This window comes from Perca fluviatilis, chromosome 15 (assembly GCF_010015445.1).
Source record: "Perca fluviatilis chromosome 15, GENO_Pfluv_1.0, whole genome shotgun sequence".
NCBI lineage: Eukaryota > Metazoa > Chordata > Actinopteri > Perciformes > Percidae > Perca > Perca fluviatilis.
The window spans coordinates 16,447,559-16,576,902 of NC_053126.1; the positions used below are offsets into that span (position 1 = coordinate 16,447,559).

The 129,344-nt window shown below is 41.4% G+C and overlaps 2 protein-coding genes across 6 annotated transcripts; both read left to right on the forward strand.

Annotated features, from left to right (window-relative positions):
• Window positions 1-3,674: 3,674 nt before the first annotated feature.
• col5a3a (collagen, type V, alpha 3a) lies at window positions 3,675-54,146 on the forward strand. Of its 3 annotated transcripts, none has more exons than XM_039825796.1 (67): window positions 3,675-3,931; window positions 14,938-15,105; window positions 15,455-15,671; window positions 16,163-16,325; window positions 20,028-20,150; window positions 21,661-22,080; window positions 22,886-23,005; window positions 23,103-23,222; window positions 23,331-23,384; window positions 23,470-23,511; window positions 24,133-24,195; window positions 25,075-25,149; window positions 25,326-25,409; window positions 25,582-25,638; window positions 25,933-25,986; window positions 26,128-26,181; window positions 26,265-26,318; window positions 26,928-26,981; window positions 27,214-27,267; window positions 27,822-27,866; window positions 29,088-29,141; window positions 29,312-29,356; window positions 29,552-29,605; window positions 30,543-30,587; window positions 30,969-31,022; window positions 31,725-31,769; window positions 32,125-32,178; window positions 32,814-32,858; window positions 32,999-33,052; window positions 33,139-33,246; window positions 34,069-34,122; window positions 34,458-34,511; window positions 34,613-34,657; window positions 34,870-34,923; window positions 35,302-35,346; window positions 35,530-35,583; window positions 35,705-35,758; window positions 36,370-36,423; window positions 36,537-36,644; window positions 37,014-37,103; window positions 37,321-37,374; window positions 37,553-37,660; window positions 37,984-38,091; window positions 38,212-38,265; window positions 38,479-38,532; window positions 38,625-38,732; window positions 38,868-38,921; window positions 42,042-42,095; window positions 43,532-43,585; window positions 43,695-43,748; window positions 43,848-43,955; window positions 44,057-44,110; window positions 44,251-44,304; window positions 44,508-44,561; window positions 44,678-44,731; window positions 44,839-44,946; window positions 45,770-45,823; window positions 45,934-45,987; window positions 46,076-46,183; window positions 46,679-46,732; window positions 49,062-49,097; window positions 49,550-49,603; window positions 49,700-50,000; window positions 50,245-50,357; window positions 50,542-50,610; window positions 51,546-51,779; window positions 51,983-54,146. In XM_039825796.1, exons 1-67 carry the CDS (start codon window positions 3,847-3,849, stop codon window positions 52,127-52,129), a joined length of 5,634 nt encoding a protein of 1,877 aa, XP_039681730.1. In that variant the 5' UTR covers window positions 3,675-3,846; the 3' UTR covers window positions 52,130-54,146. The 3 variants fall into 3 exon arrangements, with proteins under 3 accessions (XP_039681730.1, XP_039681731.1, XP_039681732.1); XM_039825797.1 differs by having other exon boundaries at window positions 23,106-23,222; XM_039825798.1 differs by lacking the exon at window positions 21,661-22,080.
• A 19,277-nt stretch (window positions 54,147-73,423) lies between these two features.
• olfm2a (olfactomedin 2a) lies at window positions 73,424-116,305 on the forward strand. 3 transcript variants are annotated; one of them, XM_039825753.1, is made up of 6 exons: window positions 73,424-73,910; window positions 104,209-104,358; window positions 109,396-109,551; window positions 111,370-111,589; window positions 112,355-112,461; window positions 114,189-116,305. In XM_039825753.1, the coding sequence occupies exons 1-6, from the start codon at window positions 73,854-73,856 to the stop codon at window positions 114,861-114,863; spliced, it is 1,365 nt and encodes a 454-aa protein (XP_039681687.1). In that variant the 5' UTR covers window positions 73,424-73,853; the 3' UTR covers window positions 114,864-116,305. The 3 variants fall into 3 exon arrangements, with proteins under 3 accessions (XP_039681687.1, XP_039681686.1, XP_039681688.1); XM_039825752.1 differs by lacking the exon at window positions 73,424-73,910 and adding an exon at window positions 93,335-93,801; XM_039825754.1 differs by lacking the exon at window positions 73,424-73,910 and adding an exon at window positions 100,284-100,299.
• The last annotated feature ends 13,039 nt before the right edge of the window (window positions 116,306-129,344 follow it).

Below are 129,344 nucleotides of genomic sequence, written 5' to 3' on the forward strand. Positions count from 1 at the left end.
TATCTGTAGTAGCTATTCTATCTCACACTCCTGGCTTTTTATGTTTTTTTTTCTAATCACTCTCCAATTTGAGCTCCCACAATTTACAGTCTGAGGCTCAGGAAATGTATAATTTTTTCATAAGGGTCCCTTATTTTGAAGAATTTGAAGAAGGATTTTTTTTTATGTTGCCTAACTTTCCTTTTTGACACTATTTATTTACACCACAAAGAATCATAATATGTTTTGGATTTGCATCATAACTGATATAGATGATCTTTAATGTTTAATAATTTGCAGCTAAGAGTTGGGGTTTGACTTGAAATAATATGGAACAGTCTTTGGATAAAACAGAGCATTATGACTTTTAAATGGGTGTGGTTCTCCATCTTTCTGTGGTTTGAGACTCTTCTCCCTTCAGAAATTAGGGTTTGGCTTCTTTTCTCTGAATGTTCTCTGGGATTTCGACTCCCGGTTTCTTTACAAAGGCCTGTTGTAGCTTGGACTCTCGAAACGTTATCTTTGGTATTTTTCCAATTAGACAAGGTCTTCACAAGTCTTATCTTAGAGCATGTCTCAACTGAATACCCGTCTTACTAGAATTAATTAAGCTTCTGGCAGGACTATATTCAGCCTGCACAGGTAATCAAAACTGTAAAGGCTTAAGTTTTGGCAGATGATTGGGACAGATGTCCCCTACAGTATTAAGAGGTAGGTGCTTGTCACAACCAATTATTTCAGCTCATTCCTGTCAGTGTCCCTATTAAAAGACTATTAACTTCATGTAGTTTAATGCAAATCATTTATATAATGTTATACCTGTAAAAAAAAATGTCCTATACAAAATATCCAAATATGTCTTTTTAATATTTTGATGAGGTTAATCATGTTACAAAATGGTTTTGTTTCTGTTTTGTGGAAAAAAAGTCTGGTAGACTTTGTCTATATTAAAGAGCTACATTAGGTGGGATCATGACCACTCAGATTTAAGTGAGGGGGTGTGCAATAACACACCGTAATGTTTTAAATAATAGGTTTTAGCCAGCTGTGCCTGCCTCTGAACTAGGAGTCCACAACCTCTAACGTGAGGTGATTCAGACTCCAGCTTCAGCCTAGACAAGCATTACAAAAACGCAGCAACAATGCTGGGCTGCTGAGATTATACTGATGGTGGAGACAACCTGCCCTGGCCTGGCCTGGTCTGCAAACACCTGACTCCATGAACTGGTCAGGGATGTGTTATGTTCAGATGTATTTAACTAGTGCTGTGTGCGAAGTTTAAAGCTTGGATACATCCTCCAGCTTCAAATGATTTAACCCAAAACCTCTGATCTTCACTGGTAGGTGAAAGATAATTAACCAAATAACAAGAATTTAAAGGGGTGATAGAATCCAAAACTGATTTTACCTTGTCATAGTTGAATAATGACAGTTTAGTGGGTAACTAGGACATACATAGAACCTCTAAATCCCATTGACACCTCTTTTCTCTGCAAATCTCACTATTTGAAACTGCCTCTGAAAACGGGCGAATCTCAACGAGCCGCAATAGTTGACATCAGCTATTGCGGCTCCTCCTCATTTGGCTCTAGTCTGTGTTTGTCACGCCCCAACATTTGCATAGGCTACACAACTGACCTGAGATCAGTTAGTCTTCTGAATCTAGGTGGCTGCAGATCTCAGAAATTGTATACATTGTACATATGGTATTTTACCATTAAATTCACTTCTGAGACTTTTTTATGCGAGAAATCAACTATGTAGTAGTAATGTGGGCCGTTTTACGAAAATTGATGTCTAATTGCAAATTTTGTCCGACTGTGTCGGACTTCACACGCGCCGTGCTGCCTGTGTTGCGCCGCCGGCCCGGCCTGCCTTCCTTCACAGACCCGGCCTGCTGTGAGCTGAGTGAAGCTCCTTACGATGGCGCCACCTCCACGCGCAGTCAACACCCTTTTGGACACACAGGTGACAGGTAGCCGGGCGCAAAGCGTGCTTACCAACTATGCTCCGGTTCCAACCAACAACCTCCGTTAAACCCACTGGTAAAGAGCGGTTGTCACATCACTAGTGTGTGTGGTAAGGCAGCCGAGTGTTACCACCCTCTGTTACCCAGTTCAGTTATCTTTTAATGTGTGTAATTATAATGTGTTGAGTTATTTAAAAGCTTTGGTTGAGTAAACGCTTGTTATTGAGATTCGGGCCTGGATGGATCTATCAATGGTGCGACCCTCTTAAATCAAATATTCATTTGTAGATTGGGTTATTTGTTTTTAGTTAATGTTGTGTTGGTGACAAATTCAAACTAAATATAACCATTATAAAGGAAGCTAACTATCGTATTGGTAGCTAGGATTGAAGGGACAGTACCTACAAAGGCGTAGCTTGCTAGTCTTCACAAATTTAACGAAATCGGCTGTTGTTAGGTTTTAAAAAATTTTCGATGTTGTGTAACGGGCGTGTCACTGTATACTCAAATTACGTTCCAAATGAGCCCAACTGGCTGATTAGACAGTTAAGGGACAGTCCAGCTAACGAAACCCTTACAGCTCACAAATATTCATTCACTTGAAATCGGACAAGTTGTTAGCTTTATAACCTTTAGGTATGTTGTATAGCTAGTGGCGTGTGTTACGTGTGTATTGGTTGCTGGCTTTCCGCTACCGCTCTCACTCTCACAACGGGCTAACAGGAAGAGGGTGCTGCCCTGGAGTTTCTGTCAGGGCAGCGGCGTTGGTAGTAGTCCCATTAGCCCAAAGCGGTGACTTTGGGGGTAGAGGTGCGTGGGCTGCGGCGGGTCGCAGGCCTCAATCGCTCCCAGCAGGCATCTGTGGAGGAAGCGTAGGGAGGATGCTGCAACCCAGCTAACTGACCACATTTACCAAATTTGCAATTAATTTTCGTAATCGCCTTTTGGTAAAGGCCCATATTTTGAGCTTTATATAGTTGATTTCCGCATAAAAAGTCTCAGAAGTGAATTTGGTAAGGAAACTTTGCAGTGTCTGAGATTCTGTCGAAGTTTCTAATGTGTGTATTATTGGCGATTCGCTCAACCAATCAGCACGCGTGTTTATGCGGGGCTAAAGCTCAACCACAGCCGCAGCTCATCTAAATATTCATGAGCATACCATATTTGGAAGAAAAGCTCTTGTTACAAATAGGGCCAAAACACAGGGATGCATAAGGGCCAATAAAATATCAACCAGGCCATTTTCAGCCCAACTAATGTTACATACCCCATTAGGAGACCATAAGGAACAGTGTGAAATACCCTATATAATCATTCTATCACCCCTTTAAAAAAGAGAGATATCTGAACATTTTGCATCATGATCATCATGATCAAAATTAATAATATGGTCACTGTTTTCAATCATCCTGTTCAAATCTAATGTAATCATGTACTGTAGCTATACATTCAGGTGCTGTGCCTCTTTTTGTAGTCTCCGTGGATATGGGCTGGCTAGATCTGCAAAAAATCGGAAAACTGACAGGTTACTATAGAGCATTGTGTGTGTGGGTTGTGTGGGTAATGACCACCTTTAAGAAGTGAAACCTCAAAGGATCGCTAGAAATAGCCTAAATGTGATTTAAGATGGAGTTTTCTGCCGTTCTAATGGGAGGAGGAGAGGCGGAGGAGGTGGAGCGCAGAGGGAGGGAGTGATGGCGAGAGGGAGAACTTGAATGAGAGGGGCAGAGCGAAACTGAGAGGAGCCACCACAACAAAACTTCTCCAACAATCAAGCAAGTGGAACTACAGACCGGCTTCTCTCCTTTTCACCCCGCATGGCTGCTGAGTTCTTGCAAATCTAACTTCAGTGTAAAGTTCTGGTGGTGGAGGCAGAGGGGGGTCTCCGCTTGGAAAAGATGGACCATGTAATAAGGACCAGGTCGCGCTGGAGAATACCGCTATTTATTTGTATCCTGCTTCACGTAACGACGACGCAAGCTGGTAAAGTAGCCTATCTATTTGAACATTAAAGATGAACTGTCTCCTTTATCTAAGTTTACGTGACTTTTTTTTTTCCAGGCACCATCATTCATCACTTGGTCCCCAGCCAACACTTGGCGCAAAAGCATCTTTACTGTGTTTTAAGGATCACTTTGGATCCTTCAGAACCGTGCACGTGCAATTATGCATAAGATAGTTTTGTGTATGCTTACGTATTAATTATCCGCGTCATTGCTCAAGGAGCACATCTTGATTGATTCAGCTTTTCATGCTCCAGCTTGCATTTTTAATTGAACACATTTCCAAGGTTTTGAATTTAGTGTGATCTTCCTGCGTCAGGTGAGCTGTAAGACGTGCAGCGACCGGAGATGTGTGATGTCATGTTCGAGTTTGCTTGTGACCAGCGTCGGTTTACTGTGAAAAGGTTTAACGTTGGCTTGAGAAAGAGGTGAATGGCTGAACACTGACCGAACTGAGTAGATTAAAATTCTTGTCATGGATCTGTTTAATGTGCCCTCTGCTCACATAGGTCTCAAGTGAAGGCGCTTGCACGAACACACACTTACTGCCTTAGTTGTGATTATTCTGGCACATTTAAATATTTTACACGTTTTATTATAGGCTACTACCTCAGGTCATATTTTACACACTATGACTTGTAGTGAATTAGCTGGACACATTTTTCAATTATCCACCTGCAAGAAGAGGGCCTGGTCTCTGTGAAACAGCTGTGTGTCTCTCTCTCTTTCTCTCTCTCTCTCTCTCTCTCTCTGTCTGTCTGTCACAGTGTCCTGGTGTCCACATTTGTTGTACTTTCATGCTTGTTCAGCAAGTGATCCACCCATTTTAAGATCTCCTTGTTCCCAAGATAGCCAGTAACCAGCTTGTGCATACAACTGTATGTCATTTGGCCCACTGCTATCTGTCACCCACACAGGCCCGGCTGCATGCCCTGAGGCCGTGTCCTGAGTATCTTCAACTGGCAGCCAACTTTCTCCTCACAGGTGCTGCTTACAGCCTCCCTGATGGAGCACCATGCCTCAACAGCAGGAGTTAACCCTGTGGTCACCAGAAGTGCTTACAGATATCAAATTTTCACTCGTGGCTTTCCACATGCACCCGCTTTATGGCTGGCAGGATTTGATGGAATTCATTGGCTTACATAAAGCGATGGCGGGAGGAAGTGGGCCAACTGACATAATCACATTTAAGTGACACAGCGGCTGTGGTGTCCACTGCTCTCTAATGAGGGCCTGTGAAGTGAGAGGATGAGATGATTTAAAAGTGCCTGGGACATATGGTGGTGCTGATATGGCTATGTCTTAGATATGTGCATGTGATGTGTCTAAGTCTGTGCATGTTTGTGTGCATGTGTGTGTGTATTACAGTGCCAGAATGTTTTCCCATATGCTTTCTGTGTGTGTTCAAGAGAGATGAGAGAGTACTTTGTAGTCATGTTTGCTGACAGGAAGTGAGACATTCTTGCACACGTCCACAGCTAGTTTCAGTTAGAATCTTCTGTTCTTTTTTTGCCTCACACACATTTTTGTTCAGTTTTCCTTTCTTTCTTTCTTTTTTTTTCTGTTCCTGGGAATAGGGGGTATTTGTTTTTTTATTTGATATGCCTTATCCTTGCCTGATCTTTTACATCACCGTTCTCCTCTTGCTCATGCTCTGCCTCATCCTTGACTGCTTCTACGACAGAGGGGAAATCGTGCATACAGCCCCCTCACTGTCTCTTGTTTGATCCAGCTTCCTTGCCATTCCTGCACCAGACTCCCAAAGGAGAACTGCAAGCCTTTTTCGCCTTTGATACAGCAACAAATTAGTATTAACAAAGCAGCGTATTTTAGCAGGATATAAGACTAGGAAAAGATGATTTTTGCAGCTGCAACAGCTCTAGTGTTTTCTTCTGTTATGTGAATTTGTGTTTCTGTAATGGAAACATTAAACATCAGAGATGCTGATGTCTGTCCCTAGTTCCTGGTGCTGCAAGTGTCATATCAAACTGCTTCTCAGACTCTTTGACACTGTTTTGAATCCCACCAAGTCTTTAATAATTAGGGGTCCAAGCCCGATGTGGACTGGGAACCTCGTTTGCAAGGCAATGATTTATCGTAAACCTACTTTTTCTAACTCCTCCTAGACCGTGCGACCGATCTGCACGAAACTTGGTATGTAGCATCTCCAGACCAACCTGACAAAAAGTTATCAAAAGAATTTTTATCGGATAAAAATTGCGCAAATTACGCACGACCAAATTTGTGTAGCTAGCTACGAAAACACAAACATTGCCATATCTCGGCCAAAATTAATGCTATCAACCTGAAACTTTAGATTCTTGTTTGCCATGACCCTCTGAGGCTCCCCACCCCATTTTATGAAAATTGGCCACTAGGGGGCGCTACAAGTCCCAAAAGTTTATATCTCATCAAAGGCTCATCGAGTTTTACGAAATTTTGAGGGTATCATCTAGGGCCACTCTTGAGGCCAAGCCTACAGTGGGGTACTGATTCGGGCAAGTGGGCGTGGCCCTATGGGACCCAGGTTTGGTTTCCCACCACTTATACTAATGTGAGCAACTTCAAATTTACAGTGTAGATGTAGAAGGGTTCATGGACCTCACATACCAAATATTATACACATGGACCGCTAGCTGGCGCTATAATGACGTCAAACGTGTTTTTGCCTATAACTCCCACACTACACATTGCACATTAGAAAACCTTACATCCCTGTATTCCTTGAATCAAGCTGAATGACAGGATATAGGTCATGGCCATTTTCACTAAGAAGTTGTTTTTTCTCGCAAAAACAACTTTTTTCAAACTCCTTGTATATAACATATCCAGATGGACCTGACAAAAAGCTGTCAAAAGTTTTGCTACGTTAAAGTATGCCCAATTTACAATCAAACAAATTTTCGTAGCTAGCCACAAAACACGAACTTTAGCATATCTTGGCCAAATTAATAGGTATCAGATCAAAACTTGGTACTCTTGTTCGACATCCCACTCCAAGCCTCTGTAAATTTTGTGAAGATTGGCCATTAGGGGGCACTATAATGAACGTAGACGCGTTTTGGCAAATAAGTCAATGCATTTAAATGGGAAATTTACAATGGCAATATCTCTGCGGCAGTAAATGCTATCATCACAAAACTTGAGATTATTGTTCTACATGCCACTCCGCGGCTCTGTACGAGATTTGGTGATGATCTGCCTTTAGGAGGTGCTATAATTGAGGTAGAAGCGTTTTGGCCTTTTACTCAATGAATGGGAAATTTGCTATTGCATTTCACTACAGACTTTGGAGCTCGCACTTAATGAAATTTCCTGACTTTTGCCTCGGCGCAGTCGTGCTTTGGGTTTTCCTTTCGCGGGCTCCGCTGTCGTGGGTTCTGCTTTCATGGGCTCCGCGTGTCATCAGGGGCGACTCGCGCCGGGGAGGCTTGGACCCCGTCATAACTGCTTGCAGTTCTAGTTAGAAATTGCGCACAAATGCTTCATGACACCGAAATGCACTCTATAGTATTCAACACACATCTGGCTTCCAGAAACTCAGTAACTCCCTTCCCCTCAGGCATCTATGGCTGTGTTTCTGATCACTGGATGCTTCAAGAAGCTTTCTGTGGGACTAGTTGGCGATGCTTCCTGTAGAATTGCAATGAGCAGTCATCAGAGGGGCTGACTTCTTTGCAGTGTCCCCTTACATGTCGTCTGCCTCTTTATCCTACTTTATGGGCTTTAGAAAAAGTCATCCATCACATGCACATGAACATTTCAGTAGAGGCCACAGTAGTAAGCTTTCCTTCCAAAGCCATCTGTAGAGCATAAAAACAATATGCTACCCTTAATGACATTGTGACCTGGCTCATATTTCAACTTCTCTGAACCTGCCAAGTGTCCTTAGCTAACTAAGCTGCGAACACAGATGCCCACTTTGTTATTACATATTTATGAGGACCTGATATCCTCGGAAGGATAAAGAGATGAGAAAATGTCTTCCAAAATCAGGTCATTATAAACACTCCCCCCACCTCTTTAGTGATTAGAACTGGTGTCAGGCTAGGTTAAGGGCCAGTGTTAGGCATGCAGTGGATATTATGGTTAGGGAATGTTTACTTTAGTCAGAACAGTAAAAAAGAACATCCTCACAAGTATAGAAGTAAAATGTGTTTTCTGTGTGTTTATGTGGAAGGCCTGTCAAGTTATGAGCTTTGAGAGGCAGGTGTTTTCTCAATGGGCCAAGCCGCTTTTGGCCTGTCGGCCTATCATGCTGTGAACAAACATGAGCAGAACAAACTGTGAAGATCGAAGAATGTGGTGCTGATGTGAATTGGAAGAAAATGTGTAATCAGATGCCACCAGAATCTTGCAGCTTCGACAAGAAAAAATTGGCCTACATATGTGTTATCATTGGTGCTTAAGTCTCAAATGTAAAAACTATGATTTCTGTAAGAACAAAGTAGAGCTATGTAAGTCTACTAAATATGGTGAGGAAATGCTAGGATGGCAAGGTTAGATGAGAATAAACAAGGCCCCTGCATTTGTGCAAATGATAAGCATGCTAGATGATATGATACATTATATATGCATATATGCATATACATTGAGGCACGTTGAAGTGGCTTTATGTAACTTTCAGTTTGTGTTGATTCTAGCGGCCGCTTTGGACAAAAGCGGTAGTGTTTTTACCACACCTGCTGTCGTAAAGGTCTTTTCTTTACGGTGCTTTATTGCCCACTGTAGATTACTGAGTTGGCGTTACCGGGAGGTCATATAGTCGCGATGAATGTTTTGCTTAAGTTACAGATGCATCGTTGCATTTCAGGTGTAGCATACGGTAACTTAGCCTACTTTGGATGTCTCATGAGCTAAACTGGGTATCACTGTCACTGTGTCACGAGCCAAAGCATTAAGAGATTGTTGTAGAAACCAACGGTAATAATATCTTAGATTAATAAAGCGCATTTCATGAAACCCACGGACGCTTTACACAAGTAACGTTACAGGGAAAAGAAAATAGTAAGCCAACACAAACGCGGAGTAAAAGGAAAACCTCCGCGCTAAATAGAAGGGGGACATTCCACATCGCGCATTGTAAAGTTATTTTATGAATAAATTCTGGGTCGGTTTTGAATCATTTACAATCCCCTAAATGTCTCCATCTGTTGAAAGCCCGACCGAGTGTGACTCACGTTATCGTTGTCTTTCACTTACCTATTCCCTTTTATCTTTTATCTGTTCTTCGTTTAATTTCCTTCTTTCCTGCCGCTGTATCAGCCATAACTACAACAGATAACTTCTAAAATAACATTTAAATACAATTAGGCCTATATAAAGACATCTCCTGCTTCCTTTTACCTGGCTCCGCTGTCATACGCTAACACAGGCTTTTCCGGTGTTAAAAAGAAATCAGTGACCCTCTAGAATGTGTTACTGTAGCGCCATCTTCCTGCTGCAAATCATTCCGTGCCTTTGCGGGAAAAATCAGACCTGGGCAGTAAAGACCATTGTATGAAAAATGACAGAACTTCAGAAACATTAAAAAGTTACATTGTTTCACTGTAAGTCGTTCGTTGTTTATCATACATTATGTCCAGTTTATCATTGTAGTTAGGAGAGGGTCGGTTAGTGGATTCCCTACAGTCTATATATAGTGTATATTATAAGAATGTGCATGCACAATAAATGGTTCCAACAGTTGTTTGTATAACACATATGAAACTTTTGAAAAAGAAGACAAATTAATGCACACAGTATTGCTTGTGCTTTTCTTACAGGGTGGTCTCTGCAGTGTCATTTGCATGTAAATCCAGAACATTTCCTGTTGCTGGTTAACTCAGGTCTACTTTTCCACTATTTTAGTGCCTGCGCCTGCGCACTCAATCATGACTTCATAAGCCCTCAGAATATGTTAAAAGCCATTCCCAGCAGTCGTCTAAAAACAGCTGACTTGACTTGCTCCTAAATTCTCAGCAATAACTCAAAGCAGACCCAACCACAAAGTACATTCTGGGCGAGAACTATCACTGCCTCTCAGTTTGCATATTTCCAGCCCTACAAATTTACAATTATAGATATTTCTAACACATTCTTCTTTGTTTTCAGACTGATCTCATGAAGTGGCGTATGTATGACACGCCAATTCATATGCCATTATTGGCGTGTTATCAAGGTGCATACTCGTTTTTTACCGTGTTTATCAACGCCGTTTGGCCTCCATTGACTTACATTACCTTGCGATTGCGTGTCAATTAACTCCGTAGCGAGTAGTATGAAAGGGCGAAAATCCGCGTAGGGAGGTTGGTCAGGGTGGAGGATGGGTAAAATACAGGACTTTTTCCTTTGTGTCCCGCGTGTGATGTTTCCTTTCCACGTTTGTTCTTTTCCTGAACCCAACCCCGTTCTTCGTTTCCTAATCCCAACCGGTTCTTCTTTTCCTAAACTCAACCTGCGTGGGACGTTTCCTAAACCCAACCGTAGCCTTGCTATAACACGTAGCCTCGCGATAACACGCCACATGGATTTAGGAAAGTGCCGTGTATGTTTACGCAAAGTCATGATGTCGTGTTGTTGTTTTACAGTAATGACCCCTGTTTACAAGATCTAAAGAAATGTGTTTGACAGATAAAATAATACAGTGATTCAGAGAGAAATTTTGACTAGGGCAGAGGTCCAAAGTGCTGTTGTTTTCCCTCTGTGGGCGTTATAATTGAGCTACGTATGAACAGTGCGTAGGCTGTTTGGTCATACTAGTGTAACTGTGTGTTGAGTCAGTGTACCATTCTTATTTGGCTGGTTATGTGTTCAGAGGGTGTATAAGCTCTCCTCACCTCATAGTGTTCTTGTGCACACACAGCAGTGACCCAGACAAAAGGTCACACTCACTGCTAATTAGATTAAGGCTGTTCTTCATGGAGCCTGGCAGAAACGATGTCTGGATTTATTCAACCACTTCCACTGGATCAATTTTTTTATTATTAATCACCATATGTTTTACAGCTTGCTGAATTTATAACATTTTCTGAAGAAATGCAAACAGAAACAGTAGTTTTTACGAAGAGTTACATTTGCTTTTCCTCCTGTCATCTCAGGGTTGTATTGTGTGTGTGTGCGAGTGGTATTTTTTTTTAGGCAAGTTTTCACTGAATAATTTCAGCTTAATTTCTTGTTAAAATTCCTCAGTTCCCATGCACAATTGTTTTTGACAGAGTTGTATTGTGTGTGTGTGCGAGTGGTATTTTTTTTTAGGCTGAACTGGGAGTGTAGGTGGTGTGAGTCATAAAAAATGTCTTCAGAGACATTTTCTTGAGAAACACAGGAAACACATTATGTCCATGTATAACTGAAGTGGTGCTGAGTTGGAGGGAATGTGTCAAGTCTTACATGGCCAGAGATAATACACTGATGTGGACTGTTCAGTGGAATTTCCAGGGAATAGAGCATGATCTGTGAGATGGACTGTCCTGCTCTTTTCTGTCAGGAAGACTGTGGACTGCTCTGTTGCTGGGCAGACATGGTTGTCACAAGAAAAAGAAGGCAGAAATGCCAGATGTCTGTGAAATTGCTGGATGTTTCAGCTCCTTCCCATGTACTCTGACCTTTTGCGATTGGACAGTCTGAGTCATCAGTCCTTAGAGATTGTATGATTCTATTTCAAACATGCTGAGCCATATCTTTAAGTAGTGGGGACAGCATGCTGCACTGGCTGATAATATAACCATGAGGGTTGGGAGTTCTGTCTTTCAGTGGCCATACCAGAGTGTTGATCTCATTTATGCCCATCCACTCTTGCTACGCTTCTTTAGAAGTAAGATAATTTAGCAGGTGAGGTAAGGACATGAATGATTACCACAAAGCATTAATGAGATGCAAGCAAAACCTGCTGAGACAGTCAGTGCTGCAGGATAGGTAAAGAGGCTGCAAGAATTGGCACAACTTAAGGTGACATCAATGGATCCAAAACAGGGAATAGATAACTGTCTTTTATCGATTGCTGCATGGATCCAGACTTCATGTGGCCACCAGCCACAAGCCTGGGGGTTTTGTCTTGATGCCGCCATATGTATATTATATATATATATTATTTTTTTTTTATTATTATTTTTTTTTCTGGGTCATGCTTATATTTAACTAGATTTTGATGTTGTTGCAACAGCTATCAGGTTTTTCCCCTGTTCTCAGAATCAGCTTGCCAAACTTATAACAGTTTATTTTGCAAACTTGGGTGTGGGATGCCTATTATTCACTGCATGTTTAACTGATGGATCATTGTGAATGCAGTTTCTTTTTTAGGAGGAATTTCTGCTGCTTGTCTTAGATTTCTCCCTTTGGCATTGTTGCACATCTCGGCTGTTCTCTATTGTCTTGAGAGTGTCAGAGGTCAACAGTCTCCTGACAGCCTATAGTTGGAACATGTTTAAAATTGGGCAACAGTTGTTTTTTATAAATATATAGTGGTTGAGGCAGAAATGTATTTAATACGGTTCATGGGGTACGTTGACATATCATCTTTGGATTACTTGAAATTAAACAATTCTGCTGAAAAATTTAATTGTGTTATTTTGTCAGGTGCTGTTCTGGATGGGCTGACAGAAACACAAGAATCCCGTATAATTAGACCCATGTTGCTTCAATTTAGAACATTATTCAGACTGTTCCAAACATCACTTCATTATGGCCTCTTTTTCTCTCTGTGCATGAGTATTTTTACTGGAGTCTGACCTTTGACTAAAACACTAACTTTAAACTTTGCTATCCCAACGAAAATTGATTTGCAGTCAAGGCCACAACAGAGCTACAAAGAGCTCATTTGGGATCAGACAAAGACAGAGACACTGCTACCTATTCAATTAAATACAAACATTAAGGATTAGGACCCGGGCATGATGTAAAGTGCAAAGTAAACTGTTGTTAATAATAAAGTGCTTCAACAGAAATGCAGATGCAAATGTATTCAAGCTTTTAGCTACAAAAATAAAAGAGACTCTGGTGTGGCATGTCTTTGTTTTTGGCTTCTGAAGTAGCAGCCTGATCAGGGCATTCAAGGATGCAGCCAGCTTTTTGATGACTTTGTTACTGTAAGGTAAATGTCATGAAGTTTGTTGCAACCAAAACATTCCCTTTACTCTCCAATTTAACCAGCATTGTCAGGTGACCATATCAGGCCAAAATACAAAAAGCCTTGACGTGAATGTGACAATGTGAAATCAAAAACAATGCCAGTGTCCTTGTTCTTGATGTAAGTGTGTGTGTGTGTGTGTGTGTGTATGTGTGTGTGTGTGTGCGTGTGTGTGTGTGTGGGGGGGCAACCTTATTGCTTGACATTTAGGTCTTGGTTCAGTGTCATGATGGCTACAGCAGATTTGAAAATAATCCAAAATGACTGTGTGTGGGTGAATATTCATTGGTGCCGCTTGCACATAATAGACTGAGGTTTCTGTTGTTGCAACTTCTGTAATTATTTAATTTACACTGCTTGTTTATGACTCTATATGCATTCAAAATGTAAACCCTGAGGTCTTAAATACCTTTACATCTGTACCTTATGTTTTCTATTGTTGGAGCCTGGCTGTAATTCATAGCTTAACCTATTTACAGCCCCGTTGCCATGCTAGAGGACTGAGAGGGCGAGCTCTCAAAGCTGCTCAGAGTAAAAGGCCTCTGCTATGCAAATAAATGATGCAATAAAATGTATAACGTGGTGTTTTTCTGCTAGCAATGTCTGGGCAACGGTAAACTCTCTCCACATGTTTAATTAATAAGGAATATAAAAGGTGAACTCTGAATGAGCGCCAAGAGCTGCAGGAGGCAATTTGGGTTTAGGATCCTCATTTCAGATGCCTGGAATGCTAAGTGCTGAGTTTCCCTGAACAGGCTCTCATATCAGCTGGTGGGAGACTAGCTGTGCACAAAACTCTGATCCTGGCTAATGCTTACGGCAGCACTTTATCTACAGAACATCGGATAACATGACCAGCAGCCTGCAAATAATGCTCAGGTCCATTGTAATGAGAGAGCCAGCACTGGGAGAAATATATACAGAGGCATTTGCTCAACAACAAATAAATCTCCATCTTAACAATTCATTAGCTCGGTTTTCCTGTTTATAATTGAAATCAACTTGCTTCAAGAGTTTTCATGAGAATACTTTCTGTTGGTAGTTTTACAGCAATTGGCCTTATTCTATTCTTAGTCTTGTTTTCAGATATTTACATGCACTTTTGAACAAATAAATAAACAAATTAAACAGTCTTACCCCATTAGCAGAAATGTTTAATTTCTCAGGAGACTAAGCTTTGGAATATTTAATACAAAACTAGCTGGCTTGTTAGGGCAGATGTTTTAGCAGCGAGACTATATGAATCACTGATGCGTATATTTGTGCCAGTGAAGTGTTCAAATTCTGAGAAATGCGATGCAGACATATTGTTGCTCACTGGTGCAGGGTGAGCGGTGTGCAGGTGTCAGCTGTCAGGTGTGCTGCAGTAGGATTATGGGTTAGGCTGTGTACCACCCCTATTCTATAATAACACCCACAGAAGCCTGGCCACCTGCCGCCACATCTCAGAGGAGCTCGTCTCTTCCGACTGCTAGGAAGCAGGAAGCCTCCACACTTTAAAACCAGCTTCCAGCCACACTAAACCCTGCTCTTCAGCTCGGTAACAACCAGCACTTAACTGAGCCAGACAACAAAGTGCTGTCACACTGGCAGAGTTTAAGTGTTACACTGACATGACTAAAAGCATGCTGCTGTAATCTGCCACAAGCTCCACCCTATCATAAGTAGTTTTTTCATTTCACAAGTTTTTCCTATGCTATAAACAGGAATAAACAGAAAGCAGGGCTTATTTACAAGAATGTCAAGTTGTCAACAATATCGTGTTTAAAGCAATAGAATCAGATCTGTGAGCATTAAATACAATAAACCACTATATTTCCTCTATCTGCTCTATAACAATGTACAGATGGTCCATTTCTTTTCTTTCTTTTCATTTCCAGCTGATCCCATTGATGTTCTGCGAGTGCTGGATCTGTCAGAGAACATGGAAGGGGTGTCCTTGGAGGCTGGTCTCTGCACCAGCAGGAGGGGCTTGGAGGAGAGCGACCTGGCCTACAATATAGACAAAAAGATCCAGCTCAGTGCTCCAACCAAACAGCTCTTCCCTGGTAGTAGACTTTTATCCAATGAGGATTTCTAAAAAAGGCAAAAAGCCCTCAAATGTGTCACTTTGGTGAGGGATTCTCTCCTCAGTAAAACTTTAAGAGATCTGACTTTGAACTCCCTTTACACTTTCTCATGGGGGCTCACTGCCTTCATGGGCAATATGTTGCATCAGTATTATCTTTACTCAGGTCTCAATGGCAGAATGTGACGCACGCATGTTACAAAAATATCTGTTCCCTGCTGTGCTCTCTCTTGTATGACTTACCAGCTCTCCTCTCCTCTCCTCTCCTCTCCTCTCCTCTCCTCTCCTCTCCCTCCTCCTCCCTCCTCTCCTCTCCTCTCCTCTCCCAGATTCCACCAAATTTCCAGAAAATTTCTCTGTGATGACTACAGTGCGAGCTAAAAAGGGCTCCCAGTTTTTCCTGCTTTCAGTGTATGATGACCAGGGGGTACAGCAGCTGGGGCTGGAAGTGGGACGTTCGCCAGTCTTCCTGTATGAGGACCAGCATGGGCAGCCCACACCGGAATTGTATCCCATCTTCAAGAAGATCGACCTGGCTGATGGAAAGTGGGTAGTTTAAGGGCCTATAGCATCTCCATTAGAGAAGATATTAATTAAATATCTGCCTTTCTGTTGATTTAACGGCACACTGTATCTGTGGTGTGCTTGCAGTAGATCAGACCCACCAGCACTCTGTAATTTATATTACAGTAACTGTGGTTGTATAACTTTCCCAAGCCTTGAAATCTGAGGAGGGCCTCACATTTCTGTAGCCTGATTCATACAGCTCACTCCATGTGCTTAACTTTAAGTGACCTTAAAGGTAATAAGATGCTTACGAAGCGCTTGCTTTAATGTTTTTTGAGGAAATCAATCCTTCACATTCTCAGGCTCAAATGCACTTCTGGTTTGCCTCACTTGAAAGAGGTGTGAAACAGCTCTTTGCATCGTTGATTCTGCTGGGTAACAGACAAAATACTTGCGCTTCTACATTTCCACAATACCTTCCTCCAAGGCTCAACCGTTTGTAAATTCTCTCTCGCACTTTGTTCTTTCAGATGGCACAGGATAGCCTACAGTGTGCAGGACAAGTCTGTGACCCTCTACTTAGACTGTAAGAGGGTAGAGACCCTGGATCTGCTGCGAGGGGACAACGCTGTAGTCAGCACAGATGGTGTCACTGTGTTTGGCACTCGGCTGCTAGACGAAGATGTATTTGAGGTAGGATATTATAAATGATGGGAGCCTCTGAAACCAAGTGTTTAACTATGGTGTCATACTCTTTAATTTTGTTTTTGTTTTATTATTGTATTCATCCAAAGTTTCAACAGGTCTGTTTGGGCAGTTACTAAAAAGAATAACATATAGAATAAAAAATGCAGTTGATTGCTAGCAAGTGTGTTTCTTTGTGAATGTCTTCATTAAAGTTGACAAAGGAAGTAAGTGAGAGTCTGTATCATGTGAACTTTGTGTTATTATGTAAGTATATAGGTTTCATGGGAAACTGACTAGGCGCTGTAGGACACTTAAATGTGACACTACGTCACATTTAACCAAATTCAGTGTGTTTTATCCACACTGCTGCTGACTTGAACATTTCTATAGCCCGTTGAGCAAAGTGATAAGAATTTGGATAGTTTGTTGATCAGATTATAAAACCTCTTCATGCTGCACCAATGGCCAATCATTGCTAATATCCACTTTCTTTCAAATTCTTCCCAAGATCTAAAACATACCCTATATCAGGCCTACATTTGGAGAAATGTGCATAAAAATGCACAAGAAATAGGATCTTGGGTTTGAATAGTTTCCTCTATAACTTGAATGCATACATCATATTGTATATGATCTATACAGTATCATACATTATACAGTTGTGTCTAGGAAATGGTTGGATAAGCAGAATATAAATTGTATTTGGTACTGTGGAATTCCCCCCCCCCCACGCCCCTACCTTTAAAGCTACTTAAGAAAAGATTTAAAAGGAAAAATCTGGCTATTGGGTGACAGGGGTCTTAGGTCAATGAAGTGCTGCAAGAACAAAGCAATGCAGAAGAAAAGAAGTGTTTGGTAGGGAGTGGGGATGAGGGGACGTGCTGTTCAGACATGCTCAGCCTCATCATTTCCATTGCAAAGCCAAAAATTACACATTCTTTTTGCTTTTTGGACTTGTCAATATGGATCTGTCTGTCTTGATTTGAGCTTGAATTGCCAGCTGTGCATTAAGAAACATGCTTGACTGTGAATGTGTGTTTGGTCAGGAAAAATACCTGCTACTTGTGGCTACACATATTGGGCTTTTTTTTAGTAGCAGGGGACATGTATCACAGATAAAGTTACTTAAGTCTTTCCAAATTGTGTCTTCCTAAAAAATAAGATAATTTTAAGTACACATCTTGAGTTAAGAGCATTAGAATATTCATCCACGTGTATCAGTATGTTGGGAAAACAAGGATGAGCAAGAAGATTCAGACTAAGCTCTGGGAGTGTCCAGTCCAATTCCTCTTCTTCTCTACAGTAACCTTTATTGTCATAAGTCATTCTCTGTGCTTCCCATGACAAGATGCAACCCCTGCTCTATTGTCATTCCCAATGAGGCTCCACTCTAAATCTCTCGCCCACAGCATGAACTAGAGATCAGCTCAAGCCCCTTCCCCTGCTATGTCCTCGAGGCTCTGTGTCTGCTCAGCAATGGAGCAAGAAAGAAAGAAAGGGAAAGACAGACGAGGTATAAGAGGTATAAGGTACAGTCAAGTTCAGAGAAATGACCTTCTTCCAAAACCTCTGTCCCCTCAGTGTCCCAAGCATACCCCACAGTTTGCAAAAAGGAACATACTGTTAAACTTAGAGAGGGAGTGTTGTTATCACTCCCTATTGGCCTAATATACAGAAACCACAGCCTTCTTCCCTTTACTTGGAGAAAACCAGATGTCATTGGTCTTACTGCCTTTTGGGAACAATTTATTTCCAGTCCTACAATCGAGACAAAAAGGATCAGAATTTCCTAAGAAATAAACACTGGTCTGGATCTTATCGAAGCAGTCAGCGTGTTGGAGCCACATACACAGGGCACACAGCGGCCAAGAAGGAGCTCCAAACTTGTGGACAGTTTGATGTTTGCTTTACTGCGAATGCAAGCAGAGCAAGTGTTGAGTTTGAACACCCAACTTTTGTAGTCATTTTTTGGACAATCTGGAAGCAATAGAGAGAATTAGTGGCTGACCACAGTCCCAATGCTCCCACGCTGAGCTCCCACACTGAGAGAACTAGGCCGGAACACCGGCCTCCTCCCCCAGAAGCAAGGCCTGGGAACAGAGACCCAGGGGTCATCCTGATTAATCTCTCCTCCCCTGGTGCCAGCCTCACCCGAGGTGTACAACACTGATGCTTAGATATGCACAGCCAGACATATATGCATAGCTGTGAATGCTTACTATACTGTAAATGCACACAGTGAAACTCATATCTTCCCATCACATGTTTCAATGAAAAATCTAAAACAGATGGCTCATTTGAGAATTTTATTCCACAGAAAACAAGATATTAAGACTCAATTTCTAGATTAAATTAAGTGCAAACTTCGATACACATGACCACAATGACCACACAAACTGCATGGGTTGGACTAAAGGATGGATCCGATCAACAGATGAGGAGTATTAGTCATCACCACATATAATGTATCATCTACATATCACATAGGATGATGAATAAGGGCATGGGAGTGTTTTTGGAATAAGGCCAAAGCTGAAACGGTCGCATTTCTTAACTGGAGTGGGGTATAAAGTAATTTAAAAACTGGAATGCCTGTCAGTGTCTGAGAGGGATATGGTAGGAAGGGTGCGTAGAGTAACTTATAGCATTGGAGGGTTAGGTCACTTTTTTAGGTCATAGGGAAGATAAGGTTAATGTGTGGAAGGTAGTTATTGACTACAGTTTTCTGTATGGTGATCCAGACTTTGACCGTCATGAGCTGTATTAGAAGATATATGAGCTGGTGGCGGGTAACGGAGAAGCAATATGTTTTGATTTCTTTCACCTCTGGCCGCTAAAGCCTAATTAAAGAGATTACAATGGGACTATAATTACCACAGTATCCAGCAGTTAATCTGACTTGATTTATCACAAATGGCTATATGTTTGCAGTGGCCTGTCAGATACATAGATTCTTATCCCTAATGTAATCTAAATGTTGTCAAACAATGTTTGAACAACATTACAACAAACTTATTTTACTTATCATAAAATAACAACTTATTTGAGCCACACTTGTTGTGTTAATACTGTTGTCTTAACTAATACTATGTATTTTAAAGTAATATGTAACTGAGAAAAGCATTTGCAAAGCATTGTGTTTGGTATTTTACGCGACAATTTTGTATCTCAGCACTACAGAGCATTATGTAATAATATAATGTTGACAGAAGACAAGAGTGATGTTGCGTGTAAGGCCATTAAAGCTAACAGAGGCTCTGGGCTTAGTGCTGCAGGGTCCAGCAGTGCTGTTTCTATGCACGTTTGTGTATACACACTGGCTATGCCCCCAGGGCAGAATAGGAAGTGAAAGGTCCTGACAGGGGTGGGGGTGAGAGCTATTTGACTGTTTTGTGTACACAATCAGGCAATCTTGGAGTTATGGGAACACAGAGAAGCAATAGTCAGTAGCAATAGCAGTAGTGGCAATTTTAAGATGCTACTTTATTATACTCTACTTTACATCTGCAGCCAGTTTTGTGTTCGCTTAGTGTCTGTGGCTTATTGTTACAGGTTCTGTCTTGTGGTCTCTGATCTCTTCACTTTGCATTACTGCAGCCGCTGTGTTTCTGTCAGTACTCCATTTAGATGATTCTGCTTCTCCTGTATGCCTGGCTTTATAACATGACACTTGTCTGTCATTTCTGTCTGCTCTCTGGTTTATTTCAGGGAGATATTCAGCAGCTACTGATTCTGGAGGACCCCCATGCTGCTGCGAACTACTGTGTAGACTACATACCAGACTGTGACTCTGCGTTGCCCTACAACAGCAAAGCCCTGGTCCTGCAGGAGGTCAGTACTGCCACCAACAGGAAGCAATGCCTAAAACCCATGCAAATCTTTGTACAGTTCTTCGACAGTTGATACTATAAACTACGTATAACTTTAGGTCACCTCAATTAACTGCAGACACAAAGGTCTGGACATCTTGATTCATTGTATTGTTTCATTGTGTTTTCCACATTTCCTCAGAGGCCCTGTGTTTTACAATATGTTTTAAGAAATATGATAAGCTTCTACTTCTAGCACTCATGTTAAAACAAGATTGTGTCCTTATGGCTGCTAAAGTGGAATTGCAGAAGCCCTTGCTTCACAGCCAAACAGTAAAAGGAGCTCAAGCATGTCTATCAATTGAGCTATGTGTCCCTAAGACTCGTATGATTTACAAGCAGCCAACAGCCCCAGCCAAGAAGAGGTCTAAGTACAGTGCAAACATACTGAGTGTTTGCAAAAAGAGACTTGAGAGATTAAGACAGAATAGGCCATCAGTCAAAGGAGTAGTCTTCTTTCAAATGCAGCCAGCAGTGGAGCATTCTTAAGGTCAGGTGCATTCATTGAGCCAGGAGCCTGTAACTCAAACATGATATAATAGCTCTTCCCCTCCTCAAGGCGTGCATAAAACATTGATTCAATCATGGATATGAATTACTGTATATTTCTTTGGTGGTGTGTGAAAGATAGAGATAAGGAGACATAAGGAGGCAGCCAGAGGAATGGAGGCGGAGAGATGTGTGTGTGTGTGTGTGTGTGTGTGTGTGTGTGTGTGTGTGTGTGTGTGTGTGTGTGTGTGTGTGTGTGTGTGTGTGTGTGTGTGTGTGTGTGTGTGTGTGTAGAGTGTGAGTGTGTGTGTGGCTGGGCTTCAAGGAATACACAGTTGAACACTTAAATGTCTTATTTTTCATTCCACGTATTTGCATGCACCCTCATGTGAGTGCATGTGTGTCTGCACACAAATGTGTGCGCCTGGTCATCGATTATGCTCTAGAGATGGCTCATTAATGGGTGTGAGCCCAGCTGGCTTTTAAAGAACTACAGCTGAGCAATGAGCTCTGAATCCAGAACATGTCAACATCTGTCACCCCACTGACCTACTTCCCTATCATTCGCCATTACACACTGACCTTGTTTACAAGTGGGTCTATATCACGTCACTGATGTCTTTCACAGAGTGGGCCCTTAGCGTCATTTTCAGACAGAGGCCATTCATATCATTGACATGAAATGGGCATCACACTGGAGGGTGACACAACCCATATTTGTTCACTTGCCAGAGCACATTAAGAATTAGCAGATCATAGACAGGGTGACCCCTGACCACACGAGCAAATATGTCTCTCATTTCATGTTTGCTTTTGGTTGGCAGTAGGTGTCTGACCCTATAAGGGTGTCACAAGACATGTAGGCATCACTTTACTTTACTTTTTCGGGCTATTTTCCTTGTTGTATTTTCATTCACAACAGTGTTTGCTTTTTCTCCATCCTCCACTTGTGCCCTCATCTTGCATTCCCTTTTTCATAAAAGAACTCCCAACTTGGGTCTGATGCTCTGATGCAAAGTGACCAGCCTGATGAACCAAAGGAGCACTCCAAAAAGGAAAGGAAAGGCAAAAAGAACAAAAAGAAGAGGGACAAGGGCTTTAACATTAAAGGCAAAGGCAAGGGCAAGGGCAAGGGCAAGAAGAGATCCAGAAAGAAGAAACATGAAGAGGAGGGTCTTGAGGATGGCTTCCTTAGAGTGTCCACAACATTGCCTGAGTATATGTCTCAAGAACCTTTTCAGCCCACCGAGTTGCCAGATTTTAAGAGCACCCTAGGAACTGTCATCCTAACTGAAGACTTCGACAAGACCCTCATGGAGATGCCCACACGTGAGCCTGACTCTACAACAGAGTCCCCCCCTGTGGTGCCAAGTGCATTACCTGAATCAAAGGTTTCTGAGGAGGTAGACATGTTTACTTGTAGATGCCCTCCACCCCAACCCCCTGCTGCCATTTGCAGTTCTAACCGATCACTCCCCTAATACCTCCTAACCATAGAGAGCACCTCTTCCCTCTCCAGTTGCTTACCACCACCACTAACCAGCACCATCCTAATCATCACCTCTACTGCATCCCAACCAGAAAACATACAGAATGCATCTTAAATGAAATTCTTTTTAATGGTCATACTATGTGCCTTCTGCCTGTGTTTTTTGTAGAACACGCTGTAGTACATGCATATTTGAAAAGCATAGTTTGCATGGTACATACAGAATTTATCATCCTGTATGCGACCTACAGAATGATAATTGGGTTTACAGTTCATTCAATGTGAATATATGCTCAGATACTATCTACATTAACATACAACTGTATATCATTTTTTTTATCCAATCAATTTCTAACTTCCCACTTCAACAAACAAGGAATGTTTGTGTATGTCTCCTTCATGTTTATTATTTGCTAATTTGCCAAATAAACTAATTTCTCACGCTCATGCTGTTTCTGTAGCTGTTGCAATCACTGCCATGCTGCCACATGAATCTGACTAGTCCATCAGCTAATTACACTCCAGCATTGTAATTACCTGCAAACCCGTCACCAAGATAATCAAAACATTCCCATAAAATCTACCTGTTTTGCTAACATTCACACCATGCATTACAAAATGTGCCATTACTCTGAAGCACTGGGCTCTAATGAGAAGAGCTCAGTGTCCCCTGGTTCATCTTTGCTATGACTCATTTAAGCCTGTGTGTTGGCCTGCAGGAGGACAAGCCAGTGAAGAAGCCAGTGATGGAGGAGCATGTAGATGACCTTTACGGAGACCTCTATGATGATCTCTCAGTTTCCACGGTAACAGTGGGCCCAAATGTTACTGAATATGAGGTAGGTTAAGTGCAAAAGCAAGAAATGTCTCAGCACAAAATCACTGAGGGGCTATTTTGGTATTCACTACACCTGAATGGAGTTTTTTTCATTCCAGCAGATTCTCGAATATGAAGATTACAAGAATGACACAGAGTCAGAGTATGAAGAGTATGAAATATACGAGGACGGCTTTGAATTTGCAGAGCGGGAAAGAGCAGGGACGTGGGATGGAGAGGTAAATCTCAGAGTGAACTCATACATCAAGTGAGTGGTCACGTCTTCAACGGCCTGTGTCAAGTGATTTCTAACGATCCACATTTATTCATCTGTTTCTCCTCCTCAGGCTAGCCTCAGAGCAGAGAAAGGCCAGAAGGGAGAGCCAGCTATTATTGAGCCGGTGAGCTGCTAGAGACATTTATTGAACAGCCCAGTATCTTTAGTTATGAGCATGTAAATTTTATTCTATCTGTGTTGGTTTCTAGGGTACGATAGCGGAAGGACCCCAAGGTCTACCAGGGCAACAGGTACGCCTATTCACTGCCTGAACACAGAAGAAAATGGAAATTCTGACAGTGCCTTGTCTCTGTAATTATACAGGATGTGGCATAATGTAACATAAGCAGGAACTGTCTAGATGTGGAACAAAATGTTGAGAATTCTGGATTCTAGCATTCAGGATGCAATGTGATGTTTTCAGAAAAGGAAGCAGGGTTTTTTTAGGGGTGACCACCCTAAAAATACACCCCTGCACTATGATGCAATGCAAGATGGCACTTGTTTCAAAATCTGATGATATTTTATTCATATTTAGTCATTTTATTTTATTTGTTTAGGTTACCATTTGAAAACTGGCTGGGGACAACAGATGAAAATGTGCCTGTGGAGCTAACTCTGGCTCATTTAGAGTTGCTTTGCTGTTGATTAATGAGCACTGTTCCTGTCAAATAAACAAATAAATGAAAGGAAATATTAAAAGTGCATCAACACAAAAAAAGTAAATATATTTAAATTCAAAACTATATAAATAAATAAAAAGGGATTATTGTAAAGCATTTAGAGGGTTATACTATTATTTAGAAGAAAATTATCATTTTGTTGAAAACTTCTTCTTTAATGTTTGAGTGCTGTGAATGTTTCCTTTGCAGGGGCTCGCTGGCCCAGCTGGCCCAACAGGCCGTCCAGGACCCAGGGGAGATCCTGGTGAATTGGTGAGTGAGAGCTGTGGGTTCAAATGTGACCTCACATTGAACATGTCCAGTCCTGAACTGAACATGCTGGACTTCAGGGACAGATGTTGACTCACACATGTTTGACCTGATTTTCTTTCTTTCTTTCTTTCTTTCTTACACACACACACACACACACACACACACACACACACACACACACACACACACACACACACACACACACACACACACACACACACACACACACACACACACACACAGACACACACACACACACACACACACACACTGACAGATGCTATGTCAATCCCCAGTTATAGGTGGTTTCTATCATTTTGCTTTTACTATTATAGCTTAATTTCTAAACATTCATTTATAGGTTTATTTTAACAGTCTAGTGTTAATGTAACACCATACGTTAATTGCAACCTATGTTGTAAAAAACTAACCACTTGTGTACATATATATATATATATATATATATATATATATATATATATACATGTACATATATATGTTTCCTTGAAACAAGTGTCAGTTATTTAACAAAGGCAGCACAAAGAAAATTACCCTTTGTCCATAAAAATATTGCATTAGTAGAGGAATGTATATTACCCATTTGAATACATATCAGATAACAGTAATCTGATGAAAACAATCTTAATGACTCAATGCTGCATTAAATGGCTTGTTAAAATAGATATTTACAGTGTGTAAACAGAAGATAAGGCATGTTACATGCCCTGTGGAAATAAAGCAAAGGTTGTTTTTACAGTGATTGGATTGCAGGGCTGTTTTTCCTCCCCCCCCCCCACACACCCACACACACACTCATACACACACAAAATAGCCAGTAGCCGCACATAGCTGTATCATTTACCCGACTTCTCTTTTCAGGGACCCCCAGGACGTCCTGGTCTTGCTGGGGTTGATGGGATTCCAGGTTCTCCAGGAACCCTGTTGATGCTACCAGTAAGAAATTACAGCACACTCATGCATGCATGTGCACTCACACACACACAAGCACACACATTTTCCCAATGTGATGTAGTGGCATACGACCACAAGGGGGGGCTGTGTGATTGTACTTCATTTACATTTGGGGAATCCTGCAGTGGGAACTGAATCCTCTTTTTCACTGCCTCCAGTTCCAGTATGGAGGTGATTCCCAGAAAGGACCTGTGGTGTCTCCCCAGGAGGCGCAGGCACAGGCTATCCTCCAACAGACCAAGGTATACTTCACAGGAACCAATACTTTGGTGTCGTCCTGCCATATTATAACATCAGCAACTGTTGACATAATTAGTCATTTTATGCTGTATGAAGACCAGTTCATTGCGTATTAAAAGTCAAAAGGTACCTTGTGCAGCGTACATAAACCACCCAGTTGTGTTTTTCTTCCAGCTGTCACTAGCGGGACCTCCAGGTCCAATGGGTCTTACAGGGCGACCAGGCCCAGTGGTAAGGCACTCCACTAACCTTGACTAAAGTTGCATGATACCTCAAGGGCTCCTGCACCCTTTAACCTCAATTTCACATTCTGCTTGACCAGGCACAAGCTCTACTCTCTCCCTCTCATCCTAAACTCATCATTATGCATGCTCAATATGTTTTAATTGCTTGTGAAATCACTGCAGGTTTGCAAAAATGAACACATTTTATATTTAGTGTGTTTGGTTCTGAATTTGAGTTAAAGATTTGAATGCTCCTGTGCATCATGTCATGCTTAAATTAATAATTTTTTTTATTTTGCAGGGAGTTCAAGGTCCCTCTGGGCTTAAAGGAGACAGCGGAGACAGTGGCCCTTCTGTAAGACCAGACATTATTTTTACTTCACTACTAGCTTCCATCATGTCACGCTTTTTTGTCACACTATTCATTTCGTGTTGTCCTCTTGCCTTCTTTTTTACACATTTTTCCATTTGTCTGCTCTCTTCCTTTCTCATAAAGGGACCACGTGGGTTGACAGGCTTACCAGGAATCAATGGAAAGCAAGGAAAGAGGGTGAGATATCTTGAGTATTGCAGCATACTGTGCCTGATGTACTATAACGCAAAACCTATTTTAACTGATTGTGTATCTCGTAGGGGCCCGCAGGAGCGGACGGAGGTCGCGGAGCTCCAGGTGAAACAGGCTCTAAGGTAAGCTCTTTGAGATCTCACTGTACTGCAATGCAGTAGTGATAATCTCAACTAATTGAGCTGCATTCAATAACCCACAGATTTGTATGTGTTGTATGGCCTTACTGCTTATTTGGATATTAGTTGTGTAAATATTACATTGCCAGTTGTTGCACCTTATTTCTGATGTTTGGTGTTGAGTTTCCATGAATTCCGTTTTCTGTTTCCATGAACACAACAATGCCACACATGTTTAGGCAGCAAGGTCTTATATGATAACAAACTATCTCCACTTGCAAGTGTAAGCCTTTAGGTATTCAGCAGCCCACAGCTTATTATATGTATTGACAACAAGGCAACTCAATACCTAACAGCTGCAGGATGAGCTTAGCAAATAAATCAGGCTCCCTTGATGCCGGGTCTGACAGAACAGCAGAGTCTTTATCAGTCAAAGCAGCATTTTAGCAGACCTACAGCTAATCTGAAAGCTCCCTCTCCTCAACACAAACTCCGAGCAGATGGGAGGCTCTGCCAGGGGAGACTTTCAGTACAATTCTGCTAATGTTTACACATTACCATATGTCTGTGTGTTTCAGGGTTTAATGCACTTGCTTCTCTATTACTTTTCAGGGTGACAGGGGTTTTGATGGCCTGCCAGGTCTCCCAGGAGACAAGGGACACAGAGTAAGTTAGATTTGGTAACTTACCATTGACACTGTATTTATATAGTCATTCAGGCACTAACACGCTAACATGGCATGCATGAATACCTTACACTTCACATGGCAGGTGTTTATTTCCACATTTTGATCATGATGATTGTGTTTTCTAAAAAGCATCTGCTGGATATTGCTCTGCTATAAACAGAACAGTCCTAAATATCTTGAGGCTTGCGGCTAATGCTTTTATCTTGTAGGGGGACAGAGGAAAGCCTGGTCCTCATGGGCCTGTCGGAGAGCCAGGAGAAAAGGTGAGTGCACAGTACTTAGCAAAATTTACTCGCAACAAACAAAGCCTAGAAAATACATCCTGCAGCAGTGCTTTGTTTTTCTTTATCCATCGCACAAGGTTAAAAGAGAAACGTTTTCAGATCAGTGAATCAATTCTACAAACCATTTAGATGGTAAAGCACCACAGATCAAAGCAGGCTCTACTGAAATGAAGTCATAAACTCTTGAATTTTTTAATTCTGATACGCTGGCCTGAGTTCATTCAGTATCAAGGTTTGCAAAAGACACGAAAGCTATGCAATGCATCCCCTGAAACAGAACAGAAAATATGAAAGATAGAAGCTCTGTCAAGATAGTATCAATCCATGCAAGTGGGCGGGGGAAATTTGAGCGAGCAGCCTATTAGTCTTTGCTCGAAGATAGTTGAGCCTTATCTGTCAGGCAGGGAATTTATTTAATGAGCTATTTTCACAGATTATGTCTTTGGGGATATAAATGTATCCATGCCTGAGGTTGTCTTAGAGAGGTGCATGAGATTTATGTGTTGACTCTGTTTCCATCTTTGTTATTTTAGGGATCTGATGGACCTGTGGGGCCAGGAGGGCAACCAGGCGAACCCGTGAGTAACCGCATCTGGAACTATATAATGATCCCTCTTAATGCACCTAATTTCATGTTGATTGTTTCTCTACATTAAAATACTTCATGTAGAAGATGTATTTATCAAGTCTGTGCTTTGGGTTCTCAGAAATAAGCTAACACAAAAACATGTCTTAGTGCAGAATCACAGAAACAAATGATTTCCACGAGAAACCAAGAGGGGATTGTAGGAGATCACTAGAATTAAGCTCAAGCAGATGTTTAAGCCAAAATCTTCACAGAAGAACTTGAACAGAACAACATCTAGTGCTTATACAACACAAAAGAAACACAACAACTATAAAAAACTAGGACGGTCAAACCATATTAATGCAATACTGCGAGAGAAAAGGTCACTGGACAAAGGCGTGCAGTATGAACACAAGAGTATACAATGGCATAATAAAACATGTATGCCCTATGTTTAAAATCTGTCATATCGATAATAACTGCAAAGTTACTTTTGATCATAGAGAGACCACTTTTCTTAAGAGCACCGCTGAAAGAAGCTGTCATTTTTTTCTGTGTACCTCTGCAGTAAACACTGGTTGATTGGTTATGACTCACACTCTATCTTTCTCACAGTAGGTGAGGTTGGGGCTCAGCGGTGTTCTGTCCCTCCAAATGGATCACTATGTGCAGGAAAGAATAAAGTGCCATAAGAGGAAAGCTATGTTAAACTATAAAGATACAGGAAAGGAGAGGCTTTGGCTGTTTTAGAAGAGAGAAAAATAAGGCAAAAAATGAGACAGCGAGAGACAAACATGATGCAGAAATTTGGTTGGTGGTGAAATAGATAAGAGAGATGGAGAGAGGAAAGAGGAAAGAGAGTCGGAGAGGGAAGAGATAAAATCCTGGCCTGAATGATTATATTTCCATATCAATCACTTCCCAGGAGATCACAGATGTGGCTTTGGAACAGGTGGCTTGGCCAGCCTACAAAGATGGAGGCTGACAAAAACAGAGCACACACACTCATGCAAACAGAGGCTAGTGCAGTCACTGCGGCTAGCACACACAAAACCAAATGCACCCACACACACACACACACACACACACACTAAAATGTATTATTTGTCTCTCCCTGTTTTTTCCCCTCTCTCTTTCCTTAGTCCTGATTTATGATTTAGTATTCCACACTCACTCCATCTCATCATGAATGCAGGTTAGCTGCTGACTATTTGCTGTTTTTTGTCTCCAGGGTTCTCGGGGTCTTGTTGGGCCGAGGGGGTCACCTGGCCCACCTGGCCAGCCGGTAAGTCAACATTGCCTTGATTGCAAGATCAGAGCTATTCAGTCTTTTCAACTCTATAAAAGGCCCTCTACTGCCACTGAAGATAAACTAGGAAGCTATTGAACTGTCTCTTTTTCCGATCAGACTTTGACATTTTATCCATTGTTTTCTGACATCTTGTATTTTGTCAGGGTATTCGTGGAACTGATGGAGTACAAGGGCCTAAGGGCAACCTGGTCAGTCTTGCTACCTTCTTTACCTACTGTAATATATGTAAAATAGTTATATGAAAATGAGCATGTGAGTAATAAAGGGATCTCAGCTACAGAAACATCAGCAAGAGTGGCTTAGTGTGGCCGTCTAATGAACCTGTTAACCAGTCTTGTGATGTGGAGGCAGAGTGTGTGACTATTAGTGTTTGTTGTTGTCAGGGTCCAGCTGGAGAGATAGGGCCCCCAGGTCAACAGGGAAATCCAGGAGTACAGGTACTGAACCAAAAAACAACAACTGTCCTGTCGCTTTTGCGAGTTAATTCACTCATAACACATCCTATAAATGTATTCAAGACATACAGACATGCTTCAAATATGCACCATCACTTACAAGCAGTTGCATAACACATTTTAATCTCTTACACACAAACACTTTATCTCTTTGTTTTTGTGGCACATAAACTGTTTCTGTTTTATTTTTACATCAACTGAATGTTTACTTGCTCTTCCAGCAGCAGTGGCAGCAAAAACTGTCCTTTCCTGTTAGTAGTTTCCTGTATACTGTCCTGTGATTCCCATGACTGTCATGGAGTCACAGGACAGTGTACAGGACAGTGTCTGACTGTCCCAGGACAGTGTGATGGAGTCACAGGACAATGTCATGGAGTCACAGGACAGTGTACAGGACAGTGTCTGACTGTCCCAGGACAGTCATGGAGTCACAGGACAATGTCATGGAGTCACAGGACAGTGTACAGGACACTACTAACAGGACAGGACAGTTTTTGCTGCCACTGCTTCTCTGCTCTTCTACAGATTTAGGAAATGATCTGCCCTTTAGGGCATATAAAAGCATTTCACAGTCCAATTGCATGAAACTAATATGTATTCAGAATTCAGAAAGTTTTTATTACCTCATTAAAATAATGTTTATGGAGATGCAAGGTTTTCATCCCACAACAACAACAACATGTCATTTTAAAATGTCATCAGAGACATTACAGTCATATAAAGAAGATGTAATCATATTTTAGCTCTCCAGCATGTCAACAATATCCAATCCCTCAGCTCACACAAGTTCATCCCCACATTCTGTGCATGACTCTTACATACACATATCATATGCACACAGACTTAAGCAAAACCTCAGCTCCCAGCCTTCTTCTTGTTTTGTGACACTTAACCTGATTGATGCTTTGTTCTGGTCCAGGGCTTGCCTGGTCCTCAGGGTCCCGTTGGATTGCCAGGAGAGAAGGTAGGTAGCATGTCTCTCACTTAATTTCAGATTTAAAGCTGTGACCTTGTGACCCCTGTCATCACATACCCATGAGAGCCCGTTGGAGCTGGAGAGTACGACACAACAATTTCTGGCTCACATTCAGACAAGACAGGGCTAGACAGGAAATCAATACACAAGGAACACACACAGGCAAAACAGACACTAGGGACGGTCTTGGCCAGTGCACTTCATGAGGCTAGACTGATAAAAGAAATAAAAAGTGGACTTAGTCATAAACGCAACATGTTTGGTAGAGGAGCAGCAAAGTGGGAAATGTGGTCTCTTAGGGATAAGTGAAGGTGCTATATCATATGTGCAGCTCATCTCAGTATCCATACCTCTCTCTGTCCAATACAGGGTCCCCAGGGGAAACAAGGCATGCAGGGACTACCGGGCATTGATGGCCCTACCGTAAGTACAATCAAACGCAAAAGAAAAATTGGCATAAACATGCATGCATCCATGAATACCTTTGCACATCCCGAAACTATTTACATATAAATAAAGAGCCTTCATCAGTCAACATGGTGCTCAAGTGACAAGACAAATGAATGACAGCTCCACAACATCAACTGATTTACTGTACTAGAAGAGTGTGCAACACACTGTGGCACATATCGTCCATCCGTTTTTGATTAATTATTTTTGTATAGAATAGATAAAAACATACATAGCTATATACAAACAAAAACCTATATTCACCACATAACGACTGAAAGAGGACTAGACCCAGATGACCAGCCTCTACAGTATACGATGCTGTACCTCAAGTATGTCAAATTCCAAATAAAAGCTTGCATAATGTTATACCAACAATAAATACAACCAAATAGCTTTGATATGCAGACATATTCAACCAAGAAGTTAGTTAATCTAAAGTAGCCAAGAAGATCAAATTTGCCATCCTACACTTCCTGTGGCATGCCAGTAGGGGGACACAGGAGGCATTTCCGGAATTGAATCAAAGCAGTATGACATTTAGAAAAGAATGAAAAATCTTCTAACAGTTGCGGCTTTTCTCATTTCCAAGAATTCATTTTAGATTGGAGTGATACAATAATAATGTATTTGTGGCAGTGCTTAGTCAATCTGATTCCTGTTTTCTTGTTTTAGGGTCACCCAGGGAGAGAGGGCCCTGCGGGAGAGAAAGGCATCCAAGTGGGTAACTGCTTGTCTACTGTAGTGTCATAGCAAGATATTAAACATGGTGTTTCTTGCAATCTGTTGTAACTGTGCACGCACTTACATTAGGTTACAGTAATCCTCACTCTTATTATTATAATCATTGTGTTCCAATGTCATTATCTTTATTGTGCAAGAGCATTAGCTCATTTGAGTCAGCAGCATGCATTCACCAGCATCATCTTTTTCTGTTCGAAAATGCTTATTGACAATTAAGGATATGATACGGTGACTGAGTGCAATGCTTATTCATATCTGGTCAGAGAAATGCATGTTTGCTGGCTGCTGCTTGCCAAGACTAAACAAAAATGTTTGTTTGTTTTTTATGTAGGGTTTACCAGGCCCTCAGGGGCCTGTTGGGTACCCAGGGACCCGTGGAGTCAAGGTGAGACATAAATGCATCATGATCTCAGGTGTAACGTCCACCGCGATCTTTATTCCCTGGCACATTTCATTCTGCGAGCATGTCTACCTATGACGGACAGGCTGTTTGAGTCTATGACTGACAAGTGACAGGTGGAGGGAAAGCTCTTCGGTTCTCAAGGGGACTTTTACCAACAGAGTGAGGAACATTTGACGGATTGGAAAGATGTCAGAGTCAGATAGAGCAGAGCTGTGTGCGTAGATGTGGAGCAGTCCATTTTGACTGCAAAAGTGCTTTTGAATTTGAGGAATAAAAGTGAAGTTGTCATGAAATGGCATTCTGCTTGGTGTTTGTTTTGTAAATTCACACATCCGGTATTTTATCTGGTAGTTTGGCTCAACATCCTTTAAGGGACGCCTGACCTTGTTGGCAATCATCAGTATAAAATAAATGTAAGGTCAATAACTACTTAATAACAGAGCAATGTTAGGTCAAGAGAAAATCAACAAACTAATTAATCATTTCAGTGTTTTAAAATGTGGTATTTCTGGAACTGCATGCAACAAGTGATTTTTCTTTGTGAAGTCTTTTTTTGAGAGTAGACTTGTGAGTGATGTTAGATTATTGTTAAATTACATTTTCCCCATTTTTCACAGGGAGCAGATGGAGTTAGGGGTCTAAAAGGGAGCAAAGGAGAGAAGGTGAGTGAATCAGAGAGAGAGTCTTTATTCTGTTTTTGTTGTCACACTGGACTGGAAGGACACTTGACAAATTACAATGTAATGATGCCATTTATCATCAAAGCTTTCATTGGACATCCCCTCTCCTCAATGCATCACAGGGAGAAGATGGCTTCCCAGGGTTCAAAGGTGACATGGGCATCAAGGGAGACAAGGTGAGAGAGCCCAAAAATCACAAGCCTCAGTATCATGTTCTATTATTTTTCTGTCTGTTATGTTCTACTCAAATTCTTGACTTTAGGGTGATAACGGCGCTACTGGTGCTCGTGGAGAGGATGGACCAGAGGGGCCAAAGGGCCAAGCAGGGCCCCTGGGGGATGGAGGAGCTATTGGGATAGCTGGCGAGAAGGTACTTTTTATTTTTAAAAGATTTAAAAAAAAAAGGGAGACTAAATAGCCTGCCAAATTATAAGAACACTTTTATCTAAACCTGCATTGCACTGCTACCACCATTATACTGTTAGGTCGTAGAGTTACATTTCTTACATTTCTAATTTTTCAGCTGTGACAAAACTTTGTTGTAAAATGAGTGAAAATCACTGAAATACTAAACATTTTGGTTTCAATGCCCTCACGTTTATTACATCCGATTACAGCCCATTTCTAAGGCAGAGCTGTCACTGATAATAATAAAGTAATCTTTCAGTCATCGCTATATGCAATAATTTAAATATACTCTGCTGTATTGGTGCAGGCATAGTCAGCAGTATGTTATAACGTCTTAAAGCTTTAGTGCGTAATTTTTTTATATTAATAAACGTCCGTTACATTCAAGCCATTGGCAATTGAGTTGCTACCAAGCTAATTAAGACTATCAGCTCCACACAACTCTCTCTGTATTTCTCAGTATGGCTATGTTCAGAAGATTGTGTCGTCCGGCGACTATCGTGCATAGAAACTCGAGTGAAGATAATTACCTCTTCTGAAGAGTCCATCATGTTTTTTTAATCCTCCGTGTACTCCTTGGTTACTAGCAACTGCGTGGAGGAGGGGTGGGGGCGGTGCGCGATCACGGAAGGCTGTATGACATCAGTTTTGTTGTCATTACTTATAATTCCTCATGGGGGAGACAGAAACTACGCACTATAGCTTTAATTAAATGGTTTCCATACGCTTCTCTTCTTAATATTTTTTTGATTTATGTCCTCTTATTCTGCCCGTCTCTCTGCAGGGTAAACTTGGTGTGCCCGGATTGCCAGGATACCCAGGAAGACAAGGTCCTAAGGTGATTTAACATTGACGAGCTATTATGATCAGTTAATGTGTCCTCTGGTTCCTTTATCACAGCTTTAACCAGCAAGATGTGTGTCCGTTGTTTCCTGTCTGATTAAAAATAAAGGATGATAAATGGCTTATTAAAAAAAGGCTATTTTATTAATAGTTCATTAGTGACATCAATTCATTACATGTTGATGAATGGTGTATTTTAGGCTGTGTTGGGCTCATGGATTAGATTTGCTTTAATTTGATACAGTGGTTAATTATACGTTAATGAGGCGTCGGGGGTGATGTGTGATGAATGGAAGGCCGAGGCTGATTAACCTCTACGTGTGTCTCCAGGGATCACTTGGCTTCCCCGGTGTGGCCGGGGCCTTGGGAGAGAAAGGACGAAGGGTGAGGACTGTGTTGACATTTGATCACATTCGGACTACTTCAGAATATGTAAACCTTTCTGTGTGGCCACTGATAAATAATTGTTAACCTCTACAATGCAGGGTCCAGCTGGTCAGCCGGGGTCTGGGGGCCAAAGAGGTCCTAATGTGAGTACAGCTTTGTGCTATGCATATTACACCATGCTTTTTTGTCAGTGTATAAAGCTGTATTTGCTCTAATTAGATACAACCAGTTAACCACAACTTGTGGGAGGCACACTGTTACATCACTACAGTGTTTTCACATCACCAGACGTTTATCTTCCATCTCCAGATGAGTTATGCATGTGCTAATCAGCCTGTTGTTTGTTTTCCAATAGGGAGCCCGGGGGGGAAGAGGAGCAAAGGGGCCCACTGGAAAGCCTGGAGAAAAGGTGAGCTTAGACTGACACACAGTCATATGCAGTTTAAGTTTTTTTTTTTTTGCAGTGTCTTTGTTGATATACATAAACAAGACATATGCACATACAGTAATAGTCACATAAACACACACCTGGCTGTCTCATAAGGTATGGATGAATGCGCCGGCCGAGTTGGAACTGGTTGTTGCTGTTCACTGCTAGATGACAGGCCATCTGTTGCAGTGAGAAGTGACTGTCTGGCAGGGGATGCTTCAGTTTACACTCTCAACCTCAAAGGCCATCTTGGGGAAGCTAAAGATTGTCTGGCGAGCAGAAAACTAAAAATGTTTAAGTGGCTCATATTTTGGTACTGTGTGTTTTATTTGTCTTGTTTGTCGTTTTGTCTGGTAGGGTTCTGCTGGACAAGATGGTCCTCAAGGATCCCCCGGAGAACAGGTATCTTTTGATTCTTGGAAAATACTGTACATACAGTGCCTAAATAAGACCATAGATGTTACGCCTGAAAAACATATCTTGGCATCACAGATACAATCTCATTAATCAACGTAGGACAAGCACCAGAAAATACGATCTGGGGTTCGAGACAGAGTTTTGACAATCTGTGTTATTATTTTCTAGGGCCCCCAAGGACCACAGGGAAGAAACGGTGAAGCAGGACCTAGAGGGCCTAATGTGAGTGGGTTAAGATGTACTGTATATCAATTGCCCTGTGATTTAATGTCATTCAGTTTGACCTCATCCCACGTTGTTGTTCAGTTCATCACAATGATCTAAATAAATTCTTCCCTTTCAGGGTCCACCTGGAAAAGATGGATTACCAGGTCATCCAGGCCAGAGAGGGGAACCAGTGAGTCACATTTAATCTCAATAAAGATGCATATTTATTAGGGCTGCACGATATGAGAAAAATATCTAATTGTGATTATTTTGACTGACATTGCAATTGCGATATGATTCACAATATTGTAGGCAATGATCATTTTTGTATCATTATTCTCATTTTCATTGAAAAATATTAAAATGAAAAAAAATGAAAATGATAATAGTGTGTTTTTTTTTGAGGATCTGTACCAAACAAAGATGTTTTCTTTAGTCTGTAGTATAGCATGTGTAGGCTGGGACATCTCTGCAGCACCACAACACTTCATTCAGAATAGTTTAAAACATATTTAACAAATATTGCGCCCCCCCCTCCCCACTATGATTTGGATATTGCACTAGTCCATATTGTAATTTCGAAAACATTGCTATTAATTGTGCAGTCCTAATATTTATTTATTTTTCTCTATGAAGCGAACATCCCAGCATTAACTTGTCAGAGTTGACTTTAGCATTGAATTACTGCAGTCAGAGTGCAAGTTGAGATGCCTCTAGAACTGTAGATCTAGTAAAACACCCTGCCCTGTGTGCATCCCACTGACTCTGATTCAACTCAGACTCACTTGCTTTATTCTTTAGGGCTTTCAAGGCAAGAACGGACCCCCCGGGCCCTCAGGTGTTGTTGGACCGCAGGTAAGAGGATCAGCCCATGGTATTCTAGATTATTATGCAAACAGCTGTTTATTTCAGATAGCATGTTTTTAAAGTGTTATATGATGTGTGCTGTGTAACTTGCTTGTTTTCAGGGTAAATCTGGTGAGACAGGACCAACTGGAGACAGAGGCCATCCAGGTTCACCGGGACCACCGGGTGAGCAGGGTTTACCAGGATCAGCCGGAAAGGAGGGTGCCAAGGTGAGTAGTTTTCATCATAATGTCGCGATCATAATCACACACACCACCACCTTATTACTGTTATATTAGATAAAGCCCAAGGACTCTCTCAGCACTGCTTGGATATCTTCTGGGTCTCATCCTATTCTCTAATTTGCTAATAAATAACAGAGAAAACCTTGCGGTGTTGAGTGTATTATGGCTCATAAAAGATAAATGTTCCTTCTTGGTGTGACTTGCTGGTTGGTGTTATTTATGACTGCATAAGGGCCTGCTGTCTGCTGGCTACTTGCCTTATATCTACTGTAATTATGTGTGTGTGTGTGTGTGTGTGTGTGTGTGTGTGTGTGTGTGTGTGTGTGTGTGTGTGTGTGTGTGTGCGGTTTCCAGGGAGACCCGGGTCCATCAGGAGCCTTGGGGAAAAGTGGCCCTGCTGGGCTCCAAGGCTTCAGAGGGAGCAGAGGGACCAACGGTGCAATGGTAACATAAACTACCAAACATCCCACATCCTCACCATCTCTCCCTGTCAACAGATTATCTTAAAATGTGCAGCTTGCAATTAGATCACAATTGAATTTTAATCAATAAAGCGTGTCAATTACGAGTTTTGCAAATGTTAACTCACTTCACTGAAGGTTAATCTCGTCATGGATGTGGTTGTGGCTCGACTGTGAAGGCTGTTTCTTTGTCTCTCCAGGGTCCTGCAGGTCTGAAGGGAGGCGAGGGTCTACCTGGTGTTGCAGGCGCTATTGTAAGTCAGATTTTCATTCCCTGCTCTCTGCCAAGCATCTATGTTATATAGAATGCTAGGACACATAAGGCAGGAGGCTGTTTCCATGGTGATCACTGATCGTGACCACCACATTAAATCAAAGAGTGAGTCATGTGACATGTGCTCACCTCACATCTCTATCTCCTCTTTTTTCCAGGGTGCCACCGGAGAGAGGGGCCCCGCTGGGCCGGCTGGCGCTATCGGCCAGCCAGGACGGCACGGCGGCGTGGGTCCCGCTGGGCCGATGGGAGAGAAAGGGGAGCCAGTAAGATCTGGAACATTGTTACTTTTGTTCCTTAGGCAGCAATGTCCACCATTATATACTGTACCATCACCTCCCACAGTTGGGTAATAAACAGAATGTGCTCTCGCTTTGGAGTGTGTCGTTATGAGATGGAGAGCAGGAGAGAGGTGAAGGAGACAGAGAGAGAAAGGTGTACTGTAAATATGAATGTCATCAAGTCTGCATCTCGGGTGCGAGTTTCCTTTCTGGTCCGATACATTAATCAATGTGTCATGCTGCTATATGAGGATAATAAGTATTGAAGCATTTGCTAAATGTGTGCTGTTTTCCCATCTGTTCCCTAGGGAGAGAAGGGGCCTGTGGGGCCGGCTGGGCAAGACGGGGAACTGGGACCTGCAGGGTTGCCAGGGGCTGCAGGATCTCTTGGACCTCCAGGAGAGGATGGAGACAAGGTACTTAGATGGGACAGCCACTTTATACTTCAGCACTGCTGTAAAGTGCTTGCTGATATTTTGTTTATGTGTGTTTGTGTGTGTGTGTGTGTGTTCACGTGTGTGCATTTGTCTCCATAGGGAGAGACAGGAGGACTAGGTCAGAAGGGCAGCAAAGGAGACAAAGGAGAAGGGGTGAGTATGAATGTTATGCAAATAGTACTAACATCACATCATTACCTTGCATCATCAGGAAGTAGAGGACAAACTGCCTTATAATTGTTTTGTGGCAGTTCATCGTAATAACTGTTTGCCTGGACCGTGTGTCATGTGTTGGAATGGGAAGAGTGTTTTAATCATGTATTTCCTACAGTGAATGTGTATTAAACTGCCCTTCTGCTTTTCTAGGGACCCCCAGGACCTGTTGGAAGTCAAGGGCCTGTGGGCCAACCAGGACTGCCAGTATGTTACGAAAACTCTGAACGCATCATATATAATAGGTTGGTTTAGGTTGTGCGGTGTTAACAGTGCTAACCTGTCGGTGGATATTTCAGGGTGCAGATGGTGAGCCAGGTCCTCGTGGGCAGCAGGGAATGAATGGGGCGAAAGGAGATGAAGGACATAGAGGCTTTAAGGGGGCATCTGGTCCTTCTGGACTACAGGTAAGAATTACTATCAATTCCAAAAACTGACTTTCTCTATATTGGCTCATCTCTGATTTCACATTTATACTTTAGTTTACATTTGTTTACATTTCATGCCTAAGACTGCATTGCTCCCCATATCTGCATTTGTAGGGTATGCCAGGACCACCAGGAGACAAAGGAGAAAGCGGGCATGTGGGCTCAATGGTGAGTAACTGTTCAGCAATCTCAGCACACTCATCTCAAGTGTACTGCTATGGTCCAGTTTCAGTCTTGAGTCTGTTCTCAACACCACTTTACTGACTTCTTACACTTTGTTTCATGATTGTTTTGACTTTGACTTGTCTTCACTGATATTGGATATCGACTTGACTTTTCTTCACTTTCCATAAACCTTGGAATGTGTCTTTTACTTTTCTTGATATTCTCGGCAGTATCAAAGCAGTTGAATGGATATTTTTGTAGTTCAAATGTGTGCATTCACTGGTAGAAAAACAATATTTTTTTTACTCTGAATATTTAGAGTGCAATGCAGAGCTTCTGCAAATACTGTAAACTTACATTTCTGTTTATGGTTTAGAAACTCTTTTGTATTTGTGAAGACATGGGCCTTTAGTGTGAGCTCAGTGTTTTCTTACAGGTGGTACTGAAATGTCTTCTTACTGCCAGGAAGAATCACTATCCTGTCATTGTGGGTGTTTTTGATATGAGTGTGTTATCGATACTCAAGTTTGATGAATGCATTATTGTAATAGCTACATCCAAGAAGCAGACAAAAATCATCCCCTTTTCTTCAAAAAATTATAAACAACCGTTTATTCTTTTCAACCATTTCTTCTTTTCCTAAACTCAACCCACGTGACGTTTCCTAAACCCAAACGTAGCCTCGCGATAACACGTAGCCTCGCGATAACACGTAGCCTCGCGATAACATGTAGCCTCGCGATAATACGCCACGTGGCTACACTGTGACGTTGCAGACTGCCGTCCACTGTATACAGCGTAGACATACATGCGGATAGCTCAAAATGCGTACAGATAAGATGCCACTTGGCTTTAGGAAAGTGGCGTGTATGTTTGCGTGAAGTCATGATGTCATGTTGCACATGGAGTATGTGTGCGTTACTATAGTTAGCTATGAGTGCAACAGGTTAATGCAATCCCACAGTATTTATTTTTATTTTTATTTTTTTTGTGCTGATCCTACTGCTGTGTGTCAAAGCTGTGAATCAAGGTTTCTCCTCTGCCTCTACCTCAAACTACAGTCAGTGGTCTTGACTGGGGCTCAGTTAGTTCTGGTCCTTGTCTCAATGGTCTCAATATCATTTAGACCCCAGTTGTACAAAGAGGTGGTGACAGACCTTTAGTATTGAGTATAGCCAGTCATAGTTTTGCTCCTATAGCAGTCTAGTGTGAGACTGTTGCACAAAAATAAACAGTGATGTAGCTACTTTGCTCCCAAATTACTAACCGCTGTGTTTCCATTGTAATAGCCTTGACAACTCTTGACACCTAACAATCTAATCTGCCTCATCTGCTGAGGAACTGAGGAAAACAGCTAAATCTGTGGTTTCCCAAGAATAGGCATGTTTAAAGGCAGACAATTTGACTTGGTAATGATGGTTCTGCTCCAAGTAAGTATCCTAGTTAGCCATGCCAGCCAACAATGCTTACACTCTGTGTGGGGTTGGAAGGATTAGTCAAAGCAATGGACATCCCACATTAGCTCTGCTAAGTAGCTGCAAACTAGTCCACCATATTACTATGGCATAACATACAGTATACTGTGGTATGTTGTACCAGAATAGGTTTACATGGTTTAATAAAAAACCCTGTGTGTTGAGCTCTCCGCTTTAGCTACAGAGTGAGACATCACACTTCTGTTCCATCTTTGTTGGGAGTTGCACATGCGCAGTAGCTAGGTAAGGACAACCAGCCAGTCAGAAGCAGAGTATTAGGGCGTGCCATGCTAGCACATTGGCAAACATTATAACGTGTGTTACAAAGTGACGCACATTTCGTCACAGAAGTAAAGGCTGGACTACAATAGAACTGTTTGGAGCAGTTTGTGAACAGTGTTTTTTCTGTTGGAGATGGTAAGTCCCTTTGTGGTGGACTTTGGGCTTTTTCACTTTGTAAACCTATAACATGCATAAAAAAAGATATATAACACAATAACCTTTAAACCTTTAACAGTCTCAACTCATCTTTTCAATGGGTGACAGATCTTCAAAGCTAAGTGTGAATGACAGTAGACCCTGCCTTTATGTGCAAGGAAAACAAGCCCACAGAATGAAGAGGTGGTCCTGTATGTAAAAGAAAGAAAAGGATAAAAAAAGAAGAGCGAGAGAGGGTGACAGAGCTGATGCAGTAGAGCAATGGAGTGGAAGGAAGAGGCGGGGCGCTGATTGTGAGCAGGAAGACGGTGTGACAGCTGCTAATCAGATTAGCCTCAGCCTTGGCTGTCTAATTAGCATCCTCCTTTGTGACAGTCATCTCACAACGCTGTCAACCATGAACAAACGCTAAACAAGATTCTCTATAGCCCCTTTTCTCCACAACCAGATTAGGCAGGGGGTGCATCAAAATGGAACCAACACAAAAGTGTGAGAGAGAGAGAGAGAGAGAAAGACAGAGAGAGAGAGAGAGAGAGAGAGAGAGAGAGAGAGAGATGCTGAAGACTCAGTGGGAAAGTTTCATTCATGTGTGAGCGTTGCGGATCACAGAATTCTCCACTCTAATGCTCAGGCATCTCTCCACCAGAAGGATATGTGTTTCCTCTAGTCCCACACAGTCTCTCTCTGGGCATATTGTCTGTCTTTCTGTCTCAGATTGTCTTTACAACACAAGGCTTCCTTCAAGACTTCAGCGTGATTCAGAGCACAGCTCAACATCTACTCAACTGAAACTGAAGCCGATTGATTGCTTGTCGCTCTCTCTTGGGCTGCACAGAAGAGTCAAATCACATGCCGTCACTGTGGATGAGAAAATATGGTCTTGCACGTCACAGGCTAGAGGTTTCTTATTAATAAGAGAGAATAAGAGAGAGGGAGGGGAAGGAGGAATCAGAGCTTGTGTCATATTGAGGGTAATGACCTGTCTGGATGTCTTCATCATGTCACTACGATAATGATCATAGATACTGGGGCCATTGCATAAGCAATCCACCATGGCCTGACTTCTAACACTCATTTAATTTAGGAGGCACCAGCCAACCCCTAGCTCACATTCAGTTTGTATTCATATCTCTGTGTGTTTTATTGATGCGGTATATCCTTATTGTCTGCACTGATATTCTAATGAGACATTTAATTTCTCTTTCTACAGGGGCCTCCAGGACAGCATGGCCCACGAGGCCCCCAGGGGTCCATTGGTGGAGAGGTAGAGTGCATCATAACTTTTTTTCAAATCACATATTTGGATTTAGATGTAGGCATGACTAAAGTGATATCACAGAGACAGTCCCATTGAGTGAGGGATTAAGGGAGCACTCTTTCCACCTACAGGTACTCTAAAGTCAGTAAAAGGAGAATTACCCTGCCTGCTATGAACAAGCTGTTCATATCCATCTTCATAACACAAATTGTAAATATTCAGAGCAAAAACATTTCAAATCAACATACTATAGTTACATTACTTGAAACAAGAAATGCAGCAGCATGGTTCATTTAATATGATGATGCTAATCAGCATAATCAGCATTACCAAATATTATAATTGGTCCTCTCATAATGAATAAATGTAGATAAGGTTTCATAATTTCTTTCAAAAAGATTTTAGCCTGATTTTCTTGCATTTTTAAGATAATTCATTGAGGTTTGCAAATATGTATTCTTTGTTTTTTATGTATAATTGGGGCTAAATCATTATTTTTTGTTAATTTAGTTGAATCTGGATGATTGCATTTTTGTTAATACAATGTTGAAATGACATGTACACCCTGTGCCAGTATTGCAGTTCTGATATTTTCAAGTGATGGCAGCTGTATGCCTTTGTGACTCATATAGAAAACATGATGCTGTATCAACTTTGGAATCAGGAAGACTTTCATTCAATATGCAGGAGAATCTACATTTCAAATTGAACAATAGCTTATCATAACACACAACATAGACTTTATATTTTCCAGCCCCTCATCTCTTCGTATACTGTCTTTTCATTTGAACACTTCCTGCCACAGACCCTCCACTGCTTTTGATACTTGAATTATTAAACAGTATTAGGATATGATCCCTGGGAGAGAGTTATATTTACTGCTCTATGAATCATTAAGAAGTATTAGACTATCATCCCTGAGAGGCAGTTATATTTACCTCTAGTAATGGCCGTCTCTCTGCAGCCTCTCACACCGGTCAATTATTCAGCAGCAAGCTGCAGAAATCTGCGTGAGCCGCACTAGCGCTTCCTCACAGGAAGCATGAAAATACAGCGGTGCAGAGATGGTGGGATCCATAAATGGATTGATTCAGGAATAAGGAAAGTAGCAAAATGGTGGTGGGATGGCATGTGACAGCAGGAGCTCAGTAGTAGTACTCAGCTCCCATGTTTGTGCACTCTACCGAAGATGAGCTTTTAATGGGTTCGTCTAAAGACACAAAGCACAATGCACTGACATACCCTACATACACTCAGTATTTTCCTTGTGTCGTGATAATTCTGTTCCAGTTTCAGCATTCAGTGAGCAGAACTGCTGACAAACAACATAATACTGCCCCAAAAACTTGATTTTGAAATATTGAAAACTTACATATTTCAAACTTGCCCTTGTTATATGATATTTTGGTTCAAGCCGTTCTCTCTCTCCCCTCCTGCCACAGGGCCCACCTGGAATGACTGGTGGAGTTGGTCAGCCTGGACTTGTTGGAGAGAAGGTCAGCATTTCCTATTAGCAACTACACAGTGTGTGCCTGTGCACATAGAGTAGAATGGCAGTGGTTTGTGTGTGTGTTGATTATTTTAACTATGTTCCTTCTCTACCAGGGTGAGGACGGAGAAGGTGGAGACCCTGGGTCAGTTGGAGAGCCCGGCATTGCCGTAAGTCAGCTTACCACAATCTTTCCTTCTTGTCTTCCTCAAACACATCCTTTCTTCGCCCCTCTGATTGATTTGTCATCTCACATGCTGGTGTCCCAGGGGGCTAAAGGCGATGTGGGGGAGAAGGGTGACTCTGGCCCTCCTGGTGCAGCTGGGCCTCCAGGATCCAGAGGAACACCGGGGGAGGATGGACCCAAAGGCAACCTTGTGAGTCTTTTGTCTCTCTGGATCAGTGACTTGTCCTTGCTCTGGTTGTCAGGTCAGTCAGTCTGTTGTTGCCATGCATATGACACTGTTTGTGTCCACAGGGCCCTATTGGGTTCCCTGGAGATTCAGGACCTCCTGGAGAACCTGGCGTCAATGTGAGTATTATTATTATTATTATTATTATTATTATTATTATTATTATTATTATTATTATTATTATTATTATTATTTAATCATTAATTTGCCATTAACTTGTTTATTGCTCATTTCTTCTACATTACATTTTTTCATCCAGGGAGTAGATGGTGGACCGGGGCCAAAAGGAGACAATGGAGAACCTGGCAAAGCAGTAAGCAGGGATTTTTGTATCCATTTCTTGCACATGTTGACAACACTAGTAACTTTTGTATGCTTATCTGAAGTCTGTATTCTCTGTGACATATTAAGGTTTTGCTTCTTCATCATTATGTCTGGACGTTCTTCTCATTGTTTAATTACTGGATGGGAATGTGTTTCTCTTTTAACTTTCTGACCTTTTTCTTTTGTCTGCAGGGACATGCAGGAGCCTCTGGAGAGCCAGGTCCTACAGGACCTCCTGGACGGAGGGTGAGCTTAGCATAGTTTGTGTGCATGCGTGTGTATGTAGCTAATGTGTATGTGTATTTGTTTGCAGTCAACAGCCTTTGTCATTATCTTAGCAACATTGTCTTTGTCAACCCCAGGGTCATATAGGTGCTGCAGGAAAAGAAGGGAAGCAAGGCATGAAGGGAGCCAAGGTGAGGATAAAGGCTGCCACTGAGCTCCGTGATTGTGTATGGTTCCTTCTAGCAAAGCCTTTCTGGTCTTTTTTTGCTACTAACGCCTTGCTGTCTGTGCTCTGTAGGGGACGACAGGAACCCAGGGTTCAGTGGGGAAGACCGGCCCAGTGGGACCCCAAGGGCAGCCAGGGAGGTCTGGCCCAGAAGGTCTCCGAGGCATCCCAGGGCCCGCGGTCAGTACGCAATGTAAAATGCTATTTTAACTAGAGCTGCAAAGACTATAAGACTATAAAGACTATCAGCTATTGAATTAATCGCTACTATTTTGATAATTGATTGATCAGTTTGAGTAATTATTTATGAAAAAAGGCAAACAATTCTCTGATTCCAGTTTCTTAAAGCTTTAGTGCAACTTTTTTATATTAATGAACGTCCGTTACATTTAAGCCATTGCCAAATGAGTTGACACAAAGCTAATTAAGACTATCAGCTCCACAGAACTCTCTCTGTATTTGTCAGTATGGCAATGTTAAAAAAAATTGTATCGTCCATCATGTTTTTTTAATCCTCCGTGTCCTCCTTGGTTACTAGCAACTGTGTAGAGGAGGAGTGGGGTGGTGCGCGATCACGGAAGGCTTGTATCATGTGGATGCGGCGAGAGTTTTGTTCTCATTACTTAGAATTCCTTATGGGGAAGACAGAAACTACACAATATAGCTTTAAATGTGAATATTTTCTAGTTTCTTCACTTCTCTATGACAGTAAACTGAATATCTTTGGGTTTTGGACAAAACAAGACATTTGAGGACGTCATCTGGGGCTTTGGAAACCAGTGATCAACACTGATTGTTAACCATTTTCTGACATTTTATAGACCAAACAACTTCAGGTTAGTTGCAGCCCTAATTTTAACATTAGTCTGAAGCTGGTACTGTCTCTGTTGAGTCTGAAGCAACAGCACTGCCAGTCAGAACATGAGATCCCGTTTGTGTTTGCGCTTGATCATTGCTTCAGCATACTTTACACTGATCTCTAATTCTGGTGTTTCTTTTCTAGGGTGAGCAAGGGTTAAATGGGCCACCAGGACAAACTGGACCACCCGGACCAATAGTAAGATCCTTAAATCAGGATTCAAATCCAACACAAAAACCAAACCAAACCATATTTCATGTAAAGAGTCTACAGCACTGGGCAACTAATACATCTGCCATTGTTAACAGGGGCCACCAGGGCTTCCAGGATTAAAAGGAGACCCTGGAAACAAGGGAGATAAAGTGAGTGTTTAGCCCTTGACAGAGAGAACACTCTGTACTAGTCTAAACCCTGGAAAACCATGCTGATGAACCATGTCTCTGTTTGCAGGGTCATGGTGGGTTGATCGGTCTAATTGGGCCCCCAGGAGAACCTGGCGAGAAGGGAGATAGAGGCCTGCCAGGGAACCAGGGTACACAAGGACCTAAAGGAGATGAGGTACATTTGGTTGAAACATGATTAGGGCTGGGTATTGGTACCAAAATAACCCAGTAACAAGAAATACAGAAATATCTCTAGTCAAACGATACCTGCATTCGATCCTTTTCGTACCCAGATCTAGAAAAGAATGACTACTGTATTTGTGTGGTTGTGCTCGCAGCCAATCACCGGAAGCGTTCATCGATTTAATGCACCGTGTGATTGGCCCTCTACCGCAGCAGCTACAGTACAACCCATATAGTCTGCATATATATAGTTGAGCGTGGTGTATTTCACAGAGTTGGCAGTTCAGTGTCAAATCAAAAAAATACAATCTACTAAATACTACAAAATGAAGTACTCTTGGCATCGGTATCACTTTAAAGGTACTGGTATTGATACTGGTGTTGTAATTCTTTAAACGTACCAAGCCCTAAACATGATGCATCTGATACACTTCTACACAAAAGGAAACTCAGTTCACTAACAAGATTTGCCTGTCTTCATATCTAGGGGACGCCTGGCACACCTGGTCCCACTGGCCCACTTGGACCACCTGGACTGTCAGTAAGTGACACAGCTGTTACAGTATATGGACGATTATGTTTTCAGCTACCCTACATGATAAGTCATTTGAGTGTTAAGCCTAAGGAATGCTTACATCTCTACTTTCTCAGTAAAGAATCTTTATATATGTATCAACCTGTTCACATACTGTTTTTGTCCATCACATGGCATAAAATAATTTTGACAATGACTTATAATACTCCTCTAAACAAGTACAAGAAGCATCAAATGTCTGTAGCGGAGCGCTTCCTGGACTCAAAAAGTTAGCTTGAGGTGCTCTTTGGATGGGATAATCATAATGTAGAAACCAATAAGGAAACTCCAAGGCACTCTCTTTTAGAAAAATACTAAGCCTTTATTTATGGCTTGGTCATCATAAATCTTAAAGTACTCCGACGCGTTTCGGCATACAAGCCTTCGTCAGGGAGTCAATCCATTTTTGACTCCCTGACGAAGGCTTGTATGCTGAAACGCTTCGGAGTACTTTAAGATTTATGATGACCAAACCATAAATAAAGTACAAGAAGCAGTAATCATCAACAAACATAGTTGCAGGCTGACTGCTTGTTGCATTTAGAATATCTATGTTGTTTTGGGACAGTTTTTATGTAAAGTAGGCGATAATAAACTCTTTAAGCTGAATGGCTCCATCACCGACTGATGCTCAAAGCAATAAGAGATGCATGAAAAGACGTGGAACCTGTTTATGCCTTTTTTGGTGACTGGAAACCAATTTATGTAGATGCTGCAGGTCAAAATTGTTCATAATAAAACTAATAACATAATTAGTTTAAAACTGTAATTGTTGAACTGCCCACATGCGTCTTGTTAATAGGGTAACTACCGTTTTCTTTTCTCTTTTCTGGACCCTATTTTCCTATGTTTTTGTGTCTGATGGGAACAACAATCTTTGACATTGGTCCAGTATTAAGCAAGATCGCTGCAGTTGGCAGTCAGTGAAACAAGCTACAATGTAAATTATAGGGCAATTGTTCAGCTTGTATTTACCTTCACAAAACTGCTTGTTTTGCCATTGTCAGTAAAGATTATTCTAAGTGTCTGACAACATTAGGGAAATGATTTCTAAGGAGGTTGACCTTTCTGTTAAAGAGCAATATCCTTTTTTTAAACATAAAAACATCCATGAAATTGCATTCGCTAAACCCACCAGGCTCTATGTAAATAAACAGTAATTTTATCTTTTAATCTTAAAACATCCTTTTGCAAAGATGATGCAGGTGTAAAATTAAAACAGATAGAAAAAACATGTGTCAAGGGAAGAACACAAGAAAGGCAATGAGGTTTTAAGAAAGTGACTACGTTTACATGCACATAATATTCTGTTTTTTGCTCTTATTCCGGAAAAGACGATATTTCGACTGAGCTATTTCCATGGCTAATGAAAGTGAATATTCCACTAATATTACTGTTTACACGTAGCCGTGCAAAATACATTTTTTTCAGAGTTTACCAGCAGTGGCAGACTTGCTATACGGTGCAAATACAGCATTCCTCTTTCATTCCTTCAACCAGCATCCTGAAAAGGTCAGCGTAGCGATGTGTGCGCATATCCAAAAACCTGTTGATATCCAAGTCTGTGATAATGTTTAAAAGTAGCTGTGTTTCTCCTTCTTATCGGGTCTGCAGCCTTGCAAACTGTTGGCTGGTTGGTTTGTGTACAGCAACCATAGCAACGCACAGAGCTGACCATAAGCCGTGAACAGGCAAGATGCCATAAACTGTGGTAAAAACCCAGATTGAGACGCATATTCCGAATGCGTTGCATACATGTCCAAAGAATGCCTCTAAAACCCGAATAAAACCAGAATATCCCACGTCTTAATCGGAAAATGCTATATTCGGAAAAAGGCCTTATTCGGAATATCTAACAGGAATATGCTGTTTACATGACCTGTATCAAATTTGGAATATTGTCATATTCAGAATAATAGTGGAATATTGGTGTGCATGTAAACATACTCAGTGTCTCTCACTTAAGGCATCACCAAGAACAGTCATTACACTTTGGGGCAAATTGTGATCACTTCTTCACTCACTGAAACTCAGTGAATACTTATTTAAAGGTCATATACGATTATAAGGATTTTCATTTTTTTATTCATACAGTCCTGTTATTATTCATTTAAACTAGTTGTAAAAGTAAAGATTTTGACCATTACCTGTCCTGTTGCTAAGCAGTTGCCTGATTTTCCAGTGAATATCTGATTAGTATTTTGCAGTGTATACTTGAGTAATTAGACAGTTTTCTGAGCTTTTATACTTTTATTTATGTTGTTAGTGCTTACTTACTCCTCCTCTCCACTAATAGGGTGTAGCTGGTGATAAAGGATCAAAGGGAGAAACGGTGAGTATAGTAATCTGTCTTATTTATACATTGCCATTGCTGTACTCACACCTCAGCTTGGTTAGCAGCTGCTGGGAACATATGCTGGGGAACAGAGAAAAAGTGTGCTTGCTGGCTTAAATGTACCATACGTCACAATCATAATGCTCTACTGTGTTTACCGCATGTCTTTGGAACTAAAAGCCTGCTGTACAGCCACGCTTGCCTTGTGTGTGATTTTTCCATCGGGCCCTTTTAATAGGATTTGGTTCTGGTCTGTGTGATGTTATGAAAGCCACTATAGTGTGTCTTGAGAGCCAAGGCTTTGACCACAGAGTGCTGATGCACACAGTTGGATAATCCTATAAGCAGCCATATCTGCCTGGATAAAGCTGGGATTTAGCCAAGTGGTGTGAGAGAGGCTCCAGGTGAGACATGATTGACACAAAGTTTTGTCTTCTTCCATTTTACAGGGTATGGTTGGTCCCAGAGGAGATACAGGCCCTGCTGGCCCCCCCGGACCCCCAGTGAGTACCGCCAATGTTCCACATGATGGCCTTCTCAGTGCCAGCTTTACCCTCTTTCCCTTTCAACTCTTGCTCACCTCTCTGTGCGACCTCCAGGGACCCCCTGCGACAATGATTGAGCCCCTGCCTATCAGGGAGGGCAGGCGGAAGAGACGAAGGCACTCTGACCGTGCAGGAGGAGCAGCCCCATCCAGAGAGGAGGATGTGGATCTGGATGTGGAGGAGTTCCTCCAGGGAGATCAGCCTCTAGAGGACGCTGAGGGAATGGAAGAAGTCTTTGCCACCCTGTCTTCAATGAAAACAGAAGTGGAGGTGATGAGGAGGCCCCTAGGAACCTTTGAGAGCCCTGCCCGGACCTGCAAAGAGCTCATGATGGTCCAGCCTGACTACAAAGATGGTTAGCAAAGACATTGCTTCATAATTGATGTCCATTATATATATACAGTATATATAACCACCTTCAAAGTTTCATACAGGAAAAACTACAGCAAACATGCACACATCCTCTAGCGTACACCCTTTTTAAGTCAAAATCCTCTTTATTGTTTCCCAGCTGCATGCTATCATGTGGTTTCCCTCGATGTGCTCATTATATCAACATCTGGTGCTTGATTGATGTCCTTTCTTTGTGCATTTTGCAGGAGACTACTGGATTGATCCTAACCAGGGCTGTCACAGAGACTCCATCAAGGTCTACTGTAACTTCACAGCTGATGGAGAGACATGTCTCTACCCTGACAAGAGGATTGAGAATGTAAGTCTCCAATCTCTTGCTGTCAGCCTTTACAAAGCCGACCTCGTAATATTACATCAGAGCACAAATCACTCCCTATATCCCTTAAGCCTCAAATTTTACTCATTGTCCTCCCTCTCTCTCTCTCTCTCTCTCTCTCTCTCTCTCTCTCTCTATTTCTTTCTCTATCTCTCTCTGTGTCTAGGTGAAATTAGCAGCGTGGAACAAAGAGAAGCCAGGAAGCTGGTACAGCCAATACAGGAAAGGCAAGCAGGTAAAAAAAACAAAAGAATTACAACCATTAATCTCAGCTGGCTCCAAATGCCAGGCAGTCTTTTTTTCAGCTGAATTACTCATCCTAATTGAGAGTGTTTGAATGATATTCATGCATATGATTGAGGAGCAAGCACTTGTACGAGTGTGTTCACATGATTGTGTTGGCGTGTGTGTGTGTGTGTGTGTGTGTGTGTGTGTGTGTGTGTGTGTGTGTGTGTGTGTGTGTGTGTGTGTGTGTGTGTGTGTGTGTGTGTGTGTGTGTGTGTGTGTATGTTTTGATCCATGTGCACACAATTTCATGTGAATGCTTTTAGTTTATTTGTATATTTGCACATTTAATAATTTGGTATCAATGTATTAGTCCATCTGTAATGAGAGAGTTGATTTAATATTGCCAGCAGTTGATTTCAGCAGTCTGGATGACTCACACAGAGCCATTGCCAGCTGTGACTAGCATTCAGGGCAGCACGCTCAAAGCACTGGCCTTTTATGTGCACCTGATCAGAGGTCTCATAACCCTCTCAGATAATCACAGAGCTGCACAATTGCAATTCACTGACTTTCTCACACAGTCCTTGGATCTGCGTAGGTTTTTTTCCTTTCCTTAATTTTCTTACTTCCCACTTTACTTTCCCTGTCTGTTCTGATTCTGAAAAGAAGTTGCTGTAACTTTTTCACCCTTGCATCCTTTCTTACAAAAACTCCTTCATCAACACAAGATGGGGGACTTGTAATTTCATGATGTAATTAAAATTAGAACTCATATATGTCTGAGACCGATCATAGTCTCAAACATGTTTTTCCAGTGGATATGTCTCTTTGAGAGATTTTGTGTAATTTAAGGGTAATACTGTTTTAAGGATATGTCTATAGTGCATATATTATTTCTCTGCCTATGTAGTACACTAATTCCTGTGTATCTGTGTCATCCAGTTCTCCTACAGTGACAGGGATGGGAACCCTGTGCATGTAGTTCAGCTGACCTTCCTCAAACTACTGAGCGCCACAGCCAAGCAGAGCTTCACCTATACCTGTCAGAACTCAGCAGGCTGGTTTGACAGCACATCCCTCTCCTACCAGCTTGCCCTCCGCTTCCGGGGCAGCAATGACGAGGAGCTGACACAAGCCAAAAGCCCCTTCATCAGTGCAGTGCATGATGGATGCCAGGTCAGTGCAGGGGAAAAGGGGAAGCGACTAGCTGGACAAATAAGAATTAGCCTTAATGAAACTAATGTGTGTATCAATTGTGTTGCTGTGGTAGCCATTAAATCACTGACTTGAATAGGGATTTAGGCAAGAAAGTGGGGGGATCTGGTTAGTCATATTAAGCCAAGCAAATTCTAATAATGGCTTTCATTTTTCTCTTTCAGTTCCGCAAAGGTCAGGAAAGGACTGTTCTAGAGATTGACTCCCCCTCGGCAGAGCTGCTTCCTATTATAGATGTGGCTCCAGCAGACTTTGGCAACAGCAACCAGAAGTTTGGATTCCAAGTTGGACGAGTATGCTTCAATGGTTAAAATATTGCCAAAAAACAACAAAAAGACCTGCACAGCAAGTTTTTAGTAAAAGAAATTGGACTTTTACCGCTGCCCCAAGCAATATTTATTATATTATGTTCCTGTATGTGGTGAGTTTGTTGTATATTATTCAAGACTCTTCAGCAGCCAATGAAATAGCTTCTATGGCTTTACAACAATAAGAAGAATGACAAAAAAGAGGACAACTACCAGTGGGAACAAAGCACATTTACCAAAGGGAAATAATCCTATTAGATATGTTTAATTTTAAGTGTTTTTGTTTTCTTTTTCTCTCTCACTGTTTGAGTGTGCTGCAATTGATCCTCTAGGATTATGAGGACTGCACCACTTGACGATGACCACTTATAAACAAGACAGATCTGTCCGATGAGACCAGAAAGGAATAGTCTGTCATTCTGCGGTATGGGTCTTTTCAGACCTTGGATGAACTAGTTGCTCCCTGATGTTTTACAAAGACTACAACGAGACGTTGTCATACTCATTTGCATGCTCAGATTTCACTTTAATGACAATTGCATAGCAATTGTGAACTAGCCTAGCATATTAATTCCACACAAGCACCGTCATTAATGTCCTGTGTGCAGGAATGATAAATTGTCCTTTATATCCTTCAACTGCAGTTTGCTCAGTGAATTACCTTGATTAGTATTCAATAGGCATAGCTAGTTATTGAACCCGAAATTTACTTGAACAGATAAAGTTGTTTCCTTTATTGGACTGCTTCCCTCCATGGGCTTGATAATAAGCTTTATGAGCCCACCATATTCCCAAGGACTACAGTACTGTATATGTCAGACTAACATCCATTCTACTGTGGTATGGACATACTATGACATACCTCAGCAACTAGGTTGGGGATATTCCAGGGCAAGAATTAAGAGCATGCTAGTTAAAATGTTCTCTAGTCTTACAGTAACTGCAGTTCTTTATACCAAGAGAAATTTCACGCATCTCTCGAAAGCATTTTATAACTGCTGTTTTCATGTTTCTGCCCCATTCAAGAGTTTCTTGTTTTCTCTGTTTTGTTCATATGTTGAAATTTGACTATTGGATATGTTTCTGCATGTTCATTTGACATGATTTGCTCTTCGGTGCTATAGATGATCCTGTTATTTTTGTGTCACTGTGTTTGAATGTCTCTGTGGGCAGGATTATAGGGCTACAGAAGGAGAGGGTTATTGCTCAGCAGCACAAAACAACCTCAGAGGCTGGGCACTAGTCTACTGTGTTTTTTTGCACATCTTCTGGGTGATTGTGCCAATTTCACAGGGCCAGTGAAAGGAGGTTAGGGACAGTTCAGAGCAATGTGGTTGATAGCTTTGAAGGCAAAATTCATCTTAAACCGAATTTATATCGTGCTGTTTCACTGATATTGGATAGTTAAGCCAGTATCTAAGAATACAAACAACTGTCTACTTAAACTAGAAATTACAGCATCAGAACTGGAGTTAAAAGTGTCATCAGGTAACGTGAGAACCTAATCCATTGTAGGTTTTATTAATATATTTCTTTCAAATTATCTTTGAAAATTGTAGAGCCTTGAATCACAAATTGTCCTCACATCCCAGTGCCATTATAAAGCCATGTTATTCCATTATTCACTGTTTGTGGAGCAGCTCCAGGATTTGTTTTTAGATGACACTATTACTACAGCTGTGAAATATTACAGAAATGACGTATGTATGTGAATTCCATTTTACGCATGATTTTCCCTTCAGCAAATGAAATCTTAATGCTCTGTCTATCTTCTCCGACTCAAACAGTAGGCTGTGTGCCCAGCGTGTGTTCTGTTTCACAGCATTTAAACATTCCAGTAATTAACTCCTCTCTTTCTGTCCCATCCTGCGCTGTCCCTCCTGTGTATATTGTTTGTTGTACTAATTTTATATACTGTACAGTTATTCTGAGGACTTTATGAGCAGTAATCTGCTGCCTGAATGAAAAACAAGTGTATTTGTCAAAAATGGATGTGCGAATAAAAATAAACAAGAAATCATTCTGTTATCTTTTTCCCGACAGGCGGGTTAGAACAATATCTATGAGGACATGTGGCTGTCTGCAATGTCCAGTCAGAGTGTAATACACAAGCACGGCTCTTCATTACGAGCTAGTTCTGCAACATTCCCTCAACAAGCTTGCAATCAGCATCCCCACATAGCCGATGTAATCAACTCTGATTTGCTCCCAGTTCATTTATTTCAATTAGCTCTGTTTCAGTCCTCAATAGACAGAAGAAATGGAAGGATGAATGGTGAGAACAAGAGAAGAGGTCACTAATTAAATGGGATGAAGATCAGAAATGCAGTCGTGGAGATTTGGTCAGTTTGGTGAAGGTAGAGCTGTTGTGATTTGTGAGACAGACAAAAAGAAATGGTAAAAGTCCTAATGGCTACTTGATGTTTAACCAGTCGTGAGCTTAGAATTATAAGGTTCTATCTCCATTATTATTATTATTATTATTATTATTATTATTATTATTATTATTATTATTATTATTATCTCCTCTATTAATAGTAGATTATTCTACATAACAGTTTTGCCAGCTGGGATGTAAAAACTTTGATGCTCAATATCTCAGAACTACCCTAAACGGAGATAGAACCTTATAATTCTAAGCTCACGCAGTGTCTGAATTTCTTCGTACCCCTCTCACATACTCTCTCTACTTATCTCTGTTGCTACCACAAACACACGCAATAATTGCTTTTTGCTCCATTCGCACAGACTTGTGCATTTACACACACACATGCACACTCAAAAGCCTATTCTCTCGCACAAGTACAAGGCGCTCATCCCCTTTGGGGCCCACTGTTCAAGGTTAGCGTCAATGGCAGAATAAAGGTTACCATGTTATTTTTTTTTTCTCCTTTCTGCTCCCTTCCACTCAATTGAATTTTAACCACTATAAGATCTTGACCAGGAAAGGTCATCTGTTGCCACTAACTCAGAATAATGATCAAGCAGAGTGCAGAGCAGTGTGACTGTCAATATGGTATTTCCAGGGCACTATGCCCTTTTCCCTTGCTTACATCACATTCTACCCTCCAGTGCCCACCATTCCTGTGACATCTCCAAAGTCTTGTATTTTTTCTGCTGAGCACTGAACCTTTGTCACTACAGTGCTATAAAACTATTTCCTCTGTTGAGAGCAAAACATCTTTATCACTAATATACACAATTATACACTCCAAGAATTGAGTCGTCAAACATGACAATTGTTTGGAAACCATTGATACACAGTCTCTCCACTGCACAGAGATAAACCAGCTTGAGCAAAGCACTGAGAAGAGCTCTTCATCCAGCTGATCCCGGAGCTCAGCTATGTTAAAGTCTGTGGAAATCCCATGGAAATCCATTCCTGCATGAGGAAAATTAGTATTTTTTGCTCACAAATATAAACAACAAATATACAACAACGCTGAAAGGTGTGGATGAGTGAAGGTTTCTACAGTCTCTGTCAAATCCCTGTGCCTAAAAAAGAAAACAATCAAAAAGTAGATGTTTTAATAATTATTTCTTTTAGATGTCCCAGGAGCTGTTTAATGTCACCGATACTACAAAATTACAACACTGCATGTTAGTTGTAGAGATGATACAGGAAGCTTGTCTGTCTTTTTTAGTAATTGTAATTTTGTGTACCATAAGCAGCCAAAAGACTTGCTCTTTCCAAGCAAGATGTCTTATTTATTTTATGATTTTATTTCAACAGATGGTTTTGCCTTTTTCATTTCATGTCAGTGAAGCTTACAAAAGTAGATTTTTGTAACTTAATTCAAAGGATTGCTGAACGCTGTATTATTGATTGGGAGCATGATCTCTGGAAGACACCAGCCCTGTAGTGCTCTGTCTTTTAATGCAGTCTGGACAGGATTGTTATCTTATAATAATATCTTTGTAGTATCTCTCCTGTTGTATCTAGAGGGTAACACAGCAAACCTGATGCACTCTGAGCTGCAAACAATATCTGCAGTATATACGTATATGTGTGTATATATGTGTATATATACTTGTATTCATGTATTTCTCCAAATGATTTGTATATGCGACGGAAGACATTTGCTAAATAGGTTTGTGGTGTCTTGTAATCCCATGTGGGATGGATCAAATGTTTGGCATGACACAGAAATAACATTAAACTAATATGTAGAATATCTATCTTGTAAGCTTTACCGTACAGATGTGTACTTTTGTGCTAAGCTCCTGGCCAACTCTGCATTGCTGTTTACTGCTCTTTCATTAAAGAGCTGTGGGTCTATAGTTGGCACTGATGAGCTACTTTTAGGCCCAGGAGTGCATTAGTGTAACCCACAGGCAGAAGGATCCTTAGTTGTTGCATATTAGATACAAGATTGTCTCTCTTATTCCTTCTCTCTCATCTCTGTTCTCTCTCTCTCTCTCATCTCTGTTCTCTCTCTCCCTCTCTCTCTCATTATTCTGAAGTGGAAAATGTTCAAGACATTTCTTTGTTGTTTGTAGGACTGTCTATTCTCTCTTCTATACTCTCCCTAGTTGCCAATACCCTCAGCTCCTCTCCTGTGACATTGATTCTAACTTAGCTTAACGTGTCTCAAAATTCACACTGAGAAATGTACAAATTAAACAGACGTTCATTAAAGAGAGAAACAATGGGAATATCTACATTTCCGGGTGGACAGGGACACTCCCTTGGTCTCAACACATCCACCCAAATCCGCATGTTGTGTCACAGTAGATAACAGCAGACATTATTTTCCACGCCGCTGATGTGTGTATCAGTGTGCATGCTGCTCTCAGTTTAGCATCTTGTACTGTAAGTGATGCAGAATAACTTGGATCATCTCTAGCTTGTGCTGAATGTGCTCCTTGATGCATAGGCCTGTAGATGTGTCTGCGTGGCTATGTCAAGTCATGAGCACTTGTGGCTAAGCAGGGGTACTGTTATTAGTGTGCATGCGAGCGCCTCTCCTGCCAGGTCCCATCCACTGCTCCTTTATCTCAGGAAGGGTGGGGGGCATCCTTTCCGCAGATGCTTTTTCCATCAAAAGCGCTTATCGACAAAGCCAACATTAGTAAAGCAGTTTGAAAAAATGACTTGAAGGCAAGGGAGGGCAATGGAAATCCCTGGGCAAGTGGACACAGTGCAGTGACGGTTTGGAAGCCCAAGGCCCTGTGAGTCTGAAAGAGTGTCAGATAATTATCTGGTAGACAGAGAGCCCAGATTCAAACCCACAGCTTGAGAAAACCCCTGTTGTCTCCAACACACACACACACACACACACACACACACCGACTCCTCAATTGCCGTCTGCTGCAGCTCTCAGCGTCCACAGCCATAACTACTACTTGTCATGCCATACTCACTTAACTTATTCCCCAGTAAAGGGAGGACTGAGTTGTCTGCAAGCTCCCCAAGACAGCCAAGGTAATCACTGGTGTCTTATTTACCACAGTGGTAGAGGGACACGGAGAGAAATTGATGTATGATGAGAATGAGAGAGCAGGACGGTAGAGAAAGAGAGTTACTTGATTGTGTGTTGTATGAATCACTCAGGCCAATTTAAAAATGCACAATTGTTCATAAATCCATGGCACAGAGTGTTACTGAACAAACTTAGCCCTGATCAGGAAAACAGTAGGAATAGTCACAGGGGATCTGTGTTCGGCTTTGTGTGTGTGTGTGTGTCTCTGATTTGATCTTGAATGAGAGTAAGCGAGAGAGAGTGGTAACTGAATGACCCCATCGCTCAATAGAGATGTTTTTTCCCATAAATCAGATGAGACGAAGGAAAGAGTGTGAGAGAGACAGATACTGAGTGATTTAGCTGTGGGAGTACACTGGCTCAGACCTCAGTTAAAAAAAACAGGGAAACTAATCGTTTCCATTCATCTCGATGAGTCTCGCTGCTCTTGTCTGTGGTCCTGAATGCAAAGAAATACTCATCTTCCGTCTCACTCCATCACCCCCTTTTTTTTCAACTGTCCCTCCCCTTTCCTTCTCTCTACCTCTGTGAATGATCAATGCACCCCAGTTCCTGTAGCGGCACTGACACAGTTGTTTTTCTATCAGACAAAATCAGATGCAGCAGCAAGTCACGAGCACCTAGACACTTTAACATAAATCTTGCAAAAGCATCGGAAGCAGAGCTCGTTGTGTGACGGACCAGGAAAGACTCATTAAGTCTAACAAGAGATATAGAGAAAAGGTGTGAGGGTGCTGAAACTTATATAGTGGTTGGAGAAGGCAATAAGTTTTCTGTCACTTGTATGAAATTACCAATGTGGTGTAATCTCTGTACTTATATCAGCAAAATGGATAAGGCCTAGTAATCAATACACCTGCTGAGGGATAAAGTACATCCCTTTCTCTCCACTTGCCGGTGCAACTGGCAACCTTTGAATTATGCTTCCATGTGTTTCACAGTAATGAGTACAATTGAGCCTGACTCTGCTGCTCTTCAATAATTCAGAACCAACCTGAGACATGAAGCAATATTCTGAATCTGCAATCGGGAATTATTCCTGCAGTCACTCGTTTTTCTGTGTCTGTCTTTCTCACTAACTCTGATTTCCTCTTATCCTATTCCTATTTGTTATCTCTTTTTTCATACTAATACTGTATGGTCAACAATCTCTTTATCTAACACATACATATGCAGTATACAATCACAGTATGGTCACACAAAAGTGTATTAGTAGCTTTGACTTGGTTCAGTTCTCCTGGCACAGAAGAAATCAGAGAAAGCTGGAAACACTGTAATCATTAATGCGTTTGTTGATCATTTTGCAATCCACACCACACCTGACAGTAGCTATCTGCCAAGCCCTTCTCTAAAATTCAACAATTCAAATAAATACAGAAGGCTCTTAAATAGTGCATACCATGTAACGATAGAAGTGTCAGTCTTTGTTACTCATAAGCCCTTACCGGTTTATTTGGGGTATAGTTGATATATGGGGGTATAAAGGCAGAGAAAGCAGGCCAATGTTAGCATAAAGCCACTATCATTGAGAAAAGTCTTAATGCTGGTGTTTCATTTTCTTTGACTATCCCCCATACAGTGCTGCAAAAACAGAGGTATTTAGTTAAACCCCAGTTCTCTATCTATTTCCTCTAGGACACATCAAACAGCCTTCTGCATCAGATGAAAGTGCAGCCATGCACTGATTGAATGCTATGCCAAACCTATTCTGTTTTAACCACAATGCTTCAATTTGAATTTGAATTTCTATTGAAGATGCGGCTCCACTGATGCTCCGTGCAATGTATGCTTTTCTTTATACACATGTACAAGTATTACGGTCATGTTGTAGAATGAATGTATGCTTATGTTAGAAAGACTGTGTGTTGATGTGTGTGCCTATATGCAGCTGCAGTGCTAATGAGAGACTAGGGTTTTCAGGTGCTGGTGCTTTGAGAGAGGAGGTGAGTGACAGGGCTCATGAATAGTGATGGCCGACAGCTGCTCATTAACCAAGAGACTGTCTGTCAGCCAGCAGACTGGAACAGCAGGCTTTCCTCTATGTATGACACTTGCACATAAACACACACAAAGCATGAAAATATATACACATATACACAATCTGATGCAGATGTGCCTACAACCAGCGCACATACACACAGTTCTTATCTCCTTCATCTGAGTCCCCTGTGCTTTCTGTGGAGCGGAGGCCGATCCTGCCTTTCCCCTGATAGCATGAGCCGAGTGTGCCTATGTGCTCACACCACCCCTTGGGGCAAGCCCCTCACTGAATATGGAAACCACCTGCCGGATGTAAATTCTGAATGAGACCCAGAGTGCAAAAGGTACAAAAGACTAAGGCTAAGACAGCGCCGACAGAAATTTTTTTATTCACTATTTAAATGGTTCTAAACTCATTGTTGAAGAAATGTCTGCCACCTTAATTGACTTCCTCACTTTCCTTCTTTTTTGACAACCTTTAAAGAAAGTTAAAAATGCTAACACAAGGTGACCTAGATACAGTACGTATTGGGTGTGGGATTCATTACTTTTATAATTGTGTCATGTTGCTCTTCAAAATAAAACCGTTGCAAATTGCATAAAGAGAGTAACAAAATGTCTGCAAGCCAGTAGTGGTCACGAACTGGTGTTCTTTGAAATCTGGCTAGGAATATGATCGGTCACACGTTTTATTAGAGGGTAATGTGTTATATGCCGTTCTTCTCCATTTCACTTCAAATCATCGATGGATTTGACAGAATCCTGGTTGCTGAATGACAAAATGCAAATTGCAGTACAACATCTAAATTGATTTGTCTTGAAATCTGAGTTCTCTTTGTTTTTCAAACACTTGGGATGCATGCCTACAATCAAAGATGGCAAAGCATCCTGAGACCTCTCTATTAAAAGCAGTACACGACACAGAAATACTCTCCACCTCCCACACAAATCCAAGCAAGTTATTTATCCAAAGTAACATATTTAAGTAGACTGGTTGACACCAGACATCTGGGCAAGTTCATTCAAGGCCCATTTCCAAAAGGGGCGTCACCAACGGACGCCGTTCAAATGCCTCTGGGCGCAATTGGATAGTCCTTCAACCAATCAGAACAACGATCCGGGTGACGTAGCAGCTACAGCTGCGCTATCATCATCGCATAAATCCCGCCTCAACGGTTGTGATTGGTGCCTCGATTTGGAAAAATTGGAAATGGGCTTGAATGGGCTCTTGGCCAGACTGACTTGCAGAGCAAATGTCAAATTTGCCGGAAGTTCGTCAGGGTTTTCCCAGGATAATATTTAAGCTTAAATCTGTAGCTCTCTCATATTATCACCCTCTGCAGTTCCCAGCAGTCTACAGTGAAGATGACAGTTGTTGTTGATTATGTAGAAGTCTGTTGTTTACTTAGCTCCATCGCACAACTTCGTGTGATTATGTTTGAAGCTGAGGTGATGCTCAATGTGTAAAAATACAAATGTGGTGTAAAATGCGTTAATTTCATGTGGTTTCATCTAGTTCCATTTTGAACTTACTTTATTGGCATTGTCAACCAAGACAAAACTCAAGAAGCACCAAATGCTACCTGTGTCAGTAGCAACGTGGAGAGAGCATCTCCAAATTACAGCCACATAAACTGCCAGTGTGTGTGTTTTGTGCACCAAACAGCACAGCACTGACAATCTGCTTCAATCAATTAACATTAGAGCTACCTGTTTTATACATTACAGCAACGTGCTTACCGCACATTGCACATTAAGCCATATTTGTTATACTAACATTGAATATAAAGGCACCTTGTAATCTGAAATAGCAGCTAGTGCTGCTGATATCGCTGACAAACACCTCACTTTTAAAAGTGACAAGGCGGGCACCTGGATAGTTCACCTGGTTCCCCTTCTCTCTCCCCTTTCATGTCTTAAGCTGTCCTACATAAGTAAAGGCCTAAAATGCCCAAACAATAATCTTACAAGCGAATAACATCAGTTAGCAAGTGAAAGAGGCCCATATCTTTTTTTCCAGGGCTCAAATGCCAACGATTATTGGCATTACATCTCACAGGTGGCTATAGAGAGAGAACTTCAATAGGATGCCCATGTTGTTCTCTTTCATTTGGATGTGTATGTGTCACAGTGACTGGCAACAGGACACACACTGGACTCAAATGTTAACAAATCACTTGGCATGAAGGCTTAACAGGCAGTTTACTAAAAACAGTAATCAAAAAACAGGCTTTTTAAAGTCAGCAGGCAGTCCTGTAAAGCAAACAAACCAGAAGGGTTGAGACAGGAAAGTGAGCAGCAGGCCATAGACATGCTGGCCACTTGGTTTCAGACCGATTAAGATAACACAGGTTATCTGGCAAAGAAAACTTGTGAACTACAGTCAGTTTAACTTAGCCAGACAGTATGTTTGCTATCATGTTAGTTCACTTTTATTAAAACTTACTTATTACTGATATACACCTCAAAACCCAAATCTCCTCTCATATTATTCCAATTTGCCACCTTACAAGATTATGACAAATCCAATTAAATGTGAAGATTTATCATGTCAGAATAGTTTTTTCCTTTTTTAACTGCTCAATAACAAACATACACAATTCGTAGAGACCAAGTTTTCAAATGAGGATTAGTGAGGAATGTAGTTGTTAACAAATGGTGAGTTTACCCAAACTATTTGATGACAAATTATTACATGAAATACTAAGTTACTCTACTTGCTTGTCTAATCTGCAGACATGTCATGATCTGCTTAGTACACACAGCATAGTACTGTCTCCACCTCTAACAGCGGGGGATGTACCTAAAATATTCATAAGAAAATTAGCATACGATATCATCTGAAGATTTAGACTTTTTAAGCAGCCAGTAACTGCTTTCCCTGGGAGGAAAAATGGTGTTACATGAAGACTGCTTACTCTAATTTCACTTTAATGCTGAAGGTCTATTTAAGAGCATCCCTTTGAAAATCACTCTTCACTATTCTTAAAGCCAACTCCCATTTCTTGTGAGAGTCAAAGCAAAGTAACAATGAGCCAGTACGCTATAATAGACGGCAATGCATGCAGCAGCACCTCTAGTTAAAAGCCTCTGATGGAATTCTCCTTTTGTTTGTAATCGATTGAGAGAGAAAGGCATCCACCGTGTAATTGTAGCCTCATTTGATCTCAAATAAACCATGCTGTCCTACACAAGGGAGCGACCAGGGCAAGCATAAGCTGGAAACACCTTCATTACACCAAACACACACTCTAGCACACTTACTCCACACACTTAGTCCTTGGCCTGACTCTTGCACACACACACACACACACACACACACACACACACACACACACACACTCATTTGCACGCTCCTTTTAAATTATGTCGCCCTCCCTCTGCTGGTCTGTCTTTTTCTCCTATCTCGCTCTGTGTCTTGTCTTCAATCATACTCAACAAACAACTATATACGACACACACACACACGCACGCATGCACACGCACACGCACACCCGCACACACACACACACACACACACTCACACACACACACTGCCTATCTTGGAATGAGCCTTGGATTGATTCTAGTCACAGTAGAGTGGGGCGAAATGAGCATTCACTCTGAATAGGCAAAGGCGTCAAATAATACAGATATGAACGTCAGAGGAATAATTGAAGAAAGTGTTTTATATGTAAAAGACAGGGGAGGATGGAGTGGAATTGAATCTCAGAAAATGAGGAGCGGGTTATGTCCCAGGGGACCGACTCACAATGCCTGAGCCTTGTTTGAAGAAAATAGAGGATAATTAGAGTGGTCAGTGGCTTCCACAGGGCCCAACACCGCTCAGCCTCACTGTTCCTTTATCCTTCATTCACTCTCTCTCTATTTGTTGGCCTCTTTTTTTAAGCATCTCTCACTCAATTCTCAGTCTATGTTCATCTACCCCATGTCTCTGTTTTCTCTCTGTCTCTTGTTCTCTCTTTGTTCTTTCTTTCATCTCATCCATTGCTTTTCTATTTGTACCCTCTATGCCTTGTTTTTTAGTCTCTCTCACTGCCTGCCTCCCTCCATCTCTCCCCCAGCTGGCACAGAGCTATCAGTGGAGTTGATCAGATATTCCAGGCACATATGGACAGCACTGACGGCCATAAATCATGAGTATTTTGACTGCTTGTATAGTGAACAGGAAAAGCTCTGTGGAACCAGTGCTGTAAACGAGGAGCTGGGTGTGGATGAATCAGTTCTAAAAAGGTGCGGACCTCTCCAGTCGCTTCTCTGTCAGCTCCGCAAAATGTATAAAAGGTGGCCACCTCATTATAAGTCGCTATTCAGGATTGGGAAATCAACTCACCAGTCTTCTGCTGACTCTGCTGGCCTGGCCAGTCAAAGTATTCAAATGTAAGCATCAGAGTAAACACAGAGGAAAAATGGAAGATGACTATCAACTACGACCTATGGTTACAACCCCGACAACGAGGACATGCAAGATCATCTCTGCATCAGAGGGGGGCACTGAGACAAGCTTGGAGGAATTGAACAACTGCGACTTCTCTGCTGGGCATCCTGCTAGCCTGTGTGCAGGCGTCAGATGGGTGGCCTCCATCGGTTTCCAGCCGGAGCGGGAGCTGTGGTGTCCTTTCGCCAAGACTTGGCTGGATCCATGAGTGCCATTCAACCGATCTGACGGCCACATTCTGCTATATGATAAATCATGCACAAGTTGAAGGAGCTAATGGGATAACATTTCACTGGAATTGTACCTCGTACGATTTCATGTGAGGAATAAAATTAATAGATTGAGTAAATCCTCCTCTCCTACCTCCGGTTTCATGCCAAAAGCTCTTTCTCTCACTTTTTCTTACAAAGTGTCAACCTCTGCTTCTACAGTCCCCCCTCCTCTCTCTGTCTTTCTCTTTCTCTCTTCTCTCTCTCTCCGGGCCTTTTTCATCCTAAGTCAACTCAATATATGTTAATGTATCTTCCCAACCCTCCATGTCATTTCAAAGGAACTGCCACCCCATCGCTCCACAGCAAAGTTGTGAGCACTTCTGTGGTCTAATCCTCGTATTTTTTTTTTTTTTTACATACTGGCTAGCTTGTTGGCATGACAACAACATGTCTCTATGGCAACAGAATAGCCAGCAGCTGGATTACCAGATGTTTGGACATGTAGTATTGCCTCAAGGTTTCCGCAGGTTCCTTGGTGGCAGGACAGCAATGACAATATTTAATCTTGAGTCAGAAAAAAAACCCTGTTAAAACCTGATTCTCCTCCTCTTGTAGACACAATCCAACATCAGCACCAGTACCAGATATAGGCATTATATAGGCCTTGAGTTACTTGGCATATGATGTTACATTGAGTTTCAAAAACAAAATAAGAAATAAAAGAAGATTTATATGAAATAAAGCTTCCCAGTAACCTTTCATTGCTGTTTTCCAATTCCAATCAGCTGTGAGTATCATCATAAACTAAGATGTCTTCAGACTTATGTACAGCTAGTCAATATTGTACAGAAATGAAAATCATTACAAAATCCATTGGAGATTCCTGGAGCTTCCCATAAGCATTTGTCTCCGTGTGTGGCCACAAACCGACAGGCAGCACAAATAAATCTCCACGCTCTTCTCTGTCCTTGCGCTCTCTCTCTCTCCCTCTCACTGGATGACTTGTCCTCCGTCTCCCTCTCTTACTCCAAGTTCCTGGATATTGAATGGGACCTTACTGGAGGGAGCGGGAATAAGATAAATAAGGAGTCAGTGGCCCTGAACGGTTCTCTCACTCATCCTAACATGACGGGAAGGATAATCATCTGCCAGTCCTGAGAAAATGGTAATGTATTTCTCAGGCCACATCCATGCAAATGACCTCAACAATTACCTAAACCACAACGATCCCCAGTTACAACATGCTTCCAAACATACTAGTTTCAGCGACATTTTGATGATTTTAGATGAAGAGTCTTTTGGCACATACAGTAGAACGTCATATTTGCATCAAATGGCTTATAGTTCCTAAATGAAACCACTTGTAAAACATCTCATCATCAAAACTGTAATAAAATGAGGCAGGGCTGTAGTACTCGAGTCCGGACTCGAGTTTCCCGGAGATCCTGGCCATTATTTGTTTTCTGTCCTGGACTCGGTCTTGACTTGGACTCAAACCATTTTGGACTCGGCCTTGTCTTGGACTCGAACCTCTTTGGACTCGGTCTTGACTTGGTCTCGACTAGTCCGGGTCTTGGACTTGTCTTAGCTCTCGACAAAGGTGGTCTTGACTACAGCCCTGAAATGAGGTACAGCTGCAAACATTACAGGTACTTAACTGAAGCCTGGTGCATGCCTCCCCGACTGTGCAGCACGTGCCTGCCTGTTTTCACTCTGCTCAGGATAATTATCTAAGTAGTGCACAAGGCATCACGTTCTCCTACACAGACCATAACACACCACATCACACTACACCTCCATCAATCAAGCCTGATTTCACTGGAATGCAATAAGGAACGAAACTGATTGATTGTCACACACCACTATGTGCAGCAAATCACTGCTATCTGCACACAAATACACAGCACACAAGCATGCGTAAAGTCATCTGTAAACACGAGCACACAGTGGGGTAAATAACTGCTGGTATCTCTTGCAGCGTCGGGAGCAGTGGCGCGAGGCTTCCCCTCAGATTTTGAAAACCCTATCTGTATCAGGAACAGCAAACCGAAAAAAGCAATTTGCTTTGTCACACAGAGACATGCTTGACTTCATTGAATAATTGCACTGCAGCTCTGGAAAGAGCTGTTTTACTTTTATCTAATGAAGGCCTTCAGGGGAGGGAACACGGGTGTGTGTTTTGTGTGTGTGTGTGTGTGTTTGTTTGTTTTGTGTGTGTGTGTGTGTGTGTGTGTGTGTGTGTGTGTGTGTGTGTGTGTGTGTGTGTGTGTGTGTGTGTGTGTGTGTGTGTCTGTGCAATATACATGTCTCAGGACTTCTGTATATACATGTATATGTCAACATATATAAGTGTGCAACTGAAAGATAAGTGGTTGAAGCATAAAGAAATCTTTCATTGCTCTGTCTCTATCTGATCCAATCCTGCCAGTTTCCCTTTGCTGCTCGCCTTCCTTCCACACCGTTTCCACTGCAATTTATTGATGCATCAAATCTGCATGTCGCCTCTTTGCTGTGTCCAGTTTCAGGTTTGAGGCAGTCCCCTGATTCAATAATGCATAGGCAGGGTGGAGAATAAAAGCCCCTGTGCCTGCCCTCAGATACTAACTCCTGAGAAGTGCTGAGTCCACACTCTGCTGCCTGCCGGCGGCCTGCCTCTGTGGAGCTTGGCAGAGGAGTGTGGAAGCTGGAGGGACAACTTCAGCTTTCTAACCCCTACATAACAGCACAGTACTAAAATTGTCATTTTACCATTATGTCACTTCACCATTGTGTTGTGACTTTATCTTTATATACTTTTACTGTTTTACAACCTGTTTAAATGATTTTTTTCTTTTTACTTCTCATTACGCATATACTACATGCAGTTTATTCATTTGAATTACTGCACATCTGTCTACCACACATACCTATATATATTATATTTTTTATATTTAATATACTGTATATTATAGTTTATCTTTATATTTTGACTTCTGCACTATATTATGTCTCATTTGTTACTTCACATGATTTTATTTTTATACATATTTAATGAGCATTGTTGGAGCATGAGATCCAAGATTTCCATTGCTTCTCTGTAATTGTTGTGCATTAGAACTTGAGTACAGAGGACCAGAAGAGGCCCTAGTTAGGATTTGTATAGTTAGGTTAAAGACAAGCCCTTCTTTATGTATAATTGGTCATAGTATCCAGAGGCAAACGAGAAAGGTGTGTTTGATCATTGGGCTAAGGAGAAGGCCATGGAGATGGGAAAAGTGGCAATGAAGACAAAGAGAAAGCAAACATGAGGGAAGACAGAAAGCACCTTATCTGACGACTGCTTGTGTGTTAAGGAAAAAGTTTGTGAATTGCCATAATGACTCTAAAGCATTTATTCCACTGCGGACCTGTAATTAAGCCATCAGCCACAGTTTGGAGTCTTTAACTTCATAATGAGGCTGAATGTGTGCAGTTTGTGCTCTGTGGATAAGCTGCTGTAATCACTTCTATCTGCTTAATTATGTAAAACCATTCTTTTATCCTAGTGGTGTCTCACTCTTTATCTCTTCCTCTCACCCTCTCGGTCTCTGTCATGGTCTCTTCTTTAGAATATAACTGGTACCATAAAAGCACGGGGACGCGGAAGCAATGAGCACACGTACTGGGAGATATCAACCTGAATCAGCTATGCAGGCATTTGTCCGTCCAAATGGCTGCTGGGAGATAAAGTACAGCGAGAACTGAGTGTTAACAAACGGCACTATATGAGGGAAAAGGTGAGTTAGCTGTAGCTAAGTAACAAAGCTCTCACCATTCTGAAGAGCGTTTTATTACCTTTTGCCATGTCCACCTTACTATTGGTCGGAGGAATGTTACAGCTCAGATGGAGGTATTGTATAAGGCATTTTGCTTTCTTCTCTCTCTCTCTCTCTCTCTCTCTCTCTCTCTCTCTCTCAAGCTCACAACTTCACTTGCACACGTTTCCTGAATTCCAATATGAATTTTATTATCATTAGTGGTCCTGCTTTATCGAAACGGAAGTGAAGATGCATGTTGCAGGTTATTTGCAATGGAAGTAAACCCTTTATATCACCATGTCCCTAAAGGAGACCACCTGCTTGTTCTCTTTTCCGATAGACCCACATCAAAGCTCTCCTTCTACAGTACTTCAGAGACCACTACACCACTACATGCTGCACACACACACAAACATGTACTCACTCACACATACACTCACTCTTGTGGCAGTGGAGAGTGGAATCTTGTGATGCTCTGTAACTTTGCATCACAGACAGGCTGCAATGGGGGAAATAAAAGCCCTAAGTGCATGAAAAAACATGAAGCTGCTGCTGTTTCAATGGAGCAGAAAAAAACAGTAGAGAAAAATGTCAACAACAAATAGCTGCTGGTTTCTATTGCCGCAGGCGACATGGACTTTGGTTCCCTCATGTTTCTTTCCTCCCGCATTATGCATCATCTTTTCATCCAATTAAACACAAACACAGGCTACAGAGTACAACTCAGGGAGCATGTAGGACTGCTCGTTCAGTGGTAAACAGACAGAGGGAGACGTGTGAGGGGAAGAAGGGGAGAAAGGGATGGTTTGAGATAAAGCGATGGGCAGGTGGGATTGTGTGTGTATGTATGGGCCTAATTAAAAGATAGAAAATAGAGTCTGCGCACTATGTAATTACACTAAGTGACGTTTCGAGCATCAAGCTCTTCTTCAGGTGCTCAAAGCGTCAATTGGTAGTAAATAAATATATGTTCATGGGAGAATTATCTACTATTTTTTTCGTCTTTTACATGTTCTTCTGTCCAGCACCTAGTATTTAACATCTGGATATGTGTGCTTTTTACTTAAAAGATGGACTTCTGGGACCCTGGTTAGCTCCCCTGGTAGAGCGGGCTCCCTTATTGAGAGGTTTACTCCTCGATGCTGTGGCCCTTTTACTGCATGTCATTCCCCCCTCTCTCTCCCCTTTCAAGTCTAAGCTGTCCTATCCAAATAAATGCCTAAAATGCCCCAAAACATAATCTTAAAAAAAAATAAAAAGATGGACATCTTGGTAGACCATCTGTCTACCAGTCTCCCCTAATGTGTTGATTCTGTAAGTCTGTGGAGGGCAACGTGTCACTGTTGTTTTATTTTGATACAGAGACATGAGCACACTGCCATCTAGATGAGCTGCACGCTCATCTAGATGATGATTGACAGTGTTTGCTGAAGTATGGCAAGCCACAGTCAAGAAGCATGGCAGGGCCTCCTCGCCAAAATTTCCAACTGAACCTAAGTTGTCCTTGGCCTGGTTGCCTTGGTTACCTGCAGGTAGTAAAGTGACAAGGCCCAAAGAGAGGGTGTGAAAAGCTTTGTCCATCTTCAGGCAGCCATTGGGGATTTCACACCTTTCCCTCTGGGGCACTCGGGCGAGCATTGCTATGGCAACTGAACACTCTTAACCTTCTGACCCCGACCTTCACACCATCACTAACTTATTACGTATTATTCCAGATGAAAATACATGAGGCTCCTCATCTGTACAAAAGGTATAGAGGAGATGTAGTGAGCTGTCTTTGTCTTAGCACGGATCTGACAATCGAGCCTTTAAGAACGGACATTTTAATTGTAAGAATAACAGCTTTTGATGAATCCGGTTAGAAACAGAGGTCCACATTGACCATGTTCAGCAAGCTTTTGCCTTTTTAACATTCATTAGGAAGCATGGTGTCAACTGTGAGATGCACGCATGAGAATATGTTGTAATGTTTGCGCAAGGCTTTTGTGGTGGTTTAGATATCTGTGTTATGTTTGCAGGGGTGTCAGGGTTAACACTTCTCCATCTGTGTTTTTATTGACACGTTGATGTTGTAGTGTGTTTGTGTGTGATAGATCGCCTGCATGTGTATTAATCACCAAGTATTAAATTTAAGCCAAAGGCAGAGAGCTACATCAGCTTAACATTATCCATTGTTCCCAATGGACTCCCTAATGTAGATGCAACATACTGGATACTTTCAGGAAGCATATGGTCTTTCAGTCCAATTGCATAATAACTCTGCAGCGTCTGCAGTCGCAGGAACATTACGAAGATCAATAACAACCACAATGCTCTGTTATAGGAAAGACTCCAATGTTTGTAAAATGGATAGAGCAACTCATGTTTTCCAACTTCACAAAATCCAATTAGACTGTCTGTGTAGGTTTGTGTGATGATCTACAATTTAGTCACTCGATGGGCCTATCCACCTGTCTAACATTCACTATAACCACGAACAAAACACTAAGTGCCTCTTTTTTCGCCTCTGCTCTAGCGCAGTTAATTCTAAGTGTGTTCTTGCTTTCCAATTATTTGTAAGAGAATCAACTCCTGGAAATTGAAAATCTAAATAATGATAGGCTTGGCAATGGTGGCTCAATACAAATAGTCCTATTTAAACAGCTGTTTCTAATGCTGAAGAACTGTACTTCTTGTCAAGCAGATTGCCTGTAGGTAGTTAGAAACAAACACACACACACAAAGCACAGAGATGCTGGTGGTTGTTAAATTTAGACCTAAGGCCACTTCAGTAGATATGTTGCATTGCTTCAAATATTTTAGCAACAAACTCACAAAGAGAAACACAGAGACAAATCCCAGATTAAGCCACAAAGCATGACATACAATCAAACAACCATAAGTCAATAACTAACATAAACACTGAAGCTAACCATGAGAAGATGTGGCGTAAAAGAGAAAGAGGCAGAGTTGATGAGTTCAGAGAAGCAGAAAACGGGGTATAGCATCTTTTTTCTAAATTGGTGATTTTAGTGGCACATTCGTCGAACACAGTGCAGTCTTGTGTGAGGTAACAGGAAGAGAGAGATAATGCCTGCCTGAGAGGACACGCAGCAGCCCTAAAGCTCAATTTTTTTCCTTCTCTTGGCCTTCTTGGACTGATCAGGGATGAAAAAGGAGAAAAATGCTGCATCTTTGACAAATGGGTTATGCTTTGTTTGCATTTACCTCAAAAACATTCCCCCAGCTCCCTCAACGCCCCAGGTCTCTAAACTGTAACTGTACAGGATGGAGAGAAAGATGGAGGAGAGCAACCAAGACAAGGGAGGAGTCTGTTAGTACAGTGTATATTGTCAGCATGACCGTTAAACACACTGGCACTCTGACCCCATGCAATGACTCAACATCACTTTTACTCACTCTGGCATCTCTATTAATCTCAGCCTCATGCTCTACTGTATGTACTGTATCTGAGCTGAGGCACTATCCAGGATGGTTTACCATCTGTACATAGTAAAATACAATAACTAGTGAAAACAACAGCATAGGAAGGCAGGAGTAATTCCTCTATTCTATTTTCTTTCTTTCTTATACACCAGTCTTCCCTTGCTCCCCCTCCGCTTCTCATTTCACCTCCTTGTGGTTTTTTCCTGCTGGTAAAATAAGAGGGGTGTGCACCATGCCACTGAGAGCAGCAGCAGGGGTGGAGAAAGTCAACCTTCTGCTGAACCATACAGGGGCTGGAAGGCACAAGCCATCACACTGCCTGATCTGAAATCTTATCTGAATGTGTTATGAACTAATACCACTGTGTGTTCTAAGGTCGCTTTCACACATGTAGTTAGCTAGACTCGACTGCAATTGGGGGGGGGGGGTGAAGTTGCATTTTTTCATTTGGTTCGGTTTGCATTCAGTCTCTTTGTGTTGTAGCAAAAAGAGACTCAAAGGGAGGTTTGCAGATTTGTGGTTTATTCTCGAGAAGAAGCTCCGGATAAAATTTCAGCTCAGTTTTATAGGGTCCAACAAACAACTTTAAAAATAGGCATTTACATCACATGGTTTTGACTCAGACAGTCCTGAAAACACCACTTCAAATTTGGTCTGTGCCATCTTAAGACGTTAAAGATGAAAAGTGATTAAGTTATAGAGGACCAACTTCCTGTAGGGGGCCATCGAAACAGGAAGTGGGTGTAACTTGAGTGTACATTGACCAATTTGCTCGAAACTTTTCAGGATTCACAAGAGTCCAACCCTGACAACATCTACAGGCCAATATTGACTCAAAGTTATAGCGCACCCTAGTGGCAACAGGAAAAGGCCTAAAAGTCAAGGTGTTATACTTTAAACCCTTGTGTTGTCCTTCGGGTCCCAGTGACCCGAAGGACAACACAAGGGATGTACTTCCATTTACTTTGTTGAGAATTGCTCTCTAAACCCTGTCTCTTGTAAAGTAAGTAAGTAAAGTGTATTTCTAGAGCACATTTAAACACAGTTTAAGCTGACCAAAATGCTGTACGAAAAAGCACTAAGGTGCTGTATTAAAACCCTTGTTTTCGTTGACAAAGGTTAACGATCTTCTATCTTCTATTATAAATGTATTTGTCAAACGCACCATATATTGTAAACAAATGCCATACGGTCGAAACGGTTCCTTGCCGACACTTCCTGGTTTAGAAATAATTTAATTACTTTAAAGGAAAATGGAGTGGGAGAGCTGAACACCCTCTTTCCAGCAACAGTGTTTTTCATGTTTTGTGGTGTCAGCTTTCTTGACGCTGGTCAGTCATTACAGGAGATTCACCACAGGTGACATGTTGTGCATTTACATCTTTTTCATTCACAATTCAGGATCCCCAGAAGCTACAAGCACAGCCTGCCAAAAAAGCAGGGGGATCACAGGCCCACACTGAAATAAACATACAGAGGCTTGTGCACACCCAATTACAATCTCACCTGTCCTGGAAAATACTTATTAGAATGCCTAACCATCATTTAATTATCCATGTTTGCTAAAGACAATCATTATCTCTATTGTAATTGGGCTTAGAATAATCTTTATCATTTCCCTAAACCCTAGAGAATCCCTCCATTTTGGCATCTTCTAATTGGATATGTGTCAGCGCTAAATTAATGGCATTAATGTGGATTTGACATTCACTATCTCGATCTTTTACAATGCACTATCACTCCCCATCGGGCTTATAAGCAGGAAGACATTATCAATGCTAAATGTCAGCTCTTTCTTGAGGTATCTGTCACTGTAGTGGAAACATTTTGTGCAGCAAAAAGCTTTATCACTGGAAGCTATCTCTATATACTCTCTCTCTCTCTCTCTCTCTCTCTCTCTCTCTCTCTCTCTCTCTCTCTCTCTCCCCGCACGCACGCACGCACGGCCAAGCTTGGCTGCGTCAAAGAGTGGTACTTCTTTGACTGAGCTTCTGGCACATAGCCGTGCTGCTCCTAGCGTCCGCACCTTGCAAGCACAGCAGTCACCTTCCAACCTCTGCGACTCTCCTCCGCTCTTTCTCGCTCAGTTGCAGTTATTCTGCAGGAAGGAGGGGACCGCCGACTTTCCGCTTCGCCCGAATACATATCGGAGGAGTTTTCCACGCTGGGAAATTTGGAGGTTTTGTTTTCGCTACCCGCAAAAGAGTCTATGCTCCACGAAAGACACGCGGCTGGTCGCTACCGAGCCAGAGAGGGCTGCCGTGCGTCTTGGTGATGAGGTTGGGGGCGCACAGCCGAGACAGCATTAAAGGAATCCCTCTGTATCTGAAGAAACCGCCCCAGTAAGGGACAATAACGGGGGGGAGAACTGCGGGAACTGGTGTCGGCTGGGACGCTATCATTTCGACTAGGATGCATCTCTTCAGTGCCATGTTCCTGCTTGTGATGTTAGCTGTCATGCACTGTGAGGTGAGGACTCCGGCACAAACGCTTGCACGCTATGAATAAGCATTATTTAAAAGTTCCCAAAGCAGTGCAGAGCACCTGTAAATGAATTCTGAAATATAGATCATTTAAGTAAGAACCAATGACTTAAGAAGAGTTGTATCACAGTTAAAAAAAAGAAGGGGGGGGGGTATGATGTTAAGTCAGTGCAAAGACTGTATGCATGTTGCAGCATTAAATAGGAAAACTGCTATTGTTCTTCTGAAGGTAGATTAGTTTGCAACCTAGCGTGCTAATGAGAAGCAAGGAAAACGTTGCCGAGGTAAACTTCAGGGAAGATGTGACACTAAGAAGAGCTGCAGTTGACGGTAAATCCACCTGAACTTGACTTGACTCACTTGCCGTTTCTTTTCCTGGAATTTATGTCTTTCACATAAATCGTGATGCAGTTTGTAGTATGAATTACAATGAGAGGAATACATGATGGTTAAATGGTGACGACAAAAGGGAAAAGTAAGAATATGAAGTAACGTGTCCCCTTGACAGTAGGATATAATTGATTTCTGATACCTTTGTTGCCCGGCCCGACCTTACCTCTCCATCACTGACAGAGGTCCAGGGTCTCCGCGAGATACACTGTGTCCGATCGCGCTGATTACGCTGAAAGAACCGAGCGATGGACGGCAACACTGACAATTTGTCTACAGTATCTACGTGTGATTTGTAGCTGTGAATACGAGCCATGCGTAATTACGATCGCCTCAGAGCAGCTCCAACAAATGGTTGTAGATCCTGCAGATGTTTGGCGTGCTGTGGTGTATGACACTCGAGTAAAGCCGCGTCCCTTTGGTGAAAATGACGAGCTTTGATGTGACAGTTGTAAATTGAAGTGAAGGCCGGTAAATTATTTGACCCAGAAAAGCTTTTGTACTTGCAGGGGTTCAGCTGGTCCGCATACATGTAGTGTTGAGCATAAGCCATGACAGCTTAGAAAGTATAAGGTCTGCTTATAAAGTAGCTGCTATGTGGCTGTTATTTAGGGAGTGCATGAAATCCGATCATTTGTTGGACGGCGCCGGTTCGCACCTTTAGCTCCATGCAGCAATATATTAAGGACCACGCACAGCGCCGTGTCGCGCCTTCGGTTAAAAGCAATCTGAGTCAATGTAGCACCACAGACAGCGCCTCCTCGTTGGCGGGGAGTGTTACCATTTGGCCAAGGCCACCAGACAGATCGCAAGGCCTTATACAAAACAACACAACAAATATATATGTAAAAGGATGCTAAACAAATGGATCAGCAATGTAGGCTATTTATGAACAATAAGTGATATAAGAGATGAAAGTAACAGTTAGTGGGGTATTGTGTGATCACTCACCAGGTGTTTTATCTCTAAGGCCCATAAACAATACAGCTAACAGGCCTATGTGTTTTAGGTTTGGTAGACTTTTCACACAAACTGTCTATGGTTACATCTGTCTATCTTTTGATATATTCAAATAAGATGTGGCCCATTGTTGCAAATGTATCTAACTGAGGAATATGTTGTAACATGTAAAGGCCATATGTTGCAGCATACATTAGTGTTTTATATACCATGTCTACAGGGCAGGTGGACACTGCAGTTGACTTTTAACTGAAGCTATATGATTTCCGCCTACAGGATGTACGCTGATGAACAGGCTGTACTGTACACCTGTGTGCCAGGTTCAAAGTATAACGTTTGCAGGACAGATGGTATTAGATAAAAAAACAATTGATTTCAGTCTGAAACAAGGTGCAGGAGTTCCCTGGTCTCTAATTGATGTAACAATCACACTGAACACATCCCTAGCTGCATGACAAAATGAACCATGAAGACGTGTCGATGTGCCTCTGAAACCTCCTTTACATTAAATAAGTTATTAAGTTCCCTGATGCATAGTAACTAATTTAACCTCAACTGAAAAATTGTCTAAAATCGAATCTTATAACTAATTCTAACACTTCAAGTGTAAAATAGCAAATCACACAATGTGTCTATGCTACACACATCCACAATGCACTATGGATGTTCTTTAATAAATGAAGAGGAATAAATGTCACTGTAAAACACTTGCGAATGTGACACGGAAAATGTAGCTGATGACTTCCTATGATATCTCAACCCCTTCTTCAGTGGGTTCATACTGTAATTGGTCTTAGGGAGCAATTGGTTGTAAGTGTTTACATTAAATATTTAAAGGTCTGAAAGAAAATATAACGCTACCAGTCTCTCTAAGATTGCATGGTAAACATAAAGAATTGATGACTTCTTGCGGATCTACTACAATGAGGGTAACACTCACAACCAGCGGAGTTGAGAAATTCATATATTTTCCATCACAGTCTCAGTACAGGCCTGTATGAAATATTTACAGGGCTTTAATGAGACAGATACTCTTGTTCGTTCACTGCATGTGTTTGTTAAGTACCCATAAAGCCCAGGGGTCCTTATATAGATGGGCACCTGCTTGACCTTAGCACAGATGGCTTGCTGTGGTGTGCACATCAAGCCATGCATGACAGGACACACTGATATGTGTGTGTGTGTGTGTGTGTGTGTGTGTGTGTGTGTGTGTGTGTGTGTGTGTGTGTGTGTGTGTGTGTGTTTGGAAGTAATGCATTTCCTATACACCGATATAAGATATATAACATAAAGTATAATTTTAAATGAACCCAAGGCAACTCATCTCCTCTAAAAGTACCAGACATTCAGAGAAATGTGCGCTAACAATTCTGCAAAATGCAAACCTTGTTAAATGTAAATCATTTAGAAAAATATTTTCAAAATATAAAAAATATTGCATGAAAAAGCAGCATGTAATGACTCTCATTAGTCAGGAGTTAGACATGATAGTATGTTGGCATCATTTTCTGTGAAACTCAGCATCTTTTCATTTGTCTGGTTAATATTAATGGCTTAGTATTGATTGCTCAGAATGTAAATTTAGTGCACCAGCAGACATTATAATGCACAACCTAATTCATCTTGGAAATAGAAGATGCTCCATTTAGTGTATGTAGACTTGGATTTCATGGTGAATTAAAATCATGTGAACAATGAGATGATTAGACATTGTGTTTATGTGTTAAACACAAACAAATAAAGACCACAAGAAAAATCAGTGTTCGTGAAATATCACCTTTTATCACAAATGAGGTAACCCAGTTCAGTTACCCTGAAACTTCATGAATACATATTAACTTATTTGTTCAAAACAAAGACTTTTATTCAAATCAGTCAAATTCTCTAATGCTAGAAGAATGTTTGTAAATCACAAAGATGCATGTTCCACTAATATTCCTGTCCAATCATCAAACCAATTTAAAAAGCTTACTGGAGCCTAACTGAAAGGTGAGGTAATATTGGTTAAGGGGACAACATATTTCTTTGTATCGTTTTCTGTAGTTACTCGATTTCTGCGTATAAAGATTTTTTCATATACGTGAAAGATTTACATTCAGATTTGGAGGCTAAAACTGTTGTGTTGTCCCACTGGAGCAAGGGAGTGCCAGAGGAATACAGTTATTGGTTTAAGATGTCTGGCCTCGAAGACTCCCAACAATAGCGTGGTTGAGAGTGATGGGAATGAAAACGTGCTTTGGTGTTTTTCTGTGTGTAAGGGAGAAAACATAATTGCTTGTCATTCTCAGAGGGACTCAGAAACAATCAGTAAGAACAGACCATTTAGGACCTTGTTAAGTTGTTTCCTCATTCTAGATTGGTGTGATGATTGCACCAGAAACTCACCCAGCCACTGTCGATTTATAACTAAAAGTAGTGTAAAGGAGCAAGCACTTGTAAATCACACTGCTGTTTAAAACATCATTTGGCACGAACATTTAGTTTATTTACACTGAGCGAATTACTGTATACAGCACTGAATTGAGATGGTTTTATTGACACAACTGAAACAGTAGCTATGATAAGAAGACTTTCTTAGCTATAAATACTGTAATAATAACTTTTATTTATATAGCGCCCTTCATGAAACCCAAGGACACTTTACAGAATTACAGTGGCTAAGCTAAGGGAGGTTGTAGGCTGTGGTGAGCAGGTGGTGTTGCAGGAGTTTTAAAAAAATGTCCAGGGATGTAACATTTTGGATATCTGCAGGGAGGGTGTCCCAGAGGGACGGGGCAGCAACACTAAAGGCTCTGTGTGCTCTGTGACACTGCTATGTCAGTATTATGAACAACATTATTGATTCCACATACAAACAGGCAAAGTGACGTGAAGCAGTTAGCTGATCTAATGCTTAGGCTATCTACAGTACAGTGTCTCTGCTTGTGAGGACAGCAATGACAGACCTCAGCTCAATCAGTCAGGCAGGAAAAGCAGCTGGATTGGATAATGTCCAGTTGAGACAGCTTTAAACAGTCCACCAACCTGGCAGTGACCCTTTGGCCAAAAATCTATTTTCCTGGTGCCAGTCCAATGAGAGCAAAGCAGCATGATAGCAATAAAAGCCCTCCCCCAGACATGACTATAATCGAGCCACTTGTGGTAAATGTCTGTCCTTGTGTCCATGCCAAAAGCCTATTACACAGCAGTTCTACCAAAACATTAGAACTTGTCAAACCTTGTAAAAAAAAACTAAAAACTAAAAGGTCCCCTCTGCTATTATTATCAGTGAGCCTGCCTGTTAAAAGCTTTTATAAACATGGAGGAATGCGGCTGGATAATAGGCAAGAAGGAACAGAGATGTTTCCCAGGAGGAAGGACACTAGGTAGCAGGCTGGACAGAGTGTGCTCTGCCAAGCGGCAGCCTAACCTCCACCGAGAGAATTAAACAAATGAAAAGCTGCGAGAGCAGGGTTGTAAATCTGCCAGTGTGAGGCAAAGACACACACTCAACTGTTAAAATCACCTTGCTATGCTACGACAGGTCCAGCGCTTGTCTGAATTACTAACATTGCATGACCACACAAGCCCATTGAAAGGTCAAGCTACAACACACAGATACAACTTTAAATCTAATACGAGGACATTACATATTTTGCATGCAGTTCACGCAACATTCATTTTAATAATGTTAACATTTGAAGTACACTAGTACAGCTATAATATGAGCCACATTTTTCTAATACATGTCAATAATATGGAAGCTTGTGTTTCTTGCTCTGTTAAATAAGATAAGCCACATAACCTAATTTCTGTGTTGCCTGTCAGTCACTAACAATCATCTCGAGCACTATGTGGGTGAGTAAGTGAGCAGGCCGTGTTAGATTAGCCACTATGCCTGCATCCACCTTCATGCACTCCCCATTAATATACAAAGGTGCCGCTTCACAATCATCCACAGATAATGAGGTTGCATTATGCTTGATTCAGTGCTGCTTGAAGAGATTGAATAGTATGTGCTTGTGTCATGACTGATTAGGGTAGAGCTTGAATCAGTGCACGACAATAATCCCACATTGTGCGAGTCAGAATCTTACCACTGTAAAAGAGATCTGTTTCATAAAAGCGATGCTGCTTAAGGAAGGGGGCCGGAGCACAGAGAGCTATTGAGCCTTTGTGCTGTCTGCTGTTCACTCCCTCATCTTAATGTTTGATGAGCTTTCATGTTGCCCACTGCTTCATCATCAGAGGCGTGTTAGTAGGAACAAATAATCAGAACACAAAGTGACATTGTGGGGACTGACCTGCCATTTGAGAAAATAAATTTGGTCCGCAAAAGGTTAAACATGATATTTTTTTAGGTAAGACCTTGTTTTGAGGTTGACGAGTTTAAAGTGTGAAACATGGGGTGTTTGTGGTTCGGAGTTAAAGCAAATCAATGCTGTACAATTTCTTAAAATATACAGTGTGTGTCCGATGGTAGATAAAAGAAGTGGTGGTTAGCATGTGTGCTTTTTAATGGATAGGGAGGTTTGTGTGCCTGTATGAGTGTTTTGGCTTTTGATGATGCTGTACCTGTTTTTGGGTCAGTTTTCTAAATGTGATCTGTTCATGACTCACACAGGGGTGATATTAGCGTATGATGATGGTGGCAGTGAGCTTTCTTTGCGGTGCAGCCCTGGGTGATTGGGTGACTGATTTTTACTACTGCAATGCATGGGTTTGGGGCACGAAGGCAGGCAGCGGTCTGCGTAGTAATTGGTTAACACATAGAAGGCCCGGTAGAGAAGCATGTGAGGTCAGTGGCCTGACTCTCAGACAAACAAAGCGTCCCTGCCATATTTGGGGCCCCTAAGTTATAAAGGGTGTATAAGCATGGCTTTACCTTTCCAGCTGGAATGCCCTTTTCCGTATTACGTGTGTTTGCATATGTACATATGCAAACACAGGTCCTTCCTATTGAAATAAACAAAACTGTTATCTTATCGTCATACAGTATATTAAAAAAACAAGTGCAGGCTATATAAAGCCAATACACTCCTCACTGATTAAAACTCCTACAGACGACTCCAGATCCCTTGCATGATTCTGATTTTTTTAAGCTTTGTTGTTGAAACCCTGCAAATTTGAGGACATGGGACACTCGCTTGTAACTGGGATTTTCAAAGTCAGAGAGGAAAGTCTGGTAACCTTGTTATTTAGTCCATGTTTTAAATGACCACTTACTCATTCAGAGCCACAGACTGACCACTACATATGCTTTAGGGCTGTGTGGGCTCTAAATGACCTCTGTTGCCGTTTTCTGTCTTGTTGAAAACCCAGCGGCCTGCTGTACTAAAATGAACATTAGTGACCCCATGGACTGAGCTGGCTGACTCTAGGGCATCTTATAATCGTCATTAGAAAGGTCTTTAAGGTCTTTTGGGACTGAGTACTGAATACAGTTGTTAGAGCTTTCTTATTTATACAGACATGGTTAACCTGGCAGCTAACCAGCAGCCAGCTGCAGACTCAGGGACTGATTCTTTTTTTCATACACGCAGGAAAAGTAGATTTACATGTGTCCTCTGAGCCTTTTGACCCTAATTCTCTCTTCCAGACAATTTCACAATGACAAATATTTTCTTAAACTATTCTGTGTGCTTGTATAATGTAAAGGATGTTACTTGTATGCTTGCTGTCAACGGTGTATGGATGGATCAGCTTGACTGGTGGGATGAATATCATCCCTATATCGCATTCTCCCCTCCACTTTCTCTCTTTCCTTCTGTGTGAGTGTGCTGGAGGGTGGAGGACTCCCAGAGGTTTATATCTGTGACTCTAAGCAAGAGTGACATTTCTCTGACAACACCCAGAACAGGCACACACATGCGCGTGCAAACGCAGTCTCTCTTTCACACGCACACACACATTGTCTTTTTTCTCTCTACTTTGCTCTTTAGTTCACAAAACATGTCAGCAATGAGATCCACAACAGACAAAGAGTGAAACAACGCATTGAATCAATACCAACAAACATGGCTAAGGCTGTTAAGCCTGTCGTAGGTTATAGTACGAGTGCCAATTAGAGTGCAGACACGCTTGATTATCTGGTCAATGCTCGACACACTGTCACCACCAGTAATAAGGGCAACACGCGTTACCCTAGTAACTGCCACTGTGGGACTTACCCAATCATTTTTTTGTTTTTTGTCCATCTGCTCTTTTTTGCATTGCAGTAGGCACCTCCTGACCAGTTTTTTGTACGACCTTGCTTTCCCCTGCTCGATGAATCTTTTATGAGCCTGGCAATGTGGGTTTTCTGTGTAGAAGATTGGAATATAAATATGGCTGTTGCGCCTAGAGCTCCTCTTCCTGCTCTGATACAAAAGCTTTCATAAGACAGATTGGGCAAGCTGCTACTTGAGCGGTGCTCTTCACATCTCTTCGCTTTTATCGGAAGACACACATGCCATATCAGAGAGCGTTACGCATTCTCAAACACCAGACATAGATTCTGCCTCCACCTGCTCGATCACATGGCTGGACAACACACCACACTCCCGGGAAATCTTGTTTCCTTTCTAAAAAGGGTTTGTCAAATGTTTTAGTCAGCATAGTTTTACCTCCGAAAGCGCTAGTCAATTACAGATTGCTCAAATATATGTTATGGAGAGCTGTAGCAGTAATTGACATTGAGCGCTGCGGAGGAGGGTCTGGCGAGAAAAACATGCTCTGGTTTATTGGCATTTCTTTGAACTAATCACAATCATCTTGGGCTGTGCAAAGCACTGGACAGAGCCACGGTGCCTCTGCAAAATAGCCTCGGGAAGGAACTTGTTTTGGTGGAACATGTGTACGTTCAAAGATTGTTTTAGTCATGTAACAGAAAACTCAGATTAGACAGATAGTCTAGTTAGCTGTCTGGATTTACCCTGCATAGATCTGAGAAGCAGTTAACCATAGTCCTCAAAATTCCACCGGAGTTTAAAACTACAACACAAAGAAAGAGGAAGGTAACGGACATCCGGCCGAGACAAGTGACATCTGGCAGAATTTCCGGCGACACCAGAGCAATCCCGGAATTGGAACGTGATGGATATAGACTTAATGAGAGGTGATACAAAAGTGAGAGAGTAAATCAGGGTTGAACTCCTCTGAATTTCTTTCTCACTACCTCTACCCTCTTGTGTTTTTCTCAACTTTTTCTCCCTCTCCTCCTATTTCACATGATCTTCATTCCAGAGAATTCTCTTCTCACCGCCATGTGTGAGTGTGACAGTGTTGGCTCCCATGTTGAAAACTAACTCAATTGCAGGGCTTTCATTTTGGGGAATGAAGGATGAGAGCGATGTGCCGCGGCAGAAGCGGGTGGCAAGAGGAACCATTTAATCGATGTGTTTTCCACGTGGCACTGTCACTGCCACTCAGTAGGGCAATTGATAAGGGAGGCTCTCTCTGACTGCGCCAAGGCTTAAAGGCTCCAGTCAGGGAGGCGTGAGACCCAGCAGCCACCAGACACTGCTGCATATCAAGCAGGTTGGCAGAGCTGCTCTCTGCAGCCCCACGATGAGCAAGGTAGAGAGGTCCTTTGATAGAGAAACTACACGTAGGAAAGAGGAGATAACAAGATACTCCAGTGGAAGGAACACCAGCTTACATTACATTATGTTGCCTGATTCTAAATCCCTGGGATTTCTCCAAGTCTACAAAACACACACAGACACAGCAGTGTGTATTACGGGATGCGAACACCACATCTGGAAGTAGGAGTCACAACTAGAGAACTCAGTATGTTTCATATTAGAGAAAAAGTCAAACGGAATGATATGTAGCATTGATGAAATTAATACATTTAATCTAGCTTTGACGGATTACCCAAAATTGGAAGAAAATGATGCAACACACTGACTTTTGCATTAATTTTTCATAGATCAGAAGGCTCGAATTTAGATAAGCATATTAGTCGAAAGCAACTTTTCTTGTGAGTTAGTCCTGTGTATCCAGCAGTGCCATGATTCCATTGCCCATTATGCCCTTTTGATTATTTAACAGAGTATACAAACAAAACACTATTTTAAAAACAATGGCCTTGAGCTTGCCCCGAGTGCTCAGTCTGCAACATTTGCCACCTTTTCTTTTTTAATAATCTTCAGCCTCAGACTAACAGCCTGTACAAAGAACAAAATGTATTTCTTGCATACTCTAAAGAAAGCTCTTGTCCCTTAGTGATACTCTTGGCAATGGGTATGCATACTGTATGTGCATGTAAATTATGTTACTGAGTACAGTTAAGAAAAGTGTTGTAGTGTATTAAAAAAGCCTAATGTGCATTACAAATAAACACCAGAAAATGTGGTACATAAATAACATGCATTCAGTAACATGAACATACACTGTTGACAGATGCTGTGAACTGAAGATGCTGTGGTGATCAGGATTGGTGGGCAGTGTCAGAGTCGGCTACAAAGTGAGAGGATGTGGACTGGGTTTGAATTAGTGACTAGTGGAGTAGCTGAGCAGGGCAGCTTGGTTGTAAAGTGAGAGAGAGAAAGAGGAAAAGACAGAGTGGAGTTGCTGGAAATGAAAATTGGAGATTGCGGGCAGGGATAGAGGAAGAAATAGACAGAGAGTGCCTTCCGACTGTGCCTGCAGGGTTATTATCTCTCCCATCATAACCAAAAGGAGAATAATAATTAGAGGCCTATTGCTCCATGATTTTATTCCCCTCAATGGCACCGACACTCCTTGCAGATTGTCTTTAATTAGCTCCACATCCCTTAATCAATACGGCCGTGACCGTGACAAAACAATGGCATGTACATCCTGTCGCTCGGGCAAGAGAGACACAGGAAGCAGCAGGAAGAAAGGATGAAGTGTTGACAAGATGAGAGAGGAAAATGATGTAGAGTGGCATTTCTGTGGGAGGGGGGGGGGGAAGAAACGTCATGCTCTGATAAAAACCTGCTCCCATGACGATTAGAGTCTGCACTTGTTTATCTGATATTGAGTTGGTGTGCATGCGGATGTGTAGCAAGAGATATATGTCTGCATCTTGCTGCATCATAAGGTGAGAAAAGCAAGCGGGTTGAAGCAATAGTCCTATCATGTCAGAGTATGCTACAGGATCCAATGCAGTAATCCTCGTTATATTTTTGAGCAGCACAGCTGAGTGCTTCAGCCACACTAATGGCGATGTGATGAATAGGTATTCAGGAGAGGTCTCTCTCTTTAAGCCTTAGTGCCTCAGGCTACTGGCCCTCTCAGGCCCAGCTCTCATCTCTTACTCCTCTCAGTGAAAGCAACAGCATGCAGGGAGCTGGTGGAGGGATCTTCAGTGGAGTACTTCTCACTTGTCGGGCACATTTTTCTACTTGGTATGTTCTGGATGGATATCTGCAGCTGCCATGCTTTAATATGTGTTGATCCTTTCCAACACAGCCCTGAACAAGACTATTACATGTGAACAGTGATAGACATCTACACTGTGAAATAAATGTGGGTATAATCTGTTGATTCAGGGAAGTTCCACTAAATTGAGAACAAGGATATAAAAAAATCTCAGATTTTTATGCACAGCAGAAACTAGTGATTTAATCTGTGGGTGGCAGAAATGTCCCCAGAATGTGTTACGCTCTTAAATTCATTATTAAAGGGTATTTCTGTCATTCTAATCTCCAAATGCTTAGAGGTTGAATCTTATTTTGAATTAATTGTTGTCGGTCCATTTTAGCAGAGGCAATCAGGCAATAGTCAACAATGACTTGTCCCAGGGGGAATGAGCAGTGCAGTCACAGACTGTCATGTCTTAAAGACACCAAATGAAAATATTTATGCTAACGATTAGCAAAGGAAGCGCCTCCTTAAGGGGAAAATTATCTCTAATTCCCTCCTGTGCTGCATGGAATATTAATGCAAGGGACGGCCTTACTGATATCGTATCTCTCAGGCTGCATCCACAAATATCATCATTAAGCACTCTAGATACTGTAGATCTGCGTCGTGCATAGAGTGAAGAGCATGCTGCACAAATCCTGCATCAACTAGAATCCTGCAGACAAAGGCAAAGACAAGTCGTACTGTTTCTAGAAATCCACACAGCAGCTGTTTGTCTGTGTATAACACAGATTCACATTTTGGGATGGTAATGCAGGTTCGTCACTACACTCATTTGCTATATAGTTTATTGCTTTGTACCTGCTGAACACGGCATCTGTTGCTCAGAGATCGAGCCTGATGATCCAATGCAACCCCCATGTGGTAAAGCACCAGACTCTATGGCCGCTCTTTACCATTAGAAGCCTGCCTCTCCTCCTTCCTCCCACCAACACCTACCCACTCACAATACTTCTCATCTCACACTCGGCTAACTCTACAGAACATTACCCCTTTATAATATGCAACATACGGCCCTCTCTTTCTGCTCTGTATACTCATTTTCTCAAGTTTGTTGATATTTTCCTGTCTGTTTGTTTGTTTAATCACTGAACGGATCAGCGGCTCCTCATCTTGACAATGCAGCCGAGACTTTGCAGATTACATGGCTGGAATCATCGTCAGAGTGTTGGGGGAAGGAACAAGGAACACGGGCTAACACAAGACTGTTTATTTATACTAATAACTGTTTCAACTCTGTCCACAAGCAAGGCAAAAGTTAATAAAAGCACACAGTGACAAGCTAATTTGTTGTTTCTCCTAGCCTAACCATTTTTTCCCATAAAATATGTAATATTCAGTTAGGGGCCGTTTTGGGATTTCTCTCTATTGCACACTGTGCCTGTGTTGTACTAATAATGTGTCTCTAATTAAATGTTACAGCTTCTCTGAGCATTAATAATTGGAAGACAGAGGATACAAATGAAGGCTTCAGTGTGAGCTCGGAAAAAGGAGCTGGACACACGACTGCAGGCTGGTCCTGTCCCCTCATTACTAATATACAGTCACAGCTGATGGGTTCTGGTCATTGTTTGCTCCTGACCATGTCGAGCGCAGCAACATTAAGATTTCCTTTCACAATTGGCTGCTGCAAACTCTCAGTCAACCAGACTGTAATTGGCAGGATCTCACCACTTCTCTCTGGCCCTGTTAGTTTCGCTGTTGCAGACGTGGCAGAAAACAGACAAGATGTAAATTCATCACCTCAGGGAGTTTCAAATGCATCACCCGTCCTTTTTCTCTCTTTAATCGGTTTCTCTAGCTGCCTCTCTCTCTCTCCCTCTCTCTCTCTCTCTCTCTCTCTCTGCCTCTCCTAAACATCACAGTCTCTTCTATTACCTTTTAGTCTAACTTTTGTGTTATTCTTTGGCTTGTATTCCTCTTGTGTGGCTCACCACAGTGGTTAGCTAATCCTGGTGATACCTTCACTCTGTGACTGGGTGACATTTGTAAACAATGACTCAGACAGAGACCAAATGAGAAAACATAGACACTTTGTCCACTGGTTGTCTCTTTAGTCATCTGATAACACTAGGTGCATGGGATCTAAGATCAGATCTCATGAAATAAAGCACTTTGCCATTACAGTAATAAGACAATGGAATGGCACTCAACTCCAGCAGTGCAGAAATAAATAAAAAAATGCTCTCAGCAGCAACAGCTATATTCAATATACAGTAGAGGCCTAATACAGATTTGTAAATATTAGAATGCCGAAATAGAAGTGTTTTATTAGCTATTGGAAGAAATAACATGAGGTTTCCAGCACTCAACAGAAGTCAAGTTACCATCTGGATGAAAAAACCCGTGGCAAAAATAGAACCAAAAGTTCAGTGAAGGGCGTTTTGAAAAGGAGAGTGGCCATGGGGGGGCAGTCTCAATTAGCAGGCTTTCTTTGAGCCTCAGCTACCTTTCTGCCAGACGGGAGACTCCCAATTTGCTGACAGTAATTACTCCATTTACGGGAATAGCTTTCCCCATGCAACAGAGACAATGTTTGATTAGCTGGGGGGGTCAGGATGCAGTAGTGGATTTCTGCAGATGGATCCAGAAAATGGTGGGTTTTGTGGGATATTGGTAATCAGGTCATGTAGGCAGGAAATGATCATAGTAATTGTGTGTGTGATTGGTGTATGTGTCTCCGTGTGTGTGTGTGTGGTTAATTCAACTGGGCACGTTTAGCACAGGAAGTGCTGCACTGAGTTGTATTCAGCAGGCACTGTTGGCATGCGTAGGCGCAGAACAGTGGATAGAGGCATGCTGTGCTGTAGAATGCATGGCAGCTGATTGCCACATGTAGTTCCTGTCTATTGCTTTGATCAGGCCTTTTCTTTAGCAAGCCTCAAGCTAAATGTGGTGCCCTGCTTGTCCCTGATTGAGCTGATATTCAACCATATACTGTTCATTCATACCAAATACCCTACAAATAATAATGCATAAGCCCCTGTGAACTTTTGAGATTGTAATCAAGGGAGCAATCAGGAGCAATCAATCCTTCTATGAATAAAATTTGACTGCATGTTCCAGCAATATACTCATGAAGCATCTAAAATAAAGTACACTGAACTAATATCTTTCCTTTTTTTTAACATGGAAATAATTTTGCAATGTAGCCTCTTCAACTGTATCTGTCCCTCTGGTGGGTCATTTAAAAAAAGGCAGGTTGAGTGATTTAAGGGAAACATAAAATGGCTGTAAAGACATACTCCATACTCGATCAAACAATATAATTTGTATACTGTTTCAGCAATTTCACTGTACTAGTACTTATAGAGCATTTTGAGAAACAAATTGAGGAGGTCAAGAGGCCTGCTTTGAGTCTTGGTCCCAGATCTGCAGTCCTGCCTTGTGATATAATATGAATATTTGTCTTTAGTGTGGGTGGATTAGATGGGCTCTATGGTCTATACTGTAAAGACAATGGATGGACTCACCACAGGATATTCTAGGTGTGTTACAGTCAATACAGCCAAGCAGACACATTTACGATATTGATTTTCTTTCTCACACGTTCCCACTGGAAAGAGTAGTTAAGCACTATTGGGCTGAGCCTCTGTTTTGTTCCTTAATATTATTTCATACAGTAGTGACTGAGATACTGTATATTACGTGCAAGTCACAGCTCAACCGGGTCTCTCGCACAACACTGTGGCAACCACCATTAGAGGGTACTGTAGACATTTTACAGCTCAGTGGAGAGAAAGCATGGCTCATGCAAGTGGACACAAATACGGAGAGGCACACACAAATAAATCTATGCATGCATATGTAGACACATACACACAGAAATGGACACATTTACTGTATTTTGGGCGATTAGAAATCCTAAAACTGTGTGCTGATGCAAACTGAACATGCAAGGTTATCTACTCCCGTGTCTTCATGCAAGCCACATTTATCATGTGATGATTCATGACGGTATATGAATCATCACCATCAATGAATCAGTCGCCTCTGTGGTCAGAGTGGGACAAAGGTCCTACTTCATTTGTGGTGAACACTCACTGCTTGAAATATTGAACATTTTCAACTCGATAGGATGCGTTCTCTGCACTTTTGCATGCAGGGGTCGATGCATGTATACTCTATAATCCTCCTGTGGTCTCAGTCGCTATTATACAATTTAAAAGCCCAGATGAGTTTCCTTAATCAAAGGCCCACAGGAGCCGTTAATAGATTAAACACTCCATGTTGAAAGCACACCACTGTGTCTGCCTGCCTGAACCCTGGGGTACAGCCTATTTATGCCATTTAAATAGTTGCCATGGTAATGAGGTCACGCTTTGTTTAAGCTGATTTTGATCTTGATCTATTTAGAAGGCAGTGGGCCTCCATGTCCATCATCTAATTAATGAATTATGACTCAGAAAAATAGCCAGTATTCTTTGAGCCGGATGACTCCAGCATCTTTCAGAGCTCAGGCGGGATCTCGGTTTGTGTGCGGCCTTGCTGCCTCAGTCCAAACAGCTCTGCATCATTGTGAAGGATGTCTGTGTAATTAGCTGAGGTGTAATTTGGTCCTGTATTCCAGCTGTAAATCTGTAGCTGGCTGCATGTTTGTGCTCAGTGAGAATGTGGCTAGTGTTTCCTGCTTTCTGCTCCCCAGTATTGTTATCTCACCCAGAGCTCGTCCCTATGACCTCGGGGCTTTGTAGCACTCTACTGCCATCCATGGGTGTGCACAAATGCTGCCATTTCTGCAGTTGGTGGCCATTTTCACCGTTTGAACTGATTAAAAATGTCCTTTATAGAGCAAGCCCACAGGCTAGTTTTTTTTAAAAAAAAACAGCGTTTTTTTTGGGGGGCCCAAAATATGTGTGATGTAGATGTTCCATAGTGTTATATCTCCAGTATGTAGTGCAAATCTGAGTCCAAGCGTGTGACAAGATAGCTACGATCACCATTGAAAGTGTTTGAGCTCAGGACAGAAATAGTAGAAGCTAAGACACATGCAGGGTAAAGGAGAAACACATTATATGATGCCATTTTTTCTCTTTGCTAGTGGGGCCAAAAGAGACAACAGACAGAGGGAGAGAGTAAGAGGAGTTAAAGGCTAAATAAAATTCACAGAAAAGGAGAACAAAAGAGAGTGACAGAGAATTGGAGATAATGACAGAGCAAAGTAGCGGCGAAAATGAGGCTGGACAATTTTTATAGTGGAAATTATGAGGAATGGCTGTGAAAATTAATCAAAAAGGATTAAATTAATACAGGTTAAATGACTGACTTCCTCTCTAGCTAATATTTAATGAAAGCTTGTTCTGCCAACAGACTCTGTGATTAGACAGTTGATTGGCAGAGTCCGGAATTCTTTGAGGTATGGCAGATTGTCCTTATGACACTCATTTTTTCAATCCTTTATTTTGTCCATCACTTTACAAAAGATGGCATCTGCACTCTGTGAGAGAAATATTAAGTTTGAAAGAGTTCAGGTGCACTTCGCTCTACATGGGTATAGCAAATACATAAGTTATTAACAATGGTCTTAGATGAAAAGACGCCTTGAAATATAGGAAAAAAGGGTGCAATGGTGAAAACGGCTCTGAGAGAACACATGATGTGGGGGGTCTGATAGCAGCCAGCCTCTATATAGCTTCAGTTATTATAAATTCAGTAGGTACAGCCTGCACACACAATGTTTTGTAATTGGCACAAATTAATAAAAACGTATCAGTTCTCTGAGAAAAAAAAAACATTGTCATCAAACAAGAGAGAAAATAGAGTTGTCTGCACTGCTATTACAAAGAGAGAATAACATAAAGATAGCTGGGGAAACAACAGTTGCCTTTAAGGTTTTCTTTTGATGTGGTAATAATCTATCATCTAAAGAAATAAGAGTCTAAATCCAATACCTGTGCATGAGCACAGTCCCTATAGTAATATTACAGTAATATATATATATTTCTGCTGACTGATTAATATTTATCAGAATTTTGTTTATTTAATGATCCCAGCAAGACAGTTTGGTTTATTTTGTGGCCATGAAAGCTTGTTTTATTATTCTGGAGATCAATAAAAAGCTAAAGATAAAAAGATTTACACACATAGCGTCTGGCCCATTAAAACTGCTTCCAACTTTGTGAGCACCAATTCAAGTTTTGAGTGATGAAAAAAAAAAAAGGAAAATTAGGACATCCTGGCTTGTCCTCTGTTGATGAAATAGTCCTTAAAGCTCTGTAAGGGTTAATAATTGGTTTTAAGTTAAGGTAACGGTTTGGGTAAGGCATGTAGTTGTGGGCTAGGAAATGCATTATGTCAAATAGGGCCCTCACTAGTATAGAGTAATGTGTGTGTTCAGTGTTTCGTAAGGCATTACTAAGAAATTCAGCAGTCAAACTGTACAAATTGGGGCCACTGGGGGAACATTTAAGATATCAATGTGCTGTTGATTTCTACTCGCAGTGAATTATCTAGCTTACTTCTTGCACAGTGGCCACAGTTGTACATGGGGTGGGTGGTCTCATTAATTATCCAAGATGGTGCATAAATAAGCAAAATCTTGAATGATTTTTTCTTTTTCAGTCAGCCCTCTTACTTCAGTACCAGGCTTTCTTTGAGGAGGCTGAGTAGGGGAGCTTGGTTAAATATAGATACAAGGGTAAAGGACATCCATATCCATGTTTAAATCTTTGCTGCCACCCTGTGAATGTGACGATTACTGCAATCTCTTTAGATGGTGCATCAAACGGAAATACACAGTATGATACATTACAAAAGCATCCTCACCTACACGAAGTTTGCGGGCAAAAACCCTTAAATATATGAAGATAATTTAAATATAAATGTTTACACATTATTATTATTATTATCACACATCATATTGATCTATTAGATATACTTGTTGTTGAGCTATATGTAGATAGCTGTTTGTTGAGACCAACTAGATCAATAAGGAATCACCTGTGAAATGTAATTAGATGATAGATGTGTTATCTTGACATGGCTTCAGTCTATTTCCAGCCCCCTGGACATTGTCATAACCCTACATAAAAACCAGCAGCAGTGTGTTTGTGAGTGTACTCTGCACAGAACCGTTTACTAAAATCTTTGTTAGAAATTGAACGGTATGATTCTAAACAGAGCTGCCACATGCCCCCTCACATCTCCTTGACACGCTACCATAAAGTGACAACTACCTGTCACCAGTTTCAATATTGCACAACAACAAATGTCTTCTGGCTGTGTAATGCAGTGTGTTGTGTGCAATGCCACTGGTAACCACACGGGGTCAGTCTCGCTGCAAAAACAGGAGCAGACACAGGCGTGAGTGGGAGCCAGCAGGTGAGCTGAGGAGTGCTGACATTTTTTGGATGGGGCTCAGAAAGCTGTCTCTTCTCATATCACTTCACAGTACACCACACACAGAGGAGCCCGTATCACTCACCCCATGTGACTGTGTGGGGAAGGGAGCCCATCCATGGCTGACAAACTGAATAAGTCAGCAGACCAGGAAGCGGGCAAGAAAGGGAGATGACCTGGCCGTTTTGTCTGAGTAGGCCATTCTGTCATCATTATTCATGGTTGTTTAGGGCGTAACACCACACTGACAGTGTCCCAGTACCTTGCCTGAAATTGTTGCGGGGAAGGGGTTCAAGCTTTTAGCTAGTTCCCATACCCCTCATTCCATCTGGGCCATTGCAGTAGAGCTAAGTGGCAAATCTAAACTTCAGAAAACTTCTTAAATCTGTCCTGAAATAAACTCAAATCCGGCTCGAGACATAGTCTCTAAGGTGATTTGACACCAGTAGGCAGCAAAGCGATGGAATATATCTGACACTGGCTTACCTGCTGTGCTTGTGCTGAAAAGCTAAAGCCATTTGGATTACAGTAATAGAACAATGGTAAAACTGCACCACTTGAAAAATAACACGTAATCCCCCTTATTCAAGGAAAGCAGGCTATAGCATCCAGGCAAGAACAAATCCAAGCTTTATTCATCAGTTTTACATTGTTTTGATATCTCTAATCTATTCCATCACTTATGTTAATTGAATCATCATCCAAATTTGAACTTGTGTACTAGTTTTATAGCAAAAGGAACAGTAAGTGTCAAGAAGACATGTAGCTGAAGATAGTGATATTGTTACGCCTCAGGCAGAGTAAAGTTGGTAAGATACTGTAAAAGTGCAAGCTACAGGCTGACTTAAGATATGTCATGAAGCAGAATGACGGATGAGCTGTCAGAAGCAGCCGTTGGCAGGAGCTGGATCTCTTCCACATTAATACCTTGCCGCCCATGTCTCCCCCTCACATCCCTGACCAACCATCTATCTACTCAACCCTCTTCATCCCCGGCCCTCCATCCAGTGTGATGAGGACAGTCTACTTTGCCTGGGATGCTTATGGCACACACATGCCACATAACATAGAGCACAGATCAGCCCTCTGAAATCAGTCTCTCTCTGATCTCCATGCCACAGAAATGTGTGTGCACACACAGACCAAGATGTGAGTCATAAAAGAATAAAAAGAAAAGCCTTTCAGAGAAAGAGAAAAGAATGGATATATGCATGCAAAACAGGACTAGCAAGAACAGAGCAAATGCTGATTGGGAGGGGTTGAGACAGAGAGGCAGCCAATGCGCAGCTCTGCATCTTGAGGAAGAGAGGGGAAGAGAGAGGGGGAGAGAGATAAGGGGAGAGTGAGGAGGTGATAGAGATGGAAAGAGAGTGAGAGAGAGGGAGGGTGAGGCTGAGGCAGTTACTCTGAGAGGGAAGATTCCAGCGTGATGCTGTTGGATGTGAGCTGCTCTCCTCTAATCGGTCTCTGGCTGTCCCTTTGACTGAGCCAGTGGTGTGTGAGTCTGGTAACTGTGCTTTACCAGCTCTGGGGGCTCTGCCGCTGCTCTGGCTGAGGCAGAAGCTGACTGGCTGGTTCCCTTCCTGGGCTGTCTGGAGCAGAGAGGGGTTTGACTGGAGCCGAGGTCCAGGGCAGGGCAGGGTAGGGCTGGCTGTAGGGCCGTTTGCGCCGGGGCCCCACAGGGAGCAAACATGAGTGTTCCCATGCTAAAGATCGGGGCGGTGCTCAGCACCATGGCCATGGTGACCAACTGGATGTCTCAGACTCTGCCCTCTCTGGTGGGACTCAACGGGACCACCATCTCCAGAGGGGGCACCTCGGAGAGGATTGTCAGCGTGCGTATGACTCCCTTTGCTTTTTTGCAAGTGTGTGTGCACTGTATTTGTCTGTGCATGCTCTCGCTGTAAGAAAGAAAGAAGGATGAAAGAGAGTGACACAGCAGAAGACAGAGGGAGATTGTGAAGAAATGGAAAGATACTAGCATGTGAGTTTGTGTGCATCTATATGTTTAACTACAGAAACAGCAGAGGGGTTTCAGAGAGTGGTGTATATGGGAGTGGGACTTCGAGACTCTGTCTCGAGGGCTATGATGTATTAATAGTAGAGAGAAGATGTAGGTAGGCATGCATGTGAGAGCAATGTTTCAACCAAACATGAATGATGCACATGTTGGTGTGTGAGTCACATTAAGTATAATGATGCCAAAATGTGGGCTTTTGACTGTGAGTTATGGTGAGAGGCGGAGGATGCAGTTAGGATGGCTGTGGTAAATCATATGTTTTTGCCGGGGTGACGGGAGGTAGAGAGCTGTTCTGAGTGATGTTCAGGCTGATCCCATCTGTCAGTCACCTCCAGGGTGAGAAGGACAGCGCTCAGATTCAGAGGTGATGGGGAAGACGGGCAGGTTGAGACAATGTTACAGTACGTCTTATTTGTCCCTCGCTCTGTTCGTCTCTAAATCCTCTCAGTCCTCCTCTCCTCAACTCTGGCGTGTAGGGAGGTCATACAGGTATAGAAAGGGCATTGGAGGGGTTTTGTAAGAAAAAAGTTCTGATATTTAAATTAAACACAGAAGTTTTTCTTCTGTTGAATGCACACACAAATTGTATGTGTCTGTCTCAGAGTGCTAATAGGGGGTAAGATAGACAATGAGAAATATCAAGCAGGCAAATAAATTAGATATTTTCAGGTTCATCAGCGGTTAATGATTGTCTTTGCCTCTATCCTGAGTGAGTTTTATGGCACTTTACCCATTAAGCAAATGCCTTGGTCTGTTGAAATGATTAAATAAAATTGAATGTCCCAAGAGATCTGAGACCATCTGGATGTGTGTGTGTGTGTGTGTGTGTGTGTGTGTGTGTGTGTGTGTGTGTGTGTGTGTGTGTGTGTGTGTGTGTGTGTGTGTGTGTGTGTGTGTGTGTGTGTGTGTGTGTGTGTGTGTGTGTGTGTGTGTGTACGTGCATGCCTGCGTGTATGTGCGTTTGTTTAAATATGTACCCCGAGTATGTTTGGGCATTCTTTTCTCAGGGGTGAAGGTCCATCTGTTTAAAGAAGAGTGTTATAATTCATCACGGTTCGTTAAAACATAATGCCCGCTTTATATGTCGCAGTGAGGTGTCAGGTTGAAATGTTTTCTTTGGATAGAAGGTCGTCTTAGCACTTACAGTGTTACCTTTGTGAAAATGTCAAGCATCTCAGTAAAAGCATTATCCTCCAAATTCGGTTTTATCTCTCCTACATATCTCAGCAGGTAATTTTGAGTACAACATCAAAGATGATAAACTCCTAATCTAATCTCTGTAGCGATGTCAGAGTGTAAGGCATGTTTAAATTATTTACAGCACTAAACTCTATAATCCTATTGAACACCCACCTTTCCCCAGGGGGTATAGCCTGGATAAGCCTTCCATTTATTTTCTATTCTTGCTTATCTTGCTCAGGGTCAAGGGGAATAAACAATGTTGTAAGGTTTCTTTTCAGTAAACTCATTCTAATCAAGACTCATGACTGGAAGCCTTATCATTTGCATTTCAAAAGACTGGAGACAATACAATATTATACATTTTTTACAGTTATGAGTGGATATTTTTCTTTCAGATACTCTCATTCACAACCAATGGAGGAAAAAGGATGCCATTGAAGTTTATTTCATCAAAGTTTCATCAAAACTGATGAGCCAGTTGTATTGTGCCAGGAATTATTACAGTATAACAGTCTGTTGTGATGGGAAATGTCTTCGCTTTGAGACAGGAATAATCTCTCATAAACAATGCTGAATAAAACTTTAATGTAAAACCTCGCCTGGAAGTCCCATCACTATTAATGAGACATTTGCCTGTGATGATCTTAGAAGCAGTCATGACTCACACAATGTTTAGAGCTCTAATCAAAGACAATCTAGCCACGGTCTTGTGACACAGTGTTGCTAGTGCGCCAGTGGCCATTGCATGGCTGCTCCCCACCCTGGCACTCATGCATGCTGCATCCCATATTCTCCCAGCTCAGAAACATTTTCAAAGTCTGCTTCACTTGCTTTCAGTGCCTGTCTTCTAACCAGCTAATCCAAGAACACAGCTGACTGAATTTATATGCGCCTTTCTGCGATGGCACTGAGCACAACACTGCCTGGATGCTTGTTCACATCTGGATAGTGCAAACCCATGTTCCTTAATGAGTGGAAGAGACCCTGGAACTCTAACACTTACATGGAACTGGTGTAGCTGCACAGGATGGTCAAGCCAAGATAAACCGCAGACCTGCCAGGGTGTGCACACACAAAATATTATTTATAATAATTTAATAAGAAATTAATTATTAATCTATTAACAAAATTGACATTCATTTTGCATTTAGCTTTACTTAATATTGCTTAAGTGGAAGAAAATGGTCTTCTATCATTAGTTTTAAAGCTGAAATCAAGTCAAAGAGAACACATAAAATCACAGTCACCGTGGCACTGCCATATTTGTTTTGCGACATGTTAATCACTAAAAATGACAACTTTATTTTGATCTGCCTTTAGCTGGAAGAAAATTCCATCTGTAATGCATGGCATCATTTTGTTCAGAAAGACATCATACTTGCAAACAAGTCTTCCCAGTGGTTAGATATATAATAAAAACAAGATTGGTCTAAGACTTGAGCCCTGGTGTACTCCACAAGTAGAAAGTTAATTAAGATAGATGATCAGCTTTACAGTTCTAGACAAAAATCACTTCAGAAGTACCTGCTCACTGATTCTCTCAGTCTGGATAGCACTTTTAATAAATGCAGTAGCACAATAGTTAAATAAACACATTTTGTCTGTATGTGTTAATGTGTGCATGTAAGATGTGCATACACAAATAAAACTTTACGTACTGTGGTTGTATATCCATAATACCGCACTGAAGACAGCACAGTAGTATGTGTGTGTGTGTGTGTGTGTGTGTGTGTGTGTGTGTGTGTGTGTGTGCGTGCGTGCGTGCGTGCGTGCGTGCGTGCGTGCGTGTGTGTGTGTGTGCGTGCGTGCGTGTGTGTGTGTTTGCGGGGACTCTCCCTTTGATATCTAAAATAAGAAAGCTGTGAGGCAGAAGAGTGAAGAAAATATTCTCACCATCAAAAAGGAGCATGGAACAAATGGCAGAGTACAAAGAGCTAGGGCTCAGAATCTGATTGGGGTCACCCTTGTCTGTCAATGTGCAGGACTGTAAACTTTATCACATCCACTCTGCAATCCAATAAAGCAGATTGTAAAGAGTGATTCTTGGCTATGGATTAAAGATTAAACACAGCTGCAAAAGTTTATTTCAGCACTTTATTTTTATGTTTATTTGTGCTTCCTTCAACCAAACTTTATTTAAGTTCAGACCCTGACAGGTGTCTTTTACTACCTAGTCAATGTGAATCGGTGTGCAGAGCCAGAATCACAGTGAAAGCCAATCTTGTAATATAATTTCAAATTGTTTTGATACATGAGCTAATTGTGTTGCAGCCTGTGTACGAAGCAGTATTGATCCCAGACTCTATAGTTGGGCTCATAATCAGGCTTTTGACATGGTTCATTTGCAATAATGAGTGTAATTTCAATCCAACTGAATTTATGCCTGAATCATTGCTTTGCCCTTCAAAAGCAATTTGATGATTTTACAATCCACACACTTCTGCAATCCTATTTCGTTCATTGAACCACTGACTGTTGTAACAGTTTATACAATGTTTTCTCGCACTTGCTACCCTGCTACTCTTGTCTCCCCCCCTCTATTTAACACTAGCCGTGATAGAGCTATCTTGTAGCGTCTAACAACAGAGTGGATGCCAAATGCATTACACCACCAGGCATGGCACTAGCAGCCTGTTCCAAAAAGTATAAAATTGTGGCTCGTAAGCGCTGAGCAGGGGTGAGTGTAATTTTCACTTTCATTCTCACTTCTCCAACAGCCTCCCCACTTAAAAAAGAGTGCTTGACGCATCTGTCCAACCCCACTGTCATTTTAGTATGATCCGGATTGGAACGAGTGAGCTGCAGATGGAAAGCGAGCAGGAGTGATGGAGTGGGAGGGAGTGCGAGGCAGCAGGGAGAGGGGCATGATAAGTTTATGAGTCATATTATTGACTGGCAACCATGCTGTGCTGATTGTGGTAATCCGTTTTCCTTGGGCACAGGAGAGACCAGGGACTTCACTAGGAGTCTTCATTGAATGTTATTGTAAAGGCCAGCATCTGGCCTCTGCATAAGGATTGACTGATTGTTCATTTGAAGAGTGGGTAGGGATGTAACAGTATGAAAATTTAACCTCACGGTTATAGTGACCAAAATTATCACGGTTTCCGGTATTATCGTGGTATTTTTAAAAGTGTGTTCAACATGTTCAGAAAGCATTGATAGGCCTACACAAGCTGAAATAGTTTCAAAAACTGTATCAGTGTTTATTATATTACAAAAATATAGGCAATAGGTTTGAAAACTGGCTACTGAAACACTGGCCCGCTGCAGATCCACGAAGATTTAATTTCAACTCGTACATGAAGTTAACTATGAAGTTGTATTTGACGTTACATGTGACGTTGGATGTGGTTCTGAAATTTAAGCAAATAATAATACACATTAATAAGCATCAGACTTAATATGAACATTATTTACCAAAACTAAATGTTATAGCCACCAGCATATAACAAGAAACAATACTAAGAATGACATTCTTTGCTCTGTAATAATTAACATAAATGTAACATATTGCTCAGTAACACAAACTGAGAATAAGCCACATCTGTTACAGCACACATATCCATAACAGAGCAAACAGCGTAATACACCTTTAATAACTAAGCACGTGGCTCCACAGCGCTAGTCTGTTTACTGGCGATTGCACGTTGCTAGCACATTGCCCTAACACAACCTGAATATCAACACGTGGCTGCACAAGTAATATTAAACAATCTGCACATCTGTCAGCTATGCGATAAGAAACACAGCAACAGCAATATTATCAAGGCAATAATATCTCTCTCTCTCTCTCTCTCTCTCTCTCTCTCTCTCTCTCCAAATAAATGTCGTAACACGGGCTAAACTTATGTAGCAGAACACTTATTGAAATATGAATACACGTAGCTTTAACATTAACACAGATAACGAGGCAGTAAAACCCATGACAATTTAGCAAGCTACAGAATAGTTTTAACTTACGTTCTGGGCTACACACATCACTTCAACAAGTCCAAAAACGGGAAAGGAATGATAAAGAAAAAAGTTTTACAGCTGCTGCATGCTGTCCCCTTCTCCTGTCTGAGTGCGAGTAATTGGGAGGAGATCAAAGCGATGACTCTCGTCACTGATTGTTCAATCATCTCAGGAGAGAGAGCAATTACTATGGCCTTTTTTACAAGGCTGATAAATGTCCTGAGCGCTGTCATCTCCTCCTTCCGCCATGATTCCAACTTCAAGAAACACATGTTGTAGGCTACGCAGTGCACCTGAGCGGCAACTTCAGGAGACTCGGATGAAGCTGGGAAGGATTAAACACAGGGTTTCCACACCGTGGTAATCCACCGTGATAATAATGATATTTTAAATGAAAACGGTAATTATTATTGTCAATATTTTTACCGTGGTTTACCGTTACACCAGTAATCGTTACATCCTTCAGAGTGGGAGTGTGTATTTGCATGGCCAATTAAAGTAATATCCAGCAAATGAATGAAATGAAAAATGAGGTCTGAATGTTTGGCCATAATATAAATAGAAGTGAGCTCTGTGCAGCAGGGACAGATGTTTCTACTTTTCTGGGGACAAACATTTTAGAGAAGAATAATTCTGCTGAGGGAGAGAGAGAGGAAAACAAAGTGAAGCTGTAGAACTTGGTTTAACAAAGTTGGGATGGAAACAAGAAAGAGATGGAATACATCGGTAGCACCTTAATTTGTTACCCTTAGTCTCCTTGACGCCTTTAGTATTCTTAAAATGCTTATTTCTTTCTCTCTTACACTGTCCGTCCCCTGTGGCGTTGCAGTTTCTCAGATGTGATGGCAAGCTCAGCTCATAGTGTAGCGGTCAGCTCTCTCCCATATCTCTGGTTTATAACTTCCTGTTTGCCCCTTCTGCGTGCTGCTTATGAAAGTTATTATAGACTTCCCGTCATGCTCATGAAGTAGGGAGCTGTAGATTTATGATCTCATTTAGCTTTGACTTTACAGCAGCCAGCTCCAGAGTCGGTCTAATGAAATGCCAGAGGAAGTTCATCCTGCAACTCTCGACAGCGATACCACCAGCTTGAATGTCTAATTGGATAATCCCTCTGAACTTTGTTAATCACTAAAAGGTTCACAGCACCTTTGCACTTTGAGGATGCGCTCAGGTAATAGCACGAAGTGATTAGTTAGTTATTTTTCATAATAATTGCCTCTAAACTACACATATTATCTGATCTGAATCTGATCTCTACTGTCTGCAGCGTACAGGAGGCAGAGGAGGAAAGTTGGAATCACATTTGGTTACTGCTTTTAGCTTAGTAATGGCCACATCCTCTTATCTCATCTTCTCTATCCCACTCTCAGCAGGGATTTAACTAAAGTTGTCATTCAGCATTGTAACTGGGCAGCGTTTGAACTAAGCTCGATGAAATTAGAGCCATCTGTCTTTCTCGTCAGCCTTTCTAAAACCACAACTCTTTCTTTTCCGCCTATCAGTAACTCCATCTTAAATCGTTTTTTTATTAGGAGAATGGGAGGTTGTGGTTAGAAGACATGCCAGCAGTGGATGGTGGGACTTCATAAGCTTAGGCTGTCACATGTGATGTCATGGGAACAAAGGAAACCTTGGGGTGGCGCAAAAGGGGCAGGCCAAAAAGAAATTTTCACATTAGTGAGCAAGCCCAATTGATTTTTTCAACCCTTTTGCCCTCTGCGGTTTCCTGTTGTTTTCATTGCTGCTGTCTTCTTCCTTAATGGGCTTTTGCATGGCAGCCATGACTGTGACAGCTTCAAATCTGTCACTTACATATTCTATTTAATTCCTCACATCTAATGGGTGGATTTCTGGGACAGTGAACTGAACACCTCCTCTCTCCTGAAACCACCACCTGCGTCTGGGAGGAGAGGATTATCCCCCAGACCTGAAGTGCCCCCAGCTAGCCGCCATTGATTGAATGACGTAGATAGCACAGGTTATGTTATCAAATGTTAACACTCTGAGGCCTGACCTGCCTGCAGTATGCAAACATCCATTTCAATCTGCTTACCCTGAATATTATTCTGTATAACATTAGATATTGAGGAAGTTGTTTTTCTAGCACTAATGAGATATCGGATAGGCTGCATGGTGTGCTCAATATGTTAAATGAACCAATGTCAATGACCCACTCTTTGCTGCAGTCATATTTACATTTAACCAGTGTTTCAAAAACCTATTCAAGTTTACTACTTGCACCCTGAGAGGTCAGTTGCATATGAGCGCTGATAGATTGCCTTGCAACGGCTCAGGCACAAAGCATATAGGGACAAAACACATTTGCATTTAAAAATTACCTCTTCCCTTCTGCTCTCAAAACTGCCACTGTGATGAGAATGGCGAAGTTAGTGCAGAATGGATAGGTGGGTAGTAATGAAATTGGAACCGATTCAAATAAGCTTTTAATTTCAGCCCAGCATTTATGAAACATTAATGAAGAGAGGAGGAGATGTGATGCTGTGAAAACTCCCTGGCTAGGGAAAAAGCACATGAGGAGCACAGCATGAGTTTAAACATGTTGGAAAATGAAGAAAGTATTATGATAATGGAGCTGACATGCCTCCAATATTACTTTGTTTAATTTTTAATGTATTGCTTATTACTGCCCACTATGTAACATATCATAAGAAATCAGTGTGACACGAACTGTGGCTCACTTTCAGGCTGATAGCAGTATGAAAAATGTATGCCCACTTGCCCATACTTCTTAACCAAAAGTGAATATCTGGTGCAGATATTCAGTGGTGCAGACAGCCCCCACATGTATGGATATAAGGCAATTTAATTGAATGCAGGAGGCTGCACATACCCTCAGAGTGAGTAACATAAGTGGATTCTGCTGTTTGAGGCAAGCTAACCTCCACCTGTTAACACCACAGGACATCAACTGTAACAAGAAGCCGGTGTGCCATGCTGTGGTGTCAAGCACCACTATCCTGAACACGCCCACAGTATTGTAGCCGCCATTACATATGCTCGTCTACAGTCGTGCAGTAATCGTGCATACATCTGCAGGGATTTCCAAACAAACCCTCTCAATGGTAGATCAGTAGTGGAGCTGCAGTTTAAAATGCATGTCCAAATGCATGCATTATTAAAAATCTGTAAAATTTACATCATGTATATACTTTATGTAAGAACAGACATATACTGTATGTGCTCTTCTTGTACACCGGCAGATATTTACAGATACACACATTAATACTCACAGACATAAAACACATGAGTACTCACACACTCAAACACACATGCTGCAATAAATCAGAAGTCCTGACAGTGAGTGAGATGCGGGCAGAGCAGCAGACAGAGGAAAAGAATCTCCCCCTCAGGCAATGGCAGAATGAAATAGACAGTCAGATGCGGTTGAAAGAAATTGAAGGAGGCTCTGCTGTGAAGACTGGAGTCACTGCAGGAACTGGCTGCACACTGACTCACAAATATGCATAAATATTAAGAATAATAGAATAATACTTTAGGAAGTATGTCAATAAGTTCCACCGTGAGTCAGTCGGTCATACTGAAATATCATTAATGTATGTATGTAATACTGTATGAATAGAAAATGTGAATAGAATATTACTCCTTCCTTAGTTTAATCAAATTCAGAGTGTAGAGAGTCTACTAAAAAAAATAATGAAAGAGTTCAAATAAAAAATTTATAATTCAATTGTCAGGGCTGACATTACAGTACATTTAACCTCACGTAGCTATAGTCTGTTGGCCACAATTCAAGTAAATTGAAGCAAGTCAACGCATTCTGAGAGGGTGAGGGAAGAAGAAGGAAAGGCAGTGAGTGCAGGAGAGGAAAGGGAGAGAGGGGGTGGGGTGCCAAGGGAGTGGCAGGAGTGACAAGATGTGACAGTGAGCACATTGGCTTTCAGGGTGGTTGCTACTTTACACTCCAATCACACAGTCCCCCTGTCCCCCAAGACATTTTAATCTGATCCCCCGACCCAAGGAGACGAGAGCACAGCACAACACTGCTCAGAGCAAAGCAGGAGAGTGGCAGCGAGCCGAGCCACAAGATTTTATTTCCAGCCTTTTCCTTCCACTTATGTGGATGGGTCTTTAATTTTATCACTAAAATGGCTGCTCCTGCTCTCATTACATTTTGCTTTATAAGCCGAGTGTGTGTAGGTGCAGCATGAATGAACGGGTCGTCCTAGCCAGGCCTTTGCATGTGCTTGCGAGCACACAGCATTACTTTTGATTGGATTAGTCAGAGAGAGAAATCCACCCTTTCAGCCTCGCCCCTCCTCCACTGGTTACGGGGCTGCATTATCGATCCCAAACAGCTCCATTTCCTCTCTGTGGCCAAACTTATTAGATTCTCTGCTTTGACACAGCCTGGCCTGATCCCTCCCTCTTCCTCTTCTCTTTGAAACCCCCATTTTCCTCCCATTCGTCTTTGTCTTTCTTCATCCTCCATCAAGCTCTTACTCTATCTCTGTCACGCTGTTGTGTTTTTCATCCCTTTGTGTATTTTCCACCAATGTTCTTTGTCTTATCTTAATCTGCACCCATTTCTGCTTATTTTCTCCCTCTGACTCTTCTATCCCCCATCTCTCTCTTCCTTTTCCTGTCTCTGTCAATCTCTGGCTTCACTTTCACTTTCTCTGTTGACTCCATGTAATTTTGAGTAGTTGGAGGGATCAATTGCCATTAATTGCCTTTGGGGAACAGTAACTTTTGACAGGGTTGCAAGAGAGAAAGAGAATGCCATGGAGAAATTATGACTTTGCAGCTAACATATGGTGACAGAATGGGCACAACTAATCACGATATGGAATGTATTAAAGAGTCTTTCTTTTCTCCAAACACTTTCTACAACACTTTCAAGTATTAGATACATCTATTAGTTTAGAAATATTTAATAAGGGTGGAACACTTCTCAGATTACTTACAGTCTGGCAGAATAAAATATATTGTCTGCATTCATGCATTTTGAAAAGCCTGGCAACATAGATAAACAACAGCAGACAGAAGCAACCAGTTTCTTCTCTTGGTCTAAGATATATATGTCTCCATGTTTCTGCAGGCTCTGTACCCAAGCCCAGAGGAGGGCTGGCAGATCTACAGCTCGGCACAGGACGCAGATGGGAAGTGTATCTGTACCGTGGTCGCACCAGCCCAGAACATGTGTAACCGCGACCCACGCAGCAGGCAACTTCGCCAGCTCATGGAGAAGGTGACAGCTGTCAATAACACGCTCACTTTGAGACACGACTGTTAACCACGCAGACACACAAACTGCCACATTGCACTGCGCTCGTGTCTGGCGCCGTCTGCCACATATAGGATACTGAAGTGAATAGTTTTACTTCCTTTACCCCACAGTTGAGCAGTCATGCAGATTAATATGACGCCAATCGGAAGATTGTTATTGTTGGTTGAACTTTTCTTTTTTGAGCAGCAGAGCTGCTTACAGTGCCTTAATAAGAGAAATGTCCTAAACTTACCCATGGAATTAGATTCACTGAGCCTTAGCATTCTAAAGTGTCTTTTATAAATATAAATCCATTAGATAAGAATTAAGAAGATTAATTGTTTCACAAATCAGTGAAGATAGCAAATGCTTTGTTTGCCTAGTTACACAGTAAATGCTGCACACTAAATCTGTTTATTCAGACTTGTGCTCATTCTGTATTCCTCTAAGTGAAAAATATAAAGCTTGATTTGAGGTTGTGCTGAGGCTCCACGCAGAGCTTTCGCCGTAGCCTACATAAGTGGCCTGATGTTTATACTTGTATGTTGGTGTTTGCATCGAGTGACGGCGATTAGCTTCGGACCGAGTAGTGACTCTAGAGTCATAGTGAGAGAAACAAAGTGTCTCCCCTGTGCTTTCTGACCAAGGCGGGACATCTGTGGCAGGAAAAGTTAACCCTCTCCTTGATTTCATGTTGTTTATGGAGAAGGAGAACCAGGAAATGAGACGGGGGAAATGCAATGCTATCAAGCCACGGCCGAGCGACGTACGTCGCCGCAACGTGTTGTTACATTATTTGAGAGATGTACGTCAGGCTACGGCGTAGGGTCCGACGTAGGTTCGTGTCTCCACGTACCCATGTACATAGATATTACACAGAAGTATAAATCAAGCTTAAGTCAACGCTCTTTTTTGTGAATACTCGTGTCATGTATGACAAGCAAATACATGTAATGTTATACAAAAACGTTTACACAAGCGGAACTCTCTGTTTCAGCAACCAGACAATAAATCCATGTTTTATTTACAGCATTATTGACCTACTCTGCAGTGCAGTGCATGCAAATGTAATTTCCTGCTAGTGGCTAGTGCATAAACACACCGACAAACACAGATCAGGAGTAAGAGTAGAGGCAGAGGAGAGGACCTCTGCTTATAAGGGATCACCAGCTGCTTGTTGACTCTCAGATCTGCAACTGCATTAATTGGCGGTTTGCTGATTGGCATCTTTCCATTCTTTAGTTGTCTTTTCCAAAACTACATAATAAAAACCTGAGAAATAATGTTTAACAGCTTTCACTTACTTGATGGGCCGTGGCAGCTCATTCACAGCAGAGTTTTTCTTGTGGACGCGCCAAACCAGCGAATTGGTGAATGACAGGGTGGACGCTGGGAGCCTGGGAAAAAATAGGTAGAAACGAGTGGGTAAGAATGACATTGATGTGCTCTTTTGAGGTGAGATGGGGGTAAGATAAGATGCTGGATTGGCTCTGAGATCCTCATGGATCAGTGAGACACCTGAATTCACATATTGCATTAATTCTCACCAATGTCCTCATTCTCAGGTTAATACAGTAACAATTATGTTTTCTTATTTCAAGGTACATAATCAGCTGCTCATTGGTATTTCATGCTCATGTTTTTTTTTCCCGCCAGTGGAAAGAACTTCTGAGCTGTCAACATTGCACAGTGATCCTGTTAACTGTAAATAAGCTTTCTTGCAGAAAGAGACAACATTTGGAGGGGGGGGGGGGTGAAGACATAAAATACAGGTGAAAATGAGGTTAAACACATATGCTCCTCTTAAAAGAAATAGCATATTTATCTGTGAAAATCAGTAAAACCTTACAGAACAATTAATTAGAAAAGACATGAATACTACTTTAAAAGCGTATAATGTTATTTGTTTAATTATGTCAGAGAAGTGTATATTTCAGCTCTAAATTTTAAGGGGAACCGTTTGTGTTGCTGCATTGTACTGCATGTCAATACAATACACAAAATAAGCCTTCAGAAATTACCACAGAGTGAAATCATCGCCTCTCTGTCACGGTCTCTGAATATTATAAGCTTTGCAAATATCTTTTTTTTTGTATTGGATTGAATTACACAAATGTGGGTGTATGTTTTTGTGTCTGCCCTCTGGACATGCACACTGCTTGAAAGACAGCAGTTATCAGAGCCAAGCGTTCCCATCAAAAACAAGCAAAGCACAGCCTAATGAGGACACCTGGGGTCAGCGCTATGTCAGCTCAAACAAATGAAAGGCACAAGTTAAAAGACTACGTGTCTGTGTATGTGCATAACAGCACCATGCTCGCTAAGACATCCTCGTTTGAACCCAAAGCATGTGTGGGAATTATTTGAGCAGACCAGATCCACAAAGGCTCTCCCGGACACAGAATGCCAAGGTTGCACTAACAAAACTGCCCTCTGTTCAAAGAATGTAAAGTAGCCTATATTCAGCTTTCTGCAAGGGCAGACTAAATACCATCCAGGGCAGAGTTAGCCCTGAAGGACAGTGGTGTGAGAATGCTCACGGCACTAACTTTAGAACACCTCATCCCCCTTTGACCTCTCTGTCTGACTGACTAAGTTAAGATGAGATCAATTGAGATAGGAGGGCACAGTCAGGCATGCATACACTACACACAAACACTTTAGGATGTGGTTTAGAAAGTGAATCATTACACTGGACACCTGCGACTGATTGGATTCTGAGAAGTATAAGTGTGTGGAGCATATTATGTGGCCAGAAGAAAGCGTGAAATGCCTGGTGTGTGTATGTGTGTGAGTGTGAGTGTGAGTGTGAGTGTGAGTGTGTGTGTGTGTGTGTGTGTGTGTGTGTGTGTGTGTGTGTGTGTGTGTGTGTGTGTGTGTGTGTGTGTGTGTGTGTGTGTGTGGATCAGTTATCATGGCTCAGAGGATGGAGCAGTCCCAACTGCCACCACAGCCCAGGAGGATGGTGACACTGCATTTGTTTAGACTCAAGGCAGGTGGAGCCGTTTACTGTTACACATTCATCCAACTATTCCATCTGTAGTGCTGTCAAATACGTTTTTAATTGGTGAAGAAAATATATTCTGACCAAATATTCCCTGGCTAGTTCATGAAGCACGTGGGAGATAAGTTGGGTGTATAAAACTGTAGGCTGGACACAAACTAATTGAGTGGGCTGTCATAGTGTAGGCAAGCAAGGCATTTGGTGCTAAACAGACTTTATGTCATACTGTGACCTTTGAGAATTGGGACTGTTTTTGTTAGGAGTGATTTGAATAAATATCTTCTATTCGCTTGGAGTTTTAGTGTTGCGTGTCTCTTTGGGTGGGTGTCTGTTTGTGTGGTTAGTTGGACATATGTACACATGAGCCGCCTATATGCACCACAACCCTGCAACATTTGTCAATGTTCGGATGATTTCTGGCCAGTTCAGTGCAACGTGCAGCAGATGAGGGGGTGTATGAAACAGTAGGCTGGTTATGCATCAACAGAGTGGGCTGTCGAATTGTGAGCAAGCAGAGTACTTAGTAAAATTTAAACATAGTGCAAAACTGAGAACTGAGATTAAATAAACACCTACTTGACAGCATGTTTGCAACTCCATGAGATTTATTCAGTTTGCATTATATCTTGTATGTATCCATTAACTTGTACATAATGGTACTGTAGGCATGCTACCCTTCTGTTTTGATAGCTGTGGGAGATAGTATATTTATATTCTAACTGGGTACCTGTTGACTTTTATTGCATAACTTATGAATGTGTTGTGTATAATTTGTATATTTATCCTGATACATTCTGGACAACTGTGCTGCTTTTTCATGATACATTGGCTTTTCATCTTGGCTATTCTTGCTTTTTGTTTCTTATTTTTTTGCTTTTGCACATTGTTTGTCACCCGCTTAGTCTGTTTTAGTAGTTTAATTTGTTTTTTTAGTTTTTTTTTAGATAGATAGATAGACTTTTATAGATTATATTTTGTATTGTTAATCTCGGGTGTCCGAGACCCGGTGCTAATACGTGCCATAGTGCATACAAAAGTGTTAATCTGCACTATGAAATTACCAACTTCTTCTAAACGGTCTCCTGCTCTTCCTCTGACAGATAGAGACTCAGCCAAAAGGCCAAAATTATAATGTATTCTCATGTGAACTATTTATGTCAGCACAGCTTAGCCAGTGTATCCCACCATAATGGTTATTATATTGCCAGATTCCAGACAATCCCACTTACTTATATATATATATATATATATCCCACTTACAAATATGAATATATATTTCTACTGGTATGCTTCCTAGTGACATTAATGTAAAAATATGAAGAAAAACTATTCCACCTGTGTGTGCATGGTAATAATTCTGAAGTGCAAAATAGTTCAGGCTACAGCACAAATATTTCCATCCATAGATAAGAATAATCAATGCATTTAAACGTTAAAATAGACAACATTTGCCCCATGGAGCATGCCCATGCCCTGCAACTTTCGCCTATTTATTTTGCATTGTTCTGGCAGCGGCTAATGTGCCGTTACTGTCACTTTATTTGCTCAGGCTGTGTAATCAGACTTGACTCATGACAAACGCTTGCCATGGACATCATTCTCCCGTAACTGTTAATTCACTTTAGCTTGAGCAAAGTGCTGCACTGTGGCCTCCAAACATGACAAGATTAACAATTTAATGTTCGCTATGAAAATAAAAGCTTACCTCAAGGTTTGCTGGACACATTCGCCAATATGCTCCTCACTCACTCATTATTGGATTGTTGATCATTTTCCACTGTTCACTAACTAACGTTCCTTACTTGGGGAAAAATTACTTAAATGAGTAATCGATCATCAAAATAGCTGATCAACTAATCGGTAAATCGACTAATCAGTTCAGCTCTAATTGCAAGCTAGAGCTGCATGAGGAGTGGATGATTGTGTCAAAAATCCAATCTATTCCTTTAAGAATTACACTGAAATTGTGTGTTTGTGTGTGTGTGTGTGTGTGTGTGTGTGTGTATGTGTAACAGGTTCAGAACATTAGCCAGTCAATGGAGGTGCTGGACCTGCGGACGTACAGAGATCTACAGTATGTAAGGAACACTGAGGGACTAATGAAAGTGGTGGATGGAAAGCTGAAGGTGGCCTCGGAAAATCCCCGCAGTCTCAATCCAAAGGGCTTTCAGGTAATTGGCTGTCTGTCACCTTCTGTACAGTGTGTGTGTGTGTGTGTATTATTCTCAAGTGAATTCAGATACTATTAGAAGGGGCATTGCTCTCCATGTGCACACAAACTTTGCCAGATGCATTGCACTCTCTTTCGCTCTTCACATACAATAAAATGTTGTATGACTCTTGATAGACTGCCGTATAGATACACAAATTCAATTCCCAAACAATCTTTGAGTCATGGGCAGAGGAAATGTGAACAAATTCACATGCTCCTGAATTATTAAACTCCTGGAAGAGGAGGTTTTTTTTTCTATATTCTTCTCTTTATATCCTTTCCTCTTTCCCTCCCCACTCAGCCTTACTTTCTCTATATACTTAACATTCTGGTGTCTGCTCTTAGATAACATATTCACATTTATCTCTACCTTATCTCTCTACAAACTCAGGCTCAGCAGCCATTATCAGCGGGCCTTTTTGTCTTCCTGTCAGCATGGTGTCTTGCCCAGGCTTTCTCCACATTTCTCACACCCTTACAGATATTAGATGGACCATAAAATAGTTTGATTAAAAGATGCTTTGATAAATGCTAAGTGTGCTTTACAACTGGGGCCCTGCCTCAGCGCAGCAACAAGCATGAATGGCTGTGTATTGCTTTGTTTTATGAAAGTGAGTCCAGTGGAGATAATGTAGATGTTTATGAAATTAGCAAATTCCTCAGTTAAGCCTAGAGATGACTAAAATATGCCGGATAGTAAGCATTATATCCCAGGACTTGTCTGAATGCAAATCCGCAATCCAATAAAGAGAAAAAATCTTTAAAAAGAAAAAAAGGATTGGACCAAAGCAGGTTGGCTGATGAATGCGTGCAGCTCAAAGTTGCCAATGGCAGAGCGCGGGAGATTAACGAGACCAGATTTTCGTGGCTTGAAAAGGGGAAAATGAGATTTATGATGTGGCGCCACAGGGCTGAGAGCTGCTCCATCACCAGATTTACGATAAACCTTAACAAGGAGGAAACAGCCCCTCCTGTGGCGGCCACACTTTATTGATACAACTATTTCTCTCATGAACCTTCTAGCTTCCAAGCAGGCAGCCTGGCTCTCCTGCTGCTTTCTGCACTCCTACCTAAGGACACATTGTTCTTTTCACTTCTAAACACATGAGTCACAGACCAAGTTTACACCCTGCAGCATCATGCATGCTCCTTACTGTAGGCGAAAATCACCTGAACCAGCTGAGACAGTAAGTGCATTTGGCCTGATCGAAAATAATGTGTGAATTCAGTGGCTTTCTAATCCACACAGAGGATTGTATATTGAATTTAATCTATTTACAGATCATAAAAAGAAGCCTGTACAAGTCAAAGAAGTGGGTGGAAGTTTGATCAATACAGAAACAAAAAAAGTGAGAAAATTTAGTTTAATTATTAAGGGCATTAATATTAAGATAGGAAGTGATGTGTACAGTATTCTATGATATAGCCAAAGAAAGAGAAATCCAATTTCAATATATATAACGGAAATGTCAGTAATACATGATATCGCAGTAAATTACTCCTTGGTGCAGTTGTACTATGAATGTTATGATGAATACAGGCACTAAGAAGTCGAAAAGATGAAATAGCATCCAGCTACAATATGAGCTCCTGATTGAGAGATGATCTACAAACCAGAAGCAATAACTGAAAATGTAAAGGCAAGCTCCTCTGTGCACAATCCTCTGTACTGACTAGTATGGTCGACATCATCCCCTGTCCTACATTCTCCCAGGGTTTAATCTTTTCCACCCCTTTTTGCTCTTCCATGCGTCTTTCTCTGTGATTACTATCTTAGGAGTTGAAAGACAAGGTGACCCAGCTGCTCCCCCTGCTGCCAGTGCTGGAACAGTACAAGACGGACGCCAAGATGATCCTGCGTCTTCGGGAGGAGGTGAGGAATCTGTCCTTGGTGCTGATGGCCATTCAAGAAGAGATGGGGGCCTATGATTATGAGGAGCTGCGCCAGAGAGTCCTGCTGCTGGAGACCAGGCTCCACTCCTGCATGCAGAAACTAGGTATAAGTTATATGCAAATGGGTGTGTGGGTGGATGGGTAGTCATTGAGTGTTTAATTTGAAAGGAATTCTCAAATATCATTGTAATACTTAAACAATTAGAGGTTAGACAACAGCAATGCAGAACGGAATTTAAATTAAGATCATCAATGGTCAAAAGTCTGTTGTACATTGGCAACAATTCCACTCTCCTCTGTGTTTGAATTATCCACATAAATTGAAAAAAATTGGCCTATAAACCTGAATGAATAATTAATTGTGTTCTCATGTAATGTGTTAGCTTAAACTGATGATTTTACAAAATCCCATAAACTGATGACTTAACAGGACAAGACTGCAGTTACAGTTTGGCCTTTAGGTCATTAGTGTTTTGTTATTGTCTTCCATTCAGCGTGTGCATAAAGCAAATGACTTCATGTGGAGAGTTAATAATTAGAAATAATAATTGCTCGTTTATATATATTTCTTTCCAGATAACTTACAAAACTGGGTAGCTAAACAAATGCAAAGAAAATGAAACAAAGACAAGAATGGAAACATCGCAAAATAAAACATGCATGGATATTTTAAATATGTCTAGAAAAAACAGTCAGTTTTTTTTTTTCACTAATGAATTATCAATCCCATTCGCATTTTATTTTATTGTGTGTGTGTGTGTGTGTCTTGTATGCAGTGCCACAGTATGTACATGTTTATGTCCTACATAAATACATACAGTACATACATTTGTATGGCGTCTTACCTCTTTCTCTTTTTTGACCTCCAGGCTGTGGAAAGCTGACTGGAGTCAGTAATCCCATCACAGTACGTGCATCAGGGTCAAGGTTTGGCTCCTGGATGACCGATACCATGATCCCCAGCTCAGACAACAGAGTAAGTCCCTCTGTTTCTAGGCTCACCCCTGAACTAAAACCCTTTAATCCATGCTACCTACTTCATAGTTCAACAAACATAGAGGATAAAGTAGAACCAAAGTCATTGTCAAAAAAAACTCTGTCAGCTGCTCAGTGGATAAAATATCCGTCACAGCAACACTGCCATGATACTTCGGTGACTGATTGACTGTTTTGCCTGAGTAGGACTCCTCGTGAGCTCTGGAGGAGGAGCGACAACGAGAGAAATGAGGATGCAAAGCTGAGTAACTGATGGATAGCATCCCTTTTCCTTCTCCCTGTCTACCTCTGTCACTGCAATTTCAGCTGATTAATCACTTCATCATCAGTGGAGAAATGAATGAGTTGTTTGGGCTAAAGTTTTCTAAATCACCTAGGTAATTACCAGGAGTGTGCTGAGATGCTCTGGACCCAGATGATATAGTAATGGCTTCGGCTGATTAGAGATGACATGTGGTTTCGTTTGGGCAGATACGTGGTAAGAAGCAGGTGGAAAAAGACAAGTGATGGAGAAAATTAAGAGGAATTGTGGGGGCTGGTGAATTGAGGAAGTGGTGGAAAAGTGGAAGAGTGGAATATTAACCATCTGTAGGGGAGAATGGAAACTGATGAAGTTTAAGGGGAGAGATTACGATGGCCTTTTTCCATACCCACCCTGAATCATAACTAAATAGATATTGCCACAGAGAAGGTCAATTTCTGTGATTGAATGTCCTGATCTTTGTCTTTAATCACCTTACTTGCTGAGATCACATTAGGCTATTTAGATCAATCACTGATTGTATTAATAGCCAGATACATCAACAATATCACATCAACACCCTCACCAATCATGATAATCATATTTGGGGAAACGTCATTGTCGCTGAGGCGCCAAACAGAAGAAAAAAAAATGTGGTCTGGCTCAGCTCTAGGGACTCTTTTAGCAGGCAGGGGAGAAACAATGCCTAATGTTCCATAATCTCCCCTTCTCCATAATTCAGCTGCTGTACCTCACCTCCCCCGACTCCTCCCATACACTACCTCTCGCCCCACTGGAATTGTTATTGCAGGAGAGTGCCTATTCTACACCTAGAAAGCATGAAAGAGCAGGAAAAGAGAGAAAGTGGAGAAAAACGAATGGGTGGAGCATCAGAAGAACGAGAGCTACATATTAGCAAAGCTCCCTTGATATGTTAAGGGCAAAATGAATATCTTAGCCAACTGCAGTTTAATCGAATCAATTAAAGGTTGAACTGTGCCTCTGCGGAAGCATTGAGGAAATGAGATGGGAGATGCAGCCAGAGAGGGGCCATGTCAGTGGAGAGATCCGCTGAGAGTGCTTGAAGAAAACGATAGAGCTGCTAAATGGATTGATTTTCTGTAAATGTGGACTAGAAAGGCCAGGAGCACACACAGTGGTTGACTGCAAAGCGCAGGCAAAGTCTTTACTCCCACACGTGGGAGAGATCAATAGTTCTGCACACACATTCAAGTATGTACATGAAGGCATACACTCACACTCAAACAAGAGATTCACCACATACAAACAACACGCTTACTTTGCTCAGGGCATTGCCGCCGGCTATAATGAAACATTGCTCACAATGTTCTTGCAGAGAGGTGTATCAGGTATAACAATATACTCCTGTAACCTCTAGATCTTCTCATTATCTCCTTCAGTTTGTCTCCTCTTCCCAATGGGATTAATTTTTCTTCTCTCCGCAGGTGTGGTCCATGGATGGTTACTTCAAGGGACGGCGTGTCCTGGAATACCGCACAATGAATGATTTCATGAAGGGCCAGAACTTTGTGCAGCACTTGTTGCCTCACCCCTGGGCAGGCACTGGTCATGTGGTCTATAACGGTTCACTGTACTACAACAAGTACCAGAGCAACATCATCATCAAGTACCACTTCCGTTCTCGAAGTGTGCTGGTGCAGCGCAGCTTAAGTGGGGCCGGCTATAACAACACCTTTCCCTACTCCTGGGGTGGCTCCTCTGACATCGACCTGATGGCGGATGAGAATGGCCTGTGGGCCGTTTACACCACCATCCCCAATGCTGGAAACATTGTCATCAGCCGCCTGGAGCCCCAGAGTCTGGAAGTGCTGCAGACTTGGGACACGGGCTTTCCCAAGCGCAGTGCTGGAGAGTCTTTCATGATCTGCGGTACACTTTATGTCACCAACTCCCACCTGGCTGGTGCCAAGATCTACTTTGCCTACTACACCAACACATCAAGCTATGAGTACACAGACATCCCCTTCCACAATCAATACTCCCACATCTCCATGATGGACTACAACCCCAGGGAGAGGGTCCTGTACACCTGGAACAATGGACACCAGGTGCTCTACAATGTCACACTGTTCCAGGTTATTAAGACTTCTGGGGACTAAGAGCCCTCAGACTGACCCACTCAAATAATGCTGTGATTTTTGTTCGGGGAGGGCAAATGAGTTGTGGAGGGGGGTAGGGCTATGGTTGGTGCGGTTTGGGGGGCTTCAGTGTATGGGCATAGGCTTGGATTTTTTTTTTAAAGAATTTCAATCTTCATAGAGTGCTATTATTCACATTCTCAAAAAAAAAAAAAACACTCCGGCAGCAAGGTCGGTAAAGATACAAAGACTGAGCGCTTCTCTTATTTTTCTTTCTGTGATGAGTAAGCATGGTTCTTTTTATTTGTGATGAGAAATAAATATCAGTCTTTACCATTTATGACTTTGTATTTCATTGTCACTTTCATTTCAAGTAGACCTTTACTGTATCTCGGAGGGGTGAACAACAAAGGATAAACTCTGTGTTGTAAAAACATGGCTTCAAACTTTGATGTGTGTACTCCCAAGGTGGGTTCTTCTTAAAAAGGTATAAATAGGTGTACCATTTCTTTTTTTAGTTATGATTATTGTTTCTTTTATTTCTTCTTGGATGAGGGGACATGCAAATATGTATTCCTTGTGGCTCACCGAATCCTATCGATAGAACGATAGAAAATGTGTTTAGAATAAATTACAGCTGTTTTTCATGAAATCTAAAATACTTCACATTTTAAAATGTCCAATGGCATAATTTCAATGGAATAATTGCATCTATTTGGTGATACTGAGTGGCTATTACCACCACAGCCGAATCATAAAATAATGAGGTGACAGCATGTGAATACTGACAAGTCACTCTCCAAGGCTGCATTGGACCATATCTTTGAAAACATTCCATCCAATTTTTTTCCATCTAAAAAAGGCCAGGCCATACATTTCTGTGTAATAAAACAGTGTTCAATTTAACTGCAATAGCCACAGCTTACATTTTATGTTCCAAAGTGAACTGAAAATGAAAGCAAAACATCTGCAGGAGCAGGTGGTGCTGGGAAGGGTCGAGAAGCACAAACAGGGAAGGGGAGACGAAATGTAAAAGGAATTCTAAGAGCATTTACATTTGAGAAATGAGGCTTCACAATTGCTGTTGCATGTCAAGCTCCAATCTGTTTTAATCTTGTTAGTTGCACGGCTCCCCTAGGGTGCTCTCTACAGAAAAATGTTCAAACACAAGGCATACAGTGGGACACTGCTCACATGAAAGTCTCAAACTAACCTTTTATTGCATCTTTGTTATTATTAGCTACTGAAAATAATTCTGAAGCCACATTGGCACTGTGCTGTCAATTTTATTCTTTTCATTGATAACACTCCTAAGGGTGCATTCATTCTTTGAAGAGTCAGTGGTGGACACAGAAGACATACAATAAAATAGGAGGTTCCATTTTTTCTTTCCTTGATTAACCATGGTGATCTTATTCATCCGGAATGACCTTTCTATCAATAAAGTGCTGTGCTGAAGAGAACCCTGATGAGTTCATACATGGGAGTGGCTGACATTTAAAGCACAATACAATACACAACAATACAGCATACAGTATAGAAAGAGTGCATTATTGAAAGTACACTGTAGAGGGAAAATAAAGTTTTCAAACCTGTGAAATCTTTGTCCAGTCTTCATGAAATTCAATACAGAGCCAGGCTTGACAGGCCCAAAATCGTTTAAAAAAAATGGAGATATATATGTAATCGGTTGCATAGTAAACTGAAGTTTCACATAAACATTGAGATGAGAGTGGAAGACTGTTAATATTGTTGTCCTGATCCACCACAGCATCCTATCTCTGCTCGCCCACTGTCTAAACAAAAAGTAAAAGGATGATCAGACTGCCCTGTCAGCTGCTAAGAAAATAGCAAATCCTAATTGTGCAGGCAATTTTCTGCACAATTAGGGCATAAAAGGGCAGAAGCTTCATTTTTCACAGATTGTTTTCCATTAAAGTCTGCAGCTGACAGTTGCACCAATACAAAAAGGCATTTAATGCTAAGCATGACTAGTTAAAATGGACCTACACTTTCCAGATAAGGAAATAATGACTGCACATAGATAATGCAATCTCTATGATCAAACACACTGAAAAATAAAGTCAGCAAACTAGAAAGAAACATTCATGTGAGAAATATAAAAGGAACATCTATCCATTCATGTCTATATTCTCCTTACCTAAAACCTGCAACTAAATGGGTTCCACAATAGACACAAATATATGTACTTTTTTATACATTTGAACTTTTATCCATCGCAGTAAAAAAACAACGCATTTAGTTAGAAATATAAGTTGTTGCCACTCTTCTACTCAGTATAATTTCTTGCAAATTCATATGTTGCTGAGAGAGAAATGGCGAAAAATGCAATGCTATCACCAAGTAGTGCAGAAAAAAAGTTGTGTTGACAAAAAAAGTTGAGTTAACAACTTTTTTTCATCAAAATAATCAATTACTGTGAGTGTTTGCTGCCAGCAGTATAACCATCACCTCCAGCATTTGTGAGGCAAACATCAGCTCCGTGGGCACCAGTGAGTGTGCTGTTGTAGCACTTAATGCTCAGAGCCCAGGGCCAGCAAATGAAGTGTTAAAAACGAAAAAGATCGGGGGACATGACGAACAGCATCAAATTATTATGGCCCCATTTGAGTATTGTATCATCCTATCTGTGTCAGGATATATCATCTCCAGTTAAGGCCTGCTTGTCAGTGCACAACCCTTGATGTGGAACAACAGCACTTATGTGTCTTCTTTGCTCAAGATCATCCTGAGGGTAAGAGAAAAAGTGGATGGAAAATGGCAAAGGTTGTGATTCAGGGGGACTCAATCACTAGGCTGGTTCACACAGTGTGTAAATCTCTCAAAGCTAAGATACTGGAGATATTTCTGCAAAATTGTCCCCTGCAACAGACTGCATGCTTGTCTAAACATCAGAGCTCTTGCTGGGTGTTGTCATTAGAATGCCTCTTATAGGCATAAGGTTGTATGCCATAAAAATGCAAATTGTAAATTATTGACAACATCGCTAAGCATTTGATTATATGGAGACTTTGACCATATTCAAACATTAAATGGCAAATTGGTTTATAAACTGTTAAATAATTACAAAGGAGCTATTTGCTATGATCAAATCAGCACTGTCAACTGAGTGGACAAATTAAAAGTGTGGTGTAAAACTCAATATGATGCAACTACAAAATAGTTGTTAATATGAGATGGCAATGATTAGTTATTAGTTTTGTGTCACCAAGCAACTGATTTATGTACTGAACTGGAGAAAGTGAAGTAGGAAAGTCTAAATGTGCAGCTTAAAGTTTCACAGAGGGCTGTCAGCATTAACGCGTTAATCGCTATGCGATTAAGGGTCGAGCATAACGCGTACATTTTTTTTTAATCGCATGCTGCCATTTATTAATTTATTTTACACTTCACTCGGCGTCGCGTCGTGCCTAACAGGCTACTATTTTGACCCTTTACTTATCATCAAGCTGCGGTACTTCCTCGTAACACATCCTACTGCTGCAGGCATGATGGAGAAAGACCGCAGCAACACAATTCTGAATGGCACTTTTAATTTTCCCAAACTCCCGGACGGCTCAGAAGTCGAAAGCCATATGCACATTGTGTAAAGCCGAATTAAAATACCATAGAAGCACGTCAAGCTTGAGCTACCACCTACGAGCTAAGCATAGGACAGTTAACGTGACTGGAGAGTGCTACTACTTGCCGACCTGTAGATGAAACCAAATCCCAAAAAATTACTACAGCTCTTGTGAAATGGGTGGCAACTAAATGCAAACCTGTCAGCATCGTAGAAGACTCGGGTCTTAAAGACGTACTACGGTTGGCATGTTCTGACCCGTCTTATACATTGCCGTTGAGGGGGACAGTAGTTTCACGCATGCATACACAGCCTGTACGACACGGAGAAAGCAGCCCAACTGGAACTGCTGCAAAGTGCAAACGCGGTCTCATTAACCGGTGATCACTGGACGTCAGTGAGTAATCAAAATTATTTAGGAGTTACTGCACACTATATAGACCTTTTTCACAGCAGACAAGTTGACATGTCATAGTAGGAAAAGCACAGGTGTATTCAAAACCATTAATGATGGCTGCATTCCACTAAGGAGAGGCCCTGGTATGGTATACACTTGATGGAATTGAGACATCATTAAGGTTATCAATTTCAGCTGTGCTTTTCCTACTATGACAAGTCAAAATGTCTGTTGTGAAAAAGGTCCATTGACTCTTCTTTTGTTTACCCTGAATAAATAAATAAATACATAATAAACAAATACAAATCTTAAAGTCAAGTTCATAAAGTAACTTTCTTTGCATTCATTTGATTCCCAATCAAGATACACTGATAAGAATTGCTTCCCATTGTCAATATGTACTTAAAACAGTTCTGAAATGCAAAATGATTGTTAAAAAGTGTTAAAAAGATGCTTCTGTAAAAAGGCAGGTGGGTAATTTGTAGACTCTCAGTGGCACAGGTAGACAAATATTCACATCCCAGATTATAATCAAGTTCAATTTGAGGATGGAAAAGGGCGTTTGATGTCTTTTTTGCAAAGGAGAATATAATTATGCATGAAAGAAATTTGGCATCTGGAGACAGGTGTACAGTCAAAACACATACCCAACACTGTAAAGCAGATTACAATAAATGCCAATACAATAATTAGAAATTCAGATCATGTGTATCAAAGTTCTTATTGCCAAGACATCAGCAATCTTTTTTGACTAAGTTCCCCACTATTGCAAAGAAATTGCTAGGTAATACGTATCCAATCTAGCATGCAAGGTATCTCTGTATAAAAGTAAAGGAAAAGTTGAGAGCCAAGATGTTTGTTGTGCTTGGTGAAACATGGAAGAAACTGCAACTAGTTTACCTTGAAAGACCCTCAGCCATTTCTACACTTAACATTTTTCATAGGTGTAGTGGTCAGCGGTGACTTTACCATAACATTTCCTTAATGCAGAGTTTTACAGGTCCCTAGGGAGAACAAAAGAACCAACTTTAAATGAAAGCTGGCCTGAATAATAAGCAACCAATTTTTTGGCGAATATATTAACCTACAGAAATCTCTCAGCCTGAGCCGCCTGCATTAATGCAGAGCAGAAATCCCAAAAGAACAATAGACCACAGAGACACTGGCGGCTTGGTTTATTTAGAGTGGCTATGAGCATGCATTCTCACATGCACTTAAACGGATTGAGGATAGGTATGGCAGCGATAGAGCTGGTTTGATAGAGTGCACAGGGGTGAGCTTCATAGGCAGGAACCGAGATGGAGACAGCAACTCAATAATTAAGAAGCACGTTCCCACTTTAATCATGCAGCCATCCTCGGGTAGAAGAGTTTGTTTTGATGGAAATGCAATCATCTGTGTGTGGAGCTGTTCTTGAGATACAATACTCCTCTTTAATTCAATTGTAGCGTACATGCAGAGTACATTTGTTCTCTGCCCCTTCAATCCATAGCTTAGTTACTACTAAAGGCTCTCACACACCAACCCGACGGCCGACCTTCAGCAAAAAAGGTAATACGTCTCCATAACAGCAGGTGGCGCTAATCTGTATTGTCGGCCAAAAAATGAAAACAGGCAGCTGATTGGACAAACGCGTCACGTCACGTGGGTGTGGCTGCTCACAGATTTTACAACCGAGCATAATGGCAGCTCGTTCGATCTCATATTTTATGAAGATAGTTCACCGAAACGTGTTTCTGAAAACATTTTAAGGAATAGGCCATGCAGTTGCTGGATCTGTCTTCATTTCAAATCGACAAAGGTCAGTTTAAAAGATTTTCGTCAGGTTGGTGTGTCAGCGCCTTAAGACAGCAAGGCTCACTATTGGTCTGGCTCTTGTTTCATATGTTTGCTAATTCACCGGTTCCTTCACTGCACCATTCTTCCTCATGTACCCTAAGCCATGCTTGCAACAACTCCTCCTCTCTTCCAGATTCAAAATAAACAAACTTTTTCTGCCCCTTGAGGTGACACAGAAACACTCTGAACAGTGCTTTGAACATTTGTTTCCTCATGATTAAACATAACTTGCACTCGGTTTCCTTATTTCCCCCCACATTTGATATTCATATTTGAACTCAAAAAAGGTGCCAGGATGTGAAGATGGAATAACGGTTTAGAGAGAGACAAGGTCATTTTACTTCAGTTAACTCTTCAGAGAACCATGCTCATTAATTGGCCCTTTAATTGTGTTTTGAGCTTTCATTGATTCAGCAACCACATCCCTAATCTCATTGGATACTGTTTTGTGAAGGACAGCAAAGTAGAATCATTCTGGGATGCATCCAGGGGTGATTCAGTTTTATAACCCTGATGTCCTGTCATCGCACACCTCACTGAGGCAGTAAAGATTTACTATGAAACATTGAACTGCAAGCTCTCCTGGATACCTCTCCTCTTTCTGTAATTACAGTAAGATTCCGCTGGAGAAAAGAGATGACAGTTTAGCTCTGGTGTGCTGGTAGAGAAGAGGGGTCAGGATACTTTAAAATAAACATCACAATACAGTACAGCTGAAATCAGTTTTATGAGCAATATGGGTCAAATAAGTGCAATGAGCCAATGTTACAGAAAATGAAAAAGAATATTGAGAAAAACAAATAAAACACATTTCAACACTTACAATGCCTCAAGACGTTATAACGTGCAGAAATCAATGCCTTGAAAGTAGATGGAATATAGACTTGAATGAGAAATTGGGCTGTCAATCAAAACTTTATCATCCCAACAGAGTATGAGCATTTTTATTGTTGCACCTGTGCGGCTAAATGCAGCCAAAAGCAAAAGCAGGATCATTTGTCATGTCCACCAAACTAGGTTACAAGACTGTAATGTGTTTATGGGAAAGAGGAATTTTGTGTATTTTATTTTTCAGCCAATTAGCATTGAATATATAAAGAAGGATCATTTGTGTAGATAATCCCAGATGTTTTCTGTGAGATTTAGTGGGGGGAAAAAACTTCCCATTTGTGAGTTTTTTTCAGGTTTTTGAAAAGTTTGACCTGAACAATCATTGGGATGCAGTAAATGGTCCTCCTGCCCACAAAATGCTGACAACCAATCATAAAACGATTGTGGGCCTGTCGAGCATTGATCTGTACCATATTCATGAGGTAGGTTTTAAGGCAGAAAAACTAGACTAATGGAAATGAGTAGGCCTATGATAAATGTGGTGCATTAGCTTAAATGGCATGTAAATCATAGCACACTGTCAGACCAATGTGGTACTACTATTTTTCACATTACTCAATTAAATGATGGGACTTTTTTTAAATGCCCAGCAGAATGTAAAGAATGTAAAAAAACTCTTGTAAGTTGGTGTTGATGAAAATGCGACATCTATCTATAAATTGCAGGAACGTCTGTCTGTCTGTCTGTGTGTTATGCGCATATCTCTTGAACCGTTAGTCCGATGGTAATGCCTTTGATCTTTTCCTGCTTCCAACATTAGCTACAGGATTGCTGGATATACCAAACTAACTTTTCTTCACTTTCCTGGAGCACGAGCGGATAGCTGAAAGTATTGTGTGGAATAAGATTGGCAGAAAAAAATGCCCTACGCTTTTCCGTGTGTATTTTTTCGCTAAGAGGAAACTCAACAAAAAGCCATTTGCCAACACTAAATATCAAACAAAAGCCAGACACTCACTGTATAGCATTAAGTTGCTGTGAGCTGTAGCCTACATTCACCACTTCTAACCAGAGGCAGAATAAAGTAATCTCAGAGATTATTCCTTCACAGCGCTGTGCAATGCGAGAAAATCTCAGAGCTGAACCGGGCAGACACAGCAGTTTTCATCAGACTCACCCCGGGTTAATTAAGTATACTGCTAACTAATAACATAGTAATCAAATCCCCTACTTCACCGGTAACTGTCAAGCCACTAAACCTGTATGGAAATTAACACCTCTGCTGAATGTTAAATTCATTAACAATCATACAACACAAGTCAACACAGTGTGTGTGTGTGTGTCTCTCTCTCTCTCTCTCTCTCTCTCTCTCTGTGCACACACACACACACACACACACCACACACACTGTCCGGTTCTGGTGGTTGATTAACACAGATATGTGGTGATTAGCTCTCATAACGGGCCAGGTGGGTAGCACATTGCCATGACTGATTATTCCACATTGTCATTGTGATATTTTGTGATTACATTCTGAATCTGCAACGTTATCTGTCAGGTAAATCAGTAAGTTAGTAGTAGGGTATACAGGGGAGTTGCATGTGAAGTGGTTTGGGGTCCTTCTGTAAGTAATTTTTGGTGTAAATTTTGGGGTTAGTTTTGATGAATTCTATAAGCAGCAATACCACAGGCAAAGCAATCGGCCCGTTCCAAACAGGCACATTTTCAACAGGCACTGCACTAGTATAATCTAAAAATAATAATAATCTGTCTTTCTTTTTAAGAGGGAGCAGTTGCAATCCTTTTAACTCGCACTTCTTTCAACCCTTCCTGCTTTAATGACTTGCACCTTTTTGCAAAGTAAATGCATTCATTTGCAAAAAGAGCAAGCCAGCTTAAAATTGGCATCAATCACACTTCCCCCATACCTACCACTTACCGATTGGTCCTTCTTCTTAGTGCATTTCAGCCAGTTCATTTCAGCCATTTTCTTGAGAGTCAATTACAGCATTTGCATACAGTAAGCAGTTGTGTTTAAAGGAATTTCTCTTTTTTGGATACTCCCTGACCATCTGTGCAAGCACCAACGAGAGCCAAAAACATGTGGGACAGCCACCTAAACCTCTAATTTAGGCTAACAGTATATACTAACTGACCTAAGGAAAGTGATGAGTAGCGGCTGCTTGGCTTAGCAAAAATGAGGTTGATCACATGTGATGGACAATTTACAACAATGTACTGTATGCGATTTATCCTGAATGTAATGTGTGACAACATCAGTCTTGTAATTCCCCTGGAAGCATAGCCTATATTCCATGGAAAACATACTATGTGAAATAGATTGCTTGAGACATTATCATTCCCTTTCAACTGATGTTACAACCCAGTTATGATGATGAGGACAATCACACTCACACATCTTAAGGCAGAAGACTCTAGTGAATCAGCTCTGCATTTGAGGTTGTTGTGTTTATGACAGCAATTTTTCCCATGTTCAAACTATTTGAATGGAATCATCACAAACAGTGAATTCCCTCGTGGCAGAAAAGTAAATCTTACGGAGACCACGTAGGGTCACAGTGGGATTCTTTTGTTAGAACTATTTTTGCGTTACCTCACAAAACAAATTTTACTTTTACCCTGATCCATAGGAGCAGTTGGTGTGTTGGTCCAGTCCAGTTATAATACACTGCCAGTTTAAGGAAATACCGAATGGAGAGATGATGTGACACTTTACATGTATTTATTGCACATTATTTCTTTCGAAAGGTCGAGCTCCGACAGTATACAGCTACTGGCTGTGAGCACAGCTGCTCTGCCTAGCTGTAGTGGGTGTGGATGTGGATATTGCTCGGACTACGACTGCATTTATTTTTTCAATCAATGGTGCAATGGATATGGCTACCATAGCTATAATGTGACTGCACACACAAACACCATGTTGTGACATGGGATTGTGTGTGTGCAGTGAATTGAAATTAATTATAAACAAACATGTCAAAGCGATAACCATAACAACCAAATGGTTGGCTACAGACACAATTACAGCAACAGCAAAGGCCAAAGGTGTGTCATGCCATGGCTACAGTCATATTCACAGCTACTGTACAGCCTGTCTCAACCAGCCTATGCAGCGTCACTGAGAGAGCTAGCTTAACTAGCCTTAAGCAGCATTCATTTATTCTGAGGTGGTGTGACCTCGGCCTACAGCTGGGCTCTGAGAGAGCCTATGTCCCATACATTCCACATTTTCAGTGATATGTACAGTTAGTATATACCTCCCAAGTCTTCCATGAGATCCTCAACTTTTCATTTTTTCTCTTACCCCACAAACACAATGTCATGGAATGCAATGGAATACTTCCATTGCGTTCCATGACATTGTGTCAACCTTAATTCTTTGGACAAACTGGCTCTGTATATATGCTGTTGGACTATGAAAGCACAGCATCGGTGTACTATTGTTGTCCTTTTAAAAAAATAGCACAAATCAACAAAATAAATATTTTGTTAAGACACCTGTAAATACCTACAAAATATAAATGACTAACTGAACAAATGAATCAGTTGATATTTTCTCCCTTGTGTGTGTGTTAAGCACTGCTTCACCAGTTCAAATATAAGAGGTTCCCAGATTGTGACTACTTACTACAAAGTAACTCACACACAGAAAATGGATTTCAATAAATGCTGTTGGTAGATCGGCTTTTGTACTATGCAGTATTCATAATGCTGGACAAAACACACCGAAATTCTACCCAGAACAAATGTATATAATGGTGCCTCCAGTTTGTTAGTATTTATTATAGGTTTCAGGCTAATATTTTAACTTAGTAGAATATTAGGCAGTGGTTAGCACTTGTGCCGAGTCCAGGTCGTTCCGGGCCTTTCTGTGTGGAGTTTGCATGTTCTCCCCGTGTTTGCGTGGGTTTCTTCCAGGTGCTCTGGTTTCTTCCCACCATAAAGACATACATACTAGGACTACAGTTGAAAATTATCCGACTGGTTAACACTGGCACATTTACAGAAATGTTGATTAATGTGCATTGTCCTAATCAAATAAACTTACAACAATAACATGATGGATGTGTTTATAAAAAGAGTTTCTGTTTTCAGGCAGGATGTAGGTTTATTGAATCTACACTGCATTAGAACCAACACTATGATGAGATGATGAGATGAGCAGCTATAGAATATAAGCAACTTCAAATGCAGCACTCTATATTAGAAAGTTCAGGCAAGTGAAGTGAGGGGTTGTAAGGGAGACAGATAGAGTGACAGACAAAGTGAAATCCAGGTTAGGTGAGAAGACTGTCAGATCACAAGCCTTCTCCACTGTATGTCAGTGAGACAAGATGCTGTTCTCTCCCCAAGAAGATCAAAAGAGATGAGGGGGACTCTCTGAAGACAGAGAGATCTCTTTCCTTTTCTTATGTCCTCTCTCTATTCTGTGACAAAATGAGGAAGTTTTCAAAAAAGAAAAAAAGCGCTCTGTCATAAAAATACCATGGGGCAATGGCCATAGGAATGGCAACAGGAGGGTGATCATTTTACAGACCTGAAGTGCTATGAGACTAAAACACAGAACTAATTGCACCAAGAATTAAAGGGCCAAATCTCCAAGGACACCTTTATAGTGTTTGAATTACAGTCTCGCTCTGGTAGGTGGACTGCACACGTTTGGTACTGTGGATATTCTTATCTTGCATCAAAACTGACTTATATAACTGACATATCATGATTTAGCATACGTTCTATTTTGGGTTTTGTCAGGCTTACACAAGGATATATCTACATTCAGGTGTAGACTACAGCAGCTCATTCACATACTGTCAACAGAACCTGCTGTGGCATTCACACCTGCCTCATCACATAATCACAGATGACTTCACCTCAGATCAGCCCATCTGATTCAACATCAAAGTCACACAATAATTACACACAGGCACACAATAAAACAATTAAGTACTCCATAAAACATAGAGAAAAAAACATGTTCTAGCATTACATACATTATATGCATTATGGTCAGGAGATATTGTGAACGAAGCCATTGTGTGCATTCATTTATAGGAAACTAGCACAAGCTCAAGGAAGACCACAATAAAAACTATTTAAAGATCACTCATCAATACAGCAAACAGCCCCAGTGGTCATGTTTTCCAGTTCATCGCTTAAAGTGCAGACCTTGTGGGTTTGTTTGTTTGTTTTCTTTCTTTCTTTCTTTCTTTCTTTCTTTCTTTCCTTCTTTAACCTAGTGACTTTAGTGACCAGTCTAGTCTCAAGATAAGGGGAAAAGATCTTACAGTAATGAAAATCATGATCAGCCAACATGGTCACCAGTATGAAAAAATGTGGTAAAGGCAACACATTCTGTGAGGAACTTACAATACAATACAAATGCAGTAATTTGTTTTATTTCAAGAGAAACTGGTGGCATTGTAATGCAAGCCAAGAATTCTTCACATCATAATATAAAGCACACAGTAGATGTTCTGATAATACATACTCAATCACAAAAAATAAAATGCTGTGCAATTTCACCATGTGCACTTTCAATTTCCATCATACATAAAAAAAACTAGCTCCCTGTGGTTAAGATTAAGTTACAGTCTTTGCATAATAATCTTATTTCATCTTAATGTGTGGGTGTGCAGGGTGTCCAGAATTAATATAGTTTGTCTTGTGCAGTAAGGCTATCCATTTTGTTCCTTTTTAATTTATGCAGCACTGCTGAAAGTCTTATGTTACATCTGCTTTGGTAGTTGCTGTTATAATGCAGTATTCCTCTGCTTGTTTGTAACATTATTGGTGCTGCGCTCTCAATGGAGACGTGGGCAGGAGCTTGATTACATTTTCTTTCTCATACTGTATCATCAGTGTAGAAGTATTACTGTTAATAAAATTCATGAGAAATTAATTAGAACCTTTTACTTTTTCATATTAATTGATATCACTTTTTCTGAACCAGTCTGAATTGCTCTCACTTCCTTAATTTCTCACTTACTCCACTCTCCTCTCTCTCCCTCTTTCTCTCTCTCTCTCTCTACCTCTCTCTCTCTCTCTCTCTCTCTCTCTCTCTCTCTCTCTGCCTACAGAGTGTGCTGAATTTTGATCCAGGTTGAGACATTGTGTGAGTTCCCATTCCTCCCATAAAGCTGCTCTTGCACAATGCATGCCTATAGAATATATTTTCTGTTTAAACATTGCATACATCTTCATCATGCCCACACATTCATAAAATGATTTCACCTTACCTCACACATACATGCATTAAAACTTTATTGAGGCTGGACATTTAATAAGGGTTTAAGTATTCATTTTTGTGGGAAAGCACAAAAGCTTCAAAGTGTAATCCCTGGAGAAAGAAACCCATGAGGGTATTGGCATGATTGTTTTTTTTAAAACTTGCATTAGACACCAAAATACCTTTTTAATAAATATGCAGAAGAATTAGAAAATTTCCACCGGAGAAAATGCAGCCTTTTCTAGCCTCCACTGCGACAGGGCCCCACCCCTGTCACCTCTAGAGCAATACAAAGTAAAGGTAATTAAAAACAGTCGCCTCAGCCCCACCCTTCCATAAACATTGCAGACTGCATGCACCATGGTACATTAATATGCAAATTGGAGCTAGGGCTGTGATCACAGCGCTTTACTGATCCAGTTATTAAATGAATTCCCCCAAAACAAGTGGCAGGAGCTGCTGAGGTAGTCAATGGGTTTTCTCTGAATCTGCGCATTTTAATGAGCCATTATCAATTTTACATTCATCACAGCAGGGAGAGGAAGGGGACGGCCCATGCTGGTGCCTCCACCCCTGTGGCAGGCCACCCCGCTCTGCAATCTTAGCCATTCACAGGGTCGTCCATCACCAGAGCAACCCCAGGACCCAGGGGGACCAGGATCTCCATATCATCTTGCAGCCCGCCATCCCCCCCTCCCTCATAAACCCAATCTCATCTGTCTGGCGCCCCATGCACAGCTACACTGAGATGACATGATCAAGTTGTTGCAGTGACAGCAACAGGTGATGTCAGCAGCTAAAATGCTGCAGTCTCTGAGGAGCAGCACTGTCAAACTGAACGAGCTGGTGAGAGTAGCAGACTGCAATTCAGAGTGAATTACACACACACATATATACACACACACACACACACTGTGTAGGTCATCATCAACATGGTATGTGAATGGACACTGACAGAAGAAAAAAAGTGGTCCCACTGTCGGGAAGTGACACTTTGTAAAAGAAAAATGAAATGAAAAATGAAAACAACCGACTTCCAAAGGTCAAATAAACACAGAGGATAGAAGTGGGTGAAATGAAGGTTTCCTCCTGTGTGCAGTGTGGGAACAATTTGATTGTTTGTTTTACTTGCCTTCTTTTATTCGTATCTTAAGTGACCTTGGGCAAAGACTAGAGTAGGGGGACATTAGCAAACCAGCAAGCATCGTTATGGCAATTACTTGGAAATCACAGGTCCACAGGGAGCAATTATGTGCTTTGTGTTTACAATCCTGCATAGGAGAGCGATGGGGAAAAGATGACGAAGAGCACACATCGAAAACATTGAGCTATAGGCAAGTAGGAGAAAGTGAAGCGAGAGTGCAGGATGAGGAGACACAGAAAGAGCAAAGTGGAATATCAGCAGAGGCAGCAGATGAGAGGGGCGGCAGTCATGTTTGTGAGAGGATAAAGAGGACGAATTTCAATGGCAGTGAAGTGGATTTGTAAGTGTAATTGAGTGAACACTAGTGTGGAAAAGGGCAAAAACAAAATAGCCAATAGCTCTTCTCAAGTCTCCAGAGCATGCATTTCCTGCCACGGTGTTAACTTGGATTTCTAATACAG

Bases quoted from the DNA above. Each gene is read 5' to 3' on its own strand.
- col5a3a (XM_039825796.1), top strand. From the start codon at position 3,847: ATGGACCATGTAATAAGGACCAGGTCGCGCTGGAGAATACCGCTATTT. The intron at 25,150-25,325 runs GTAAGAAATTAC...CACTGCCTCCAG, and splicing joins GAACCCTGTTGATGCTACCA to TTCCAGTATGGAGGTGATTC. The intron at 34,512-34,612 runs GTGAGGACTGTG...TCTACAATGCAG, and splicing joins TGGGAGAGAAAGGACGAAGG to GGTCCAGCTGGTCAGCCGGG.
- olfm2a (XM_039825752.1), top strand. From the start codon at position 93,658: ATGAGTGTTCCCATGCTAAAGATCGGGGCGGTGCTCAGCACCATGGCC. The intron at 104,359-109,395 runs GTGACAGCTGTC...TATGTGTAACAG, and splicing joins TTCGCCAGCTCATGGAGAAG to GTTCAGAACATTAGCCAGTC. The intron at 111,590-112,354 runs GTATAAGTTATA...TTTGACCTCCAG, and splicing joins CTCCTGCATGCAGAAACTAG to GCTGTGGAAAGCTGACTGGA.